The sequence below is a fragment of the Anas platyrhynchos genome, chromosome 13 (genome assembly GCF_047663525.1).
Source record: "Anas platyrhynchos isolate ZD024472 breed Pekin duck chromosome 13, IASCAAS_PekinDuck_T2T, whole genome shotgun sequence".
NCBI lineage: Eukaryota > Metazoa > Chordata > Aves > Anseriformes > Anatidae > Anas > Anas platyrhynchos.
The window spans coordinates 20,398,745-20,530,245 of NC_092599.1; the positions used below are offsets into that span (position 1 = coordinate 20,398,745).

Consider the following 131,501-nt stretch of genomic DNA (forward strand, 5'->3'; position numbering starts at 1 on the left):
ATACTTCCCTGTTGGATCACCCCAGCCACCAAACACCTTGAGATTTTAAAATAAAGCCTCAGTGCTTCAGTTGGGCAGTACAGGGGGAAATGTGAGGTAGGCTGTCTCTTCACCTGATATTTTCCAATCTTGTCTTTGTCTTCTCCTTTCATTATGCTGATGTTACAGTCCAAAAAGACAGAGAAGAGAGAGAGAAGATTTTTTTTTTTTTTTTTTGTGCAAATTGGGGCCCACTAACTTGAGCAATAATTAGATCTACAAAATGTGACAGCTGGTGGTGGGCTCACATCTATTTCCCTTTGTAACTGAGTACCTTGCACATGTCCCTAAAGCCCTTTTGTTGTTAACATTCTTTTTTTGCCAAAGTTTTTTGTATTACACCATTACTCTAGCTAAACCCCACTCTTCCACTACCTTGCCTTTGTTACAATATCCACTTAGATACACGAAGACCAACCAGTTTCTGTCTCCCCAAGACTGGTCAGCCCTAGCTGCCAGGAAAGATGAAGCTTCAGGGTCATCCAAAGTTTGGTAACGCGGGAAAACAAAAGTCAAAGAGGACAAATCCCGGCATTGTGCACTCAGACAGGGAAGCTGCAGTTGCATCAGAAGACCTATCATCGCTGAGGAAATGCAGGTGAAAAGATGGGGACTCAGCAAAGCAGCATGGAAGTGGGAGGACCTGAGCAGTGAGCAACAGCTTCTTTGGAACAGAGATGCCTCCACACCTACTCTGTTGAAAGCAAGTAGGCCTTGTGTCACAACAAACGGGTTTAATCATATGCTGAAGTGCCAATTGATTCCTCCAAATATTTAGCTCTTAAAAAAAAAATCCAAGGAAATATAGAAGCTTGTGGGTGCAGGGTACTTCACAGCAAAGTTGCTGCTGTTAATCCTTACCAGCTGTGGTGAGGACAAGCTTTTTTTCCCAGTACACTGTGAGACATCAAAGTGTGTTGCTAACATTTATGCTTAATGCTCCTCTCTCAAACAACTGCATCTGCCCTGCTGATAACTAAAGAAATAGTAGCTTAGAACAATAAGGCTGCCTTAGACTGATGGTGATGTCAATTGACTGTGGGTATGGATGGCTCTTGATCCTATCATTTTTTCTATCCATGCCACCTAAAATTTACCGGTTCAATCACAGTTTTAGCAGTACATGGTGTTCTGTAGTAAAAAATCCAATGAGGCAACGTGCCACAGGCTTTTATTCCTAGAATAAATGCAGCATAAGATTATAAGGGACATATCAAGGGTTTAGACAGCAACCAAGCTTTAAGATAATTTTCTTAAAGATAGCATGTCATATAAGAATTCTTGCCTTTCCATATATCATCAATGATCCAATACATATTCTCCTGGCTTCTTAAGAACACTATTAACTGTAATTTCTACAGAATAATGAGATTTAATCATCCATTTCATAATTACACACACTCCCTAGCCCCAGGCCATTTCCAATTGAAGGTAAACATGATGGGACCTGAGACAAGAGCACAGGAAAAAGAGGGTGTGGAGAGTGTTAACAAGGACACAAAGGTAAAAGCAATTGCTTAAAGAGCCAAGCTAATCTGGAAGAATTATCAAAAACAAAAAATAATTCAACTGTGGGAACGAAGAACATGCCAGGAAAGCACAGGGCAGTTATGGCTGAAGGAGCAACTGTGCAGGACCCAGAGGTGGTTGGGACAGGGAAGCTAAAGCCTAGGAAAAAGCCAAAGCCCCGTGTAGGTAGCAGTCAGTAATGTTTGTCAGTCCCTTTGCATGCTCCTGCTCCGAGGACCTCCTTGCTGCTAATCCAGAAAACTGCTGCAAAGACACAGCGTGAAGCACAATTATGCGGTTCAGCGCTCTATGTACTTAATGTCCTTCCTCCTTGAGCTCTCAGTTTCTCACTGTGGCTACAAACACTGCAGCAGTGCTGCTCTTCCCTGTCGTATCTGAGGACTTCTCCCTGAGAACAAGTTTGCTGGCTCAGTGGATTGATATCTGTGGAAGGGAGCATCAGTAAAATAACACAGTGCTTATACAGAACTTGATTTTTTTTGTTTTTTTTTTAAGGCATGAAAAAAAGAGGAAAGGAAAAAAGAAACAATTAGGGAGAACATGGCAAAAACAGACAAAAAGGACAGACAAGCAAGGCAGAAACAGACAAAAATGACTCTTAGGTTTCAGGCAATGACAGTTGCTGGAGAAGCTGAACAAAATATCATCTGCTGGATTTTCATTGAACGTTTTCATTCCCTGGCCTCACTGTTCACGCGGCACTAAGTCTCTGTGCAATTCCTGTGACATAACACACAAAATTCTACGTTGTTTGCCCATGGCATGCTGCAGCACATGTGCATTACGTGCTGTGGTGGTCCCCTTACTGTGCTGCTCTGCTCAAATGGGACCTGAGGGTGCTGGAAGCAGACAGGAAGGCATTATGAGAAGGACTTTTGCAGGCTCCCGTCTGTGGGACGTTTCTGCCCGTGTTGCAATAGATGATTTGCACATCGCCCACACAGGGACCGGGTAACACTTCCATCTAGTGGACAGTGACAGATCTATGCTATTGTGTGCCAAGGCTTGCTCCTCAGGCTTTGACTTCTTACTGTTTTAGAAAAAACGTAAAATGGTGATATCAAATTCTTCTACATTAGTATGGTAGTATGAGCTCATCTGGGAGAACAGCTCTCAGGCGTCTAGCTGGGCGGGTATCCAAGTTGAAAACAGATCGATTTGATCAGATAAGATGCCTTGGGATTTTCCATGCATATTTCATCCAGGAATCCTAGGGTGAGGTTTAGGTAGGCCTGATAGGTTTGAATAGGTTTTTTATCTTAAACTAGATAGTTTCCAAACCTAATTCCATTTCAACTGAAGCAAATTCAAAGCTTAGATCAACAAGTAGACCCAGGAAAATTAGCGATCCATAGGCTATGTAAAAATGAACTGAGAATCGTTTACGCTTCTTTGTGTTACATAGCTTAATCCGTGGGGAAAGAAGAAAAAGGAGGGCAATGAATGGAAAAACCAAACCAAACCTGTGTTATCACTTTGGAAACACCCAAAGGGGAGTTTAGGAAAGGGGAAAAAAAAAAAAAAAAAAAAAAAAAAAGCTTTCCCCCATCTCTTTTATATAACGACCATAGTAAATCCCAAAGAAAGCCTGTCAGCATCAACACACTTATTGCAGATTGCAAGAACAGGTTGGATGTTTTTCCTCATTTAGCAGAGCAAAAGCGTTAAATTGTATTCTTCACAGCTAGGTACAATACATATTTTTGAAATCCCTTTCTGTTTCAAGCTTCTGTACGCAGATTGTCCAACTAAATTAAAAAAAAAAAAAAAGAAAACAAACAACAACAACACACACACACCAAACAAAAAGCCTACCACCACCTTGACCACCAACAAAATAAAAAATAAATTTAAAAAAAAAAAAAAAAACACCCACAAAACTGAAAGCCAAATACCCAATCCCATCCCGAGGGAAACCAAGTACCCAAATCCCAGCCCCTGAGGAGAACAAATGTCTCCACCCTCTGCTTTCCAAGCAGTCTTTCATCAGAGTCAATCTGGCTGTTGACTCAAGGTGACCTCTATCATCTGCAAGAAAACCTCCTGAACAGCCAGCTGAATGAGCTGATGAATTAGCACAGATGCGCAGATTGCTCTGGTGAGTGAGAGATCTTCAGACTTCAGCTTCACTCCATTTTCAGATACATCCGTAGTGCTCAAAATTAAAATCAAAAGAGCTGCTACTCCCCTTCATTTTGAACACTGCCATTTTTTAATGCTGACCTTTCCTTTACAGACCCCAGCAAGTGGGCAAACATGATGCCATAAACAGGAAAACATCCCAAGCAAGTGGAAGGGACCATGTCTGTGGGCCTGAGCTGGTGGCAGGTGACACAGTGCATAGGGCTGACTCCTACAAGCTAAAATGAAGATATCATTGTTTGAGACTGGTGGGCTGGTACCACTTTTCAAAAGAAAAACAGGCAGAGCCAAGGCAAATAGTGATAGCAAAGGGTTAGTATGTTCCATGGGGATCTTTGACCCTTATTTATTTAGTATCTATAAAGATTGGCCTGCAAGTTACTGTAGGCTTAAGCAGAGTGTTTAGGAGCATCTTATTCTGCCTTTGAAACGTGCCAAGAAATTCCAAGAGGGCAACTCGGGATCATATCGTCCCTAGGCTGGCTTGAGTACCTCGCTGGGTGATTCACGCATGCTTAGCCCAGTATTGATACTAATGGGAGAAACAGGAACTGCATATATTTAGCACATCTCTGAAAGGAAGATTCTTTCTCCCAAAATCTTAAATTGATTATTACAATTTGAAAGCTATTTATAAAAGCAAGAATCAGGAACCAGACATTTTAAAGCATGGTCCTAACAGCTCCCGCATCCTCTCGCAGCACAGCAGCTCCCAGGCCCTGCATGTGCAGGATCGGAGCAGTCTGGTGCAGACAACCCACACAAGCAAGGAGCATCAGCTCAGCAGCAATCCCCCAGAGGCTTCAGGAGGACTAGAAGATAACGAAACAGAGGAAGCAATAAAGCAAAGCATATTTCAGGAACATTTTAGGTATTGATTGCAACCTCGACTTTTTGCCTACTCTGCAAGGAACGTGTAATTCGGCTGGCATGGATGAGCTTTCAAAATCCAGGCCAGAATTAACTATGCTTTGTAGGAATAAATGACACAAAGATAGTTCTTGCTCCTCTAAACACATACACTCTAAACAGTAAGTAGCTCGGAGAGACACAAATTATGCTTCTCTTTTATAATCTGTGGAGGCAAACAACACTTCCTACTCCAACAAACAGCCATGGAAGGGATGCTGATGACTCAGTTTTGCAGACCTGGAACAGGGTAGGTATTGCCAAAGAGCTGCTAGAGGAATTGCCTGAGAGGAAAAGCTTAACAAGAGGGCCTGGAGGAGCTGGCATCGGGTGAAAAGCTTAATGCCTTCCTGGCAGAGATGCATGGGGGTGTTCACCCTCCTCCTAAGAGAGAAGTGGGAGGGACAGTGACAACCTACCATGGTCTTAAAACTCTAGCCAGAGGCAGCTAAACATTGATGTTCAAAATGAAGGAGGATTAAGATCTCCCTCTTTGTTCTAGCTCCTTCTCTCTTAACATCTCACCTCTCCACAGGGCTGAAAATAAGATGTGAAGTACCAATGTTGTCACCATGGGTGCTGCAGCCAGAAGGATTCGGTAGTTCTCAAAACTCATGGCAGATGTGAGAGGTAAGACTTGAGTCACCCCCTGCTTGAGAAGAAAAGCTAAATTAATATTTAGTCACAGAAGCTCATTGCTGCTCCGAGCGAGACAGAACAGCTCTCAGGAATCCTGGAAAGGCATAGCATGCAAATGCCCAACAGTTGAAGGACATTCTGGGAAGGAACATTTTGCAAGGGAAGGTACTACAGCTGACACACCTACCCTGCGTTACAGCTTCCAAGGAAACATTGTATACAGCAATTTGGAATGCATATACAACCCTGGGAGCAGCAGGTTTTTTAACAGCTAACGCATTTCCTTCAGCTGTATGAGGTGTCATTTGACATTTATATTCCACAGGGATCTTTTCTGCAGTTATTCGGATATAACTTTGAATATCCTCTTGGAAAGCACACAGCTTGACTGAGAAGTACCAAGGTCTTCTGTACAGTTAGGTGGGAGAGAGGAAACAGAAAACCTGTAGCTATTGCAGAGATGTTGCCATTATGGGGTTAATTAGGCATTAACAACTGAGGCACAGCACGCATTTTTCTGAGGATTAATGACCATCTGGAAGAAACTGATGGCCTAGGAGACCCTGATCATCAGTGTTTAAGGCTTGTCCTTTCTCAAGGTCATTAGCACAGCTACAGGGTAAGGCTGGATCAGAGGCCAAATGCCAGCCCAAAGTGCTCCCTCACACTCCATGGAAGTTTGCACCTGACTTTAGGGGTTTCCAGCCACCTGCTGATACACTGATACTGGTGAGAAGGTTTCAGGAGCATTCAGAAACCTGTCTGACTGATGGGTAAAAGCTTCACCGATCAGGTAGGATTTAATCTGTTCAGTTTATAACATCCCTCAGTTAATTTGTTTTGCAAGCAGAGGTTCTTCCTCTGAAGCTCACAAGCAGGTACTGTGCGAGCATTAGTCCCCAGACACACCAAAACCACAGCGGCTGAGAGTTGTGCCTGCCATACCCAGAAGCACAAAGTGTCCTACAAAAATGTGGGCAATGAAGAATAACCCACCCAAATCAGAGATGTTTTCTTGCCTATTCCCCTGGTATGAAATGGGAAGGTTTATATCATCGATATTTTTATACATATGTGAGAGCACACACAACAGTCTCATTACCCACAGAGGTGTGATCATTTTATGCCTTACAAAGCTGTTAGATTATCATTTAGCCTGTTGCTTCCCAAGACAGGTGATGCATTTTGGTTCTGTGTGGTTTTAAATACACTTGACAAGTAAAAAACATTTTCTCCTTGTTTGTTTACCTTGCCTCCAATTCTGAATAAAGAAAAACAAAATTCCTCTACCTATTTTCTAAAGTTAGTATTATTTCTTGCTCTCTCACGTACGTATTTCTAAGCTCACCTATGAATTGTTTTATCACTCCATCTCCAGTGGACTTCATTTGGCAGAAGGAAATAAAAGTTTTCACAGGGCTACATAGGCTAAGGCCCAGATCTTTTCCCATGTGCCTGCTGACGTGGGAACTCCTAACATGTGCACACCATTATTGTCCTTGCAACCTGTACTAAGAAGCATTCACCAGATGGAAGTCATCTGCCAGTGAGTGCCCAGTTAACATGGCTGTTTATCTCTTCCTTTCTTCTCTAACCTAGAACTACTTTCAGTTTTATGTCTTTTTGTATCTACATCCTCAGCTCATGGTCAACTAGTGTCAGAGGACCTCTGCTTCAGTATGCAGACGTGGTACAAAACTGCTGATGCTTTCCCTCTGCTCCTGAGCTCCTCTGCTTTATTAGGATCTCCTAAATAAGTTCTAGAAGTGCTTATAGGGGCAGATGAGTTTTCCCAGCTGCTCTTCCTGTCCTGCTGGAGATTAGGCCTCTTTCTCCCCTATTCGGTAATAGAATTAGCTGGAATGAATATACTCTGGCTTTTCGGCTGCCTCAGTTCATTGCCTGCTGTATTAACCAAGACACTGAATTAGTTCATCCCAGCAGGACTCTCCAGAGATAACCCGAAATTGCTTTTTACTAGACTACTTTATGTCCCTCAGTTACTTCCAGTAAGGCAATTTTCCAAGTTCTTTTGAAAATCAGAATAAGTGGTTTTTATCCCTTTGCCCTTTATCCTCTATTTTGTCATTCAGAGTTTTATTTCAGAAGTGTTTCACCCTGCCTTCCCCCCAGCCAGAGACATTACTGGGCACTGCAGCTCTGTACTGCACCAGGGAGTCCTGCAGAAGCAGACCGTCTGCAAAAGCCATTAACCAAGGCAGCTGCTGGCCAAGGCCGGCTAGGAAGGTTTGATTCAGAATGGCCCACTTCTTTCCCTCCTGCCCTCAGAGAGCGTGGGAAAGATCCAACAACTTCACAGTGCTTCATTTTAAAGAACTTTTCAAGTCAAAGCAGTTGCAAAACAGGCTGAGAGCAATGCTGGATTTTCCCATGAAAATTTTGTGGATGAGGTTTGTCTTTCTGCCAGATCAGACTAACGCGAACCAGCCCCTCTTACCCCAATGGGAGCACCTCACCCCGCAGAGAGCTGCAGGAACAGGCCCAAAGACGATGGTATCTGCGGTCTGCAGCTGGGCGCAAGGAGCCAGTTACCAAGAGGACTGTCAGCAGTTAAGCCCTACGAGCTCCTGTCTCCTAGCTCCTGACAAAACCTGCATGTGTAAGTTGAACAATTCCATTTTCCCTACCAGCGAAGAAAGCATGGCTGAGCAATGAGAACAGTAAAAAGGCTCCCCAAAATTTTTACGCTTGCTTTTGCTCAAATTAAGAGCAGCTGGGTAATGACACATTTTTGGAGTCCATTTGTGCCTGGTCAGTAGCAGGAGGCATTTGACACAGCAAGTTGCTGATAATTGATCACATTGAAAGTAATTCTCCTAAAACCAAAATAGATTTTTTCCCTGGCAGAGTTGGTCAATGTGGTTCAAGTAGCTCTGGACTCGAGCACAGTGTGTATTTATCCATTATTTGCCTGCAGCCTCCAGTTACAGACAAGCCTAGCCTTAAGCCCCTGCAGAGCATTCATCTAGCATCCTGCCCATTGCCATTTGCTCCAGCTCTTCTTTTTAACACCAGCATTTACCCAGACATTGAAAAATTGCTTTATGATTACTTAGCAAAAACACATTACTTCAAATGTTTAAAACCCAGGAGCTTGCAGTGCATCCCAGCTACCAACACTATTGTCTTCTGCAAAATACATCCCTGTGTCCAGTAAGCCCAGTGTGTGCTCAGGAGGTGGGGACCAGTGTTTCTCACTCCGGAACACTCATTGGCAGGCACCACGTGGCAGCAGGGAAATCCCAGAAATGTCTCTCTATAAAATTACATTGCATCCTTCCCCAGTAACTTTTCCCCTCTAACTTTCTTCTGTTCAGCCCTCTCTGCTGTTGATCCACTCCTGCTCGGTCCCTGCCACCTCTGTCAGCACAGCTCTGGCATGGTTGGCAGTGGGCGAGTGAAGCCAGGACTCACCAATGCTCGCTGCACCAGCTTCTGATTTCCATCCACGGAACCGCTCTGAGCAGCATGAGAACAAGCCTATGAGCAGCCCTCCCAGGACAGCTGTCCCAGACATGAACTGCTGATCCATAACTCCCCAGTAAACGCAGAGAACAGGAAAGACAACAACAAGAAATCTACTCTCAAATTGCCAAGACGTAAATTAAAATGATATTGCTGCTTTTCTATTGCCATCTCTCTAGGGAAGTGTTATTTCCACAGTAAAACAGGTCCATTTGAAACAGTGATGCATATCTCCCCCTCCTAATTGCTCCAGTTCCCAAGGAAATCCCCTGGTCCATGCTCTTAAGAGTTTTTGTTATCAGATAATCTGTGTGTTTGGCATATGTCCATGGGGCCACTTAAGTATTGTCTCCTTTGACATGTAGTGTATGTCCTAAAACCCTTAAAGGCTTAACCAAAACCCTTTGTTCTTATGCTCTGTTTCTCTGAGAGTCTGCTGAACACAAATAGCATTATTGTGTTCTCAGTTGTGGATTTGTTAATCCAAATAAATTATTGTCAATTACCCAAGTGCCGTATCTCCATACCCTGTAAACAGCAAGCCACGGTCTTAGGCGAGTGCCATGAACATTTTAGAGTCTTTGAGTACTGTGTTTAATTCAACAAAATACAGGAACACAAGGGGGAAGAGATATGGGAAAAAGAATGAAAGATAAAACTGAGACAGAGCATGGTGGGTGGGATCTTCAGAAGCTTGGTGTAACCATGGGGCAAATCACGTCTTATAGAACAGTCAATCCCACCACCTCTTTGGGACGGGGGAGATGCTGCCCCATCCACTCCTTCCTCATGGTGCCCTTGTCACTCACCAGGCTCTTTTCTGCGTAGCCAAGGCTGCTAAATGGCAGGAAGCCAAACCCAGTACCTGCACAGTTGGCTTTCTGATGCAGCCCCAGGAGCACTGGGTAACAAGGATAGCAGAGCAGCAAGACATCAACCTTTGGAGGGCTGATGTGGTGCCTAACCTTGTCCTTGTGTGGGTCTTTGGGGGAAGCAGCACTACTTCAAGTTGTACTGCACCCTGCTTTGCGGGCTTTTGTCCGTAACAGAATCAGGGAGCTGCCTTGGGCTATAAATCATGGAAAAAGAAGGGAAAGAGGGTAACTAACCTGTGGCAGTCAACTGGTCCAATTCACAGGGTGAACCCGGGGCGCTGCAGCAGCCCAAGCAAGGGGGCAGACCAGGGACAGGAGCAAACAGCGGGTCCTGAGGACAGGACCCCATTGCTGTCAGAAGAAACAGAGCACAATTATCTTTCTATTCTTATCGCCTTCACAGGCCTATTTAGCTGTATACCGTTTAATATAATATTTGATTATACACACACACATGGAAACAATTACTTTCAATCCTAAATTATTTAAACCTTTTCTCATTTTTATTTTGATTGTTTGCTAGAGGACCTTGGAAATAAAAGAAGGAAGGAGAAGAAACAGAAAAAAGCAATACAAACAACCAAAACATTCCCCCATCCCTCCTTCCGGGGAGACAGCCAGGCCCCAGAGAAATCCACATCATAAATTCCCATTGTTTCAAATGGATGCTTTTTCAGCATTAGTTTTTATAGGCTGGACCAAATTCTAAATTTTCAACTAGGCACAGAAAATTGCAGCAAATTCTGATTTAATTGATGTTGTTTTAAAAACACAAACTAACATATCTAGCACATTTTTTGATTATGGCAGAAAAAAAAAAAAAAAAAAGAAAAAAAAAAAGGATGTTATACCTTGTCTTGTCTACTATGTTAAGGTCTTGGTCATACATGTCAGCCAGACGGCCCTTTTTGTCTGTAACGTCCTAAATTGCACTGACACTCTGTTTCAGGCAGTAAAATTAATTTGTGGTAAATGCAATTGCTCCAACTGAAACAAACAAACAAACAAAAACTCCACCACCCTAATATTCTAGAGTTTACTTGTTTATTTCTTTACTTTGAGCACATTCAAATAACAGTGAAAGCATTGTTACTGTGTTATTGCCTTTGTATTATTGTAACAGAAATAAGAATAGTAAATAACTTTTTTTCCCATTCAATTCTTTCTGTTTGTGCCCCAAGCATCTAGTTATAGGTGCAGCCAACAAAACACACAGCAGCTTGCATATGCTCCTATGGCTGACTGAGTAAATGGCAGAAGGACTGCACTAATACTAAATAGCCCAGCACTCGTTACAGAGCATACACCCTGTTATATAGGGGCACAGAATTAAGCAGTTCAAGCCCTGTGTCTAGCTTGTGTTCAGTTAGGAATTCAGAAAGTTTGTAAGCTATAACTGAGGTCTTTCTAAGCAGGTATATTCAAGATGGTAATTGCAGATGACCCATCATTATTAACTCAAGCCCTTAACCATCGATTGAGCTAACATGATCAGCCACAACAGCTTGAATACAAATCACATAAAACACTCCTTTTCTAGGAGATGCAAAGCTGGTCTTCAAGCACTGAAGTTACTGTTCTTTTGCAAGGTTATTTGCAAGTTTTACAGGGTCCGTGACTCACAAAGCAGAAGAGCACTTTATAATGCCCATGTGCCCTTTGACAAGCTTAGTCTGTGGCTATTGTGGTGTTCTAATTAATTTTTGTCAAGGTTAGTAATCTAGGAACTGTGGACAAAGGAAAGCATCAGTAATTTAACTACATCCCACAAAAGATACTGTCATTATCATGTCACATGTGACTTTATCTAGCTGGATATAGGTTCTGTTCAGAAGCATGCATACATAAACACTGATTACCAAGTAATTACCATTTTATGAATAATATATATATATATATATATATATATATCAAGGGCTTGATATTTTAAGAGAGAAAATCTTATCTACAACAAGTAAGTAAGGAAGCATCCAGCAGATACGCCCGACGTTTCCTGTCTGACAAAATCACAGTTTCAGCAGAATTGACTAGTGCCTACTCAACAGTACTCTTTAACTACGGCCCTTCATCCATTTCTCACATAATGCACTTTACTCTTTACCACTGTGAATTTTGGAGCTTTCTCCTGAAGCGTAACAAGTGAGGAATAAGCCATTCTTCTGCTGCAGATCTCCACTGCAGGAGCTGCACTGCCTGACTGTACACTTTCACCTCTTGCATATGCTGATTTTGACTTCTGCCTTTCACATGAAATTGCAGAGGCAGTGCAGAACCCAACCCTAGCCCCATGAGTGTGTCACTTAAACCCTCTTAAAGCCCACGTTTCTCCCGATTCAGTTCAAATTTGATCAATTTGACCTATTCCAGCCCTAAAATTCAGTGGTGTACAAGAAGAAAATCACTGAAAGTCATAGGCATTTTACAAAAAGTAGAACAAGGGACATATTATTTGGGCTCCTATTTCAGTCACACTGATTTGCATTATAGTAGTTGGAAAAAGAAATCTGTTGAAGCAAAAATAGCTTTCTACAGCCCCTATATTATCCAGTTTTTAATAAATTATCTCAGCTATTTGCATAAGGACACACAGCTGTGTGCAGCACTTGGCAGCACCAGCAGTCTCAGGTTTTTTTGTGTGCTCTTCACTAGCACCAGCGAAATCAGTGATTTGCCTGAGGTTAGGTTACAGCCTTGTTGCTGTTCTGCTTCTGTCTCTTCGCTACGTGCACAAATGAGTTAGTGACCTCTACACTTTAAAAGTGTCATTGATTACCAACAACTCAAACTATAGAGTCTCTGTGTCTTAAAGATAAATTAGGGATTAAGCCCTAAGGGCTATAATATATTGCAGCAATAAGTTACAGTAAATATGTACTCTGATACTTTCAAAATTGCAAAGCCAGATGATAACCAGACCACCTTACTAAGTCATAATGTCCTTATTAAATCAAGTTGTACCGGTCCCATTTTATGAGCTGGTGAACCCAAACTCAGGAAGCATTTTAAAAAAGTTGAAACCCTGAGTATCAGTCACTTCCCAGCTCTACACACTCATCTCAGCAGAATGTTTTATTGAACACTAGATGATGGACAAGCCACTGCATGCAGATGTGTACAAGTGTGTACAAGTATTCCCTGCATGTAACACATGCAAGAGGGAATTTTCTTATAGACTGAGAAAGGATGTTCCCCAGAGCAGCTTTAATTTTTGTGCTTTGTGTACATGGTTGATTCTGGCACAGCATTTAGGAAAAGGGGGAGGAAAAAGGAAAAAAAGTACAAAAAAAGGGATAATCAGAAAGCACACTTGATTTTCTCAAATAATAAGAAAGCTCACTGTGATTTACCATGGCATAGACACATCCAGGCAGCAGGACCCCTGAGCTGACTTGGCAGACAAGACACAAGTGTCGGGCTTTGCAGGCTGGGAGGCAGATGACCTGGTCTGGCAACTCTTCTGCTCCCTTGCAGTTCCTATCAACTCTAACAGCTGCTGGCAACAGACCATGATGGCCAAAAAATAAAAGTAACTAATGAAACAAAGCTTTGATACCTGATTTGAGTGTACACACAATGAAATACAGACAATAGAAGAAAACATTTAAGAGCTGTAATACTGTTGTTGTTTCACTCTGGTGCACTAGGGACCCACAAAGTTAGAAAGTGGCTTAAAGAAGCCTTAGTAAATCACAATTTAATTTGTGTCTACACTTCTCACTTATCTACAAAGTAAGAACCCAGCAAAGATATTCCCTGTAATAGATTCTTATCAAAGGATTGTATTTCTTGCTGAAGAACTCCCAAGAGAGGGAAAATTGCCCAAGAAAGGAATGCTTTACCAGGTCTTCCTTTTCAGTACATGCAACCTACACGAGACTTCCAATCAAGCCTTGATTAATGCAGCACATCCCACTTCCTACTTAAGAGGCTTGTTTTTATTTTTAGTCAGTGACTCATTCTTACCTTGCATATCTTTAGAAATAGTGAAAGAGAAAAAGTGGCTCAGATGCCTTTCTGGGGATTTTAAACCAGAAATAAATCACATTTAATCATCTTACCAATTAATACTTCATCTTACTCTGCTTTAGTTTGCCTGAAATGGGTTCTGAACTGCATCTCAAATGCCCCAAGAGCCTCCATGCCCTTTCCTTTCTGTCTTTTGATTTGACTTGTTAATTTCTCGGGAAATAGCCCATATCCTAGAGCAATGCACTGCAGCTCCTTTACTGCACTGCATTTGTTCACTGGGATTTGTGCTGCTTCTCTCCTGCCCTAGGGCTTGGTGTGTGCTGGAGGCAAGGCTCCAACTTCTGCAGCATCCCAGTAAATCCACATTGGGGAACAAGATACATTCAGCTGAGAGCAGAATTAGACTCCTAAAACTTTCCAGTGGATAAAACAGAACAGCAGGCATTTTACCACTGCAAGACTGTCTCATTCCTGGGTGAAATTAGCACCATCTGCTCTGTCTTCATAGCATCATTCCTTAAAAGCTCCTGCCTTGTTGCAAAATCATTGCAAACACCAGGGCAAAGAGAGTAGGGGCAAACACCCACTGGGTTTTTCAACACAGTGTTGGACAGTTCTTCTTGCAGCAGGGCTGTCCCTGCAGTTGAAGAAAACCTCAGGAAACTTTTACATGGAAATCCACCACCTTGACACTGGTGATACACCCCAGGATAACGGTACCCCCAGGTAGGAGTTAGGACCTTTCTGAAGATGGAAATGCTGCAAAGTGAAAAGAGGGCCTTGCCTTCAGAGTGCTGCAGCAAGGCTGTCTGAAACTTTGGGGTACTTTGTAAGGAACCTGTGCTCTGAGTAGAAGCCTCCATCTTCACCACTGTTAAGTCAACAGCCCTTACTAGCACCCTGACTTTCTGTGTCTATTTAAATTAAAAATGCATCTGGGCCCTTAAGGGGTTCAGACAAGCGTCAGTGCTTACCTGATACTTGGAACAGATAAAAACAGCCTCACCAAGGGATGTAAATGATCACAAAAATTGATCTGACTTAAAGTAGCTCTCCTCTAGCTTCACGCCGTGAGCCTCAAATTCTGTTCCTACTGTGTGATACATGTACATACATACTGCAAAGATACTACTGTCTCTGTCCAAAGGCATGTAAAAGGTTTCTGCTCCAGGGGTTTTTCTGTCAGGAACTATTAAATACAGAACCGCCTCTAGCTCAATAAATTGGCTCTGTAGATCTCAAGGACCCAGAAGAGCACACATGGGAATCATCACATGCTCGCCTTGCTCAAGGATGTCATCCTGGGCTCTATCTGCAGACATGGGTTAACCCTAGGTTAGACAGACTTTTGGTCTGATCCAGCAGGGCTCTAGCTTTTTTCCCCCACATTTGTCATAGACTCATTGCAAGTGCCTTAACTCCGGGCATCTGAGCTCCACACCTGCAGGGCTTGCATGACCATGGGCAGGCTCCTCCACAAGGCAGTGCTCTTGCCCTAAGAAAGGGATATGAAACAGTCATAAGGTTTGCACCCTAGAAGGGCCTCACTGAGCACAAAGGAGGAGTGAAACAACCATACTGAATGTAGGTACCTGCCTCGGGAGTGTCTAACGTCAGATTACATGAATCCTGGGCACTGTATAATCATCTCTTGGTCTCTATTCCTCTATGATATGAATACCTAACCCCCACTGTGATGCCCATATTAATTTGAGAAAAATTAATTGAGATTGCAAATTAAAGGAAATAAAGAAAGGCATGCAGTGCAAGCGCTCTTCAGGGCTCAAACACACCAACAGCCTCCGCTGCTTCATTAGGCACATGGAACAGCACTTCTGCAATTATGGGATGTCCCTGAGACTACAGCTGCCAAATCTGGCCTGATACATTTCCCTCCTTGAAAAGTAGAAAGAGAGCATTACGAGAACAGGTGGTTTGTCAGTGGCAAGCCTCCAGATCCAGGCTCAGCTGATGCACAGTGAGGCAGCTGGCTACTGCCTCGCCGCCTGGCAGCGTGCTGGAGCATGTTTCAGGACTACTGAGCTCCCTTCTTTTGTTTGTTGTAGCTGAGCTTTAGCGTCATATAGCATCATCTCATATAGCATTCACATATAATTGTGAAAAGATTTTTAAATATCCCACACCAGAGCATGCCAGACATTTCAAAACCAACCCAGAAGTGCTGCATCAGTACCAGCTCTATATTTAGTGATGACTGCAGGAACTGGATTGGAATAATTCAGCTCTCCTCCTCTCTCCAGCCTACATTATTAGCATCCATCCTGCAGCATATTAGCATCTGATGGATCATTTAGGAGAAGCTGGGGGAATGAAGATTACATACTGGATGTCTTTGAGTGCCATGTATGCCTTTGAACATTATTTAATTTGTCCACTGTCAGGGAAAAGAAAGAAGTGAAACAGTCCATGAATCTGCTTCACTACAGCAGTTACTCTTCTCCTGTATGACCAGAAAGCAAGTACCACCACAGCTCCTGACTCAGAGCCCTAACCAAACCCCAAGCACAAAGCCACAGGTTGTCTTTGTGTTTTAGATAGAGGTCTGGAAAAGAAATAGCTCATTTTGCCAGCAACTGAACCAGCTCCATTTTCTTTCTTTCCCAGACCAGTCTGAGTTTACATTTCAGACATGTTTCAACTATGAGAGAAACAGAAACTCAAACATAATAGCAACTGCCTTGGTCAGCCAGGGTTTGCAGCCTGGAGGGTTGTGCTTTTGGAGGGACAGTGATGTTAGTGTTGTCACTTTCCTGTCTCTGGGCTTTAGGAGAGGCTAGTGTTTAAGGTGCTGAACTTCTGTGCTAAGAAACAACACATTTCTACAGAAAGTCTAAGCTGCAAAATGACATTTTTGCTTTGCTGGCCATTAATCTGAAACTAGCTTTCAGTTCTGCTTTATTACAACCATGTACACAAAAAGCCAGAGCATCTCATTTTATATCATGGCAACAAAAAATATGCAGTTTGGCTGGCAAGGGCTTGTTCCAGCGTGCTGCAGCCTCAGTCCCTGTGGCAGGCTGGGCATCAGCAGAGACGAGGAAAATGGAAAAACATCCCTGGAGACGGATAAGGAAGGTAGGGTGTGAGCAAGGCCTCTTGCACACACGGATGGAGACAAGGCCACACGATGGCAGCCTTTCTGCACAAATGCTTCAGTACAAAACACCACCTGGGAGCACAGGGCAGCCAGCGACAATACTTGCAAAGGGGTTTGGCAGGGCAGTAGGGCTCGCGTCTTCTTCCCCTAACCTCTGACCACACAGGATGGTGGATGTCAAAATGTTGATCACTACTAGGCAGAAAAAAAAAAATACCTTTCTTGGAAGTTAAAGAAACTTGGAGCACTTGGCCTGGGAAATGTATTTGGACGACACAGCCACCTTCAGAGCTGCGCAAAATATTAGAGAGCTTATTTGTATACCTGTGACACACGTCTGCAACATTCACCGTGACATAACTGGACTGCTGGTGGCTCAATAGCTGCTTGCACAGCTGGACCAGCTGTAGCAAGATGTGGTGCTCATTCAGTTCAAGGTCTGTAAGCACTCAGCTTGCCAGCAAAGGTACGGGACAGCTGTTTAACATCTCCATGACACCTGGCCAGAAGAATAAGAATTGTGAGACTTGAGAATCTACACAGTAGTCCATTATTACCAATTATGATATTGCCAATAAAGAGAGTCAATAAAGTAGAGGAAGCAAACATTCTTATGGAATCTGTCAATAGGCTCTGGAATATGCACAGATTTCATCTGCTATCACCAATATCTTAGTAGCAATTAGAAATTGGAGATTTTTGATGTAAATGATCAAATTTTACTATTAAGAAATAACTAGCGCACATTGATCCACTTTCAACAACACATACTAGAAAGCTCGTAATGAGTTTGAAGAAAATATGATTTTGACCAGACATAGAAGTTTGAGGAAATAGAATGAGGAAAAAAAAGTCAGAGGTCAGCACAGTGCCCTCCTTGGCTCTCACTACGATTGAGATGCTGAAGGTATTGTACCAAACAAGAAACTCCTGTTTCTAGATCACCATTAAGGATTGCCTAATCCTTAAATTTCAAGAGGCTTTAACAGAAGTTTTACTTCCGTTTGAGATGTTTGTACCATGAATTAGTAATCGCAGTAAATTATTTTGTAGAAGGGTACAGAATAAGAAAAATCTCCTAAACATCTCAACAAGGTACAATGTGACCCACTCTCCCATGATTCTGCGAAAACTTTCATGGCTGAACGTCAGACCTCCTGTCAGCCCAGGCAAAGTACGACAGGTGCTTTCTCACGTCCACCTCCCAGCATCAGAGCATGTTATTAGATCAGTGATAGTCTGGAGGATTAGGGGAGCGGGTTGTACTTATTACTTGTTGCTTCTCTTTTCTCTCTGCCTCTCAAAGGTGTTCACAGTTTAAAAACAGAAAGGTATTCGTAGATCAGCTGTACCCTGCAAAATACAACTGATACTGAAACATAGTGCTCCCTCAGTTACTAGTACTTTGCTGTCTCACGATTGTTTAAGCAGGATTAAAATAAAGAAAATAAGTAGCATCTGTGCAAATAGGAGGGACTAGTTTAATCAGCCCTTTGAAAGTCAGGCTAGAGCAAGAGATCACAGGAATGTCTTAATCCATCAGAAATGTGATGACTAAATGAGTAATTACTACTCTGAATATGTACCATCACCGGGCCCCTCCTGCACTGACTTAAGAGAATATTTCTGCATTTCTCTTGCAATGTATCTGTGTGACAGATCTGTGCGCAAGCTGTACCCAATTAGTGTTAAGTTTAAGAGCTCCTTAGCATGTGTCTTGTGTCTACAAACGCCTCCTGGAAGTAATTTTCCCAGTGAACAAAGAGCAAATCGCCTTTTCTCCTAACACTCTCAGAAGATATTTCCCAAATATGGGCAAAATAAACACATGTAACACACAATAAAGAATTAATTAGGTAATTTTCTCTCAGTGCTTTGAAGGTGCAGCATATTATCTGCTTTAAGTACTAAACATTACATGCAATTAAATATGTCAGGGTAGGTGAGACAAGGCGCTTGAACGATGTGGAAAACTAATGATGCAGCCTCTCTCTATCTCAGCAGGCTCTGGAGAAAAGGGATTTTCTTTTATTTAGAAGACCTGGTCCCAAAGTCTCCCCAGGTATTTAATCCTACTCCCATGCGTATCAATAGAAAAATTCTCATCAGCTTGGTTGAAAGGAGGTTTAGATTGTAAACACCGTGAAGTAGCAGCATTTTGCATGCATTACCCTCTGCTTCAGCTAAGAGAAGTCCCATCTGGCTGCCCTCAGGAAGGAGATGAGCACCCTTCCTGCGCAGGAGGCACGAGTCAGGGCATGACAGCACTGCACCCACCTGGAGACACACAGCTCACACCAAGCCCCGTGCCTCTGAACGCTCCAGCCAGCAGCTGATTGCTTTGCTTGCACGTGTAGGAGAAGCATTTCATAAACCCTGAGATTAAATCCATAGGGTTGTTAATCTCTTGCATGCTCCATTTGCAATCAGAGGCTAAACCTGGTGAATAAGCAAACATGATAGAAGAAATCATTATGGTATAGCCAGGTTAAACACACACACACAAATCTTGTTCCTGAATCACATGCAATTAGTTCTTTTTCCATTAAAGTTACAATTTTACCAAAATTTTGAATATATTTTACATGTACAACATGAACACAGCTAGTTTTAATGCTTTGGTAATTGTGTGTGAAAGCCTAAGCGCCAGCAGGTGTTTTGTTTGAACACATTTAACCGAACCTGGAAACCTTTGCAGTCCCAGTCTTTGATTTTCTCCTGCTAAGTGTATCGATCTTCTGAGAATTATGCTTAACATGAAATTTGTGACAAGTATAAGGAACCCATGCCATGTTTCAATTTTAAAATGAATTCTTTTTCATTTTTAAAATGAGTTCTGTTCAGTTTAACCTTTCTCCCACATTTCTAACAAGGATTTCAGTCTTTTCCTGACCGAAGAGGATTGCTCCCTAGAGACTGTGACACAGGTAACAGCTATGTCGCTACTATCCTACGTGATGTAACATATGAACAAGCAGCACATCCTATTTCCTCAGTGCTACAGTTAAGCTTATGAACTAAGGCTTGACTAGTTCTCTCATAAAAATCTGACAGCATAGCCAGTGGCTGTGTTAGGAGCCCAACATGCCTTCCAAAGGCAGCTGGGGCTGCCTACAGCCACTTGGCTCAGACTTCCCTAAGCTCTGCTCTCTAACCTTCCTCTCCCTTCAACATCTCAGGCTCTGGAATCCAAAACCATAAAACAACAACAACAAACTCTCAGAATTTATCTGCATTCCAGTATCTCCAGAAACATCAATATGTGAAAAGGAGAGCAGAGGGTATATTACCTGCTCTGCACACCCCTTCCTCTGGCACCAGTTGCATCAGGGTGAAACTGTTAGCTTAATTTGACAAATGACTTAACATAACCACACCTTGCATAATCAATAGACACGCTACTTTATGGGAATGTCCCTAGAGGCCTCCCATTATTACCAGCAATCACAGAATCATCTAGGTTGGTTTGTCACCCAATGGATGCACTGTTTCAAGTGACCAAACATAGTCAAAAGCAATACCTTCTGAGAAAAAGAAACACTTTACAACAGGACAGTAACAAGAATGATGCTGAAAGGAAGTCAAACCCAGAAACATATTTTAATCCAGAGACCAAAATAGGAGATTACCTTTGTGCAGGCACAGAAGTAGCTCAGAATCAATAGGAGCTGGAGTATTTCCTTAGATGAGAATTTTAAGGGCCAAAGACAAGAGACTAGCCTAAGAAAGGCATAATAATTAGTTAATTATTTACCCAGAGACAGCTGTAGTGGGAAACACCAAGGTGAAAATGCCAGAGTGTAGCTGCTATATGCCCAGTGTTAAGCCTCTGAACTGGGCTCTCTTTGCTCTCGTGCACAGAAGGGGTCTCCCCCCCCTCCTTCTTGCTGTCTTGTTCCCTTCTGCTGAGGGCTGACTGGGTCATCGTTCATCTGCTAGTGAAGGAGGAGCTCCCACAAACAGAATACAATACTTGGATGATTTAAGTTTAATGTTGTGCTAAAAATGTTATATGCATCAGAGGTAAACAGGAAGGCTTTGAGAAGAACATTGATTAGCTGTACTGCAGGTACAGCAGAAAAAAAAAAAAAAAAGCCAAACAAAAGGGTGCTTTGTTTCCAGTTATTCTAAAAGAGGCAGGACAGACTACAAGGAAACGGTTTGTGTCTCTTCCTCCTGCTCAAAGACAGAATGTTCAACGCATGAGCAACGTGAATTGGTACTCTGGGTGACTGGGTAACAGCCTATGCAGAGCCAGAGCTGAGGTACTGCATGGCCAGCCAGGGAGGATGAGCTAGCAGTGGCAGGGAAATTGCCTGTGAAGGATGCCAGGACCTGGAAGATGACTGCTGTTATCAGAACTCAAGAGTCTGCTAACAGAGTTACTAATAGCAAAACATATTGCTGGAAAAGGGCAAAGAGAAACTCCCTGCTTTACCTGAGCATAATCAGAGACTGGAAGCTGCATCCAACTTGGGCTGCTCCCTGTTGCTTTCTAAGAGCAAGCAAACAATGCACAGTGAATGACACTTACAGCAAATGGAGGATTTGCACCCACTCAAACTACATGCCTTGCTATAAAATCGCACCTAATTTGATAAAAATCTAACTTCCAGCTATGAAAGCCAGAGAAGTTTTGTACCTGGCAAAGACTCTGGCACACAGCTATTGTGCTATGTGTGAAGAGACCTGGACACCCATTTGTCACAGTGAAAATGTGCTAGGCTGGGGAGGAAATATTTTCTTTGCCTCAGCCAACTGAGGTGTCTGGATTCCTGTCAGGCATGTTGCAGGTTAACCTGGTGAAGGTTACTGGGGAATTGATCACAGCTGGGGGCAGGCAGGGTGACCAGTCTGCGAGTATATTCCCAGAACAGCTCCTCACTCCCCAGTCTGGCTTCTGACAATCTTGTTAGTACAGGCTGCTGCGCCTCATTTGTATCCCAGGCACTTGCAAACACAGCAGGCCAAGGAGCTGTGCTTGTGTTTTCCAGCTTATTACTTGGGCAGGGCAGCGTGGTCTCTCATCCCAGAAGCGTGGCTTTGCCTCTTACCTACGCACAAGCCTTCAGTGACTTAAGGTGCAGAGCTTTGCTCGTGGCAAAAGCTGCCCTACTTTGCTGAGCACGCCCGTACCCCAGCGGCGTACCCACTCTGCTCGCTGGAGACAGTGGTCGGGGACCCCTTTCCCTTCCCCGCCAGCCTCCCAGCTCCTCAGCACAGGACCCGGCGGCCCTGGGGTGCAGGAGTAAGGGCAGGGGCTGTGCCTGCCTGGGCCCTGCTCCCGAGGAGCGCACGGGACAAAGCCCGCCCGCCTCGCCGCTCCCCTCACGCCCTTCCCTCCACACAGCCACCGCGCGACGTGGGGCCTTTCCCTCGCAGCGTGGCCGCCGGCCCCTCGGGGCGCCCCAGAACGGCTGTCTGGGGGTCTCCAGCCCGCCTAGACCCGCTCACACCCCCCCGGCCCCGGCCCCGGCCCCGGCCCTCCTCGGCGGCGCCGCCCCCTGAGTCAGCGCCGAGGGGCGGCCCCGGGAGCTGCGCCGGGCTCCTGAGGCGCCGTGCGGCGGGGCTGTCCCGCACCTCGGCGGCCTTGGGGCGGGCTGCCGGACAGGCCCCTCGTGGGTGTGTGTATATATATATATATATATGTATATATATATACACACGCATATGCTTACATATATATACACAAATATATATTATAGACACACACATATATAGACACGCACATTTATAAACACACATATACATATATATACACATACGTATATATATAATCCTCTGGGCAATCCTTGCCCCCACTTCCCCTTTTTACCCGTTTCACGCCAAGGAGACTCGTTTTGACTTTACTCAGAGGACAAGCACCAGCTCATCCAGTTTCTGAGGCGTTCGCCGTCTCCCCTTGGGGCTGCAGGAGAAGCACACGCCAGGTGAGATCAGAGCGCACAGTGGGCACGGCCCCAGAGGTTGTGGGGATGCCTGTCGGGTCCCCGTACCAGTGTCCCGCTGGTGGCACTGGCTGGAGCCGCTTCAGGCTGAAGGGACAGGAGGTTTGGGCTCACCTGCTGAGGCCTCGCAGCCACCAGTTTCCATGGAACCAGCCTGAGGCATACAGGGGTACCGCGTGGGGTCTGGTGGGACTGGTGTGGGGGAGTGGATGTTCAAAAGCAAACTTGAGCAGGATTTGGTATCTGCATGTAATTTAAAAGGAATTATAGGGGTAGTTTCAAAGTGAACAGTTTTAGTATTAGATGGTCTTTGTCTTGAGGTGTTCTTGTGTTATTGTAGTCACAATTTCTGCTATCCCAGCGAACAATTTCACTCCTATATTTCAGCAATTAAACAGAAAAAAGTTGTTGCATCTGGCAGATAACTTTCTCTCTCGGTATCAGGGAGCATGATGCTGCACACAAATTTTACTCTTAACTCGTCAAAAAGACCTCGCTGCAGTTAACTCCTCATGGGCTCTGGGGAAAGCCAGGTGAGGTCTGTTGGTCACAGTGTTCCCCGGGGAGCTGGTGGCCAGGCTGCAAGGCCAGTACGGTGTGCCATCATCCTGCTTTTGGTGTCAGGTATAATCAACTGCATTGCTTTTAATACACACAATAATTAAATGGCAAGCCTTCTCCTTTCCTTAGATCTGATTTTCTTTCCAGAAGAGCCACAGGGGTATTAATTGCCCTCAGCCTAACATAAATTAGGCACCTGACTCCCTCAGTCCCACAGTGTGGTGGGCAGCTGGGCTCAGCATGCTGGAGGTGTACAAGGGGAGCCTGCGTCTGGCTGTGGCTGCTCCCGGACCCTCTGGTGGTACCTGCCTGAGCAGAGAGCTGGCATCCAGCCGCCCAGACAGGGGCATGCACGTGTCTGCCAGCCAAATGCATTTCTGCTGTGGGTACAGCTGGGCAGTTATGTCATTTGGGTCAACAAACAAATAGTTCTATTGGAAGTCAGTCTGGCAGCACATGAAGCTGACCATGCCTCCTCTGCCTTCGGTGTTGTTATCTGCTCTTCCGTTGTGTATGGCAGCACAGACCTGTCAGTGCCTACCCCCTCCCTTTGTCTTTGCGGTGACACAAAGCCAGCGAGAGGCGGCCGCTACGAGAGGCTTGTGGCACAGGAAGGGCAGCATGCCTTGAATGTGCCAATGAAAGTGGCCATAACGAGATGTTGAGAGCCCCTAAGTCAATCCCCCTCAGTCTCACTCTACAGTAAAACTATGGATAGTTATAAATACAAAATGCACTTCATAGTCATAAAGGCAGTGTTCATACTGCAAGTCATTTTGTTCCTTTAGGCCTAGTGTTTCAACCCCACAGTCCACAAACAGATCTAGTGAACAAAAGCAGACACTTACAGCATTTAAGCTGACTAAATAAGAAGGCAGGAAAGATACTGAAAAAGGCTGAAAAACATTTCTGGAGATACATAACTGCACAGAAATTATGTCCCTTGTAGTGTGGCTGAGAACGAGTTTGTCCAGGGTGTGGTATGCTGGGTTCCGGTATTTCAGCATCAGCTGTTGCTTCACCACACAGTGAGGACAGATGAGTTTCCTGCATTCTCTATCGGGTGCTCACAGTCTTACAGTGCCAGCCACTGTCACACAGCGCTGCTCCACAGCTCAGGCAGCGGAGGCTATCAGTCAGGCAAGGTTTGTAGGAGAGGTAATAACTTTTATTAGATTAATGGATGGAGTTCAAAGCTTGTTTTTCCAAAAAAAACCCAAACAAGTTTTTCCAGGTATATTAGGTGGTTTAATAAAAGGTATTATCTACCCTTGCAAATGTTGTTTTTTACAGACTTCTCATTAGGAATAATTTTGAAGTGTCCTTAAAATATTAAGTGTTTGTTTCCTCACAGTACACCTGGCAGGTAGGTAAGCAGTTTTTTGGGCTTAGCCTTTTAAAGTGATTGAAGAGGTTATGAAGCTTTCCCAGAGCCAAATGGCAAACCAATGGCTAAAAAGAGTATCCAACTAAGGACCTCTTCATTTGAAAAACACTAGCAGTCTAGGAAAGAAGGAAGCTCCCACAATCGCAAACATACCAAAAATTGGAGACCCCAGCCCTGGTTCTAAAGAAGGGATGGCTTTTATGGCTACTTTGGAATCTGTTGGTGTTTGATGTCCTCTGTCTAAGAACTAACACTCTAGCAACCTGTTCCATTTAGAAAATTAAGATGTTTTTGTGTGTTTTATGCCACCCTTCTCAAGATATCAACTGAACCTGTTTTAGATTTTGTATTGGAATGTTTTTATGATTGATGGTGGTAATTGAAACTGCCCATAGAAAAACATCAGTTTTCCATCTGAAAAATTTAATGGAAAGACTTTGTTTTTAAACTTGTTGATTTAAAGTGTTTTGTTGAATGGACCCGAAAGCCATACTGTAAGAAAATGTGAGGGTGTACACACAGCATTTTCCTATTGTGCCTTGCATAGTGGAAACTGTGTTTTAGGCTTGCGAAAAGTCTTTCATATCTCTCAATATAACAGCTGTTATAGCTGAAATGGGGAGATGGAGTTAGTTCAGGATGCCTGGACCACAGTAGGTGGAGGCAACTGTGTTCAGAACCCCAAGCACGACAAAAAATACATCATCAGAATAAAGCAGCTTCAAAACAAAATTTCCAAGGTGAGTTTAGCAAACGAAAAGGAAACATTGCATTTTGGGGATGTCAGAATACTTTGTTTCTATGGTCAACAAGAAACTTGCTGGGATGGACACTTAATTTTCAATTCATAAATCTAAAATTAGTCAAAATTTCCTTTCATGACAATTGGGAAGAACAGACGTTGAAGTATCAAAGTCTTCTGCGAGACAAGAATTCAAAATCTTGCTGTTTTCTCATATGAACTATTTTTTACTATTCTCCCTGACTGTCATATTTTAAGTATGAAGATGTCAGACGTAATAAATAATTGTTCTGTTTTGTGAATGGAATAGTGCCTATTAAGTTACTCACATCATTGGCAAAAAGTTAATTAGATACCTTGGTAGTTTAAAAAAAAAAAAAAGTGAAGGATCGAGTCAGGCTTCTTTCGGTTTTACTCATGATGATGAGACTTTTGTTCTTTCTTAACAACCAAAGGCCAGCTCAGCAAGACTCATTCAGGATTTGAGAATGGGTCCTGGGAGGGTAAATGAGTCATGACATGAAACTTGCACTGCAACAAGTGATTTCAAAACTGAGTGCCTAGAGATAGAGATGTTTGCAGGAAATCAAGTGTAAGACAGAAAAATAGACAAGGTCAGACTGATCTGTTTCGAAATAACATCTGCTTTTTCTTCCCTTTGGAACAGGTACAGCAATGGAGAACTTGAATGGCCCATTCCCAGAACTTACTGAAGAACAGCAAGGTAAGGGTAACATGCCAAGGTCAAAGCATCTGCTCATTTACACTATGCAACATTTTTTGCTAGACTGAGTCAGTGAGACTAGTTTGTTCTGAAAACATGCTCCATACATCTTCTCCTTGCTTGCAAGCAGACCAGCAGTCAGTTCCCTGTCCATTGCACGTCCATTTTCCACAGGCTTCTCATCTGACCTTGCCACATCCTTATGTGAATTTAGATGCATGAAGGGGATTTTGCTGTGCATTAAACGCCTAACCCTAGGCGTTACCCTGTAGAAAACCCTAGGCCTTAGGTATCCATCCCTTTGTATTATTGTGCCTCAATTCCTTATTTGTCAAATAGCATAATCAGGATAAACGCCTGCTACATAAATAGTTAGTAATACTTCCCCTGCTTCTTTTACGGAGGCAGCAGCACCACACTCATTTGTATGGACTATTGACATTTTTCTACCAATTTCTGGTAGACCATATTGCTTTATGTGATACAGCACTACTCTCTTTCCTATAAGACAACATGCTGTGGAGTCTGTCTGTCACCACACCTACACTGAGCTGGAGGGGAACACTACCACACAACCCACTTCCACTTCTGCGCAGTAACTTACTTGTTTTTCCTCCAGACGTTTTCCAGGGGGCTTTCACTGCTGATGATGATTACTTGGAGAATCATGAGAAAATGAACCAGTCTTTCTGGGAATCCCTTGTAAAATGTTTAGCCACCACTGACCCACCTATCCTGAATATTGAAGAAAAGAACAATGTAAGTTAATGAAGAAACGTGCATTCTTTTTTTTTGTAATGCATAGTTCTACAGATATACTTCTCTGATATATTTTGGAGAGAAGGAACATAAAGCCCATTTTCTGGTATGTTTAAAAAGATATCTAAATGGCATAAAAGACACTAAATGGCATAAAAGAGCACTTACATAAATTAGACTTTCACTTCATCGTTTTCCACATGGAAAAAATAACTTTCCAGCAGAGCTGATTTTATATGTATTCCTCAGGACCTGTCCAGCTCCCTTTTTTCCTAGGCAGGCCCGTTAGAGGAGCTTTGCTGTAAGATACTGTAGAGATTGCATGTCCATTTTCAGGCCCTATACCTGTATTTCTCCAGCTCTTTAAATAGTTAGCTATTGAACAACCCAGTTCTTTCACAGTTGACACAGTGTGTGTTCTTCTCATCTTTGACTTTAGCCTTTATTCCTGACTTTCCCCTCATATAGCAGGGGCGGATAACATTTCCCACAGATGGAGTGAGCTACATTCATTTCCATAGCAGGATCTGTTCACACATGCTGTGTTTTATTGGAAGGACTATTTACTATTTACTCATCTTTCTCTCAGCTCCTCAAGAGATGCAGTGTCCTGCCTGGGGGCTGTGCAGCCTGCTTGAAAGCCATACAGACAAAAGGCGTCAGGGCAATGGTTGTTTTTTACCTCTTGCTGAAGAGTACCAACCCATCTGTGTATCAGCAGCTGCCCAGTTCCAAGAGAAACGGTGAGCCCTACCTGGTTGCCCTTCACCTGTTTGTTAAAATCACTGCAGTGCTTGTGGGACGTGACACCAGTTGCAAAACTGATATATTCTTGGCAGTGATTATTAGTGAAAGATTAAAATGTCTAGAAATACATCCTAGAAAACACAGGTATGGTGATAATGGGAGCCACAGATAGACAGAACTTTAGTTTGAATTCATTTCTTAAGGGGGGAGATAAAAACAAACTTGTTCACTTAAAGAGAAAGGAAACCTCGTCTGGGGTGATGATTCCTAAGAAATTTCTGTGACTTAAAGTGGTCCCCCAGTTTTTCCTAACTGGATTAGTGACGGGCAGCACGCTTTTGTGCCTGAACAGTTACCAAGGCAGTCTGGACCTCTCTGAGCTTCCACAGTGGTAAGAAATCAGAGTTGAGATACTGTCAATATTGTTGCAAATTTCCCTAGCAGGATGTGCAGCACTAAGTAAAGGAGCAGATGGAAGATACAAATCAGGGTGCTGAGCCTGGCATCAAGATACAAACAGCTTCTGCTACACTTCTCATTTGCCCTGTTGTGCATTAAAAAACTAAGTGCAGTTCCACAGGGCTCATAGTATCATTAATTGTCTTTAATACATCATAAAGCAGCACTCACTTAAGATGACCCCAAATTTAACTGGGCAGTCTCAAGGAATCACAGAATCACAGAATTTCTAGTTTGGAAGAAACCTCAAGATCACCGAGTCCAACCTCTAACCTAACACTAACAGTCCCCACTAAACCATATCCCTAAGCTCTACATCTAAACATCTCCTTCTCCTGTTTCTGCCATGTTGAAATGTGGTCATGAAGGGGTAGACTCTGCACAACCTGGAGGACAACCTTGTTTTGAGCATGTGTTAAAGAGCAGGAGTGGTAGTCATGGCAGGGACCCCTTCCCACCCTTGTAGTTAGCTGCACCAACAGCTGGGGGGGAATTGTGTTACTGTGTATGTCCAAACTAATAATGGAGAGACGCACAGAGGTGAATATAAAGCTGCTAAGAATCACCTACAATTGCAGCCACACAAGCCAGGAGCAATTTACTGCCTGGCCCAGGAGTCAGCATCCTCCAAATTTCTCCTCCCAGGTGAACTGGCCTAACTGACTTCAAGAGTTCTACTTTTATGCCACAAGAGGGTGCTGGTACTGCGGCATAACCCCAGGGAACCCCACAGAAATCACAATGGTGGAGGGAGAAGTAGCCCAGGAAGTGGTGAGCAGCTATTCTTCAGCTAAAGCACCTTTCAGCTGCAGATGCTGTTGCTTCAGGGAGTGGGAAATTTCACCGGGGTAGCATTATCAATAAATTAAAACCTAGAATGTGAGACCATAGGCACCTGCTGCAGCCATTTAAGAAAGTTTAACAGTGTCATGATGTTTTCATTTGTAATGCTTTGTAGTATGAAAAGCACAGCTGAAATAAATCTAATTTCCTGACAGACAACCTTTAAATACAGCATCTTGAAACACTGGTAGCCTATGATTGTAAAAGAGAGAAAATGGAAGTAATTGTTTCAAATATGTATATATTTTCTCTACCTATCACATCAGATGAGAAATTAAAACTCCTAAAGAGACTGGAAAGAAATCTCATGCTTTCACAAGGGGATAAGAAGGCTGACGACTCATCCGATGAGTCCGTAGATGAAGATCCACAAGGTAAAAAGGATTTTATTTTTCCCTTACACATATTTTAGTCTGATTATGTGTTCAAAGGAAATTCACACAGGAGACTTGCAGCAATTCAGTAGCAATTCTGTGTAACTCAGAAAAAAGTAAGAAACTGCAAAATAGATGACAAAATAATTACTGTCTCTAGATTCCTTATAAACAAAATAGTGGCTGCCTCCTGCTGTTGTGGAAGTTGGGGGTTTCAGAAATGTTGAAAGCTGCTTCAAGATTCATTTCCAAATATAAGATCATAATTGTTATGATCTTCATGGGGTTTATGTTCTAGCCAAAGCCTGTGCTACAGCAGGAAGCAATAATATTCAACATACAGCAGTAGCTGACAATGCTGTAACCACTTCCTAGCATTTCTTTCCTTAATAGCAATCATGAACAGTGTTATCAAAGGTCATGGTTTTGGTTGCCATGAGTCTATTTCATTCATGGAAAATCAGAGACTAAGGAAATGATACACAACATGGAAGAGAGAATGCTAATATGTTGATACTGGCTTATTCTGTCACAGAAAGCCAAAAGACGATTAGAAAGAAATGAATTGTAATTAGAAATAAAAATTTAAAACTAGTTAGCAGTGTTAGTGATGTATCTGTGTTTAAAATAAGAAGTTTCTTGCTACACCTTTCTATACAATTCATTCCATCACCAGATTTTATTGTTTTTCTCCTATTCAGCCAGGCTTAGAGAGAGCTGTGAGGCAAAAGCAACTAATAATGATGCTTGCATTTCAAAGCCTTCATTTTTACTTACACATTTCACAGCCATACATATATTATGAGCAAAAGACTATAGTGCTGTTATTTTTGATATTGCTGGCACATTTTTCTTTAATCTGATAAAAAAAAAAACAACACTTTCTCTATCCAGACAGTGACGGGGAAGATTTAGGAAGACAGAAGACTGAAGGCCAATTACTTGGAGGTGGGACAAAATGACAACAGCATTATTTTTTTTTTTCCTAGGGACAACCAACGTAAAACAGAAAATGAATAATTTCTGGCATTCTATGGTTTGACTTCTAAACAAAGGTACATGAACACTCCATAGGCAGTTTTAGACGTAAGAAAATGACCAGTTAAAATCTGGCTGTAGGAAAGGTGTTTCCTACAAAAAGAAGCTAGCTAGGGCATTGCTTAACTGTGCCCTACGGCTACAATTGAACCACAACAGCAAAATCTACCATTGTAGGAGAACTGCTGCTGCCCGGGTTTGCACAGACAGCTGCCACTGAAATGCAACAAGACTTTTTGAAAGCATCTGTCACAGCCACTACTTACAGGGTTTGCTTTCCACCCTTGGCAAACAGTGGAGGTCATCGATTGGGACCACTCCTTGGATCTCAGTGCTGAGGCTTTTCCTTTCCTTCCAAAGGAAAAACTGGAATATAAGTACAAGGCAGATAAAGAGAGGTGTTGTGTCAACACACAGCTATCAGCTTGTGGTATTGAACCATGGATTAAAAAAAAAAAACAACTTAGGGGTTTAATCATTTAATTTGTATATTTAATTGATCTCACCCCAGATATAAGAGCAGCTCATTTAAATTAACATTAGGAGATCTGATTTGTCTCACAAGAATCTGATTCTTCCTGACTCCAGCTATTGTTTGAGATGAAATATGGGGGGTTAATACTCCATATTTCCCTTAGATACTGAACTGCATAACCCACAACAGACCTGCTGTTCCTAAAGAGTAGGAGTTGGTATCTCCCTTGTCACATCTACACAACCCCACTAGCTTCAGTATGGTTGCATGGGTTAGGGCTGACAGCAAGATAAGCACATTCATTACAGATATCAATCTATATCATCTTCACATAATATTTTAGGTATGCCATCAGAGGTTGTTCCCTACAGAGATTCAGGTAAGTGTTCCCAGATAATAACCTCATCCTGCAGGCAATAAGACCTTATAACTGCATTTTTTTCTTTCTGACATTCTTAGTATATTAAAAATAAGTTTTTGGCTGTAAATCCATCAGGTTTTCTGTTAGCCTGGTGGAATATCTGGGCATGGTATACATGTTTTGTTGCAAGCTTGTGATAGCATGTGATTTGTAAAAAGGAGTTCTAGCAGATTAGCTCCCCCACCCCCCCTTTTTTTTTTTTTCTTGTAGGCCTGCTGACATAGGATCAGCTCACAGGAGTTGTCATCCTTTTTAGTGGAAAACCCAGCAATGCTATTGGGCAACCCTTCAGTCTTGCTCAAGACAGCGAGGCAGTTTTCAGTATTCCCTTCAGCCCTCTGCGCCCTGCTGAATGGGAATGCAAGATTGTGCGGGAGCTGGAACCTCGTTTCTGGCAGCTGGTGATACTCAGTTCTGAAAGTCTCCCTCAGTTTGCTCAGAGTGCAGAGCACACTCCAACAGTGATGCTAGCTGAAGGCCAAGTGATAGGAAACAAAAACAGTGCCAGCTGAGAGGCTTGAACAGACTGCCACACTCTGAAGACATGTTGCTTTCTATCAGGAACTACTGAGCAGCAGCAGAATAGATGTAAAGAGCCCCTAGGAGGAAATCTGCAATAGCTTGATCAAATTATCAACCTCATCCCTCCCGCTCCCAGGCAAATTCTACCTTTGTTAGCTAGGAGAGGCAGAGAACCAAGCAGACTGGTCTTTCTGAGAGGAGACCTGTTCAACCATTTTTTTCCTGTGAAGTGGGGAAGAGCTGTTGTAACTTGGACCATTTCAGATGAGGAAAGAATTGGGAAGAAGGTGCAAGTTGCAGCATAATCCCTAGAGGAGATTTTTTGAGTTAACTGTCACCAAGGAGCTATATAAAACCTCAAGGAGTGTATGTAATACACTGTTCTCCCCACAGGTGCAGAAGGGATCACAGTGATTTTCCAGTTGGCATGTCCCACCTCTCACCCTGGCCTTTGTTGCTTCAGTTCTAGATTAGTTCAGTACACTAGACCAAGCCACTGAAAATATTTAGCTAGTGTGGGACACCGTGTCTACTGTATTGGAAATGTTTAGGCGACTTGCAAACATAGCTCTTGGTTCTGGCTCTGCCTGGTACCAATTTCAGTTTTAGCAATTAAATATTAACAGAGAGACCATCAGGCACATACTGCCCAGCTATTTCACCTGGCATTACTGTAAATAGGTGTTTTTACTGGTAGTTGTTCTTCGGCTTCTTTTTAACGTCATCACTTTCCTAGCACTTTCTAGCATTGTTTTGTCTAAACTAAGTCACAAAATAGAATACTTACCCTGCTTGCTAATCCTGCTAATGGTGTTAAACAGCATGTGAGAGTTGTTACCATCAGAAGTAATAAAACTATGCTTCTTTTCAGAAATTACCAGAAGAGAAGATTCAATTGCAGATGGTAAATACAAACAAGCAAACAAGTTTTTCTTGTGACTGCTGTCTTTTGGTATTCAGTTCTACTTAGTGATGGTAGCTATACCAGCTCCTTATTGCCTAGATACTTTGTAAACAAAAAGTAGAAATTTAAGAATAGATATTAAAATGCATTTGTAATGCTGTGATAAAAGGAACACTGCAAGTCATTCCATGATACAAAGTTACAGTGGGACTATTGCCTTTAGGAGGCAGTGTAATATAGAACAAACACATGGTAGGTATGAACTGATGTTCTGATAAATTCTATGACTATAGATCTTCCTATGCACAGACAGAGGAACAATTGCAAGTCAGCAAAATGCCATACTACGTTAACATTAATAATCAAATTACTGAGTTTGTCCCCAAACCAGAACTTGATCAATCCAGAATTCTCAAAGAATCAAAAGCTAAAATGGGTCCAGTATCAGGTAACCCAAGACAGATTTCTTCTGCAAAGTTGAGTTGCTACATGGTTCAGAAGCACAACGACAGAATTTTGTAGCTCACTTTAGAGTTTTGAGGTTATTTTTCATTACTCTCCTGTTACATCATTAGATAAAATGAAATTTACTGCCAGGCAGTGGTTGCCTGGATGCACAGCCTAATGCAAGTGAAATCAGCATCTAAAACTTGTGGTGAATCAACTCCCTTATACACTGCAGACTGCCTAGAGGTCTTCTCAAGCACTCAGCAAACAAAAAAATCCTTCTACTTTGAACATGTCATTAGAAATCTGATAAAATACTCAACTCTGACTTTCAATGAGACAACTGGAGAAAACAGAATTTGGTAATTCTGCTCACAACAAGACTAGTGCAAAAAGCCTTGCCTTGTATTTAGACCTCTAAAAATATTGAGCTGGTTTCTTATGCTTTTTTTCCTCTATCAATATATTTAGGTACCTATAAGGGTCAGCTACTGCAGTTCTTAATTTGGGGGACGCAGAAATACTTCAACATCAGACTTCAGTAGATAGACCGACAGTACTCCTATCCATTACTGTAGCTGTGACATCAAGAATCAAACTGAAGCTCCCTTGTACTACTGCTTTACTTCCCTACTGCATTTCTGAGACTAGATTGCCCCAGACTCAATAGAAAAGACCCAGAGTGCTTTAAAAGCAATTGTGTGTTGTTAATACAACTATCCAATGATGCTATTTTTTACAGCTGCTACAGGCTATTTGGAAAGTAGTTTGAGGAACAATTTTAAAATTGCTAATTTGATCTTTCTGAAAGGTTTACATCTCTTTCCTCTGAACAATTCTTAATATATTCCACTCTGAGAATCAATGTTGTATACAAAGAGGGAAAGAAACATAAAACCTTTTAATTTCAGAGTTGCATGGCAATAAAAGACATTTCTTTCTTGTAGAACATGAGAACGAAAATATTCACCCTCATTGGACAGTACGGTGGATGGGCATACGAAAGGATGGTAATTGTTTTCTTTTTAATTTCAGCTGATGGTGAAACCCATAGAGCCTTAGACCAAGAATAAGATCTATGGCTCCAAAACTCTTTTTTCCCCAATATGAGTAGTTTGTAGATGTTCATCAAGCCTTCTCAGTGAAGGTCACCAAGGCTTGTCATATGACAAAACACACAACTTGTGCATTTTGCAGTTGAATCTAGTGTATGAGACATCTCTCACTGAAGTACAGTTTATTCAATGATACACTGTAACTTAATGTGTATTAGGGGAGCCTTGTGTGCAGTTGTGACCTAATTTCCCCTCTGTATTTCAGATGAGTTTTTTCATTTTGTCATTCTTTGCTTTGGAATTGGAGCTTTACTAATTTGCTACTACTACTACAAAGGTAAGGCAAGATTTCAGCAGAAGGATAAAGTGGTGTTTGCCAGAAAATGAGCAAAGCCAAACTCTTATTTCTTTGCCTTAGATTGGACAATTTCTCTTGGAATTGGTTTAATCACCTTTGCCTCCCTGGAAACCACTGGGATATACTTTGGTCTAGGTAAGTATCTACAGCAGCCAGCTCTGTACCAACACTAAGGACACAAGTTCACATAGTCACTTAACCACACAAGTCTAAAACATGGCTAGTGCTGAGACCCTTTAAATCATCCCTTCGATGTCCTGCAATTCACCATTACACATTGTAGTGGGAGACAAATGCGCCTCTGTGACGCTGAAGGGAGATGTTGACTCATTTTTCGTTCTCAATGATCACAAGACCCTGAGTCACCTCTTTCTGCAGCAGTGGCTGAATGCTAAGTTGCCATGACAACATACAATTTTAGCAGCAAGGCAGTCTTCACAGATAAGCCCTTTAAGGTGCTGTGCGCTCAGGCTGCCATTTGTTCCCCCGGGACAGAGGCAGCTGAGTGCCCTGAGGACCAGATCTCAGCAGAACCCGGATGATGGCAGCTACTTAAGAATTATATAAAATGGAGATTCTTGGCACTCCATAGGGCTCTCAAAGGAAAGAAACAGCAAGTCATGGCTTTTGAACTGAGGAAAAAAGGCTACTTAGACTTGTGCCTGCTGTGCTTGGTATGTTGTGGACGGTTCTGTCTGGAGTCACCCTTGTCACTGTTAATGATAGCATAGAAACACTTTGTTTAAACAGTAATCTTAGTTCTTTAATAGTGCTAGTGTCAGGGTTTGGCTTTTACTGTTTGTGTATTATTTTTATATCTGACTTACCTTGAAAATGTGTGTGTTTTCACCATTAGTGTACCGAATTCGGAGCATACTTCACAGTTTTATTCCTCTGCTTGAGAGATTCAGGCTAACAGGTAATAGTGATCTTGTTACTAACTGCATGTATATTTCCCTAAACCTTCCCAGGTACTTGATTTTGGCTACCTTCTCTAAATTACAATTTCCAGTCTTTGTAATTAAAAAATATTTTAACTACAGTCCATTACAGCTGCTAGGGTTTAGAAACCATTATTGACTCTTGCTGTATGGCAGAGCATTTTCACATTTTTAATGCTCTTTCCAGTATGGGGCATTAATTATTTCCTGAAAATGCCTGAATGAGAATACTATAGCTCAATGTAATATTAAGGGGAGTTGGCTTTTCTTCCCTGGTTTTCAAACAGGCTCCAGGCTCATATCTATCTGTGTTCATGAGGACACAATATGAACGTTGATATGAAGTTGCATCAGGGGATAAGTCAACACATGACACTTAATGTGAACACAGTAGTCCTGACAGTCTTCTTTTTCATCATCCTGCAGGTATGAGGAAAGCTGCCTAGGAGGAGTATTTCAGGAGAGTTCCACAAAACCCTGCTGTTTGAATTTATAGTACTAAAAGAATTGTTTTGTAAGGCAGTCATAAATGCATAATGGCCAACACAAAATATTGAAAGTGTTAAACAATAGAAACATATCATTGTCTGCTCAAAAATGAAGCTGAAACAAGCACTTTTTAGCTCAGGATTGCTTGTAAGACAATCTAGATCCTGGTTTATATTTAATTTCATGGAATATGAACCCATTCTCCTTCCCTCCATTTAACCATGTTAATCTGGCCACAGTATATCAAAAATCAACAAAGACCAATACTATCCTCAGCTGGGTCTGGATGTTACAACAGGAATCTTGGCACCTACAAAGCCACCTCCTCTTCACCCCTTGTGATGCTGCAAACCAGGCAAACACCAGCTGCTTGCTTACATAGCTGAGCCCCAACACTGCAATAGCACTGAAGCAGATTAATTTATTGTGGCAGAACTCAATATAGTGGACATACAACGATTTCACCCAGTGGAAGCTGGTTGAGATTGATATGCACTGACATAGTGGTGCATTAATGAGATAGTTAACAGCAGCAAATTTCATCTCTGAGGAAGAAAGGAATAAAATGCTTGGTTTGGACCATCTACCAACTTTTTTTTTTCCTTCTGGTAAAATAAAGTGCAATTTTGCCATTCCTTCAAGCATGTTATACATTAGATATAATATGTAGGATTTTAATTACGTTTTTTAGTTTTTCAATTATACATAAAATTGCAGATTAAGGCTAATGAGAAAAACAGGATGCCTTCAAATCTTTAGCAGAAATGTAAGGTCATCATAACCATAGAAGGATGAAGGCATCAAGTGAGACAGAGGACAATGAAACATGAGACTTTAAGGAAACGTATACCTAAAAGCCACTAGCCCAAACAGCTCAGTTTTAGCTCAGTGAAACAATTTCAAGCCTTGCTCTGAAAAAAAACAAAACAAAAACTTTTTAGGAGTTGTACTTAATTTTAAGCATTGGTGTTTATCATTCACACGTATTGCAGTTCTGTTTGCACGTCCAGAAATACCAATAATCATGTGCAGGCCTGTACCAACACAGGGCAGCAGTTACCTAACATGTCAGGGGTTAAATTAAGCAATAAAGATAAATGCAAGTTATTTTGTAATATTTATATTCTCATTTACATGTACTGGTTACATATCTTTATAGAAATATTTTCTCATATGAAAATACTGTATATTTTGTTCTTATTCTGCAAATAAAGTCTTGCTGAGACCAGTGTAGCATTGTTTAATGTCCAATAGCTTTTGAGTGAACTGAAAACTACATATAGTCAACCTGCTCTCGTGACTATTTTTTTTAAAAACTCTTGTGGCACAGTAAGGATGAGAAGCATATTTTGGTACTAAATATGATTTCAGATTTTTAAATTTGGCACTCTGCAGACAAGAGAATGAAAACAACCAGTTCATGGGTAAAGTAGAAGTGGAAAAATACTTAAAAATGACAGTGGACCCCATCATGTGGGATGAACAGCTACCCACAACATAAAGCAGATCATGTGAGAGAAGTCAGTTCTATGGAAAAAGCAACTTACCTGTTTCATTGCATCCTCTTTGGTACCTGGAAATTTCCTGATGTTCTTTCAGATTCTCCTTCTCAAGTCCACCTCAGCATTTAACACATTTCTGCCTCTTGCCCAAAGAGGTTGCTGTCATTCTGGTCTCCTCTATCACCCTTGCTGCAACACTGCCAAACGCTCAAAAATATGATATGAATTCTATGAAGAGTTTCAAACTCCTTAGAAGAGCCTGTGCTCCTGTCAGCTATAACTCTCCAAGTCCAGCAAGTCCCTCCTGAGCCCACAGCTCATCACTCAATGCTACAGCTCTGCTGGGCCTCTACCTCCCTCTGTTGGTTCCTCAGGACCAGCTCCATCTCCCTCCACTAGGCTCCCATTATCCAGCACTCAGGGTCCTTCCTTCTTTTCTAAATGTTTGTGGGGCAATGCACAGAGGAGAAATCAAAGAAAAGGTACTAGTCACCTTCCTGCTGCAATGCATGTTCCTACTTTTCATCATCCAGTGAATAACATTTCTATCCAGAAGAGGGGCTGATGAACTCTCCTGGCAGCAAGGGAAGAATTATGTCCTTCTGCCCAACTCTCTTCAACAGGATTTTAATCTTCAGTAGTAAATTCAAGAAAAACAAAACAAAACAAAAACGTACTTGATTCACTCTAGGTTACTACACCCACTACTCAATTTCCCTGCTGAAGCACAGCCCACTTAGACAGTCAGTGAACATGCAGCCATTCCCACCCCAGAGCTCCCAGAGGAGAGGTTAGCTGCAGAGCAGAAAACCCTGCTGCTGTGCCACAGGTACACAAAGGGCTGCTGCCCGCCATTTGTTAAATAACCAGAAGCTTTTAGCAGCTAAAGATATTGAGATTTTAACCACGCTGGAGAAATCCCTCGGGAAAAAACATTGAAATACAGAAGGGTTTTTTAAGCTGGTATTTTTATTAGAACTCTACATAAAGCACCTTTGCCTGCCTTAAACTTACAGTACTTCTCTGAACACTGCTTTTGTGTAACATAGCACAAGATGCTTCAAGCTACTCCGCATTTCTCGATTTGGACACTGCCACCTTAACAGCTTGCACAATGGCATCTTTGTCAATGCCAAACATCTTCAGGAGCTCAGCTGACTTCCCGCTTCGTGGTACGTGAGATACAGCCAGGCGGTTCACTGTGATACCAGGCTCACCCACTACTGCAGCGCACACCACTTCTCCAATGCCACCTATGAAAAAAAATTCAAACAGGACACAGATCTGTATGCTTCAATGGGCAACATACAGATTGCTTTTAAATCAAAACCAAAAAATCAGAGATCACTTTTTTTTTTGTCTTTCTGTTTACAAGCTCAGTGCTGTAATTGCTCTCTTGGAGGGCACACTGGTACCAAGAGGATCTAGACAGAAGAAATGGGGCTAGGATACCTGTCAGACAATCAGAGAAGGAAGTTCAATAGCCTGCTCTAACACATTTTCTCTTGAGCCCACGGTCAAGCAAATAAAATTTTAAAGGCATTTAGAAATTTAAATATGATCAGGTCTACACAAGTTAAATCCCCAATTCATATGCTTACAAGAAACATCAGTCACAATATCTATCCAAGTCCTCCAGTTATGCAACAAAACCAATTCTGTATTTTAAAGACGTTCCAAGGACAACCAGCCTAACATTTCTGAAGTACTTACCAACTGGCAGTAAGAAATATACCTCTAATGGGCATAGGGTCACGAATCCCTCACCACTTCAGCATCAGCCAACTGAGGGCCAGGTTTAAGATGTATTTAGACTGGAGAGCGTTTACAAATATACCTGATGTGCCTAAAGTCTTCATTCCCACCAAGCTCAACCACATTTATGTGCTCCATCTTTTCATAATGCCTGTAAATGCCACTAGGCAGCTGAGTTGTGTAATAAATACACTCACTACCTTTGCTTAGTGCTCAGTGTGACTGTCAGTCACAACGACAAAGGGTGCAATGGGGAACTGCGTGGCAGCAGGAGAGATGTTGGAAGCAGGAATACTAGTGAACAAGAAAGCACAGGGCTGCATGTGCTCCAAAACCTGACAGGAGAGACATCCTGGGGCTACGTTACAATTAGGGTGTATCCAGGAACATGCAGGGCTTGTCCCAGCTATGGGCACACTGTGCTTTAACCAAACAGCCTCCAGCCAGAGGCACCCACGGCTGCTACGATCAGCGTGATGTGGGCTTGCAATGCATTCAGGCTTGTGATGTGTGTACACCTGACCTTCCTTGATTGCATCATATACAGAAAGCTGTGCCAGTGTAAATCACAGATTCATTACCTCAGTGGGATTTCGCCATTTTGCAAATCTGCAGTAAAATATTCATTAAGAGTTGAAAGATAAGCTAGAATTGACAAGGCTCAGTAACACAATTACCCTCTATGATCTGGAACAGAAGTATGGTGTAATTATTACTTACGGAAATACCAGCTCACTTCAGAGATCTGGCAAGAGAGGCACTCACCTTGAAGGAGGATAACGTTCTCCTAATATCGATTAGTAAATATCTTCAGTATCTACTAATGCTCTTTTTCCCCCCTAATTCCTTTAGCTCCCCCAAGAGAGGAAAGCCTGACATGCTGTTCACAGCAGCTGTTCTCTATCTGCGTGCAGGCTCACCCTCACAAGACATGTGTGCACAGGCAGGCCCCTGAAAACCTGTGCACAAAGTCATGTCAAAGAGCAAGAGGCAGCAGAGCAGCTGAACAGATGATCAGCTCCCAAGCAGATGATCAACTCTTAAAACAAGGTCCTGCAGAATTCTCACACAGATCATCAGAAGTGGAAAGGAACTGTTTTATTCATGCAAATAAGAACCCAGTGCAGAAGCCGAGGGAGTCTAATAGAGACTACTCTGCTTTTCCCAAGCAGCTTTTTATCTGAAGATTATTTGGGAATCATTTTCTTGCATGCATACATGCACTTTTTGCTCTCAGGTGAAGAACACTACCATATGCTAGTGACAGATTCTGAGCCAGCCTGCAGGCGGTTTGTAATGCAGGAACAAAACAGCTCCAGCAAGTATGCACAATGCTCTGGTTCTTCACAGACCCTGATCTGTTCTTTTACAGTGGTGAAGGAGCAAGAGAGAAATTTCTCCCAGTGACTGTTGAAACTGACAAAACCATCTGATTTCAAAAAAAACCCAAACAGCTGGAATCAAGCTATTGGACAAAGGGAAAGCTTAAGAAATGTGCATAGCAAAGGTCTCTCTCACAGTTTAACATCCTGCAGAACAGCTGCTGTAAAAGGTATTCTGAGGCTGTTCTCACTCTCACTGGGAACAAAGGAATGAAGACTTCACTTGCATCATGTGTACAGAAGGACACAAAGCTAAGTAAACCATAAACGCAATTCTGATTAACCCATTACCTTAGAAAGCATTCAGCCCTGTCAACATACAGTCATAACAGCAATGTGAAAAGGCTAAAACCTCTCTTGTTTTAACTGAATGAACCACAGCAGCGGGCCTCATGCTTTTCTCTTTCATCAGAAGCTGTGAACTTCAAACCCCTGGAGGCCTGTGGTGTGCACTCTGACCTCTGGGACCCAGCTCACCTTCATGGTAATGGTCCTCAACAGTGATGATTCTGCCTTTGGTTGCTCTTGCATTTTCAAGTATTGTCTTCTTATCCAGGGGCTTTATAGTGAAGGGGTCAATCACCCGGATGAAGATTTTTTCTGCAGAAATACAATTAAGTTGTTTGCAACTTGGCCTTGGACTATGTAAGACAACAAAAGCAGCACAGGCCTGTAATCTTCTAGAGCTATTCTGAAAGCTGCCTACACTAACTCCCAAGTATTTGTACTAATGGCTTGCCTAACAGAACCCAACCAACCTTCATCTTTGTATATATTCTTTCTTGGTGCTCCTTGTGATATAGCAATATCCAACTATTCCACAGATCAAACAGAGACAGAAAGGCCTTGGATAAGCGACTCAAGGTCAATATGAGTGCCTATTAGCAAAGCAGTAACTGAACTGGCCTTCCCAAATGTAAGAGCAGGATCCATCCACCACAAAATCCTTCTTATTCAGACTGTTGCATTTATTTTTTTTTAGCTCCAGACCTTTATTTTACCTTTAATTTTACTGTCAAGCCAAGCACAACTTCTTCCTGCTTCTTCAATCTGTAAGCATTCTGAATTCTCCATTGCAGGCTGCCCACCTCACAGGTATACTTATTTGAGCTGCCCCAGCCCTGATTACAGCGCCCTTAAATTAGCACAAAAATCAGCATTGGTCCTGCTCTGACAGGCAGGCCAGATTACTCATTGAAGATGCATACAGAACAGCAATCACTACATTGACCCTTACCGATGTAAGGAACTGGCGTAGTGCACAGAAACCCTCTGCTACACTACGGTGACAGTTTTGTGACTGAAGGCTCTTTTGTGGCCACTATATTTTAGGCATTAGATGCTGCCTCTACAGTAAGGGAGTATCTCTCCATTGTCAGAGATTTCATGGTCAGCAGTGCATTGCAAAGCATGGAAAATGCAGCAAAATAACAGATCTAAAAATAAAACTTTCAAAGTGTTCTAAGCCTGGTGGTTCAAGGACATGACAATATCTGTACAAATACAAAGCTACCCCTAAGCCAAAGGCAGCATTAATTGTATTATCTCTTACTATTTGTAATCTCTTCCTGGGCATAGGCCACTGACTCACAGGTAGATTTTCATGGTTTCTTTCTCTTCTTATTTCACAGGATTTTTATTTTCTTTGTCACAAGATCTTCACCTCCTACTCTAGCTAAATGTTGATACGTTCATTCAAAAAATCAAGTTAGCAGTGAACCGTATCTGCACATATGCACTGTGTATTGACAGCACTGTGTGAGAGCAGCTGGCAAGCTGTGCGTTAACTGGCCCCAGTCTGACTGCATTTGATCATGTTGGTGCACTAGCCCACCCAAGCAGAGACCACTCCTGCTTCTTATACACTTCTCCAAATTCTGTCTAAGAGTGCGTTCAGACAGGACAGCAATTTTAAGGAGACCTTTGATCTGACCAGTCCAGCAACTTTCATAGCTACTAATGCTGCTAAGCCAACTAAAACCTACTCCATTAGGCAAGATTGGCATATATATACACCATATTGCACTTTATCAGCTAGCTGGTGACCAGCTGTCTGTAACATTTTGGTAGTTGATATTTAACCAGTACAAAGGGTGAGCAGTTAGGTTGACCAGTATTGATTTCTTTGGTGTAGTAAATGATAAAGTAAAAAAAAAAAAAAAAAAAAAAAAAAAAAAGATCACCTTTTCTCAGCTGCTCAGCTGCAGCCAGAGCCTCATGCAGCGTGACTCCTGCTCCTATCACAGTCACTTGGTCATCCTTACTCTTCAGGACCACCTACAAGAAAATGTTTCCATGCATTTTTCATAAGTCTTGTTGTTTCTACCATTTCTGGAAATTTTATTAAGAGATCAAAGCTTTGGCTTTAGAATGCTTTAGAAGGAAAGAGGCTTTTACAGAAAATAACTTGGCATATTTTTTTTCTCATTTTCTGATTCCCTAGACAATATTTACCTTTGCCTGTCCAATATGGAAGTCCTCATTGTTGTTGTAAATGACAGGATTTTCAGGACGACTAGTTCTTATGAAGCAAATGCCCTGTTTCCAAAGAAAGCATGAGTTACAAAAACAGAAAGGCACTGACATTCTGAATGAAAAAAAATGCAGCAAAATGACTTTTTCTAATTGTCTGTTCTTCACTCTTCAATTTTCCCTCACCTCTTCTTAGAACATGCCAGTAACTTACTGTCTTCTTTCTGATTCAAAGATCTTAATTTCTTTTCTGTTCTCTCGTGGAAATGGAGAATCCTACTTGAGTTAATTAGAATCTGAGATCTTTTCCATACACGTGCATATTTTACTCTAGCAGCTTTAAAGCAAAGGAAGAAATGCTCATCTGAAAGCAAGGAAATATACTTTTCATTAGTTAATATTCAGATGTCCTTCCAAAAGGAAGTAACAAACCACTACTCAGATCTAATCTCTCCCTCATACTGCTCTACAATCCTTTACCTTTTTTTCCACTCATCTTTTTTCCCCACAGCCCACTCAACACATTTGTTACATGTCACATTTCCACACTACTCCCCTTAAAAGCTGTACCAGCATGACTGAAATTTTTCAGATTCCTTGCTCAAGGTAAGTTGCTATGGAAGCAAAGAGAAGTAACAATCAAGGAGATCTGACCCAGTGCTACCAATGATGTTTGCGCATTACTATGACAAATTAGCTGAATTAAACATGAGAAATCAGGCACCCAGCCATGGCCATATAGGAACTGTTGGTCCTCTTTAGCCATCTCCCAGTTTAACTACAATCCATTGTTATCAAAGGAGAAAAAGATAACCAGTAAGTTTGTCAACTAGTGTCAGTACCAGTTCTCAACAGCTCCAAAAACATTCAGTGTGAGATAGCAGTAGAGGACCTGACTCCTGAGCTTTCATAGGCACTTGACGATCAAACTCCTCAAGACAAATTTATCTTTCCTTATCCAGCTTCAGTTTCAATGTCAGAGATATCTTTTTAAGAGTGTACAATTTCTAAGTTTGCTAAAGACCAACATGAGTTAACGCTTGCCCTTATTTCTGAGCCAATTTAGACCCAAGCTGCAATCACTGTGTAATCATTTACATCTCCCCAGATATGGCCCACAGCATTCCACACTGTTCATTCAGCACTAGCCAGAGCAGAATGTTTGCAACTTTCCATAAAAAGAAAACATCCCACTGCCACGCTGGAGACTTTGAAGCAATTTAAGTGGACAGAGAAATTGAAAAAACATGCCAGCAGCAACAAGAAAGTACAGATAAAATATTATTCTCTGGCTCAAATTCTCTGATGCAAACCTTGGTGTTGGCAGCTATTTCCACTGCTTTTTCAGTGGCTACAGCATCACTAGGGTAAAAGACAGTAGCATTGGGAACAGCTCGGAACATGGACAGATCCTCCAGTCCCATCTGAGAGGGCCCATCCTCACCTAAAAACAATTAACCAGGGTTACAGAAAGATAAGTGCAGTTTGACAATCACTCAATATGAGGTTCAGTGCAAACCAGTACTATGCATATGTGTATGTAAAAATAAAATCAGGCACACACAGGACATGCAAGTCTACCTGCTTGAGAAAAGAATCATCTTCTCCTTAAACTTGGAACCGTCTAAACAGTAAATAAAGATAGAAAGACTAAAAGGAAAGAGAACTGGGGTTATAAAGAAAAAATGGAAAATAAAGTGCAACAATAAAACAACACAAAGGGCAGACAACCAAAATGAGAAGGATACAGACATAGAAAGTAGGTCACAGGAATTTAAGTATCTTCAGATTTACATGTACTGAAGCCTTACAAGCAAAATTTGCAATTGTCAGTTATGTTACTCTAGATTTCATCTGCTGGAAATGTGAAAGGAGAATTGCATGCGTACCACCAGAAAGGGAGAGTCCACTTTGCTACAACTACACACTACACCAATTCTTAGGCTTACTTCAAGATTAAATGAAGGGTACGTATATTTTAATACTTTAGAATGTCTTTTGGAAGAGCAATGAGGTGCCTGTGTTGTTGAACTATACAAGCATCTTATGGCTTGAATTGCAAATCTATGACAAGGACTGTTAGACAGAGCATGCTGGATGCCATCAATTCCCTTAAAGAAACAACCCCCACAACCCCCTCCCAAGGGCCTTTGGGAATGGCACTGTTCCAAAGTAACCATGCAGAGTTCTGAATCCAGTCATGTCACAGCCTGCAAAGCAGAAGCAGGGCAAGAAGCCTTCCCACATGCGCCCACTACCTGTTACTCAAGAAGGCCGAGCTCATGAGGAAAGAGAAGAGAATTTTAACAAGAGCAGCACAAAACTCTGAAGAGCTTCAAACACGTTAAGGAAATCAGTCATTGAACTCTGACACTATATAATACTAATAATGTATGCATGAACCAGAAAAAGAGTCTCGTCGTTCAGTCACAAAAAAAGTATCTCCAGCATCACAGTCCTTAAATCTATATGCACTCTGACCAAACAAATTGGAATTCAAGGGGATTTTTCTTTCCTGAAATGCATTCAAATGCATACATAGAAAAAAAAGAAATTACAAAGAAAAAAATGAACAGGTACCTTACCTGAAGTAATATTCCACTCATGCTCGTCTGTTCCACTTTTGCTATTGCAGTGCCAACAATAATAGCATTGACCATTCATACCAGTAATTCACAAACTAGCACTAAGTTGAGTTCTGCCCCACATGCATCTTGACAAAAATCCCAATTTAATAATTTTGAGAATAATGAAGCTCAAAAATAATAATATTTCAATTATATCCTCAAAACATATATTTACAGCTTAAGCAAAACCTGAGTGCGTACTATGAACAGTATCAAACAACTAGAATGTAAACCTGGCAGCCTAAACGCATTTTTTTGTTAAGGTCATTGTGGTAGTTCTCTCTGATTAATTTCATGGGTCAAATTTCAAAGCAGCAAAAGCCCTAGAACTGCATTAAAAAATCTTCAATTTTCACCACAGCTCTAGTTAGGATCCTGAAATCCATGCAGGCCTGAAGTTCTAATAGGAATTACACTTAACTCATACCCTTCCATTTAAAATTGAATTTTCTAACAGTTAAAAGATTTCTCTGTAGTATTGTCTTTTAGAATTCCATTGCAACACTTTGGGTTTTTGGAAGCTGGAGTTGAGGCCAAAATCAGGTTTGTAACTCAAACAGCTTTATAAATCTAAGCATGCACTTTCCAATCACAGCTCCCAGCAAAACATTTCAAACATTGAAAATTCAAAGTTGGAAGTATAGTTCTAGGAGACAATCCAGGTAACCCAAAGCAGTTTCATCTTCTTAAATGAAGAAAGATCGAAGCTAATTGGCTTGTGCACCAACACCCTTTGCTGCTTAAAAGACTTAAACTGGATTGAACTCGACTGTGAAGAGGTGGGAGGACTGATTTTAAAAAGAAAAGAGGCTTGTAATAGAATCCCTCCCTTAATGACATATAGAAGCCATAATCTGATATACTCTACTTACAGCTTCCTTCACTAAAGCATATTCTACACCACTGCAAGTTAAGCTTGAAGTTCTGGATGAGACTACACATATTAATAGCATCTTTAAATCCGTATAGCTTTACCAATATTACAGGCCAGGCTAACTAATTTGCTTCAAACAAACAAGCAAGAACAACAAAACCACCCCTTGTGCAAGCCATACTGCTAGCCAAAATCATTAAATCAACTACAAAATGGATGTATGCAAAGAACACCACCCTCATTAGCTCTCTCCCTCTTTCTTTTTCTCCACAAATACCTTGTAATATTTCAAGCATGAATGTTTATTGGCATTTTCCTTCTTGGTTTGTAAGTCTGGTCTTATTTTCATGGGTGATCTTTACAGGTTTCATTAAAAAAAAAAAAACACCTTCCCTTCATCAAACCAAAAGTAAACCCTAACATGACCTAACATGCATTAAACAGTTATGACAGGAAGGCAAAGACCAGAGAAGGTAACGCCAATTTCCTGCATTACATAACAGATTCACAGTTCCTGTTTTATTAGCGTTTTAAGTTCTGTTTGGTCGGAATGTTTTTACATTTTTTTAATAAATACATTTGCTGCTCCAGTATTATGAAATACTGAGATAGACTGAAGCAATTATTTAAAACTGGTGATGTTAAAAGGCAGAATACAAAAATATTTTTTTTTGTAAAGTGTTTTTGAGATCTGAGGGCAAGACTATCTGTGTAAAAACAAGTACCCTTAGTTTCTCGTTTTAAGAGGTATAACCATGTGACTATTCCCATCACAGAGGAAGTCCACTGCAAAGATGGAAAGGAACCAAAGCTCCTCACTTTCAACAGACTCCTTTGTATTGCTTTGCACTTCAGGCTTGTAGGGAAAAGTCCTACTTTTACCAAGCCAAGCTGATAGAAGAGGAAAAAAATACAAGTTAAGGCAGACTTGAAATTTCTCATTCTTTCCAAATGCAGCATTGTGCTTGATATAAAATTACAAATATTACTGCTTCCCAAAAATGGCTCTACTGCTAGCTTTATGAATGATGAATCTTTAAAAAAGCTTTAGGACTCAGCTTTGACCACTAAACACATCATTAAACGAATGGGAAGCACTAGCAAGTAACTCCAGGTTGCCCTTACCAATAGAAACACCGCAGTGTGACCCACAGAGGTTGATGTTACTCTCAGAGATGGCAGCCATGCGGATCTGGTCAAATGCCCGTGTGAAGAAGGTTGCAAAGGTGCTGGCGAAAGCAACAGTTCTGTCACGTGTGGCACAACCAACTGCAATGCTCACCTGAAAAGAGGGAGATCATACAGGAACAGTGAATTCCTAATTTATCAAGTTTTATTAGTTTCCAAGAGATCATCCATGGGACTTTAGCAAGAAGCCCTCAACACACTTAAAAAACCTCTCTCCAGTTCTCCTCCTAATCAGTGACCTTTCCAAAAGGGAAAGAGAAGCAACTCACTTTCTCAGCATCTGTTCTGCAGCATTTCTACTCCTTGCCTTAGTTGCTACCTGGTATTGTTGATCCTTACTGGCAGCAGCTTCTTCTCTTTATCTGCAGCAAGCAGCCATTCAGAGTTTTAAAACTTATCCATCCTCCTCCCTGTTCTCCTGGATCAAGGACTTACGCTGCCAGTTCAAAGTACATGGTATTGACTATCTCCAGCAGATGAAAAATATCATTATTAAATGGGGAATGGATTCACCCATATCACTTAAGATTGGTGTTTACTAGAAGGACCCTTCTTCAGCAGGATGGAAAGTAGAACCAGGTTATTAAATTATTTATTTCTACAGTTACCCCATGCATTTATTTTACACATGTTCCTTCATGGCCAGATTTTTCTCAGCCTGATGTAAATACAAAATGCCTGACTCACGCTCATGAAACTGCCCTAGCATAAAATCTGCAAGAGACAGTCCACGGGTTCTTGAGCTATAAATCATTAAAGACAGCAACCCATTTCTGCCTGAATTTATGTCTCTAATTTCATTTGCTTCAGTGAACCATATAGAGGCAACTGACTCAGTCCAACAGATTATCAAATATTAGTCCTTTCTGTACAAATGACATGAGGCCAACTTTTATTAACTACTTCTCTGTCCTCACCTTCATACCCCAGTCTAGCATAGAGCTCACTGTCATGTTGTGTTGTGGTATTCCATTTCCTGTGAAGAAAAAAAAGCCTAAAAAGTCTCTTCAGAATTGACCCTCTGCAAATCACACCACAGGAAATATTACTATAATTTACATGTTGCTATCTCCATGCACTCTGCTGAATTGCAGACAGTGTGACCACAAAAATAAGACAGACAATGGAAGACTTAGAACAGGCTGATTAGAAGCACTCCTTTTGTATTACATTTGCAAGCTTCTGCCACAGCCTAGGTTTTCCATATGCATTAATTAAAATTCAGTATCCATGAGCACACATATGAAAAAACTTAAACCTCACTTTCTGAAGAGTCAGACTAAACGGTTCCAGATCCTGCTGTGTAATAGCAGTACTTCACGAAAACAAGAGACCAGTTACCATGTTCTGTTCAGCAATGTAGCATTCAATGTAGCGACTGGGATGATCTTTCTTGAAAAGCTCTGAGAAAGTAGAGTTCTTTGTGTCTCCATCCAAAGCAATCACTCGATCATTAGCATGGCCCAGTTTTGCAAGTGCAACACCATAAGCTTTGCGGGTAGCCCACTAGGAAAAGAAAAGTATATCAGTACTGTTCCAAGTTTCTGGTTTTAGAAGCTTTTGTTTACTCATTTTTCTCATCTTTCCTTGAATGTATGCACATAAAATTAAAACAAAACAAAAACTCATTGTAAGTGTTAACACTATGATAACTACATTTGAGAAGCGTGCCTCAGGAGAGTAAATAAAGGAAAACAGTGAAGCATAAGGACACGTATCTATGCTGAAACCAGCAACTCCCTACCAGTCCAGCTAGAAATTTTTGAAAACCTTACCCAGATAGGTCTCTATCAACCAGGTCCACACAATCAACAAACCAGTATTTTTGCTCCTGCTTTCCAACCAGGGAGATTCAATGAACCTTGCAGTGATTCTTTTTTTATTTTATTTACACATAAAATGGTTTGGATAACTGACACTGATCACAAATTCACAGAGTGATTTGAATCTATTTTAAAATATCCTTTCAACACCTGGCAAGTAGAATGTTTGTGTGTCACACCACATAGGTAGGTATGTACCAGGATACTAAAAACTGGATGGGAAGATTTGAATAGTAGAAATCGTGGCAAAGGATACCATGGGAAACAAATTCTCTTGTCACCCACTAAACAGTCTTATGCTTCAGACATCTGTCAAACTTTGAGAAAAGAAGGGAGTACCTTTTCTCCCACTTTGTAACTTGGTGGAGATGGCATTTTAATGTTTCTAATATTTACTACAGGTGCATCTTCTTCTGGGAGAGCAGGAGAAAGTTTTTTCTTGTTCTGGATTTTCTCATCTATTTCCAGAATTACTTGTTCAGCCATGTTTTTTGGAAGTGGCTTTCCATGCCAGCTTTCCTTATCTTCAACACCTGCACATTTTATTACAAATAAGAAAAATATTTAATCTTTTAGTTACAGATTTTACCATGACAAAAGAGCAGTGGACTATGGCACTCTAATATCATTTCCAAAGAATTTCCTTATTCCTACTGTAAGCAGTTACAATAGTATTCAACTGCATTAATAAAAACATGCTCAAACACATCAGAGAAAGAGTCAAATTCCAAACATTGCAGACTAGTGACCATTCTTGACAACAAACTTCCAGTGTCTTCTGGTGAAACTATTTTTTAAATTGGTACCTAAAATATCCAGTCCATCAATGTGAATAGTTAACATGAAATTGCAGCAGTTAGTACTACAAAAACTAAGTTTCAAACAACAATTAACCAAGCTGTTTAATTCAAACAAGCCCTGCAGTTTTACAGCTTTAATAGCTTCTGCTGACTCATTTGTTTGTGCACCTAGCACTAACAGTAAAATCACCTCTCAGGCTGATATGTTTTTCACTAAGTGACTAGGAATAACAGCTTTTGCTTGCTTGCTTAATGAAAAGGATGGAAGAGATTCACCCTTGCTATTAATAATTTTTAGCTGATTAGAAAGAAGAATCCACACTGTGCTGCTAAATCCTGTAGCTGAACAGAATCATGGTGGTCTAGACAGGTTGAATATGCATACAGCCCATGTTATTGTAGCTAGCATAGATCTCCTCACCTCCAAGAGCCAAAATCATTTTTAAGCACTAATGCTGTTAAGAAGTATAGTTTAAAAGACTTCTTACACACTGTTGCTCAAATGCATAATCGTTTGTCCACTAGAATATCACATTTACTTAAGACTTATAACACATGAAAACTATGAAAGGATCTCAGAGGACCCATGAACTCCAAAATGTAGAGCTGCTAACCTATGCTGCTAACTCTTTGAAGTGCTGTGTTCTGTGTCTGTCAAAATTACACATCAGATCGTATGAAATAACCTACAATATGACGAGATGTCTTATGTACCACGTCTCATAAAGTTTTATCAAAACTGCAAATGTGACATCCCTCATTCTCTGTGCATTTTATACTGCCTGGCTGGTAACTAGCAGACTCGTTATCTGCAATGGGGAGCATGGAGCTTCTATGACCAAGTTACTCTCTTTGTTTCACAGCAGTCTCTGCATACAAGTACAGCTGACAGCAGAGGAAATCCTACTCCGAAACTGGACATCTATAAAAGCCCAATTAACACAGCTGGCTGATGTTAAGATCTGAGTCACATCTTTGCCTGGTTCCAATGAAGGGCCAATCTAATGTCCTTTATAAAAAAAAAAAAAAGAAAAACCAATAGAGTAGAATTATGATTTTTCAGAATGCATTGTAATATAACCAAGTGATAAAAGTGCTAGTATTATAACCATTTGCAAATCTATGAGATATTAGACTTCAATTTATTTTTTTAAACAATTGCATCGTTATTGCAGTACATGTATTATACACAAAACAGTGGATGGTTTATTACCTGATATGCCTTTGCCTTTAAAAGTTTTTGCAATGATAGCTGTTGGCTGATGTTTGGCCTGCCCAAAGGCTTTGCAAAGTTCTTCCACACTGTGTCCATCAACAATGATAGCATGCCAGCTAAGAACACAAACAGATCAACTGTTTCTAAATGGTGTTAGCATATGACACCCTCTGGTAGCTAGCAACAATAACGAACACTAACTTAATTCCAATGCAGTGTCTTTTTAAGAGACCCGAAACACGGCAGAAATGTAAACTAGCATTCATTTGCAAAGATAAAATATCTTTTTTTAATTTTTTTTATTTTTCAAATAAGGCCATATGACTCACAAACAGATTAACAGCTACTGGCAAAATCCATTAAGTTATCCCACATTTCTTCAAAAATAAAACCAATTTTTAAATACAAGATCAAATTACACATCTAGCAATCAAAAAGCTAACAATGAAAATTGATTAAAACCATTAAAATGCTCCACCATAATTTGTATGGCTGATATTTTATCTGACTGTTTTTTGTCATGGATTTTTGCATCTGCATAAAAAATAAACATTTCTAAACTACAGAAAGCCCATACAAAGAATTCTATTGGGAATAACATTTTTTATGCCCATTTTTCTGATCTAGTTGCTAAGACAGTACCTGTGGTCACAGACAGTTATATCTGTATTCATTGTCATTAAGACTAGATCCTCTTAACAAACGTATCTGAGTATCTTGTATTTTTCCTCTAAACAACAATTCTGACACTTCTAGTGTTCCTGCTGCACAAATATAGACTACTAGTACCAGCAACCACGAAAGACCATCTTTCTTGGTGTTGGTTTCCTTTAGAGCTGAAAGTGCATTTTAAAAATTCTAAAAAAGGCAAATAAAACGTGGTTTCAAACAGAAGAGCATACTGAATTTCTTCCAATCACATACCCAAACGCCTCACAACGTTTTTGGTAGATTTCAACATGATGCTGCAGAGGTGCAGGGTCACTTTGTCCAAGACGGTTAACATCAAATATAGCAACTAGATTATCAAGCTTGTAAAACCCAGCAAAGGCCATTGCCTCCCAAACAGAGCCTTCAGATAACTCTCCATCTCCGAGCAGACAATACACTCGATAGCTGGAAAAAGAAATTAAAAACAAACAAACATGGTTTGACGCGTAAGCAGAACTAAATCAAAAGCAAAATCTCTCTTAACAGTTCCTGGTGAGAGGTTTTTTGTTTATTCCAAATATTGGTCAATTGATTCACTTCAGATAACCTTATGTAACCTTAGACAAATCAAAGTACTTCTGGGCTGTTACACACAAGAAAATATTTAAGATGAGAGATACTTTTTCAAACTTTTCTCTTTAAGAAAATTAGGTTTTAAGCCTCCTATTACAAGGCTTGAATGAACAGGGCCATTCAACACTGTCACTGTGACTCAGCAAGGCCATTGACAATGCATGAAAGGTAAACGCCTGCTTCCTCATTCCTAGTATATATTCCCTGAAAGGTCAGTCAGTAATTTCATTTCAGGAAACTATAAATTGGGAGTTAATCTAGCTACATATTAACACCTGTCACGTAACCAAATACAGGAAAGAGAAAACCAAATGATACTATTTTATACACTACTTATGTGTACAATGAAGCTGTTTATTTAGGCAAAACTCTGCAGGATTACTGCCTGATCTCCTCTACGGCATTCAGTCCTGAGTTTTAGTTCTGTTCTCACTATCTTTTTGGATGACAAAGCTATTATTTATTAAAATTAAAATGGAATAGTATGTTAGGCTTCAAAGATTTCTTTTTTAAAACCAAATATAAGATAGCCATTATTATTATTATTATTATTTTTTTTTACTAGACATTAAGCTCTTACAGACTTCTGATCCAAATCCCACCTGCCTTTAGCTAGATCTGAACTCTGACCACACAAGCTTCTCCCCATTACTGCATGCAACATCACCTTTTTCTTCCATCAAGTAACCACTGGTTAATTTTTTCCCCCACACGTAGCATCTGCTAAATTGAATTAAAATCAGCAAGTCATCTTTCACACAAATGATTTCAAGCTAGTGAAGTGTAGGGCACATTAACTGGGCAGCCTACGTTTGAATGTACTAGAACTGTCACATAAAATAAATCAACTACATGAGGCTACTTTCCTCCTCATACAGATTTGCCTTTAGACATCTACTTTTCTTGTCCACAAAACAAATGGCAGAAGCAGTCATTTTTGCCTCTATGGAGTCAAGTGGTTTTCAGGTAACATTTTTAAGCCTGACTTTATGATTCAGTAATGCTATTATTGACCCTAACAGTTCCTCATCCAGATCCATGTTGTCCATTATTTGTCATCTGACTTTGAACAAATGCATCCCCACTTTATTTCTTCCCTATAAGGGGAGGCATACAAGTCTCAAAATTGCTATCAATTACTCTCTGTAAATTAGAGGCTGCTCCAGCAACTTACTGCCTTCTCTGTGCAGGAACATCACCTTGCTGACAGGTTACAAAACGAATGAGCAGATGCACCAATTCTTGATAACCTCCAAATCTTTCCCAGTTTCACTAGTGATGGATTCATAATTACCAGGGTGTATTTTTATTATTTTAAACCTGAATTAAGACTTAAGTTAAGACTTGGGAAAGGAGAAAAACAAAATAAAGGATTCCCCATTCCCTTCCCCCTCCAAGGTAAAAATAAATTTATATTTTCACAAAACATTCCCACTGAACGCCTATAATGATGAAATAAGAAGATGGAATTACCTGGCTCTGTCAAAGAATTTGCCAGTGTATGCCATTCCACATGCAGCACCAAGACCCTGCCCAAGGGATCCAGTAGCCACATCAGTGAATGCTTGTCTCTGATAATAAAAAGACAATCATTATTTTACAGTCGAGAAACAGAAAAGCAAGAGATGGTTCAACATATACCAAAATTCAACATCTCAGGCATGTCAGTATAGTGCAAGTCCCTCCATACCTCACACTCTTCCCCTCTCCCAGCTATGCATGTACTTCAGTGGTCAGTGTCACAGGCTAACTAGTTTCTCTGAGAGGGAGTATTACCTATAGCTCAGGGATTTCTAAACTGTGCCTGGGATGGCAACAGTTAAGAACTGTTAGTTTTGAATAAAAAAAATAATTGAAAGAACTGATTGGAAATGGAAAGTCAACCAAATGGGATATAAATCCTTAAAATACCTCAAAACTTCTTATAGAGCAAAACCAGACATATTTTATACAACCTTTTATAAACAGAAAATATTGTCATACAGGACTGCAGAAGAAGTTTACTAGAATACTAAAGGTTATTTTTGCACACTCATTTGAACCTGACTCAATTGTGAAGCCACAAATATCAACATACACCTGCATGGAAATCTTTATCTTTCCTGCACTGTAGCTGGCAACCAAGACTTGCAGCAATATATATATATATATATATATATTTTTATTATTATTATTTATTTTTTTATTTTTTGAGAAAACACCATGTTGTATCAAAGGTTACAAGCACTCACTGGTACTGGGTGTCCTTCTAAGACAGAATCAATTTTCCTCAAGTTCAGTAAATCTGTTTCTTGTAGAAAGCCGGCCTCTGCCCAAACAGAATATAAAATTGGTGCTGCATGACCCTAGAGGGAAACACAAATTTTAAGCAAAAGAAGTTTCACAATATCCTATTAACAAGATAAACGTCTACAAAGCAGAAGAGGTCTATAATCAGCTTCTTGGGTCCACCAAAATGGGTTCAAATTCTAAACCATTCTTACAATACAACATACACTGTGATGCTTCCTACCATGTGCTCAGTGCCCATGCTTAAAGTAGCCCAAATATCTGACTGCAGTTAAGGTACAGAGAATGCTGCACTCAAGGGCCATTTAGGACATCCTCAAGAAAATTAACTTTGAAGAATAAGGAAGTCTCTCAGTCATGTGGGTCCAATTGCAAAAATCAGTTTTGATATCAAAATGAAACACCTTGATTGATTCAATTTGCTTAGGTAGCACTTTCAAGAACAGAGCGCTGGTCATTCAGTAAGCAGATGGCTGAGAAAGTGTTATCCCACTAAAACTTCCACAGTACCCAAGTGTGCAAGGCAAGATGCAGGGCATGCCAATCAGCAAAATGTGAAGCTTTATACAATCAGATCCCTGTGGCTAGATTAATCTGGACAACTACAACGTAGCAGCCACATTTCACCACAGAGCCATTAGGAGTCAGCAGAAGCACGCACAGTTTTGAAGCCATTTAGCAACTCTGGGCAGAAATCCTGTTTAATCTGAGGGGGTAAAACAGATAAAGCTATCCTGTCTTATCGTTTTAGCTCCTCAACATTAGCTATGGGCTTCTCACCCAGTTACTTCATTTGGAAAGGCAGTCAGAAGTGGCAACAGCTATAACCGACACAACAGACAGACACCATCAGCTATGCAGTATTACTGCAAGCCACCATGTGAGGGGCTCTGACTAATAACAGTATGGCTGCATTCAACAAGTGGAGCCCAAAAGCTAACTGTGACTTACTGGTGAGAAAATTAGCTATGCCAAGATAAAGCAGACTTGAATTTCCTGATAGGTTTTATAGACAACATGATAACATTTATTATTTAATATCAGAACAACTTAACATAGGCAAGCTAAGACACAGTGCAGAGATACTTTTTAATGATTTTTGAGTTATGCTACAACTTAACTCTACCAACTTTTATATTTCTGTAGTAAACACATTCCAAGCTCTCAAACATTTACAATAGACTTGTCAGTGGATGCAAGCATAAATAAGTGCAAGTCATGGAAGACAGATCAATGTGATTTACAGACAGCTCTTTACTAGCAACCATATAGCATAACAGTTAGGATTTTACCTTTGAGAGAACAAAACGGTCGTTGCTGGCATTTCTGGGATCTTGCACTTTGTACTTCATGGTATGGAAAAACAGCACAGACATAATCTCTGCTGCACTGCAACATGATGTAGGGTGGCTACAAGTCAAGACAGACCCAAGATTACCACTTCTCATTATTGTTTTAAAGATGTGATCCTAAGAAAACATCACTTTACCAGTCCTCTACCCCTCAGCGTTAAAACACACAGCCTAAAGCATCTGTGATAACCCATCCCATCTACCATTACCCCAATGCCAATCACTTGCACTTTAAGTTGAAGGAGCCTTGTTATCTAGTTAAAGTGGATGTTAAAGACAGATGCCAGTGACAGATTAAGGACATCTTTTAGAGCTCTCTGTTCTTCATGACAAAGGACAGCACCTGAATCAGTGACCAGGGAGCAGGGAAGCAGCACACACCCCGTGCCCCAAATCATACCCTGCTGACTTGTCTGAGGCAAGAATTCACCTTGACGCAGAGGTACTTTGGCCACTCGCTGAATGAAGGAATTAAACACGTGGCACCATGACATGTTCAGGCCTCGCTGCACAGGCGGGAACTGGCAACGTAAGATTAACTGGGGTTGAATGTTCTGGAACATTTGGAACTGTATAACTTTTTTTTTTTTTTTTTTCCAAATGATTCATTATTTCACTGTTTGAAGTGTTTGAACCAGAATTTTGACTTCTAGAGAAGTCACTAGATAATACACACTTCTCACATTTCATCTGTTGACACTGAACACAGATATCTACTATCTCCAGCTTGTTATTAAAATAATAAACATCCAGATACACATTATAAAATACCAATTTGGTTAATCTTAGGCAAAAAGAAGGACCACCATTTTCCAAATTTACATCTAGATAAGTTTGAAAAATCAAACTAATTGGTTTAAAGATTTAGAAATAGCTGGACGGTCTCTCTTCTACTGAGCAATCTGAGACAACTTTTGCAACAGTTTTTAGCAGCAACACAAATGAATACTTCACCTGTAGCCTGCCTCTGAAATACACTGGCCCCCTTCAGATGCGGATATGCCATACAACAGCAAACAAATAAATATAAAATTATATGATGATTTTTTTCCATGTGGCAAATACTAAGTTATTCCAACACAATGTATATATTTCATTTAAGTGTATCAGAAGGGCATACAGTAACGTAGATAAATAAAAAAAAAGTAAGTTAATTAATGATTGCTGTGGTTCTTTTTTACCTTGAAGATGGTCCCTACTTGACCTATTCAGTATATCAGCCTTGGGTTTTCACTTACTTTGAATAGAACTCTAAAGCAACACAGGGAGTTACTGCTTTTTTTGTTTGTTTTTTAATCTTTTTTTAATGTGAAAGGAGCATTTTTTTCTTCAGATTTTCCTGGTGTAAAAAGGATCATTCTAAAGCACAGGAAAGTAAGTGATGAACAGTTGGAGAGTTACGGCTCCAGAAACCAACAACAGCTTTGATACCAAAACACTCTCGCCCCACTTTTCTCTTCTGCCAACATTTACTTTTTTTATCTTTAACATGATACTCTTCAAAACATTAGACCCTTTTTGTAATACAGGACAATTTTACTATGAAAAAGTCACACTTCATTTCTTTACACATGTACATTTACCATGCATGTTAGGATTAGACAACGCTTTCACTAGAACTTTAATGACAATATTCTCTTCTGGTAGTAATAAACCTTCCCTCCCAACATCCCCAACAGTGCTAATAATAAGAGAATAAAAACATGCAAAACACTAGCAAAATATGAATTATGGTTAGTGTCCATCCCTTAGTAAGTACTCACACACAGGGAACCACAAGAATTAGCTTTAAACCATGGTTCAAACATATTAGTAAATATGTATTTGAGTTAATCAATAAGCCTTTCATGCTTGTTTAAAGCTTTCATTCCTTGAATTTTATTAACTTTATACTTAACCATACTTCTATGAACTCCTGGTCTTGGTAAAAAAAGTTTTAAACAACCTAAAATGGTAGCATGTAGAAAAAATAAAAAAAAAAAAGTAGAAAATTTATTAAATGATGTGAAAATTAAAAAAAAAAAAACTTGTTAAAACTAATAGTTAATTAAATGAATTCCTACTAACAGAAGTTACCTAAAATTTAATGACATAACAGATCATAAATCACTCTAAAACCAGCTATATAATTTTGCTAAATATAGCCATCCTAACTAGATCAATTGCTCCAATTTTAATTCATAATTTCCTAACAAATTCTGTTAAAGATTCCTTGTTAAACCTAACAAAGTTAGGCTTAGTGGCATACTCATACTGGGGAGAAAAATACAGCAACTCATCACCACTATTCTCGCACTATCTTGCGCATATATTCTTGACTAACCAACAACCTAGAACTTTGTGGCAATGGTCTGATGAGTACATTTCTCTGCCCAATAGGTTCTACCATAGAACTTCCTTAAATTTGAAATACAGCCCTTCTATAGGAAACAAAAAAAATAATTAAAATCCTGAAATTTTGGATCCACAGAAATAAAGAGTAAAATAATTACACAATAGAACTTTTTTTCCACTTAACATCAATTTATATTATCTCCACATACACATGCCTAGTCATTTCATCTGAGGAGAACTGTAGTAGAACGTTAAAATGGAATATCGAGTAAAAGAAAAAGATAAAATATGCAAGAAAATCTGCAACAAGTGATCATACCACATGTTATGAAATTTAACTGCTTCTTAAGAAACTCTGGCAGCTTCCGCTTTCAAGAGTTTAGCCATCTAATTCTAGGAAGCAGACACTGTTTCAAAACTGCAGAAGTTTATCATTAGCTACAAAAGGTACTCTACCAGTTTTGATCAAAATGTCCGCACTGCTTATCTAAAAGGAAAGCTCGGCCACACCCAAAAGCAAGTATGTTCAATCTTTACAATTAAATTAATAAAGTTTTTTCCCCACCTAAGGCATTTTAGGCACTTGTTTCCAGTTTACCGGATTTTTCCACTACAGCTAATAAGGGACTCATCATAGTTAATTACATATTTGAGCATCTTAAGGACCATATTCCCTGGTATCTTAGCCCTTGTCCAGACAAAGGCTATACTTTCTTTAATAAAACACAACTAAAGACTGCAAGAACTGGCTTGTCCTACCAACCACTGAACCATTTTTCCAGCAACACATGCCACAGTTTACAGAAATTACTTCTGTGACAGAAGTTGGCAGGTTCTCTTTCATTTGAAGTGTTTCTATTGCAAGTATTTCTGTCACTTTTACACACTACGCCTTTAACAAATACTAGTTTCCTTGAAAAAGTCAATGCAAGCATGACACGGCTTTTTTTTTTTTTCAAGAGTAAGGCTCTATTTAAATGTAACTTGCAATCAAACTTCTCTGTCTACATTCTTACACTATGCTAGCACTTCAAACAAAGCTCATTGTCTATTTGGAAAACACATTCATAATGCTTAATTGCTTTAGAAATGTATGTCATTTGCCTAATGCTCCCACAGATTCTGAAATTCTTTTCCTTTTAGGCGCAATAAGACACCATCTTGGTAAGCAAATCTTACATTTATTAATAAAACATATAACTTGACAGCATTATCTTTCCTCCATAGCCCATCTTTTGTAACTTGCTCATTATCAGGTTGTGTAATAATTTCAGACTCTACACAACTCTAAGTAGAGCTAGAATAAGCTGTAGTGATTAATGAAATGTCCGTGTGCAAGGAGTACTCAGTATTGTACAACACAGGAATAAATAGCTCAAGCAAAGCTATTTTAACCATTTCTTCATCAGTACTGGGAGAATGGCGCTAATACCAGATTTCTGAATTTTGTGAACCACAGAAGAAAAGCAAATGGTGTGGCAAGATCCTCATTCTTTATTTTCACATCAGGCTACATGGAGATAATTTTACCTGTAGATAAGAGAACCAGTAACACACATATCTGTGGCCTGCATACAATACATAGTAGAACCGCAAGACTGAAGCCTCAGCTATATTAATCAGATGTATCTCAATTTTTCTTACCAGTAATTTCACATAAGCTTGTATAATATCTGCTATACATTGGAGCTTTGAATCAAATCAAGAATCAAAGAGCAATTGTTGGGTGTCCTGCAGTTTCCTCTCCAGGCTGGACCAACCAAGTTTTTATTGCTTGGTAAAAACCCACTCCTATGGCTGACTGAGAGGCCCCTCGTGCACCAACACCCCATTTTACACCGTGAACCAAAGCACTATTGTCACTTGCTGCATGGAAAAGGAATGAGTAAGTTCAGTTTCTGCATGCTTTGAGAACGAACCACGTGAGGCATCCCATGCCCAACGCAGAATGGAAAGTGTAAGGCAATTCAAAGAGAAAGCTTGGAAATGTTTCCCAGGCCACCTTTCTTCACAGAAACCTCAGCGTCCAAAGGACTCCTTCAGCTATGTAGAGAAGAATAAAAAAGGGAGGGGGGCGTAAGAAAAAAAAACCACACACTACAGCCAGTTTCAAAGACATCCAAAGGGAGGAAATTGCCACAAGATGGAATATGAAAGGCCCACATTCTACGTGAAAGCACTCAAATGCATTATTCAAGCAGAAAAAATGGCTTTAATTTTACATGAGTCAAAGTGGATTGTCTGCAGATATTTTTTTTCCATAGGTAAAGCACGATCAAAGGAAGGATAACGCTGGAATCTGCACACATCAGAGACTCGGCTAAATCCTGTCCAGAGGCCTGAATAAACCGCCCGCTGGAGACCGCGGGCATTTCACAGATAATCCCACTCGGGCTCACTTGAAATTCTGTGGAGAATTACTTCCAACTGACGGGCACGAAATGAAAAAGAAACCGTTTGCGCCCGGGGCACGAATTCTTTGGTGCTCAGTCCTGCACCGGCTCGGCACGGCCACAGCGCCGCCGCCCGGGGCGGGGCCGGGCCGGGGCCGCGCCGCTCCGCGCCTCGCCCGCCGCCATTTCCTGACGGAGCATCCCGCGGGACCCCGCCGGCACGGCCACGCGGGCTGCGGGACACACGGGGCATGTGGCCGCGGCTGCCCTGCGTGGAGGCTGCCCGCCCCCGCCGCGGGGTGCTCCATCCCCCCCCGCTCAGTGCTGTGCGGGAAACAGGGCGAGAAAAGGAGAGCCCCCAGCAGCCCCTCTCGGGGCTCGCACCGCCCGCCCCACTCACCCCGAACCGGCCGCGGTCGTGGCCTTGATGGAGCTGATGCGGAGCCGGTTGGCCGTGTCCTTCAGGGCCTGCAGCGTCTGCTGGTCGGGCTTGTGGTAGTCCTCCATGGGGGCCAAGCAGCAATCGGCGGCGGCAGCGGGGGTCGTGTGGCGGCGGCACCTGGGGCCGGGCAGGGGCGGCGGCGCTCGGTGAGGATCGTGAGCAGCGCGCCTCGACGGGGCTGTGCGGGGAGGGCGGAGAGAAAGAGCAGGCGAGGGAGGGACGGGCGGAGGGCAGGAGACAGCGAGGGAGGCTCGGCCCCCACCGGAGAGGCGGGCTCGGTCCGGCCTCGGGGCCCGCCGGCTCCCCCTGCCGATAGGAGGCGGCTCGGGGGGCAGCGCGCAGGTGCCTCGGGCGCCATTTCGCTGCCCCGCGGCCTCTCACAGCCGCTCGGAGCAGAGGCGGGTCTCCAGCTCACGCTCTTCCATCGTTTAAACCCCATCAGGCGAAGCTACTTCTGTGGGTTTCCACCTCGAGCCTGTCCTTGCCTGTTAAAGAACGTCACTGCACCGCGTGTAGTCGTTTGCAGCGAGGAGAAACTTGCGGAATTGCTGTCTGCCCTTTGCTTTCAAGAAAATCAACATTTCAGTCCCACACATCCAAAACGCAGAGCTCTCCCAGCTCTCCTCATTTAACAAGCACAGAGAGTTTAGCTTAATAGGCTGACTTCATCAGTCCTCAAGCGGAAAACACAGTTTCTTTAGCAATTCTGAACACTAGGATGTTAAAGTCATTAAAGCTACAAACTTAACTAGGCATACTAAAAATGTAATGTTTGTTCTGGAAAACTCCAGTAGTACTTGAAGCTACAATCTTAATATATATATAAATTAAACCCACAGAAAACACACATAAGAATCAAAACCTTCATGCCTTGCTTGTGAAGGCTGCTATTAGTGTACTCCGTTCTCCATGTTTTTCAACGTTGTGTCCACTCATAGCATGTCTTCATTACATTATTTAAAAAAGTTAAATATGTTTTAAATGTAAACAGTTACTCATAGTGAATATTAGTGCCACTGTTATCTCTCTTCTGAAGGCATTAGTGATGTGTACCATTCAAGAAACCTGCACCTTCGTCTTTAGCTCACTGAAGACTCTGGGTTTCAGCAGTAAGGGAAACCAGCTGTATTTATAAAGTAGCCATGCTCACTTGGCAAATCCCAGCTAATAAGTAACATGTGAAACTCTTACCACAGGAAGGCTACACTTTCTTCCACAAACTATTCAGTTTATTGTTACAAATAAAAGCAGGCTGGACTCTGCTAGCTTACCTGTTTTCTTCAGTTGTCTTTTCAAAAACATTTTTAATTAAAAAAAAAAAAAACTCAGAAGAAATACTAAACTAGAAATAGGCTATATGCCAAGAAGAAGGAAAAAATGGAGTCAAACAACCAAACCCGACAGTAGCAAAGTGCAGAGTTCATTTTAGAGAGCACTGTGTAAAGGTTGCTTGCTGCAACTGCCATTTTCTGTGCTCCAATCTATCTACTTTAAAATAATTAGATAAGTCATCTACTTTATTTTCTTCTTGCAGAAACAGTTACACAAATCTTTTTATTTTAGTATGACACTTGTAAGTGTTATGGACAATAAAATTGGGATATTGAAGTGCCTGATGAGAATCACATAGACGTTAATTTAAGTTTAGGAACTCTAAAAACGTGGCCTACATTGTCAAGAGCTTCCCAGAGCAGAGCAATGGCCCATTAGAGCAAAGCACCAAAAACTTAATATGTTAATTTAATTCAAGGGTCACTGTGCAGATCTGCTAGTGTCTCAAGGTACAGAATAACATGTTATTTATCCTGTAATGTGCTATGTCTGAACCACAACCTGGAAGTGAAGCAATACTTGATAGCTAATCTCTGTTGCATAGGAAGTCCTAACTGAGGAGGCACAGAAAAAGGACTGACCGTTGATCGTATCCACCATATATGGCATTCTTAACAGCAATTTCACACACAAACACACACACCCAATAGTTCTGCTGAAATCTGCTTTGGTTCAACAATAGGCTTTTTTGTTCCTTTGTTTGTTCTCCTGGAGCTGGGGTACTCAAAGGAATCAGGTCAGCAGGGAGACCATGTGAACTCTAAGGAGTTACAGTAGTATCTATAAAGTAATTACTGGTTTAGGGCTCCTTTTCAGATTATAAAACCTACCTTAACTATTTGAAAAGTGACAGTAAATTCAAACCTTAAATTCCCCATATCAAGTTAGGGTCCCATTTGAGATCTTTCATCAAAATTTATACCTGTTATATAGCAGCAAGTATCTTGTTAGTAATTTGGCTGTGCCATAGACTCCAACAGGCCTGAAATTACTATAATCTTGTTGTAGAGTGAGGGTCACCAAACTAAGCAAGTTTCGCAGCTTTTTTCCAGAAGGTAAGTCTAAAGCTGCTTGAGCCAGAAGGATGCTCCTGGAGCAAATCTCGTGACCATCCCTCCTTACTGTGCTTTGGCTTGCCCTGCAGAGCAGTCTCTGTGAACTGGATCCCTTTCAAATAAAGATAAAACAGAAGATTCAGTCTGAGAAAGCAGCTGGTATGCCCCAGTCACTGATGGGTATTCAGGACAGACAAGCTAATCTGGAACAGAACTCAAAAACACGTGTTTTGTAGATGTTGATTCCTCAGCACTGTTCTGTGCTCTATAGACCTGCTACACCGGGATCTCCTACCTGTTGGCGTAGATGAAGCCAGAGAACCAAGTTACAAGCACCAGCAGCATTTATTAGTTTGAGTTCTGCTCAATGCTTACTGATTAAGAGTAGTTGTTAAAACTGGTTGTCCTATGGAAGTGAAAGACATTTTTTTTCTGTCACAGCTGCTGTTTAAACACTGCTCTTCAGACAGCTGTTGACATCTAGCTCAATTGTACCTCAGTGACATGGATAACCATGGCAGGTGAGCGAGGGCAGACAGCAGAGCTGGGCCTGCTGTAATCCAGAAGCAGTGCTTGATCTGCATTCTTCAGGTGAGGCCAGGCAGAAGTGGACAAATAGCTATGATTCAAGACTCCACTGTATCCTAGCATCTGAACGTACATTAAGAAAACATGGCTGTACACCCCTCCATTTTCAGCTGTAGATATTAAGTTTCCCCAAACCAGATGTTTGCTTCATGAAAAAAAATAAAAATAAAAAAAATCTCTTTTTAGGTATATGGGTACTCCATCCTTTTGGGCTGCTAGTAGAAAAAGATGGCAATGAAAGCAGGTAGCATGGGCACAATCAAACAAGCTCTTTCTACACTATGTTTTTCCTTCTAATTAATTCATTTACTCCATGTTTTATGCATAGACAGTACAATTAAACTGTGAACATTGCAAGGCTGTTACTACTTCTTTCTGCAGACATTGTTGGATGTGACAAAGTGAGCCAACACTCAACTGAAATAGGGCTCAGTCCCTCCCTACTCCTTAGTCAACCTGCTGCATTTTTCTTCTCAGTTCTTTTAAGTACACCCCGACTAGATCATAGCCTCAAATTTGGCTTTATTGGTCTGGGCTGGTTGTAGCCTTTGGTTGAGGAGTAAAGCCTGTGATCAAACCTCTGTGATTACAGTGAAGATGTGCTCTGGAACCTTCCCTGTACCAAAGGTTCCCTACCAAACAGGCTCCTAAGCATACTGCAGCAATAGCCACCTTAACTGCCTCATCAGGCTGGACATATGGTGCTTTCTTTTTTCCCTCCTGTAAGAAACTAAGGGGGATGATCTGGATAAGACTGGTATTACTGTGGCTCACAACTTGGTTTCCTCCATTGTTATCTGGATGGTAGAAAAGCTTTAAGATAGACTTAGCTTAGATAATGTCATAGGGAGATTACTGCCTGCAACTCACCCTTCTTTCCCTGAATCCTCATGCTGCACTGAGTGCTTATTTATGGTATTGTGTTGTTAAAACAGCAGCTCAAGCATACAGAGGATGAAATTCCACCTTGTGTCAGTGCCTCCACTTTGATCTACTGAAGTGCATGTAATTTCTGCAACTTTGATCTAGTGTGATGGACTGTAAAGCAATAGCTAAAGTCACGGTATACATTGTGTACAACAGTCAACATTTCTTCCACATTCTTGCATTTGCCTCTGAAACCATGCACAATATGATTAAAACAAGGATGCAAACGTATGAACAGTCTTGCTTCAGTATATACAATCACATTTCATTAGCTTCAGCATAAGCTACTAGACAGCTTCTTAAATACATACGCAGGACAATTGGATTTTTCCATTCCCGCCTCCACACGGTTCACAGTCAGGGCATTATGTGCAGTAGAAGCAGGAAAGCCGAGCTATGGTTGTCATTTGCTGAGATACTGCAAAAATGCATTGCTGACATAAGTGGATACAACTCTGTTTTACCAGAGCAGGAACTGTGTGTACTCAGCGTGCTGAAATTCAGGCCACTTAGGTACTATGGGCCTATGTCCCCCAGCTTTGCCTTAAAAACTGGGCTCAAAAGAAATTCCCAAATCAAAGTCCAGTAATAATGCTGAATAGTTAGCTACCTCATCACCTACAAAATCCAAACAATAACAAGGAAAGAAAACAAGTAAAGGCATGGGGGGAGCCCAACAGGCTGTGCAACTGCTGTTTAAGCACTGTGCAGATTCCAGACTGTGCTGTGATCTGCCAATCGTTGTTGGCATGGATTGTAATCTGGCTAGTCCTGAACATCTGTGTATGGTATATCGGGTTTTATTTCATTAAAAAAAAAAAAAAAAAAAAAAAAAAAAAAAAAAGACAAGTAACACAGTCACAGTGGAATTCCAATCCTTGTAGTCTAATGTATAGCAATACACTATATTCTCAAATCAAATCTGGTTCTGCAAATTTTCCATAGACTCAGTTCATACCCTCATACCTTACATAAAAAAAATTATATTTTTTTTTATAAGTGATAACAAGTGAATTTAGTTCAGCACAGGTGAACATTCAAGTAAATACCCCACAAAAAGAATATTCATCAGCCTGTGACATTAAGATCAGCTCTGCAATTCCCATTGGAGCATGAAATCACTTTAAACGTCCTTTAGTTTCTATAGGACAGCAGTTGTCTATGCTAGAGGCCACAGCCAGCAACCTAGAGAACACAGAATTATCATGCAGCTGCTGATACAGACATATCCAGACAAGGAGATAATTCACCCTTGAAGTCCAGAAGAGCCAAATAAAAGCAAAAGACACATACATACAGAATATATTCTTAGTTTGACTCAACAACAGTCTTTTTCTCAGATACAGCTGACAAAATAATCTGCAAAAAGAAAGTGTTTTACGGAAAACTTCATAACAGAAGTTTTAACATTTTTGAGTTACAGGCAGACAAATACTGGATAAAATAGTTTAAAAGTTACAGTAATTTTCACATCACCACTAATTAAAACATAATTTAGTAAAAAAAGATAAAATTTGTAAAAATGTATCTATATCTAACACACAACCTATCAGAGGAAAAAAAAATTGTGTATCTTACACAGTTAAAATAAATTCACTATGACTTGTTTTGATAATTGCTCTGCTGTTTTAGGCTATTTAGGGAAATATTTCTGTTAGCACTGCAAGGAAATTACACAATTTAAATTCAAGTGTGTAACACTAATGCAGCAACAGTTGGAGGTGTTTGGCTTAGTTTAATTTAACCAATTGCTAATATTAATACTACATACATTTTTAAAATTTGCTGTAAAAACGAGTTTGCCCTGTTCCAATTTTTTCATATTTATCTGTTAACATAATTGTGAGTAGAAAGAGTTTGAGGCATGTGCCTTCACCTCTGCTTAGAAGACCTCGAATATGTAAATACTCCACTGTTGCTTTATTAGGTTTGCTTTCCCCGTTTGAGTCTTAATAATTCAGCTTCCCTAGGATATATGCTTCAAATAAGCTTGGAAGTTGCTCTGTATAAAGATACAGGAATATCTATATTCAAACAACTAACTCTAATAAAGTTAAAAGAATAAAATTATCATCAGCAACTTGCTCTAAAAGAAATTTTATGCAGCAGCACTTTTCACAGGTTATGTAAGTTTAGAAGAGAGGAGTCTTCTGTAATGATCACAGAAAGAAGGATTCATTTGTTTTGTAATACATATGGAAATATGTATTCATTTTGTCCCCTGCAACACTACAGGTTTTGACTATTCTTCTTGCTCTTCAAGAGAACAGCTGCATTAGAAACCCTTCAAAACTGGAACCGTTCAACAGTGACTGAGATGGATTTGTACCAAAGTGCTCTTTATTTATGTCGACCATTATGCATCACCAGCACATCACTTTACATGTTCAAAACTGCAGTCTTCAGTTATATATGGAAGAGATTGTTCAGCTAGTCTTCAGTAAGAACATTATTAATGAGTTGCTAATTAACTTGAAGTGGAAAAACATTGTAAAAGACCACGTCCCCAGTTTCTCTGCAACCTAGCATCAAGAATAGCAGGAATTAGTGATACGTACTGCATGAGAATAGGTATGGGTGTAGATCAGGTTTTCTTTTTTTTTTTTTTTCTTTAAATCTAAAATAAAGCTACACATGGAGCTATAAGTCATTCTCAGGCTCAGTCACTATGCAGTATGTAATCTACAAAACTTTCGTATCTTATCTTATGAGTTTTGTTCAGACAGCCTCATACCTGCAGAATACTGACCTATGTCCATTCCAATTCCTTATTAAAAGCACTGTAGGTGTTTTTGACCAAGCCTTTGGGCATTCTCTAAGGGCTTCTCTTGTGACAGGGCCTTCCTTTTCTCTTTATAATAGGTGTCTTAACTCTTTCATCTTGAAGATTACACCAGGAGCAGGGCTTGCTATAAATCCAACAGAATCTACAAACATCTGATTTGCGTAAGCTTTAATTTTAGCTTCTATCTCAGTTCTTGTGGTAAATTTAAAATATCAGAATATTCCTTCCCAGCAATTGTTACGTAGGAAAACTCCAACCCTAGAGAGCAGAAACTAACTTGATGCGTACTAAATAAACTAGGGAAGGCAATTAGCATTACCCATAAATCTCAGTCGACGTGAAAAAGCCAGGTGGATGACCTGCTAAGCCTTTCCCATCCCTCTTACGAACCACAAGCAGTAAAGCAGGATATGCAAGCCATATGCTCTCTAAATTAAGATCACATAGAGCTCTGCATACATGAGGCAGTCTGGAGGATCTTTACTTTGTTGATACTCCCAAAGCTTCTTGACTTATTTATGAGGGAAAAAGAAACAACTTGTACATTTACATCACATACCTGCATGCTTCTAAGTGAGGCCCAAGGGCAAGCGATTTCATTTCAGTCAGCATATAAAGGAAGCTTACTCCTTTATGGTTTAATTTTCCCAAAACTTATTTTGAAAATGGTGCATCTTGAATTTTAAAGAATAGGTTATGATAGAAATATTTTAAGAGGTTTATTTTAAATGAACAAAGAAGGGCTAGATATGAAAAGCCATGTTCTAAACAGCAGATTTTAAGATATGAGGCCATAAAGCAAAGACAAATTATGTACTGCCATGAATCAGACAACTCCATTATGATGCTTCAGGATACCTGAAGGGTAAAGAAACCCATAGACCTGGCAAATTATATATTGCTACATCAAATATTAGAGTAGGGAAATTGTGCCTAACCCAGCCTGTTTATGAATACATTCTGAAATATTTGTGATTCTTAGAGGCAAGCCTCATTTGAGGTTTGGAAGTACCTGAGGAAGGCATACAGCAGTACAGAAACAAAGCTGACTTCAGTTCTTCTGTGCTTTAGGAAACCTCTTCACAGGCCATACTCATCGCCCTACAATATTGTCTTTCACATTTACTTATATGCCTTTGATATTCCTTCCCCTTCTCAGGATTCCTTTCACTTCCCAGGAGTCTCCCACTCACTGTTTCTCTCCCTTTCATTTTATCACAAGGATTCTTTCAAGAATGCAGCAACTGCCCTCTTTTCCAATGTTTTTTGAGCCTATCTAGGAGTCACACATGAAGAAGGATTCTGAGAGAAGGGTTTTTTTGTTGCAAAACTGTCAAGGATAAGCTTTACTGTTAATAATAACCATATTGCAGTTACAGGTCTATCACTGGAGTGTAACCCTCTGAGAACAGCAGGACACTTGATTTAAAGTACATCCCTTACAATCAAAATTTGGAAGAGTGAAAAGCCGATTCGCGCTTCAACTTAGGTTAAAACGAGACAAAACATTTTACTATCAGGCACTGAAAATAACTTTAAAAACTGATGAACATACCAGTTGAGCTGTTATAATTCATAATCTTCTGAACTTCCAATGAGGACACTAAACTTTTAAAAAGCAAAGTATTTCTACTATACTAGATACTACATTTAGTACTTTGACTGCATCTTGTTCATAAACGTCAAAAAATTGTTTGAAGGATAACAGTTACTTATCCTCTAAAAATGACTGAGTGCTAATCCCAGCCCAGTGTTCTGTATATTGAGAATGAAGTATAGCTGAATCTTGACAAATACAGGATTTCCCTGACTTTGATTAACTTGGCCCATGAACATGAGCTACAGAGCTGTCTCCAATTTGTTTGAAAAGACAGTTTCATTCTGCAAGTCTCCAAATGAAATTTGAACAACGTTTAGTGGATGAGTTTTAGGAAGCTTCACGCTTACTAGTTGGTTCTACCCCAGTGTTGTGTATCACCGCTGTATTGGAGATGGACTTTCTGCTCTCATGTACTCTCCAAAAACACTACTGTTGAGCACACACTAGCAGGGAAAAGGCCCAAAATACTTATGGTTACATGAAGCAAGTCACAATTATTAACTTAATTTCCAAAATAAAATGGGAGCTCTTCGAAGGAATAACAGTAAACAGTAACACCTAGATTCAGGAAAACACAAGGTTAACAGCATCAACAATAAAACAGCAACAACAACCTTTCTCAGTACTGATCCAACAGACAACATCTAACAGAATTTAATGCTGGATGTTAGGCCATTTCCATTTTTTTCCTCAGTTCTGTTTAAGAAAATCCCTGATTTGTGTACTTGTTTTATATAGCAGCCTTCTGTCAGAAGAGGAGCACAGAAGCCAGCTCAGTGTGAACCAGCAGAGCAGCAAAGGCTGTTCCCCAGTGACCTCTCATGATGCTGGGTACACCTCCCACTCCGACTCCTAGGGGAACATTGTACCTGGCTGCTTACACCCATTTGAAATAGGAACAATTTAGGGACTTCAGTGCAAGATTTTGTTTAATTTCAAAATCTGTTCCAACAGAACTTCTGCTATGGTTTTTCTCCTTAACAGCCTCCACTTAACTGTGAAGCTTGGATAGAACAGTTGCATGACAGCAACCAGGTATGGTAACTAATTCTTTTCCCAAGCTGATCAACGACCAGCATTGGATTCATCAAGTATCATGTGGCATGTCTAGATTGATGAGAGGGGGAATACATTAAAAATGTGGTAAGGAAAAGCACTAAAACCAGTTACAGCTGCTCTTACAAAACAGTGAACCTGCAACTGCCTTTCTTAATGTGGAAGGAAATTAGTTTATCAAATTCAAAATGCAAGCTCACTTACAGCCATGCAGAAGAAGGCCAGATGCTATTACAAGTGACAGATGCTATTCTGAACCATCCTTCAAGCAGGCATTACTACATCCTCTTTCATAAAGAAATGCCATTTGTTTTTGCCCCCAGAAACCGAGATGTTTGAATTTCTTGTTTGGAAAACACTAACCCCAAGTCAAATCTGAATTTACCCTCCTAGCAGGCTACTAGCTCTAGAAACAAAAGGAAACATTGGAAGACTTTAGGAGGTGCTGAAACATTTGTTTTGAGGTTTTATTACAAAAATATATTTGCAAACATACAAAATTTTGGATGAAAAATGCTCATTCTTAAACATTTATGCAATAACTTAATAACTGCAAACATACATAGGTGCTATAAAATCCATACCATACTAAAAATGTTAATGATGCAGTATCTACATTTATTGACTTAAAATTGTTCGGGTTCCGTTTCCAGAAATCTGTCCTGAAGCCTCCCTTCCCCATGGTTTTCATGCTTAAAGAACATGCAGATGAGTATGTAACTGGTGCATCCACCGAAGTGGTAAAACTCAGAAATTGCTAAAAGCACATAATGTACATTAAAAAACACAAAACAACCATATGCCCATACACTGAATAGATAAATATAAATAGACAACCAAATTAAAGATACTGCAATTTTTCCAACTTGAAGTAAAGATATTGCATCTTAACATTTCCGTAACATTGCCAGACAAAACTGAGGTGATATATATTGCACACATTCCTCCTGTTAAGATACGCTGTACAAAGCAACCAAAATAGCTGGAAAAAAGGTGGGTGATTTGTTTAGAATACTATTTAAAACAAAAAGTCCCAAATTAACATTGGCTTTTAAAAATGTTTCAGAAAGTACATCAGTGACTACACATGGCATAATGGATTTCAGAAATATACCAAAATGAAGCAATTAGAAATGCAAGCAAAAGTGAGATACATCCAGCAGTGAGTTTTTAAATATTATATTGAGTATCTATACACAGTTAAACATATATAAGAAATCAAAATGAAGTACTTAAATTTTTTAAACTTTATTCATTCTGCAAATCTTGTTTAATTTGGAAAGATATACATCTTCTAAGTTAACAGATGTTAGGCACCTTTTATATAAACTTTGCATTATTAAATAACAGCAGATAAAGTCTAACTACAAAACTGAGAATTCCAATTTTCCTGAATAGTTCAGCAGCTGTAGGTTTTTAAACTGTCTTTGATCAGGCTTTATTTTTTTGTTTTTAAATTAAAGTGACTTTAACATTAGCCACAAAAAATCATGCTTAGATAATGCAATTAATTTGGGTAGCATGGTCTAAACTAACTTTTTCACTCTCAGAACTAATAAGTATAATCCCATTAACCCAGTAGTTTTATTAAAAACCTCCACACACTTGAAAATTGTCAAAATAATTTGCTGTGTTGATCCATGGTAACTTGCTATACCCTAGTTATAGATACATGCTGCTAACACGAATCAAGCACGTCAACAAACTGGTAGTTTTAGGTTTATGCAAAAAGTTTAAAAAAAAATCAGGAATAAGAGTTTTTAAATAACATAGTCTACATTAAAAAATTCCAAGTTTTACACTGTAGTTAAGCTTGTGTATTACAATGCAACTTATCTTTAAAGAGATTTGTCTGTTCAATCTACTACAGAGTGCTACTCTGGCACTCATAAATCAATCTCTGCAGTGTATTGGAGGACACCTACATTCATTCCAGTGTCTGCTGGCTATACATATACAGGCCAGGCCAGACCAGACGTGTTCAAGATGAACAGGTCTGCTTGTATTACAAATGATTTCACTGTTTCCTTTCCAATTCATTTTAAAAGTTGGGGGAAACAAACCAATAACATATTGCTACTAATACATTAAATAAAAACAAATGAAGGATATTCAGGTGTCAGAGTAGAGTCAAACTCTCAAAGCAGCATTGCTGCTCAAAACAGTATTACTTTTGTCAAGTGTACACAATTTAAGAACTCAAAATATAACTCCTTCCATTGTTTCTATAGATCTTTGGATATGACTGTATTTAGCAACCAGTATAAATATTCATCATTAGCTTTCAATATCTCTGTTCTTAGAAACTCATTAAAACTTCCTCCAAAGGAGCTGGAAGTTGTACATAAAAAGCCAGGAGTTAGGAACTTCATCTTTGCAAAAGGAACTCTGTATTTGGTTTAGGCTATATAATTTTGTTCATGGGAACTGCTCATTGGTTTGCTCCTTTTAGTAAAAATTTTTCTAAACAATAAATTGAGAACTTAGACCTAATTTGAGTCTCATTGTTTATGCACGTTTACAGTATCATAACTCTAGAATTTGTGTAGGAAGCTCCCATTTTCCTTAACAAGGCTCAGTGTCTATATTGCTGAATTCAAATGCTACCATTAAAGCCAATACAGTTCTTCATGAATGTGCATGATATTAGCATCATTCCCTGAATCTTCCATTTTTTTTTTTTTTTTTACTTTTATTTATTTATTTTTTTTTTTTTTTAGCAAAATACTATATATTTTAAACAGAAACATTGAACTCAAAGGCTGAGAAGAGCTCTTCAGAAGGCAGGTAGTGCTAAAGAAGATATATTTTTTCCACTAAAAAACTATGAAAAAATAAAATAGATAAAATACATAAAACGTAAATATTTGTTTTATCTAAAACATACCAATTTGTGAAAAGTCACAATTAAAGCTCAATTAGTTTCCAATGAAATGGCCTTGACTACGTCAACATGTACTAATCCTTAGGATACATATACATATGTATGTTTTTTTTGTAAGGATCCAAACAATCTTTTTCTTCAATTTCAACAGTGCTTGGGGGCATCATAACTCAATACAGATCATCTTTCTGCTCAATAAACCAAAACTTTTCTACTGCAAAAGCATCCTTTAAAACTACTATTGCTGGAAAAAGTTGAGACCTGAAGTCTTATTAACTACCTTTGTATGACTTCAAGAAACAAATGCAAGCTATAGGCTAACCAATACAGCAGCATAAGAAAATATAATTAGAAATTTTTCTGACTTCAAACGGGAAAGTATGAGGTTAAACTCTTACATTACTGAATTATGAAATCACATAAGAAACACTAACAGGTTAACTACATAAACTTCATAAACAAGTATGAAGTTTTTACTACATAAACATACTTCAGACTATGAAGTATGCATTAACAATCTGGGGAGAGGGCAAGAGAAACGCATGCATTTGTTCCCTATCTGCATAGTTTTCAACACCGCAGTTCCAACACAACTGAAGAATGAAACCCAACTAAGATATGGTCCATCCTTAAGCTAAAAGGGAAACCAAGTATTTAAAACTATTTCAGTCAAACACTACTCAGTGGAAAAATAGTCTTTCAGTGGTGGTTTCTTAACTATACATTTAAACCAAAATAACTTCAACATACAACAGAATTATTCCATTGCTTAAAAACGATACAATCACTGAAGTTTGCATATTTCAAATTCCACCTTTTTAGAGAAAATGGCCTTAATCACTTGGATACCTGTTTAATGTCAGGGATGGAGAAGCAGTACGATTAATGGAATATATAACAGATGAATTGATGTGCATTAGCTAGAGACTGTTAATGTATTGAGCAAATCACATTTTTAAACATTTTGCTAAAGGTTTAGCTCTGAAGGCCTGGTGTCCAGATCCCACTCTTCCCCACAACTGCCAACTTAATCACACGGCATTTTGCTCTCACCTTAAAACTGGAACTAGGTTCCCACAACAAAGTTTTGTCTGGTGTGGTGTAGTGTACTGTACTATGTATTTGCTAGTTTAGAAAGTATGAGTCTGTAATCCTTGAAAACTGAATACAGCTAGGAATGAAAGCCAGCACAAACACCTGCATATTCCATTAATGCAAATGAAAGATCATATGCAAATTAACTCCCTTCCCCAATAAAAACAAAGGTTTGCTGGTGATGATCACAGTGAAAACCTAGATCGCTTCTGAGAACATTACTTTCGTAAGTATTTAAGGAATAGTCTTTCCTAACAGGTTCAAATTCAAGACATTGAAAACTAAATATTCTTTTAAAAAAATATTAGTTTTTTAGATGAGGCATAATTGTTTCTAAAGTGGTAATATTCTAAGTAGATTTAGCTTCGATTATAGCTTAATGTTGTCTGTATTCTTGGTTAGGACTTGCAAGTAGACTTCGTGAATAGTGTTGAGAAAGCGGGAATCATTCTGCAAAAAAAAAAAACAAAAAACAAAACATCAGAACATTAGCAAAAATATACAAGAAAAAGTATAATTTAAGTCCATTTAAGCTATGCACAAAGATTCCTACTTACGTTGCTATCTACCTGAGGGCTAAGGCAAGGGAACTGGGGCAACTTGATCTGGTGGGTGGTATCCCTGCCCACATCAGGGGGTTGGAACCAGACAGTCTTGAAGGTCCCTTCCAACTCAAGCTTTCTATACATTTATATTAATTCTATGATTTAAAAATTCCTGTCAAAGCATTACCAGGAAGTGAAATTGTTTAATTGATAGACAACATTTAGAGAGATTTCCTGAGTCCTACTCCTTCAAATGGTATATATTTCTCTAGGCTGAAGACGTAGTACTCTTTCTACAAAAATCTACAGAGCAAATTTATGCATCTTGCTTGGAACATTCTGTAAGTAATCCCATGCTACAGGGTATGTCCATTTTGGCCTATGTTCAGCTGTCTCTATAAGTAAAATGAAGATTAGAAAGTTGGCTGGAATATTTGTCTCTAAAATCACTACAGTGATTCAGACTACTGGGGGGAGATTCTCTAATGAGAATAAGACTTCTGGCAATTGAGCTCAGTTGCAAGTCTTACAAGTAAGCTAGTTTAGGTCTTTAAATAAAAAATACCAATATGCAAATTGTGCAAAAATAAACAACATAGATAAGTCAGGCAATCTAGCTGATGTTGGGATCTGGCAGTGGCCCTTTTGATCATAGCTTTTTCCACTAGGAAGATATCCTTTGCTATTTTAGACCTGTGTTTTGGGTGTAAAACCTAACATTAGCATGTAAAGAGCAAGAGAATCCTGAGTTAACACAGTACAGCTGTCACAGCAACTTCTACTGGTTACCTACAAATCTCACTATGGCTACTCCCAGCATTACACATTTAAATCAGCTGAATATTTTAGTCACTAGGGATGGCAACACTAGAGCTTTGTAAATTCCATTTCAAAGACACATACTTTGGTTAAAGTACAAGAACAGTTCTAGGTAAGTGGAAACAGGAAAGCTTTCCCAAGGAAAGACAGTAAAAACAGTCCCCAACCCATACAAAGTCTTCTACAAGTGTAACTTTTTCCTCAGGTGTCCACAAGTTCATATGGATGTAAAACTCTGAAGCAGAGTTGTCCTTCCAAGTCTTCCTCCCGTTTCACAACCAAAGTCTCAGTACTGGCTAGTCTACTTGGAACCCCATCCCTCAGATATGGAGTTCTTTAAGGACAGGACCTTTATTAGATGTATCAGTGCTTCTTGAAGCTGGGACCTACTGAGAACAGTAGGAGGTATAGTCTGAATTTCTGTTGTTCCAAGTGTTAAAGGTGAAGAAGAATTGGCTTTATTTTCCACTTCAATAGCTTTTGTAGCTGACTGTTGAAAAACACTAGGAGACAAGAGTATTGAAGGAGCTACTGTAGTTGTGGCTGTAACAAACTGTGGAGGTGTGACCTGTAAAAGAACAGAAAGTCAGTGAGCACCACCTCCAGTAGGAATGAATGCTTTATTAACAGACAGAGATAAGCATAAAAAAATTTAAAAAAACCCACGCTATTACTACAGGTCAGTTCAGTATTACAGAATAGTTATTCATAATGAGGAGGTATCTACCCATGAAGGGTACCTGCCCAAGGGCAGTTCTAATAACTTTAAATTTGTATCTAGATCACCAGATCTTGCTATTACAAAGTTTTGTAGTGGTAAATTCGGTTATTCTTTTCTTCCTCTACCTGCCATTTTACTGTCCTGGTATCTTTTTCATGAAACACAAAGTATCTCAAGAACACTGAAAGACGGCAAGGCAAGGATTACATTTTATGCCTCTTGGGTGCTTAATGCTCAACTGAGGATAATATACACCACAACAATATAGCATAAATACTTAAAACCAAAAACCAGTTCTAATGGTGTTAACGCAAGACTGCAGAGCCAAAAACGTACTTAAATTTCTGCATTTGCACCAACAGTAAGAGGTACTGTAATGTATGACTGACTAATCTTCTGTCCTAATCTTCCTCACTTCAGTACAGCTTGTTTCTGATCCATCAACAGCATTTTAAATATGGTCAAAGTGGACAATATGACTGTATGATATGGCAATGATTACCATCCTTTAAAACATCTTAAATTTTATTTTAAAATCAAACTGAATTTGTTGAAGGGTTTATTCACCTTACCTGACTTGTTTTAGATAAAGTCTTTGTCTGTGGAAATACTTCCGATTCCTTGTTTTGTTGTACAGTCTAATTAAAAAAAAATAAATATATATATACATAAATTACAAGTGAGTATCCGCAGCTCAATTTTTATATAAAGCTGCAAAAATCTAAGTACCAACAGATTTTAGATGTAGTTCATTCCAGTTTGTAACAGTTGGAATTCATTGTTTATGCTTTCAGTATTACAGCAAACTCTTAACACAGTTATTAAGAAAGTCTACCACAGTTAAAAAAAAACAAAAAAAAAAAACTTTAGTAAAACATTGAACAGGAATCAAATGCATACAAAATGAAGAGTTTAATTAGAGTGTAATCAGTATGGCAAACTGACAGGATGCTAAATTCAGTGTTTTTTCCTAGAAGGTTTATCTAAATCCCTCCACAGAAGTGAAATACTGTTGTCTACTAGATCTCTGTACTTTATATCTTTACAAATGACATCCAGGTATCTCTTTAGTCAGATTTCAAGACTGTAATATAATAAAATTATAGGATTATAAAAGCTTAGAAAACAAACAAACAAAAAGCATGTAGATAAGGTACTTGAATAAATTCACCTTGCATTCTTGGAAAGGCTTGTTATAGCCATTTGGAAAACCTCAACAGAGAAAAAAAAACATTCTCAGGTAAATGATAACCTGTATCTATAATGACAGAAGTCAAATGAGCTTTCTGAAGTGGTTACAATGACAAGATCAAATTGCTAAGACCTAATTAGGCAAGAGTTAGGAAGTCTTGCTAGTTTGAGAGAACATATTTGGAGTATGAAGAACTTTGTCTAACAAAAATACATACACACAATGGACCTCATCAAAGAACAGAAGGGTGCAAGACTAGCACATGAATCGGAATTCATAAGGTTATCAAAGCAGACATTGAATAAATCTAGTAAGAGCAGTTAGAGATACACCTCGACAGCTTTTCTAGATGTTTAAAAACATCATAATCCCAAGTCAAATCTTTACCAAGGTTCACTAGTACATGGAGGAAAGACACTGCTCAGAATGTACAGTTCTTCAACACTAGATCCAGACCGCTGCTCAGTGTTGTACTCTGACCTCCTCCTCTCTGGGCAAAATGGATCAGCCCAAACATCTCAATGGCTTGCAAAATAACCCTAGCATACAGCACTCAAGGCCTTCTTGAAAGTTTTCAAGAGCAGCAGTAGGTTATAAATGGGGTAATTAGAAAGACAGCACAATGAGAGCACGCCCATTTAAAAAAAAAAAAAAAAGTGGTAATAATCCTTCTAAAGACAGAAGAGCCACATGTGAAAAATACAGGGCATTTACTGCTTAGGGTGTTACAGGCAGAAGCTTGTAATATATATATATGTATAAAAAATATAAAAATATATATATAATATTATATATATATGTATATATATATATATATATATATATATATATATAATATATTAAAAAAAAAAATAAAAACACAGAGTTGAGCTGTTTGTTAGATCTGTGTTATGAGTAAGTCATCACCATTACCACAACAAAAAATAGTGGTATCAGCTGACCCAGACAAGACTGTTGAAGATTTTGCTGAAACCCAGTGGGAAGCACTGGATAATAAAACAAAATAGGAAATTCATACAGGTATAGCTGTAAGTAGTTTTGTGTGATAGCTTTTTTCCTTGCATTCTCACTGTCCCTAAGATGCAACACTAACTGACAGAAAATTTAAAACACAAAGCACGAGCATAAATCTTACAGAGTAGCAGTAATATTTCCATCTAGTCTCTCAAAACAAGCTTATTTATTTGGGTTATATCGAGGCACAGACAGTAGATTTGCCTGCAAGAAACAAGTTTAGAAGGTCCTTTAGAAGTGATACTGGGACAAAAGAAACCAAGAGGGTCAATTAGACAGAATAAATCAGTTGATGATCCACGTTGACAAATAACAAATAACATCTCAAGGTAGCCCAGAGGGATTCCCAACAGAAGCGGTCAGTATCAAAGTGTTATGAAACACCCAAAGCTATATAATCTGAATCAGGAGACAATTTCATACTTTCAAAGAAAGTACAGGCTATATTTCCACAGTAGCAACACTCCTAACACCATCTGACCTGTAACCTTCAGTCCTTTCTCAGATCAGACTCAGCAGCACTTCTCTAACCCAAGTATAGGCAAGTTCCTGAGGATACATTCATCCACTAATAGCACCAGCCTGAAAAAATTCCTCCTCTGCAGACAAGTCTGTCACTGATAGCAGATGCTAATGACCAAAATTAGATTTTGAAGTTTGCAATTCAGTCACACACATTAGAAGTCCTTATTTTTTTTTTTTTTTTTTTTTTTTTTTTAGGAGCAATATATAGAAGCACATTTTCAAATGGAAACATTTGAAATATTTGTAGCCAATAATAGCTTAAAGCTTTACAGGTATAAAAAGCCACAGAATACCTGCAGAGAAGGGATTATCTTGTTGTTCAAGGTTGATGGTTTACTGTGCGATTCTTTGAAGCTTTCTGGTGTTGCAAGCTGGCCAACCGAGGCAGAGGTGTTTGGTGTTAAGGAAGTCTTAGTGAGAGACTGCTGCGGCATTTGGTCATGCTGTGGGGTCAACCTGAGTTTCTGGAGAAGATCAACACTTGTATGGGACGTATTTGAGACAGTTCCCGTATTTGTTGATGTCAAGGGTGCTATAAGCTGACTTTGGCCAGCCATTAGATTTTGTGGAGCGTGGTTCACTTCGGATGGTGGCTGATTCACTAGTGGGGATATCTGCTTGGCAGCTTGCTGCATGACTTGCATTAAACTGTTGTTTTGCTTTAGGCCAGGAAGCCTCTGAGCAGGGGCAGCTTCCATTGTTGAGGCTGAATTAAGAATAGGGCTTAAACGAACTGAATAGCTTGAAATGCTTTTTACATCAGGCTGGGAAACTGAAGCTGGAGGTATTAGCATAGGTGTTAAACATTCCTGCTGATTCAAAGGATTGGCACTGATTTTAACGTTTGGACTTTCTGATTTCCCTAGTGGTTGCTGTATTACTGTTGACTGGTCAAAGGAAAAAGGCAAGAGCAAGTTTTGCTGCTCTCTGGCAGAGGTGTCAGTCTGCAACTTCTCCCTTCTCTCTGCATTGGGATACGGAGGTGCAGGCTGTTCCTTTGGGACAGAGGTTCCAAACAGTTCTTCCAAAGTCAGATGCTTTGGCCTCGACTGAAATGTCTACAAAGAAAGGAAAAGGAAGGTTACAGAGTCAATTTAGGAATACCCAAACTGTGAGAAGTACAGTGATGTGTTACAAATTCAAGAAAAGTATGAATACAACTAGGTCAGATACATTTGAAAGACACCAAATTTTCTGTCACTTTTTTTTTTTTTTTTAAACAATCATAGTCTCAAGCTAAGCTTGAAGCCAATTCGTCGCTTGTCACTGGACTCTACCTCCCCCAAATTGCACACTTTTCCCTTCAGCTTGCATTATTTTTCTATTCCAAACGCCTCCAACTCTATCTTTAAAAACTTCCATTGCAGTAAGTGTTTACATTCCACCACTTGGCTGGAGTACTTGGGGCTGGGGGAGAATATTCACATTTCTTCAAGCATGACATTAAAACTTGAAGTAACCCATAGCAATCATACAGCAGTGGCACGAGGGCAGGATGCAGCCACAGTAGAGATGCCACCTTCACAGCACTTTCTGTCTCTACATCCTTCTATAGACAGACTGCACTACTAGCACAGAAGGGGGACAGCTCTGGTTTCTGCTATTAAGGTGATGCCTGCCATCACTGATCAACCTTAACTACACAGCACACTTGGTTGGGGGGAGGGGGAGGAGGGGCCAAGGAACAACATATGTTTTGAACCAATGCCATGCAGAATTTATAGTACTGTAAATAATTAAATGGTCTGAAGGATGGGAAATAAAAAGAGAAGCCTGAAGGTAAACAGCTTATCTAGCAGTACATGCCTAGACAGTTCTCTCATTTTCATCAACATTGCAGTGGATGTCACCATAAGTAAAAGAATCTGTAAAAACCTAAAAATATGTATTAATTTCCTTGAAAAGCATGTACATGTACACATGAACACACTGACCCTTGAGTCTCTTACACAAATATACATCGAGCCCACAGCACTGACATTGCTAGAAAAATCTTAAGGACTTTCTATTCCTAATATTTTGCCTTACTAAACAGCATTCCCTACATTAAAAGTCAACACAAGGTTAGCAAAGAATGGCTGTCTACTAGGAGTTTGTGTAGTATTGTTTTCCCCCCCCCAACCAAGTTATCTTGTGAAAAACAGTCACCCTTTAACTATCAAAATAGATGTTGGCTTAACAGAGGGAAAAAATGCTTCTTTCCTTATTTGAGAAGAATCCATAGGAAAACAGGATTCCTTGCTGAACAGGAAAAATAGCAGAAGTACTAACAAGGCAACCAAGGTAACACAGTAATAAAAATAACCCAAGTGACTAGTCCTCACTTTCTCCTTCAAAGGAAAACAATAACTATCAACAGAATGAGAAAGCAAATTGATAGAAAAAAAAAAAGTAGGGTTGGCTAGGTCTCCTTGCGTTTCAGGTGTTGAAGAGACAATACAACACAGTTCTGAATTACTTAACAGATTGCAAACATTTTTAAAATGCCTTAATAAAAAGAGATGATCACAGCTAATTAACCACAGGCTCCTGTATACCATTTTGCAGGGGAAAATAATGCATTTTCTTCAGCAGTATAATGAGAGAGTCTGAGTTAACCCCTTATGATACACCTGCCAGTTCTACCATGAATTACTCACGGTTTATTCCAAGCCAGCCATTTTACAGCAGGTATTTTAGCTGAATTAGTTTAAAATGCATTTTTCTAGTGAGAAAAACAGCTACTAACACCCTTATGTTAAATTTTCCTGCTTTTTTAGGTTGTGCAGGAAGTTACATAAAACAGCTGGACTAAAACATGACATTCTGTTCAGAAGAGTGAATGGCCCGCAGCGAAATTCCAGTGCCTTGTGACGGTATGTCTAAACAAAGACACTATTTCACAATGACAATTACTGCACCGCGACATTGCCCTGCTCGTTCCAGTGTTACTAACATTGGTAAGGGCAACGAAGGAATGGCAGCACTGGTAGCATGCAAGCTGCCTGGCAGTCTCAAGCTTGAAATCACATTGACTTCTGCCAAGGTTACTAACTTGTGCTGCTGACACTACTGATTTATTATTATTGTTATTATTATTATTATTATTATTATTATTATTATTATTATGTTAAGAGAAAATGACTACTCTGCATCAACTCTGCTTTTCACCTCCATTTGAGTAACTGACTGGCTTTCTTTTATTAATACATTAAAATTTTCACCTAATGAACACGAATCTCTGCCGTGCTCTGCACGCAGTCAGATTAGCCCCTTACACATAACACATGACACATACAGCTTGAAACATGAAGTTCATTCCCAACCTGAGGGATAAAACACATCTTGTGCTTGACTCATCTCTGGCTGAGGTGTATTTTGGACATGTCAGCAACTCACTGTGTTATGGACACCCTTCTCCGCAAGGGGTTGAAAAAAAGGCAACAAAATCCATTTACTTGACAGGAACAGAGTGCTGCCCAAAGGGTTTCTCCAGGAATTATTTCAGATATATCGAGGCATGGGAATTAGCAGTCATAGCTGGCACATGACATCACTGTTCTAGTTATATTTTTGTGTTGGTGATGAGCAAAATTAATTTCATAATACAGCTCGTTTTCTTTTTGAACTGCCAGGGTACAGAACTTGAACTTCAGAATATCATATGACATTTATTTTTTCTTCCCAAATCTGTGATGTCTTTAGCATGAAGTGAAGGTAGTCAATCAACATACAGTTATGACATTTTGGAAGGGTTTCAGGATCTCACAGTAATTATTGTATATATACTAGTTTTTAATTTCAATGGTTATCTGTTTTAATTAGATGAAAAATGTATTCTTACAGTTCAAATAACATTTTTTCCAGTCCTCTTCTAGTAGTCCACATTATTAAAAATGAAATTATGAACAAACATCTTGGTGCTGTATTTGAACCCAGCTAGCTTTACACTAGTAAAGCTGGTAAATTATCACTTAGATAACACAACTTTTTCCTGCATCTCCACAGCTATTATTTTAAATAGCTCAACAGAAGAGACACTAGAACACCACTTCACCTGCTCTGTAAAACTGTAGTTTCCCTTGAAATACTTTAAAGTAATGTATTACAATCTTAGAATTTTTAGAAATTTAAACATTAGAATTTATAGATTTTTTTTTTCCAAGAAAAACTTTGAAATTAGAATTTTTCCTTAGCTAGTTTCTACTGCTCTGCAAGCCCATGCACTGTCAGGCTGGTCACTTCAGCTGATCACACATGCACAGCCTCCACACAGCAGCCAAAAAGAAGATTTCTTCTTTTAAAAGCAAGACACAACCCTGTTGCCAGGCCTCAAGATCAAGCATGCAGCAAGCACAACTGGCTGCCAGGGGTCAGTCTATCACTTGTGCTGGTCCAAAACCAGAGGTGCTGCTGAGAGGGCAGAAGATGCCATGAGAGCCAATAATCCTTGCAAGTTTCCCCTCACCCCGTTTTAACACACTGATTGTTATTACCCCAGCCCCTTAAACAGGTTTCTGCTACTCATACCGTAGCCCTAACCTGTACTAGAAATTATTTATTTTTACTAAAAAGTAAGTATGTTGTTTACAATTACTAAATGCAGTGTTGCACGCATTTTCCTAGGGCATTTTCCAGAGGCAGTGCTTTATTGCATCCAAAACACAACAATAAGCTAGGACAAGGAGCTGGAGGCACACACTGTGGGGCATTTTCTGGAGAGGACCACTACTGACCTTTCTGTCCCCACTGGGTGGCACTGTAAGCAGGCACAAGTTACTGATGTGTTAGAAAGCATTTAGTTGTTGCAAAAATTATTAGTATTTTTTAAAAACGAACCTCCAAGAAGCACTGTATGAAGCTATACGTCCCTTGTGCATAAAGGCAATGGAGCCAATTACTGAACTATCACTGCCTATATTCCAACCACTCCAGTGATGACACTAATTATTTTTATAACAAGTTTCCCATGGTTCATCAACAACATTTACATGAAGCATGTTATTTTCACTAGCATTTTTACAGTAGTTTAATCTTTAATTACAGAAGTAATACTAGGCTTTAGAATTTGTAGGTATCTGGATACATGCTGATTGAACACGTATCTAATAATTATCTGACAGACATCTAAGCACTGTATGTGCACTAGAATTACCATAAATTTGAGCAACATCCCTCACTGGCATCACTGAAACAATTCTGGAAGATACTGCTTAATGCAGAGGAAGGAATACACTGTCAAAAAAGTCTAAACAAAACCGAACAGCAACACAACACCTCTCCCATGATATATATTAATCAGGCAACTTGAATTTGATCATACGAGCAAAGGTTAAACACAAGCTACAGAAGTATGGGAGAAGACGGGTATGCACACATTCAGTAACTCCAAAGAGAATTTAGTGCTCCGTGACAGAAGTACTTTCTATTTTTTGTCTAGCAACTGACTGATGATTTCATTTAGCAGGACTGTAGCTACAGCTTTAAATGCAGCACTGACAAACTAAGTAAACGTCTCAGACACAGGAAGACAGTCCTTCAGTTGCTGTTTGAAAGACTGCAACACAGTGTACAGTGAACAAATGCCATATTCTCTCTGTCAATTCAACAGGGGTAATTTTTATTTGCTCCCTTACTCAGAAGTCATCCTGCACAGGTGTCTCTATACTATCATGGACTGACTTACAGAATCTGAGTTAGCCCATTTAAACACACTTTTATATTGACAGGAGTGTGGATACAGCCTCATATTTAAACATTACGGCAAAAAAAACAACAGAATTTAGGCTCTTTAGAGTCTTCAGACCCATTAGTTTATCTGAGGGGGGTGTGGGCAGCAGGAAACATACCAGCTGATCTTCAACAAGCATAGTGAAGAGAAATGAGAGTAGATATTAAAACCAATTCTAAACTGCAGTTAAACTTACAAATTTATTTTCATGATGAAGCATCATACATTCAGCAAGATGATACTTCTATTCCAAGAAAATATTTTGGTACCAAAACAAAGTGCTAAATGAAGTAACACACTATTTAGATTTGGATGACACTTACCTGATCTTGCACTTGTATTGAAGGTTTTTGCTCTGAAGTCTCTGTGCTTTCTGACTTCAGGAGATTTGCATTTTGTTGCATTCCAGAACTTGACATAATACTTAAGTCACTGATCTGATTCTGGGGGGGAAAAAATAAAATTAAAAAAAATTACATAGCCACAGGAGCTCAGCCACTACTATAGTTCTGCTTAGGTAGCACTTGGGCTGAAATCCAGAGGATGTACAGGTTAGTAATTTTCCTGTCAGACACTGTAAAATTCACAAGTTTCAGGAAAAAATATACCAAGTAATACAATATCTGGTAAGTGTTCACAATACTTTTATTCTGTATTATCAAAAAAAGACAACTGGTTTTATACTTTTTTCCACTGATAAATAAAGGCAGACTTTTCACACTTTGTATTAGCTGCTAACATGGCCATTAAATTAAGAACTCATGCTAGAAACAACTTAGCATGCTAGAAACAACTTAGAAAAAAGTCCTGTCAGAAATTCTTCTAAAGTGACTGGAAGAAGAGCTTGTCACTGACATATTTCCACCAGATTTAAATAACCACATGCATGTACTTCCACTAGGCATTAATTGGTTTTCCTGTGAATAAGGCAAACTAGCCAAGGAAGTTGTAGTAATAGACCATACATTTATGGATTGAATTGACTTCCTTCTTTACTAAATATATATATTAACAAAAATAAAAACTGTATTAAATTTTAAAGCACTAGTGAAAAAATGTAGAACCAGTCTAGCATAAAATAGGTAAACTATGTTTATGATACAGCTGAACATCAGCACATCAGAATCTCTCCTCACTTACCTGACAACTACAAAATATGAGAAACCGTAGCAGTAAGTTAGAAACAATCTCAGCTTATTATTGTTTTGTTTTAAATTTCAAATTGCAAGTGATATAAACAACATCAGGACCATATGTTGTTATTTAGGGACAGAAGGGAGAGAAACAATGGCTGCCTTTCTGTAGTTTAGCCATTAATTCAAAAGGTTAAAACTCTTTGAGCCTGAAATGGTTGACGGCCTTGCAGCTACAAAATCAAAGCCTAGTTTTTCCTTTTCACTAGAGGATAAGCTGCTATGTTTTCTCAGACTGAAACACACACACACGAACACTATAAAAAACATCCATTCACTTCATTAAAAAAATATCTCCATTCATTTTCACATATGGACTTGATGGAGCGAGTACTTGAAGGATTAAGCTGATTTGGAATCCTAGATTAAATCACTCAGACTTCCATAAATCTCTTTTTCACTCTCTCTGCCCCCTTCTCATGCTGACACTCTGCCAATCTCATGTGGGCTGCACACAAGGATTACTGTATGATCCATCTGGAACGTACCAGGCAGATAAGTACTTTCTGCTCCTAAATACAAATTCATGCATAATTACTGAACACCATAAAATAGTAATAAAAAAAAAAAAAATCAGACAAGAAAGGTCTCTCAAGAAGCCACCATCCAAGTTAGTTACCTAATCGTATTACCTTTGATGTGTGCTGGCCACAAGGACTTCCAAAATCGATGTGCCTGAGGTTTGTTGCTAAAGGTGAGGTGACCAACAGAACATCCTGCGGGAAGTTTGCCTGAATCACAACTAGCATTGTTCATTTCTGTTTACTGAGCAATTTCTACAACACTACACTTGTAGCAGCCTATGGGATTAAGTGGGGTAGATTCAGTTTATTGCTCATCTACATGCACACAAAATGAAATAACGTCTCTAATAATATAGGTGATCTAAAAGCATCAAGAAGTAAAATCAAGACTGAGAGGCAAAAAAGCTAATTTATGTAGTATCTTTACTGTAGCCTAGTCCATGCCCCATGTATTTCCACACTGTATGACAGCTGCCACTGCCCAGTTATCAGTACTTGTCTACACAGATGCAATCATGACACTTCTGAACTTTGTTTCTAGCAAAAGGTTTTCATTACTCTCACACACAGACCTCGAAATTCAGAGAGGAGAAGCTAGAATATCCTGAGTCATTTTTAAGAACCATCTGTTGGAAGTGTGTATCATCCGATATTGCAAGAACAAAGAAGGAGAAAGACTTCATTACACCCTAACAGGCCCCTACCAGAACAATTTCTGTTTTTTCGTTCTGTTTTTTTTTCAAGCCTTCCATTCCTCCAGATCTGTCTCAATTGATATAACATTGAAAGATGAATCATTCAGCTTTCGATGCTTCTTTCTGTGCTCTCACAAAAGCTGCCACTTTCCCAATGTTGGCTTTCATACAAAGACACGTTCTCCTCAAACAGGATTAATGTGCTGAGAATTAGCTTTTGTTTGGACCTATATTAAAACATTCTGAAAATACATTATTGATTTTCCGAAACTAGAATATAGACTCAAATATATCGTATGGTCTGTCACTTTCACCTGTCCTTTATGTCAGAAAGCGACAAGATAAGCAGGTTCATCATACATAGTTTAGCCCACGTGTTCCTTCCTTCCTCCTCATCCCACATGGTAGCAACCTAGAATCCTACAAAGACTCAAAACAATTATTCCAAGGAACTCCAGTGTCCCACTACACAAGTTCAAGAAGAAATGAAGAACTCTAGTGATGTGCTAACCCTTCTCCCACCAGTACAGCTGCAAACCATATTGTATCTCTGCGATATATTATAGCTACACATTACTATTGTACATCCTTGTGTTATTGCACTCACAAAGAATCTTTGTTGCTTTTTTTTTTTTTTTTTTTTTTTTTTAATATCTCCCACAGATTTCTCTTACATTTGTCTTCCATGTATGAATTTGGTTCTCAGGACTATATAAAGTAATGCCTTCCCAAGAGATCTAATACTTTCCTTCATCATGTAAACTTATGAATTTAGTACTGGCAAAAGACACCAGACTCACCATTCCGGTATCAACTTATTAAAAGAACAGACACACAATAGACAGGATTGAGTAGTACACCAGGGAACAGAAGGAAAATGTTATATGCTCATCTACAGCAATTAAAAATATGCTTCACTGAGTTTACATGTACTGAATGACTAAATCTCTACCCTCTAACACCACGTCTTTTTTTTTTTTTTTTTTGACAGTAACTGAATGCTGACACTGTTGGGTACAATTTTTGTTATTCCTAGAGACAAAATTTTCCTCACAGCAGTAGAAACTGTTGTAGAATTGGTCTATCAAGCTCCATTTTCAAGTTGGATCACAGAGTTGATATTGGACTTCTTCCTCCTACAGTGTACTTGAGGGAAGGAACAGCAGCATTCTGAAAACAAGACCACTGGAACAATGGCAGAGAATGCCTTCTCTTTAAACAAAACACAGTTATGTTAAAAACTACTTACCATACAGGCTTTCTTAAGAATGAAAAAAAATGAACAGTTTGGCAGAGTTGCCTACTAAGCTAAAAATTATGGAAATAAAGCTTATGAACTTATCCAACAGGCAAACTCTACACTTCTTAAAAATATTTCCCTACAAAACCTGCTCCCCATAAGTCACTGTACATCTGTGCTTTTATCACAGACATGGGAGAGTTTACAGCTTCAGGGCTTTTATAATATTATTTAAGATGCCAAAGCATTTTGGTATGCAACCCAGTGAATGCTGTTGATTATGCCATGAATCATAGCCGACCTCCTCCAGTGATTTTCAGTACAATGGAAAAAAAAAGAAAACCTGAAGTGTTAGCTACTATAAGAAATGTTTACGGAAGTGGAACTTCAGAATCACAGAAACAGACACTGTAATCTATTCTTCTGCAGTGTTACATTCATTCTGTTCATCTTTCCTTTGCTAATGATCTCACAAAATAGGACAATGGTTGAATACTGAGATTAAGCAGCCCATGCACCTGTTTTAGAACACCGTATTTATTGTGTTTGCATTTCTAGGTACCCATTTTTAAAACTCTACTTCTTTCCCCTTAGGAGGCAGCAATTCAAACATACGAAATTTCAGGCCCATTGAATTACGGATTAGGCGCGCTGCTTTGTGATCTTGGGTTAGAGTATACTCAATTGTCCTGTGGAGCATGTGAGGATCCTTCTCCATCACTGCTCTCAGAAGCCACAAGGCGTGCCATTTCAGCAGACTCCGTGAGGCCCTGACCACCTCACTGAGAAGGGAAAGCAGTGTTTTTATTCATTCATAGCAGAATAAAATTAAAACATTTCCTTACTCGTTCATATTCATCCTTGGCTTTACTAAGCATTTCCAGGATGTCAATAGGCCTGTTTTTACTGCAGCCATTTGTTCTGCTGGGACTTTTTCTGTCCTGGGAAACTTGCTGTGATCTCTGAGCTTCTTGTTCTACCACTCTGCAACAGGAAAGGAGAAATGGTTTTTCACAATTTTTATCTAGCATGAACATTTTGCAAAAAGCAGGAAAGAAAAACATTCTCCAAGCATATAAACATGTTTTGTTCTGCTTGAATGAAAACTTAACACTGAGCTGACCAAAGCTATACAAGTTTTAATTTGCTACAAGGTTTATGCAAGTCAAGCTGTCAAATGGTCTGTATGATTTACCTCTAATCCAGACAGCACTGGTCTATATCTCAAAATTTGCCTGCAGTAAACCCTACTTCTGTAGACCTGTCACATTTAGAATTTTTTTTTTTTTTTACAATAAAGCATACAACATGCGTTTGGATGTCTGCATAAGCAGCACGTGTACTATACCACAGACTGAGTAGACTGTGTATTTTTTATTGTTTACTCTGTAACATGCAGTTTTTCCATATTTAGCTATATTAAGCCATGTTGTTCAACTAAATTGAATACAAACCAGTTCTTATTTAGGACGAGACCTACCATTAGAAAACAAAACGAGTAAAGGCAGCATACATTTCTAGTCCTAATCCACATACAGTTCACAAGATGTACATGGCTGTGCAATGCACTAAAGCTTATTCTCTTGAAATAAACACACACCAGCCTGTAATCCCCTCTTTTTTAAGCCTGCATTAATCAAATATGTTAAGAAAAAACAAGCACTGTAAGCAGGGCAGAGCTCTACAGCTGGCACATCACTTGAAAACTCTCATGCTGTGGAGCTGATGGAGGAGTTGAGGTGCCACCAGAGCAATCACAGAAAGAGTCAATCATCCAGCCTCCAGCTTCTTCTGGTCACTTAGGACTCAGGAATAAATCTAGATTTTAGACTGTTCACTAAATAGATATTTCTATGTACCTCTATGTTATCATTCCTGAGGAAAAAAATAGAGCAAGCGTTAGAAGATTCCTCCCATTTTCCTAGCTGCCAAGACCGTTTACTTCACTAGAGTTCAGCTGTGTTTATTTGAAGAAAGATTAGACAGTGCTTTTTTTTTTTTTTTTTAAAGAAAGAAAAGAAAAGATAGCTTTTAACAGTACAGCATTGTCCAGGAAAATGAGTTACAAAACTTCTAATTATACAAGATGCTTATTGAAGTAGCTTCTCATTATTCTTTGAATACTATACAGCTTCCTCTCTGTTTGCAGGCAAGCACTCACCTGCGAGCATAACTCAGGATCTGGAGGCCAATCTACTCTGTCAGTTTCTATGAACTGCAGCATGTGCTGCTTTGGATGAAGCAGCTCAATACTGCACAAATGTTTCTATGGTGACACCACGAGAGAACATTTTGTTCTAGCACCCCACATGGTCATACAGCCCTGACTTAGGACTTGTCTATACTCAAATCCAAAACTAGGGATGAGAAAAGGCAAGATGAAAGAACCAGAAGGCTTTGCTCAGATTTAAGTGTCAGCATGGCTGCATCAGGAAACATAAATACTTTGGCTAAAGAGCAATTTCTGGGCAGCTGAAGTCATGCATGTGCTGCCCTGTAGACAAAGGGACGGCTTGAGTCTCCGAGCCCTCTTTCTGTTCATTAAAAACAGTTCCAGAAGATTTCAACAAAGTATCTTTCCATTGGAAATAGTTCTAATGGTCTCATAGCGAAATATTTTCAATGATTAAATCCATTTCACAGAAGTGCTTCAGAAATATTTCCACAGAACATCTCTATCTTCTTCTGCACATTATCAGGGGTATGCTACCTTTGTAATAGTTCACTTTTTGTTAAAGAATGAAAATGAAATTATCTCACGTAGATAAGTGCCTAATTGTTCTTCCTCCATTTCCTGTCTTATGCAGGTTACATTCAGATGATGGCAGTAGGGTAAATGTGAAGCAGCACCCCTTCCAAACTGTCCCAGATAAAGGCAAAACATCTGGAAGCGGGAGACTATCTCAGAGCCCAGCTGAGGTCTGACAGTTAAAATAGGGTAGAACAAGCCAATAAACCAACTTCAAAATAAGAAAATTACAATGTACACACCAGAATACAATAAAGTCTCCCAAAGACTTATGTCCTACTACTTCTAGGAAGCTTGTCCTTCATAAACAAGTATTTTAACTTGACCCAAATTTATTTCTCCTCAAGTTAGCAGTTTGAACACTTGGATAGTCTTTTCATTAGTATAGAATCTTTTCATTGTATAGAATTTTCATTCCAGAAAATTCTAGATTTCGTTTTTAAAATAAAAAATTCTATAGATCAAATGCCTTTTCCTGGGGTAAAAAGTCAAAAGAAAAAAACCTCTACTAATGCAAATCTGTAAACCAAGCATGCTCTGTATGCAATCAGGATTAAATCTTTTTTAAGCAAAGCCTGATATAATGGAAAGAAAAAGCAGACAGTGGAAGAGACACACATTCCTTCAGGGACACAGAAGTGGCTGTGACAGTTTGTTCAAGAATATCTGCAGTTACAGCATTGAAAATATACCTGGCACAACCTCACAGAAGAGCAGGGAAGGGGTGGAGAGAGAGAGAGACAGAGAGAGAATGTGAGAAGTGAAGTTGTGTGATTACAAAGCCTATGAAGAGTAATTTACTTTTCTTTTGAAAGATAAGCCACCAAAATATAAATGGATGGCCTGCAATCTTGTTAACTCAATCTGGCACAATAAGGTCAACTCAAACAGCAGGAAAGAAAAAAAAAAAAGCTTGAAAAAAAAAAAAAAAAGCTTGAAACCTTTTATGGTTATGTTTTTGAAGCTCTGAGATACTCTAAATGCAGTCCTCTTTCCTGTAAGTGATACAGGACACCCCACCTAAGTAAAAGGCACCAACAGGCAAAATCCAAGTTTCTGCTGCTAACAACAAAAAATGTGAAACTAAATTGATACTCAAAGATAAACAACTATTGGAAAATCCACTGAACTAAGCCTGCTGGGGCCCACAACCATGTGACAAAGCTCATTCTCTAAAAAGGATTATTATTATTATTATTATTTAATTAAAGGGCATACTTTATTTTTTTGAAATACATTTTTCATCCCAGGCTGAAGCAATCCCTGTAGTTTCAAAAGAAAGGACACGTAAGCATCAGCACTTTTCTTCTCACTGCTTTCTACCCATTTGCAGGGAGAGGAAGCTTGATGTCTGTAGAAACTCATGTCAGCAAAACAGTTTCAATCCACTTTTCATCAGGTTTGTAACAACAACCTCAGAAATGCAATTTTGCCCTTCTACAGCAACGTGCAACTACAATGCCTTCATTCCAGTTTCCCTAGCATTCATCTTTAGATTCTCAGAACCTCTAAGACACATGGTACCAAATGAAGTATGCTTTCATTCTACAGGACTTTTAAAAAAATATTCAAGTTGATATACTTGCAGTAAATGCTTCTAAGTATAGTAATGGATTCAGCAAATTCTTTTGTTACCCCTACATCTATACACAGCTATCAAGAAAAAGAGAGCCAAGAGTATTTAGACATTCTACATACTAGTAATAGGGAAAGGCTTTATGAAATACACTCTCAGGTAATCAAAGACTTATTACCAGCAATATGCAGGCTAGTGAATATCACAACCTTTTTGACCATGTTAATAGCAGCAACAACTAAAAACCATTCTGAAGAGAGGTCCTAGGAAAGCTCAGAAAAACTTAACTGTATTCTGTCAATATCCAATCAATTACTTTTTCTATCTACATGTTTGATTTCTGTAGTTTCACTCGCCTAAGACTGAAGAAGTAACTATGGTCCAGACACATTCCCAAAATCTGCTTGATGTGTTAACCCATTTCCAAGATATGCCTAATCCACAGTCACGCCAACACCTAAATTAGCGATTTGGTTTAAAATGATGTTCATCCTATGTCTACTTTACATATTATTAAGTTCTGCCTGTCTTTAAAATGTCATGACTTACAAGACATGATGTGCTGATTAGAGCACACAGAGAAGGTGCAGGAAAGTAAAGAGTGATGGTGCAGAAAAACAAAGCAGAGAACACAGGAAGAGAAAATACCCTGAGGAATACATCTGTGTTTTGCAATTTTGCAATTTTTGCTAGCATATGAACACACTGCCACACGCTTTAAAACTTTCCTTTTACAAAGAACACAGAAGACTCACTTAAATGAATTCTCATCCTCTTCTATAAGCAAGGCTTAATCAGCAACACACCTCACCTGAAGGAACAGAAGCAAGAATACTCTCTCTACCCTACACTCACTACATTTTAAGTACCTCAGCTTTCCTTGACCTCTTCTGTTCACCCAAACTACTGAAGCCATGCCAGTGCAACCACGTACAGCACAGATAGGCTAACTGTACTGCTACACGGATAGTATTTTAACAACTAACAATGCCCTGTGTCTGCAAACACAACTTGAAGGTTTCTTTAAACAGACATCATTTCCAAAGTTCTCCCGCTGCATGGCCTCCACACTTCTAAGAACCTCAGGAACCATAAAGTGACATGTCAATTTTATAAACTGATTTATCTCTTGAGAAAGAAGAAAAGCATTAATAAAAGTTGAATAACAATCTAGAAGTTTAGCAAGAAGTTCCTTTTATTTCATAGTTCAGTCTACACTCCTAACACAGAATCTTGCAGAATGAAAAACTATATCCTTCTCCCACTTTCCTTCATTTTTTTTTTTTTGACTTTAGTCAGGAATAATAATCAAGCTTTTAAAACAGGAAACGACCCACCACCAAACCAAACACAAAAAAACACAGCCCTTATTTATTTGCCTTACACTTTCTGCTTCAGAGAATCTTCTACCAGGGTATTACTCTCCATTAAGCATCTCGATACTAAATACAAGTATAAGATAATAAACAGGGCTTATGTTTGCACTCTTCAGAGAAGGCCTATTAATACTTCAACTGAATTCTTTATTACTTAAAAAAGCCTTAGTGCTATAGTTTTGATTATTAACAGACCCCAACAGCAGCAAGAACTTTGTATCTCTCAATTTAAGGAGAGAAAAAATCACACATGTAATAGGTTCAATTTTTGCCTGAAGAAGAATTCTGAAAAAGAATTACAGAGTAACAATCAGGAGTACTTACTTAGCCATGAGTTTTGCTATTCGATGACAGTCATTCTTGTCGTAAAACCAGATACTGTAAATTGACACTTGAAAAGAAAAAAAGGGAAGTGTAAGACAAGGGTTGAAAGAATAAAAATAAATCAGTAGAAAGGAAGCAAAAACCAACAGCTCATTAGCCTAGTAATGTATGAGTTAACATCAATTTCCACTCAAATATTCTCTGCATGACCGAGTACCATTTATAAAGTAATTACAAATAGCATGCGGGTAAACACAAATACAACGTAAAACAAATTAAATGGACAGACTACAAAATGCTGATCCTTGTTCACGGGTAGAAGAGGCAAGCAAATGAAGTTTCACATTCCAGATGGCTTCCCACTATGGTTGCAACCTCCTATTTAGAATGGCAGATCTTACCATTACACTAGGCTGAAGAATATCCACATAGTTTTTGAACGCTCATTTTCCAACACTGCCAGGTTTTGAAGTTCAACAGAAGCATTCAAGTTTGAGTTGCAGTATGACAATTCAGTCACAGGCTCTCTCTAAAGGTTCCCTCTCCTAATTCTTTTCATGAGAAGCGGTTGTACAGGAAGGGAGTGATAACAACGCTCCAGCTGTACTGTCACATCCACAGAGCAGCAGATTCATACTGAACCCTGCTCTTCGAAGGCAGCAATGACAAACCAGCAAGGGCAAAAAGATTCCAGCTCCGCAAGACACCCAGGACAACTCTGATTTTCAGGGCAAGTACAATTCCACTGAAACTTGGCGAAGTTTGAGCCTGATCACTCAGTGAAAAACATGGCAGAGCAAGAAACACGGTCAGCAGTGCTACATACTATTTCTTCATCAGCAGCCCCACTTTAAAGATGCCATTTTCACCCAAATACATCCTCATCTCCTCATTGTCCCCACAGTTGTGCCAACACAACAAATCTGCAAACTATTCTCACAATTGTATTCGATCCAATTCACACAGCAGGTGATTTTAAATCCTGGTTCATCTATGAAATTTACCAGTGCAGAGTGTGCAAGTACCTCAAAGGCGATTAGACACCTGACATATGTTACCACTGAAATATTTTCATTCCTGAAGGGATATTTTTAGCCTTTTAAAATTCAGCTTTATAGCACAGTTCATGCCAATGTTTTCATTAAGTTGAAATCCTTACAGAAAAGTAGAGTTAAAAACAAACACACTACCTTTCCTAGCTGGATTTACATTTAATTTTGTTTTTTTGTTGTTGTTGTTGCTGTTGTTTTAAAAGACAAAAAACACCCCCCCCAAAAAACTCGAAGTCTCAACAAAGGCCTACTAAAGGTTATTTAAGCCACAGCAAAGACTGTGATTATTTACCAAACATAATTTTCTAGAACTTCCAGTTATCCTAGCCTTGCTGTGGTGGACCAAGGAAGTCATGCCTATACCTCACTTCTATAACAAAATCTTAAGACAAGCTGAAGAAGACTTTGCTTCCTATGTTTTTTTCTTTTTCCTTAAGTAACTATAGTCATTTAACTTTCTTTGCAAGTTCCAGATGAAGTAATAGCCAATAAAGATTTTCTAGCCATAAAGAAATAAATAACAACTTAAATAGCTTAACAATTTAAGCTATTTTCTCCTTGCAAAACACATAAGCCAATTGACATTGCCAGCATTTACAAAATATTTATGAAAATTTATCACCTCATACAACTGGACTGTTTACTGCATTGAGACTTGACAGCATTTCAGTGCGAGATGTTTCTTTAGTCACGTAGGATATTTTAACACTAAAAAAAAGCTCTTTCCCTTCCCTGACTCCTGTATCAGTTGAACTACTAAAGGAAGAAAGCTTCTTCAAAAGCATACTTGCTGAAGAAATTAAGATAAGGAACCTATAACGATATCTTAATGGGATAAGTGATAAGAGTCACACACTATTCTGCCAGACACAGGCCTACACAAGACCTGAAGCTGATTGAAATCTCAGCTCTGCCTACAGAGTATCATTTTTCTCTTTACTTTGTACTACTGGCAAACAATCACAGGGAGTCACCACAAAACATCAGCAGTACCACAAACTTCTAAAGCAGATTATGAACAAGTGAACTTGGGCATGAAGTTTGATATGGTCTGACAGACTGGAACAATTACCTCCCTCTTTTCAGAAGAGGACTCATCGGTACCCTCAGTTCAGCTCCCTTGCCCCAGATATCTCCAAACTTTCTGCCACAACTGCCCTACTACATTTTATGTGTTTAACATGCATGCAACCTCAGCTATGAACATCCTTGCATTAGGACTTGGTACTTCCCAATTCTTTTGCTATCCATGATCTTACTACACCCAGCAGAAACACCAGCTGAACGTTTGTATGCCTGTGTTTGTATGGCACGTCTTTCTACTGCAGCTCTCTAATATTAGTTTCAGATAAATTGGCTCATTTTTCCAACTACTTTAACACTTTCACTCTAGCTTTTCTACACCAAACGCTGGGCAGCATCTTCAGTAATGAAGTAGAGACAGAGTGTAGTCATCGTAATCCTTTGGTGGCATTCACATTACACTGACACACATGAAGTCATAAGTAATCCTTAACCACGGCCAAACCAGACTTGATAAAATTAAAATAAGTCAGTTATCTTAATCTAAATTCTTCTTGGACATTAGATACCTGGGCAAGTTAATTACATCACTTTTATTAAAAGCAGTGACTCATAAGTGTTAATCAAAATGTGTAATGCCAGTTTCTCATGCTGGCTCCTTCTCTGTTGTGCTTCCACTGCTTCAAGGAGCAGTCAGATCACCGCTCCAGCACTGTCCAGCTACCAGAGCTGACTTTGGAGTGGAGATAGCCGAGTGCTACAGCAGGACAGAGGCCATACTCTGGCAACTTAAAGTAAGGCTTCATGCCACAGCTGCAGTTGCACTTCAGGTTTCATTTCAAGTTAGGGGAAATAAACAGTGTCGCCACCCTTACATTCTCACAACTTTGCCATAACTCAATTTACCCCAATCCACCCTCTCCCTTATGTCAGCCGAGTAAACTTTAATCCAGACCAGTTCCCCGATATTGTTTGCAGATCAGCTCAACAAACATGCCATCTGGTACCAGAGAAATGACAGAAACAAGAAGCTGAGGGCTGCACAGTAAGGCAAAATGGTTAAAATGTTCATGTAATACCATGCCAAAAGGAAAAGTATACGGGATTCGTCAGCAGCACCACTTTGAGAGATTACAAACTACCACTCTCTTGCTTCAACCAGGTTACCATTTGTGCAGATATAGCTTCACCTCATCCAAAACAATGATAAGTTGTAAAATGGATCATAACTAGCTGGAAGAGCTGATGGGAAGAGAGAAAAAAATTACAGTTTTAATTCAGATGTTATCCCACAACAACTGGAAGTGGAAGACAATATCCCTTCCAGCTTCCTCTGCAAATAAATGGGTTCATATGTTGAAACCACCCTAAAAAGAAATCATGGAAGATAACCAAATCTCACTCCCATTAAAACAAAAAGCTGATACATACATCATTTTACACCTCAAATAGAAGACAGGTGTATAATCTCTCTCAGTGCTCATATTTCTTTCAGGAGTAAGATTAGCTGAAATGCCATCCCCCCCCCAGCCACTGTGCTCTGATCTCTTCCTCATTCACAACTCTTTATTTTTTTCAATTTAAATATTAGACTGTCACACAGATTTATAAGTCATTACAAATAATTTTAAAACATCCCTCCCCTTCTTATTGCTTTGAATATCAAAAGCTACTTCACAAATAGCGTTCACAGCACAACCCCACCAGCAGCTGCACTGGAGTAATTCAGCAGGTGTCAAACAGCAGCCACGTCCAGGATCAGGAACACTGGAACACACTCCCATCTGACAAAGCACGACCAAGAACGAGAGGGATTACCAGTACACAACACCGAACTAGAGCAGAAAACCCCTACTAGTTCGAATGCCATTTTTCAGGTCAAACAAAATATTTTTAGCACTGCTTAGCAGCTTTCAATGGTTCTTCCCCTCCCCCTTGCTCGCATTGCTGCTTCTGCTGTGAAGGTATCAAGAACAGGCTCCTTCCTTATCTCGGACTAAAGCACTGGGTTAATGCGCTTGCTGGAGAGCCCTTCAGCTGCGCCAGCTGCAGAGATGTGTTATGTTCACTGCCTCACGAGTTGGGCGGGAGGAGAGGGGGAGAATATGATGAGATACTTTCCTTAACTGTTAAGATTCCCTGATTCGAAACCAATCAGAAGCTCCTGCAAAGAATTTAAAAAGCCATTTGAAATCAAGCAACTCACTTTTGGTTTGCTGTTCTGAATACAAGTGTTTATCATTAATGATAACGCAGGATGACAACACTTTGTACCCAACTTTTACATTTCAAAGTATAAACCTCCCCAGATCTATTACTTTTGTTTCACTAATTCTAACTTTTGGATAAAGAATAAGAAGAAAGGGGAATAAACCTATCAAACAATGACCATTTATTTTACTTTTTAAGTTTTACACTTGGCATCTGCCCTTTCAGAACCATGGAAATAAATCTGCCTGACCTTCCAAAAGAACTAGCTTGGATTAAAAAGCCTTTTAATCAAGACCAACACCACCAATACAGAGGGAAAGTTAAAAACGAGAAGGACTTAGAAGAATACTTCTTGCAGACCTTCAGAGGTAAGACGGTCATTGTCTAATTTTTTTTTTTTTTTTTATTACTTATTTTCCTCTATAATTTAGCAAAGTATCTACTTGTAAAAAAAAAACAAACACCAAAACACAAACTGCTGCACAGGAGCCACCACACTCCAATTTCTCACATTACAGACTGAAAAAAAGCAGAGAACTTTTAGACTAGACTATTATTAATGTTATGGACGGAGCCACATCCATTTTTTAAAACAGATTTTAACATACTTTTTCTCAAAATACAACGAAGAGGAAAGTTGATGGAGATACATCAGTGGTATTCAATGCTTCAGGAACAAATGCTCTGAACACTCTAAAGAACGTGTACGTCTCCAGACAGAAAGCTAGACAAGGATCTCATGTACACAGCAACACACGTTCTTGATGAAGCAATAATAAATAACATATAAAGTATGAAGCATAATCTAAAAAGTCTAACTTTTGAGAATTCTAAAAGCAAAATCTGTTACGTTACCAAACAAGAAAGTGATAGATTGCATTTTTGGATTCATCCTTATTTGGAAATATTAGCTTTCTTTAATTCTATCTAACACAGAAAAGTAGAATGTTTTCTTTATTTCACTGCTGTAACTGGTACAATGCTTAACAGCTTCTTAGTCACCACATTCTGTCAGTTTTGCTTTAGGATCTGATACTACTGAAAAAGTGGTCTAAGTTTTCAAACAGCATTATATACAAATTTTAAAGTAAACATATCTTGCCTCGAATTTTTAGATTTAAATATTGTTTTGGGGTTTTAATCTTATGATACTGCCAGAATTATTTTGAGAAAAAAACAAGTTGGGAAGGATTTCAGTTACCTGTAAAAGTACTGAGAAGGTATTATTTTCTGAAAAAAAGCCTCTGCATGTCTTAGATCTAACCAAAATAGCACCTAATACTTTGACCCAAATGTTTTTCATGTCACTCAGTGAACACAAGAGAAGGTAGGTGTACAAAAGATATTTTATCATTTGATCTGTTGCGCTAGTAGTATAACCATAAAAGACACTTTCTTATCACATCCTGCAAAAAACAGAAAAAAAATACAAAACAGCCAAAGAGAAGCGAGGCTTCCTTTCCCATGGGAATAATATAGCAATTCCCTCAGTTATTCTAAGAGCACGAAAAAGTCTTTGTGCAATTAAATTAGCTATAAACTTGAGATCCTTTAACAATAATTAAGTTCAATTATGCAGCAAACTATAAATTCCACTGTAATAAAAAATGTATTTGCACAAATCGAACTACAAAAGAATGGTAAATCCACTGAGAACATGATTATCTAGCATGACAGGCAAATTCTTCTTGTAGCCTCCAGCCAAACAGAAATGTTTATATATGGATTGCAAAATTTCGCATATAACTTGTTAGTGACTCTGCACAGACTGGTGTACGTCACTCAATAGCATCAGAACTGTTCTCAAAGAAAAATGTCAGAGGTCTGAACTGGTGCACTTGACAGACTTTGCCCTTATTATCTTCTTAAGGCAGAATCCCAGAGCAAAGTGAAGATACAAAGTTTATAAAACAGTGATATAAATATTGAAATCACTTATAAATATTGTCACCATGTATTCAAGAGAGGCTCCATAATTTAGCTGTGATCATCTTCTATTTCTACTGTGCCCTGGAGGAGCATCAAGCACCATTTGTCATTGATCTTGTTACAACCTAAATATACAGGCACACTGCTGTTTGGCAGAGACAAGCAGCAGTATTAACAAACAGGAGTTTTGGAAAGCTAAGGAACCAAAATAGTCAGTTCAATAATTCAGCAATTTGAGCAGGACAACTTAATTTTGAACAACCACAGTAGATCTTCCTCAAACAGGATACAGAAAACAGTGCAAAAGAAACAGGACTGTTGCCAACACCCTGCTAACGAGGTATTTTTCCATGCCCAATCTAGCAGTCCATCCTCTTTCTGTCATTACAAGATCTCAGACGAACTTCACGTTAAGTCCTTAGAGATACACACCACAAATCCCTTAGGGATGAGCATTATATTATCTATGGCCTTACAGCTCCTATTTGAATTGGTCTCAAAAATGCAAAGGTTTTTCATGACAGCAGGCAGCTGAGCAGAAGCAGACACTTTTCTGCATGAAGAGAACTCCAAAATAATTGCCTCACCTACCCGTATAACAAGAACATACACATGTTGAAGTCTGTCTGTAAATATGGATCAGTCCTGGAAGTGGCTTTGCTTATTTAGGTTTCTAGAACAGTATGCAGATACAGGCAAATGGAAACTTTTTAGTTGTATATATACATTTTTTTCCCAACAAATTAAACGGATGGAGATCAGGCAACTAAGGAAACTGCAGGAAAGTAAGAAAATCCCAAACCCAACAACTAAAAGTAGAATATAATGGAGTTAACATGCTGAAATGATAAGGACTAAGAAGCTTACACAGAATTTTCCATACTGCTAAGTTTGTTCTTGAACAAAGCAAACACTAACAGAGTGTATGAAGTAATCTGCTGCCTATTTGTAGCACTCAGGACAATAACTAACAGCACACTAACTAAACTTTACATCTCCAATTTGCATTAAGCACAGACTGGTTCTGGACACGCTCTTTCTAGGAGACAGAATGGAATGATGAAATACAGGATAATTTCCAACCAATGCCTTTTGGTCAGAATGACAGTGGCACTGACAAATATACAGGCAATAAAGGTACCCTCCAAAATACAATTATTTCCAGTATCAAGTCTATCGTATTCTCCTTGCACACTTTTGTCTAAATTTCTTTCTTCCTCATACTTTCCCGTCATCTCTGTCCTAACTGCCAGGAGCCTCCTACAGATTTTACACAGTTGTGTCCCATAGGAAAATGAGGGCTTACGTCAATGAGAGGAAAGCATATAATTAGCTTTAGGGGTTTCTAATGAACTTACAGCCAGCCTACCTTCTCTGACTATTTCCATTAAATGATCCTCTGTCACTCCCACTAGCATACAACATGGTAATTCCACAGTAGCTCCTGATACCATCATAAGCTCCAAACTACAAATGAATCATCAGCTTCCTGTTTCCCTTATATCACCAGCCTCACATTTGCAATCATTTCCTCTGCTGACACCTCAACAGCTACCCTGTACCTACAACCATCCTCTACAGTTCCTCTTCCTTCCAAAACAAGTGACCTGCTTAAAGACCCAACTCAGTGCAGCATTTCCACACACACCCCTCACAATTTCTCATGAATCATTTCCTTCCCTGATCTCCTAGACTCGTCAATTCACTGACAAAGTTTGACTCGTTCCCCTCTCAGAGGCTTACAGAAGGATTGCTAAACCCATTAAAAACAGAAACCTCCCACCTTAATTTGTTCTCTGTCAACTTAATGGAAACTATCCTACGCCCCACAGACCCTGAAGGCTTTCCAAGGGGGAAAAACAAGATGGGATTAACAACTGATTGGTCTGCTAGGTACACTGAAGTGCAGCCAAAACAGTGTTCCTGTCTGTAATTCAAGGAGACATTAGATGATAAGAAGAGATTGTGTCGAGGAAGTACTTTTTCCAGACAGTACTTGGGTTCTCTAAGTAATTCAGTAAGAACCTGTCACCAGATAGCAAACTAATTTCAAGGATGTAGCCTAAATAAGAGGATATAAAGTGATAGTTTTATATCATGAGGACACTGCTCTGTGGGACACCTTTTATATCATCTCCTTAACCTCACAATAGTTTCATATAGACATATAATCCCTTGTTCCCTCAAAGAGCTACCTAAGTTATAGTTTGTGCTCTTTGCAGTAATAAGATTTTTACTGTGTGCCAAACTGGAATGCTAACTCAACTGACGACCCCAAATTGGTATTAGAGATAAACTGCAGCATGAAGATAGGGCTACTATTTTACCACTCATCTCAAAGCACTCCAGACTTGCTGAAGCCTAGATTCAAAGAAATTTAACAGATACATTTGTCTCCAGACTCCAAATCCTGTTCTGGAGAAAGAAACCATCACTGAGAGCTGTGCGATTTTCACAACCCAGGCAGCTACTGATTAATATTTAATTTTCCTCTTGCAAAAGAAAAAAAAAATAGAAGCTTCACAATCTGACTTTTGAAGCCCTTAGAACTTCTCTCAGTGTTAAATATTCTCAACAGGTATACATCTTCACTTGTCTTTAATAACGCTATAGCCCTGTGCATATGTTTATATTAGACCTGTAAGCTCATTAGTTAAAAAGCATGTAACTTTTTCTATCCGATACTTTGTCTATCTAGTTTTTACTGAAAGCAGGTGATCATGGTAAAAACATTCTCAGCTACTTAAGCATTATCTAGTACTGCAGACAGAAACATCAAATAAAGCACTGGAACCTAGCCCACTGCATTACACTGGAACACAGCATGGTAACTGGAAGTGGTCTGGGTTATAAAACAGAATATGAGGGTTAAATGGATTAAAGGATGTTATACTCACAGCTAGCATTTCTGTAAAGAAGAAAAGGCTCATGGAGCTGAAACTCCAAGTCTTTATTTACTGGCTCAACCAGGTTGTGCATGTTCAGTCGATTCACTATCGTAAAACCATGATAAGGAGAAGCCGACCTATTGTTTTAATTAAAATAAAAGCATGGATTAATACCTTGATCAACATATACAAACAATTTTCTGAAACACGTTTACGTATTAATCCTCAAATCTCCATTACTTCATGAACTAAAGCTTTTGCAGTCCTGAATATCTAATAGCTGTTCTTCTACGCCATTTCTTGGTGAGCCAACTCATTTCAATTTAAAATCATGCTTACCTCAACTACGGTTAGGATTAGTGTTACAGTTCTGAACTGCTGAATCAAAGACATGGCTCAAAAAAACCCACAAAACTATTCAAAAAACCTAGGGTAGGCCCAGGATTAATTTTCAAGTGTACTTAATACTTCAAATAAGACAGCTTTGAAGCTTTTTAGAATCTTTATTTAGAGGAGAAAAAACATCAAACCATACTATTCAGCAATACTGACTTTACTGCAAATAGATGTGACAATAAAAAAAAAAAAGATGGCTTAAATAACAGGAAATTCACTTAGAGGGGAACCAGAAGCAGTAATTTCTTCCTAAAGGGATACTCTGAAAATAAAGATTTTACCCAGTATCTTCAAAGTAGTTATTAAAATATTTACAATTGTACTGCTTAGTGAAAGAATTTTTAATATCCACATTTTTGGTAGACACCATGTGGAAAAAGAAAGCAGCAAGCAAGCACACACTGAAAATTCAAGATGGTTTTGTTTCGGGTGTATTTTCTCTTGCTGCATGAATATCATGTCACCATACTGAGCTGTGCCCGTAAGCACTCATATAATCAACAAAGCAGCATGATGAAGGCCTTTGGGGGAAGAGGAGGCTTGTTTTAGATCATTCATTATCTGAGAAAAATAACTAGCTAAGCAAAGGCACTAGGGTAAAGACACTGATAGAATTAGCTAGTAAGCATTAATATCTTTATAGCAACATGGACGCCTTTAAACAATGTCCAGCAACAAAACCTGCCAAGAGTTTCTATGAAGGTGGCAAAGAAGTCCTTACTGTCACGGGTTACTCATTTAATGCTCTTAACAGACCTTTTGTGAAATAATCAGGAACTTTTTGTTTATTTCTTTTTTTTAATTTGGTTGGTTTTCTTACACTGTGTATTTCCAAACTTGGAGCTCAGGCAAAGTTAACAGCAAAAGATGACATGTATTCCTTTACAGTGCCAAGATACAACAGCTGGAATAACCTACTCCCTGACAGTCTGTTTCAGGATGGGTTGATTAAGTCTGCATTATTCACACTTCTTACATTCAGCACTGTTATTTCATTGTTAAATTTCTGACATGCTGGCAACTTAAAACTTAAATCCATAATTGGTTTTGCTGCTTCCATCAAGAATATCAGGCCCTTTTACCCATTCCACATAACTGCGAATTCCTTCCATTATTTTAACAAGGAAATCAAGTAGCCCTCAAGCGACTTAAGTGTCATCATCCATTTTTAGAACTAGACAGGATATGACAGAAGTTAAGAACATTATTTAATTTGATTTGAAATGCATATTGTTTTCATGATCAACTTCACGTATTTTAGGAGACGTGGGGTGGCTATGCATTTATCGACCCCAATACGTTAACAGATGTTATTGTTACCAACAAAATAAGGTTAATAAACTAGGTTTTTGTGTGGATACATACGTAGCATTTATCAGGCCCTAAGATTTTTCAGCAGTATTTCTGTGTGTTATCACTAGGGTTATTCACTCATGTGCAGAGTTTATTCTTCTCAAAGAATATATAACACCTATGTTACCAGCTAGACAAATAAGTAATTATGAACTGTATGCAATAAATCCAGTATGGAGCTGTACATGTAGCCACGTTCTTTGTCTTCTTCATAATGAAAAAGAAAACACAAAAATAACCCTTACCTTTTGTACACAAATAAGGTACCTTCTATATCAGTTTTCTCCTACAAAAGAGAGCAGATGTGTGTAAGAAATATACTTGTTCACAGAGATAGCTTTTATAGAACATTCCAATTACAAAGACCATTTGTATATTTTTTTTTTAAATAAGGATATTGTGATCTGTTATTTTCTGCCACTACTTATTTTTTCTTAGGGAAGTTCAGAAATTAAACACACTTCCAGAAGATTTCCTTCATGGTGCTAACTTACTGATGGATATAACGTACCCCACAACTTTCTCATGCTCAGCTTCAACAGTCAGAGCTGAACACCTTTCTCACAACTCCCGTTTTAAATAAGGACTACACTTAATTACCTACAAATAGTTTTTCACAGTTGTTACTTAAAACAAGTAGAGTGCCAGCACACAGAACAACGAAACAACCTATGTGCCCCAGCTCTGTTTTGTCCTTCAGTTTTCCAAGCAGCCCTCACCGTACGCTTGTGGGTCTCCAGCACAGCTCCAGTGCTGCCCACAGCACTGAACTTCCACGCGTTCACGTCTCGCGGTTCTGTGACTAAACTACAACAGGCAGGGACAGCCCGAAGGAGGCACAGGACAGCTCTGAAGCTAAATCAGGCGTTTTCCTTAAACCGTACCTCCAGAGACGCCTTTTTACCGTAGGACCGGCAGCCATACGCAAACCACTGAGGACAACCAGCTGAGGTGAAAGCCGTATTTTAACGCGCAGACGAGTATTATTCCCCAAGCCCCACTGCTCCCGAATTAGGGCTACGAACAACAAACCACACTTTAAAATGTCAGAGCTGTAGCAGCCCTCCAGCCCCACAGCACCGATACGATAACGAGGGCCCGGCCGGCGGCGAGGGAAGAGCCCCGGCCCCGCTGCCCGTCACTTACCCACTCGTTGGCCTTGGGGCTGAAGCTGTAAAGCGCTACCTGGCCGGTCACGTCGGCGATGCTGGTGATGTAGGGGTCGTGGCGCTGCAGGGCCGCCAGGCTGATCTCCTGCCCCGCCCGGCCCGCCGCCGCCTCCTCCATCTTGCGGCCCGGCGCGAAGCGGCCGCGCGGTGTCACGGCGCGCCCGTCCCCGCCGCCCGCCGGAACGCTGAGCCCCGCGCCTTCCGTTCCGCCCCGCCTCACGGCCCACCCCGCCGCCCTACCGTACCCCCCCCAAAAAAATAAAAATAAAAAATAAAAACGGATACATAAATAAATGTGCCCTTGACTGCGTTGCGGGACTGCTGCCCTCAGATTGTAGTGGCCACCTGGTGAAATGGCCAGTGGTGGAAGGGTAAAGGCAGTGCTGACCATGAGACAACACTGACCCTACCGCTGTGAGGCAAAAGGGCACGACCTGTGTAAAAATCAATTAAGATCTCGAAGTATTGCTTTTCAAGATTGAAAATTCAGATTCAGCTGTCACCTGAATTTGGTGGGTATCTTCCCATTTTCCCATACGTCTGTCCAAGCACAGTGGATATTTCTGTTACCCAACATTTTCAGTTTTGTTCCGAATTGTCTCTCCGCATCTGGGCATGTCATGAAGAGAAATAGCTTCTTTATTTCTCATGATCAGATCAAACTAAAGATCTGTGTATTGCTTACATTGTAAGAAGTAATTATGTTTTACCATAATTTGTTTCCTGACATGAGTAGTACAAAGGCTTCAGAGTTTGCCCCAGGCTGGACTGTGACATGCTGTGAGCTGGGTCCCAGGACGGAGGAGACACCTCCCGGGATTTTGGGGCCAATGTTGCTCGTTCCCTTGGGTTCCCCCTTCCTCAGGGGTGGGAGATGTGCCTGCAGCGTGTCCGTCTCTCGTGCTGCTGGGGGAGCAGACGGTGCAGTCAGGGCTGCAACTACACGGTGCAGTGCGCAGTGCCTCAGACTCTGCCTCCATGGTTCTACACACCCTCTGCAGATGCTCACATGTTCATCATTATCTGGTATTTGGTTCACACTCTGCAGTGGGATATGGAATTCCCAATACTTCAGAAGAATGTTGGAATTAAATACTTTGTTTTTCTAATATATGGATTTTAGGAAAAAGTACAACATACATATTATGAACAAGACGTGAAGGAATTCCAAAATAACATCATATTTGTAAAATTTTGTGAAATCTGCCACGAAAAACAAAACAAACAAAACCAAAAAAAAACTTGAGGCTAGCAAACTTAAATAAAACTATGTTTGCGGTGAGCTTATGACCCTTCTGAGAATGTAAGGAATTTCCTTTACCATTTGTATTACCACAGATCATGTTCTCCGTTGCAGGTGGACATACTTCTGAGTTTAATACAATTAGCTTTACAGTTTAATCCTCCCCCCAAAAGGGCGATGTTTCATGCAAAAGCATAAGCAAGGATCCAGCAATTGTGTGGCTCCATAAAAAGTCTTCCTGACAAGCAGCAGAAACACCAAGTTCCAGTAAGATACCAATTTATTTATTTATTTAAAAGTAAAGGTTTTTGGAGTGAACATTAATTTACCTGTTTCAATGTCAAACAGCTCTAGCATAAAGTAAAAAGACATTTCATATACATAAAAAAAGGTAATCTGGACACAAATTCCCATGTACCTTCAACATGTAACTCACTCCTGAATCCCAAAGCCTAACTACCTGTCAAAAAAACATAAAAGCATAGAGAATGTCATAGAGAGCTCCATAAATCTTCCATCCCTTGAGTTCTTCCTGTTTTGTCACAAGGGGGGTCCAATCTAATCAACAAAATTTGGGGTTTTATTGGTTCTGTATGTAAAGTGTGAAAACCCATTTCCATAAAGGGCAAACAATCACACTTAATTTGATGTGAAAAATACTTTGCTATAAAATAGCTAGTTACTATTCAGTAACATTCTAAATTAGGTAATAACAATATGAAGAAGTTCATGTTTAAAAGCAATCTTTTGAAAGACATTCTAAGGGCTCAAATGAAGCAAACAAAATGACAAAAACTTTTTAAACAGTTGGTTTTAAATGGCATTTGAAACACCTGCACCAAGCTGTTCCTTTCTTCAAGACTACTATAAGCAAAGGTATTTTTTAATGTAAAAAACTTCTTGACAAAGGGCAGCTTTCTGCTGTGCCAGACCTTCTCAAGTGTGAAAACTCCTTGGCTGCATCTTGAATTGAAAGTGAAACATGAAGAGCATTGATTAAAAGAAGAAGAAGAAGAAGAAGAATAAGAAGAAGAGGAAGAAGAAGAAGAAGAAGAAGAAGAAGAAGAAGAAGAAGAAGAAGCAGCAGCAGCTGTGTTTTCCAGTTACGGGTTGTATTCCTCCTTTATCTGCTAATTCCTGTTCTTCGTTTTAGTGAGTTCTCTCTGACCTTCTTCACTGTTGTTGCCTCGAAATAATATATTTTATATCAGAAATGAGTCATATGACCTGCCATCTGCTTCATCAACCTTGAAGTACACTGAAACACACGGTATACTTAGACTCAAGCTGTGACCTCTGCAAACTGAAATGTTAGTTGTATCCATTCAGGCTTGTTCCTTGATTATTGTATATTGCAAATTTCTTTGTCCTCCTCTAAAGCTATGCAGCAGCTACTGCTGGGGAAAAGTTCATCTGTTGCTCTCTATTTCTGGTTCTTGCACTGTACCAGACAGAAGTGGGATGCTGTACATAATGCCCTTTTGATGTTTGCTCTGTGAGTGGGACAGATTCCATTTGTGTTTCAACAAGTGAAGAGAACGTTATGTTCTGTATTTCAGTTATTCAGCTGAGGTTTTGTAGGACAGAATTTGATGATTTATTACCCTCTGTGCTGTTATCTACTTGATATGTGTTAAGATAGGTGAAATAATAAAGACCCTCTTTTACCCCTTCAGATACTTGTGACAGCATGGCCGTGTCTTTCCACTGATGTCTGCTCTGCTATTTGCAGTTGTACTAACTCTCTGGCCCTTGTTTTTCACACAGCAAATTACTTACATAATTTCAAAGCTTATTTGGGATCCTTTCAAACTTCATACAGAAAAAATGTTCTTCAGTCTGCAATACCTTTGTTTATCCCCTGTTAGCTGAATATCATCAGGAAAGAATATATTGCTGATGTTATGATGATGGAGAAATGCAGTCAGCATTCCCAGTCACTGCATTTGCCATTACTGCTAAAAGTTGAATTAGGGTCCAGTGGATTTCAGAAAACCTGAGTGACTCACAGAGCTAGTGTTCTATCATCCACACTGTTTTCCACCTGAAGCAATTTTCAGAAGTTGCTGGTATCATGAGATATTTTGGAAATAGCACACTTTTTATTGGTTTGCTTACTGATTTCCTTGAATTTCAATAGCAGGTAATTCTTGTTTTATTTATTAGTAATTGCATTGGTATTTATGCCTTAACTTTCAGTGATAATGGCTGTTATTCAACAGAATTTATTTATTTGGGCTTATTTCTAGCTAGGGTAAATTGCCCTGATGATGACTTCCTTAATCAATAACTTACCAGACTTTTAGTTTGCAGTTTAATTACCTAGACAAGCCTGCAAGCCTAATTGTGTGTGTGTTGTTGTTTGTGTGTGTGTGTGTGTGTGTGTGTGTTCGTGAGAGATGTCAGTTTCTAGGTGCTAAAGTGGTTAAAACAAGGGGGGGAGGATGCTAGAATTTTGATAGGTCTGCCATTTTGTTTGGAAAATAATTTTATTTCACAAGAAGCATTACTTGGACATTTTTATTTGCTTATTATTTATTACAATGTTTACTTCAGTTGCATTGTTCATCCTACTATGAAGGCACACTTGATCTTTGCCATTAGTGAGGCTGACAGTTCCTGGCATTCAGTCTCATTACTACTTTACTGTACAAATAATTCTTCATGGGATGATTCTTTAGGCTGTTAAAGGATAACTGAACACAGCTACAGTTGGAGATAAAGACATCTCTCTTTGTAAATGACATCTGTAAAAATTGTACTTTCTGAGACTTAGCACAGAAACAGGCTTTTACAGTACTCACCAGCAGTTTATGCAGTTTTTATGTACATAAAAAAAGTTTTCTTTCCTGGCAATCATTCTGCAATGCTGAGCGAATTACAAGCCTTTCATAAGTCTTCCAATTTGCAGTATGTTCTTTCTGCACTAATGTTGCATCCATAGGTACCTTATTGAAAATTCATGGTCATAGATATTTATTTTTAGCTATGAAAAATCTATTCCCACCTTTAGAGGAAGGTTTTCTAAATGGTTACACATTACAGTGTTATAGGGTAGCAGCATTTTTTTTTTTTCCTGCAAATTCTGCAGTATCCCTTGGTCACCAGATCCATTTCCTTTTATCCTTCTTCCCTTGGTTACAGAACTAAACTTGTTAAAGAAGTCATTTCTCCACACCTACTGGCAAAAGGACAAAATGAAATCTGGTTAATGTGCCAAAGAATTCGTTAGGCTGGGTCCCTAACAATTCCAATCGGTGGGAATCGTTAAGCAATATAACATGTTATTGAAGGTTGTTACAGTGTTTTCTTCACTGTTGTGTTTTAAGATCAGATGACGTAGTATCTGGCAGGGTTGATTCTTGCATACTCAGTTCTTACATCTGTACAGAGCCTTATAATTAAGTTAATTATTCAATTTTGCTATCATATCATTTCTGACCTGCCTTTCCCAGGAGGTTTGTATCCCTTCCCTTCTGCCATGTCAATTAATTATGTCAGATTTGTGAAATAAGTCAACTTTATATTTCTACAATTCTCCACACCAAAAGTGACAGTTTCTGACCTAGGTTTTGTCAACAGGGTTTTTTTTGACTGTGTGACTACTAAATGCAGTGTGGATGGACAAAGCATAGTGATAATCTAAACAGTAAAAATCTGTGCAATTGCTTGATGTGTAAATCTACTCCTGTCATTTCAAAGTGACAAGGTAGAGGAAAACAGTGCTTGGACTCCAGACTTACTCAGATGTACGTATGGGATTTTTACTATTTCTGTGCTGTACCTAAAACAGGGATAATATATAACAATTTTGTAGGGTAACTGAGTTGCCCAGATCTTGCAGTATTGAAATCTGATTTTAACTATAAATTACCTTGGGCTCATTTTGTCATGTAATAGTAGCAGTCATGATTCTGTAACAGAAATGGATGATATTTTCTTTCTCTTTTTTTTTTTTTTCCTTCTTCTTTTTCTCTTCTTCTTTTTTTTTTTTTTTCTTCTTCTCCTTGTGCAATTGGCAAAATGGTCTAGCAAATCTGAAGCAGGAAGCATAAAAAACAACTGTGAATTATTGAAATAATATAATTTAATAAAGTACAAGTAAAATGATATAAAAATATTCAGTCACCTACGAGTTCACAACCATTTTGGACATGATTGCCATCAACAGTTATTGTCCTTATAACAGATGCTAAAAAAACATGAATCATAGAGAGGGGAATAAATTACAATTACAATTCAGTAAAACTAAGAGAATGAAAATACTCAATTCCAGAAAAGCTGTTCCCACAACAACAGTGTTGAAATAGGTTGAAATAGGTCACAGGCAGCACTCCTTACATTGCTCAAGAACATTAGAAGGATTAATCATTTATGGATTATCTCCTAGAAACAATGATCTGGCACAGACAGGTAATCCAATCTCCTCTATCTTTCTAACCTGGTTTGCCATTTCACAGGGGATTGTAAAAGGGTGGCAATTTTTTCTAGGAAGACATTGTCTGCCTGCCAGCTTGAAACATGTAAATTGCTGGAATTTGCATGAAAAATATGACAGCTCTTCTCTGACAAAGGTAGGTAGTGAAACTAGATTGGTAAAACTAATTTTTTTTAACTGAAGCAGGGAGGTTTGGCTTAGAAATTTTATCATTTTTACCTTTAGTTATAATATGTCATTGAACAGAGTAAAGAGAGAATTTTGTCATTGACATCAATAAGAACTAGAGAGAAAATGTTGTTTCTGGGACTCTGTATTTTGCAAAGATGTCTGGTAATCTTTTCTTCCAGACAAAATTTGTCCAAAAATTTATATACATCTTACTTTTGACTACAAACCTTTCAATGATCATAGCCTCTATAACTACATTAGAAGTAGGTATACAGCCTTGCTTTTACTGATTTGTATGTTTAATGTAATATGTAGGGATTTGAACACATCTCTAGCCAGTGGCGTCATATTTTATCCAATGATAGGTGTAGGGCCTGCTGCTGAATATATTAGAACTATACTAATTTAATTAATGGAAATGAACTCTATTGCAAATCGCCACTGGGGCAAATTAGCAATTGGACAAGAACATTGCAGAAGGAAAGGTGCACCGTCAGGGATTTTCTATTGCTCATTTCATTTTACATGTAGTTTCTGTTTTATTGGTATAATAACATTAAAAACAATATGCAATTACTATCACAAGGCTCAGAGTAGCCTGTTCCAAGTTTTCTTGTCCAGATTACAGACTGAACAGATCAAAACCCAACAATTAGATTAGCAAGGTTCTGCTTTGTAGAGAACTGAGAAATACAGCAGGAATAATTGTGCATCAGATGCCTTAAGCCTTGAGCAAGCTACTTTAGCAGAACAAAGTCAGTTTTTAAACTCAATTTAACATCACTTTTTAAATTATTGAGTTATTGACCTTAAATGTACTGTGTCAGTTTTATAGCATTACCACATGCTTGCATTTTTGTTTTCTTGTAGCCATCCTTCTGTATTCTTTAAGGTTCTTGAACCTCTTTGAACATCTCTGTGTACCTACCCCTTTAAGACAGATTATCATGCAAATCTTAAAATATGGGTTTACATTCCTTGTAATCTCAGAAGCCTTTCTGTAAAATAGCAAATCAGAAGTTCCTTTTTAATATTTATATTCCTTTTAATATTAATAGAGCTGGTCCTCTTAGAAAATACACATGTATTAGAGCAATTGGCTTTAACATAGGTTAGTTATATTTTTAAGATGAAATGTATGTATTTCAAAGGGCTTTTCTTGATGTGGTATAGTAATAAGAAAGCATATGCAACAAAATTTTGAGAGTAAGTAGCTTTTAGATCTTTTCAAACATGACTGGGAACAAATACAACACAAAACAGCCTAGTGATTTGGGCTTGTTTTGGTGTTATTTAGATTGTCCAGTGCCAGAGGAATGGGAATCGGTAAACCTACGTTTGGGTCAAAGCAGTGTCATTTTGTACACTATTAAACAACTTCAGCTCTCTGTACCTTTGTTTTCCCATCTTAGAATGAGTATCATGGCTTTACTCATCACTGTTCTTTTCACTGAAATACTTTTCTGAAGAGTGATATAGACAGTAGGTGTGAGGAGGATACTTCTGGGGGGAATACTTTCTGGGAAGGGCTGGTGGCTGCTGGTCCATCACAGGGGTGGGTGGCAGGGAGTCTGCACCTTCCTGGAGCTGTGGCGGGAGGCTAGGTGAGGAGGAGTCATCTATTGGCAAAAAGGAAGCTTAATTACATCGTGACTAAGTAAATTAACTGGATGAGGTCCTAACTTCTTATTTGGCTTCTTTTCACCAGTTAAGTTCTGGCTGACAGAGGATTTCTTTGCTGTAGTCAGGCAGAAGAAAGCCATAAAGCTGCCTGCTGAAGGTCCTGTGGGGATCACCATGGCACAGATGCACCAGGCATGGCAGGGGAAGGGAATTTCAGGAGGAAAGTGTTAAGTTTTCTTGTGCAGAAAAACTGGAAGGTTGCAGCCAAACTGTGGCACAGTGCTAAGCACAGGAAACTGCTTAGTTCAGGCAGGCCTGTGGTGGCAGTGCAAGCCTTTAGTTTGGGGACCTCATGTCCCTTGACTGTGGTGCTAGAAAATGAGTGATCAGGTACCAGTGAATTATTTAAGAACAAAACCAGTAACATCTTTAAATAATTTCAAATGGGTCGTGTGCAGTTATGTGTGTAATCAAAATGGCAGTAATCTAGTGAAATATTTTCTGCAAGATATGGAGTACAAATTTACTGAATTTTCATTTTGAAAATGAATGTAATTTTATAGATTAGTCTACGAATTGGATTGCTTACTTTGGCACATTTTCAAAGGAAAAAGGGCTAACTAATATATTTTACACTGAAACCATCCACTTCATTCATATAGTAATTTTTCCACAGCAGTATTTCACAATAAAATTGCTTTTATGATGTGGAGTTAGTATACTGAAATGATGAATCCAAAGACCTTATGTTGACGTGGTACGTTTTGTCAGGAAAATGGCTGAAGAGTTGCTAAGCATCTCTCCAATAATTTTATTTATAATAATCAGAAATACTTATTTAACACCTCCAGAGTACCCATTTATATGGCAGGCTCTAACAGGGTCTTTCAAAACTCTCACGGTCAATATGGTGAATACTTCTTATTTTTAAAAATGATTACCTCTTCTAAAGCTTGAATTAGTTACATGATTTCCAAAACAACTAACTTTAACAGGCATTGATAGTTGCAATGTGAATAAATACACACAAGTGAAAATAGCCCAGGGCCAAATCTCTTTCTTTTCCTTCTTGGCCTTGATGCCTCTCCGAGCTAGCGAGCTCTGCCAAGCTCAGCTGTCCTGGAGGTCTGAGTCCAGTGTTGCATAACTGCCCGGCTCCTCTGCTACCCACAAGTGAAATCTGGGGGGATGGTGACAACTGGTGTAGAAATTGGTGATAGGTAGGTCAAACTTACTGTGTTTGCCTTTCCCATATCCCTGTGTGCCTGTGTACTTGGCATCGGTCAGGCAGAGAAGGGGTGTTTTCAGGAGGGCTCACACTTCATTACAGACAGACTTACCAACCAAGGGAAATTAATTCCAGCAGTGCTGAGCTATTCTTCAGGGCAGGAATGACCAATGTCCATTACTTACTGTAACTGAAATTAGTTTAAAGCCAGTTACCGAAAAATAGAGCAAAAAATTACTTCTAGAAAATATTTTCACTGTGCGATAAGGTATTTTTGCCTTTTCTGTATTAAGAAAAATTCTGATCGTTGCGTTTTCAGGACAGACTTGTGACCTGAATAATTCATGAGCGGCTATGTCTAGGAGGTAAGCTGAAGCAGGAGTAAGCTGTTGGAGTACCGGCGGCACATGGAGGAGGAGTGGGGAACGAGCCGGGGGAAGGCAGGCTGCTCCTCCTGATGCTTGCTTTAATTCTCACAAAAGCATCTGTGCAAGAGGCACTCAGCCTGAAGGATGTCTTAGCTTGGAAAGACAGCACTGCTTTTACAATGTGTCTGTCTGGGAAGGGGCATATTTGAATTTGTTAATACTTCGGTCATATATTTTTGATAAAATTCTCCAGTTAAAGTCTGTTTTATTATTATTTTTGGTTGATTAGTGGCCAAGTAGGCTGTGCAAACCTCTAAGATTTAGCACTGTAGGGCCACCATGTGATTCATGAGCTTCTGTGACACAAGAGCTAGGCAGTGCTGTTGGTTTACAAGCCTCCATGGGGAATGCTTAAGAATGATAATCAGTTATTCTTGCTACTTCAGAAAATCTCCCAAGTATTACTGTGTAATATGAGGTTTTGTACATTCATTTTACTTCAGATGTTCCTGTTCGAGGCCCTGGCCTACTTGGTAGTGCTTGTTCATGCTCACACTTTGGCAAAGTGTTCTCCATGGCTGAGTGGCACCAGGCCAACTGCTGAGGTATTTAAGGGTAGAAAGTGTTTGTTTTCAGACAGCCAGAGGCCTGTTAAGTGAAATTCCCTGCAAGTGAAAGCTGGTAATTGAAACACTGACTTTACCAGGTGGGCTTGGCTGCCACAGTAAGGGCACTTCATCAAGCACTTCAATAAAGAGAAAAATCAATGTGTAATAATTAAGGTAACCCTATGAGTGTATTTAATTTATTACCATCATGTCTAGAATCCCTGTTAGTTCTTTATAACTTCAATAAAATAAAATAAAATAAAATAAAATAAAATAAAATAAAATAAAATTAAATTAAATTAAATTAAATTAAATTAAATTAAAGCAGAGAGCAAGAGAAAAAAAATTAACTCTTTAAGTTAGTTCTTCATTTGCATATCTATTCAGAATTTAATTATTCATGCTTACAAAAACATATTCTGGTCGATGGACTATTTGCAAACTGTTCACTGAGATTATTATTTAAGATATCTCTTACCTGTAGTTTATCAAGTACCTAAGCAACCTTGCATTGGTTCTTGAAAGGTTCCCAAAGCCATAAAGTGATCTCCAGAGGGTATGCTAATGAGGCATGCAATGAGACGTAAAGATGCATTGATTAGTTTAATTTATACATAAAAAGGTCATTTGGGGTCTTTTTGTTACCCGTTTCTCATTAGAAATATGAAAAAATAAACAATTTCTAGTACTAGATTCTACTACTAGGAAATGTTTACCCCAGAAAGTAATCCAGAGAGTATTTTGCTCATTTGTATCTGGCTGAAGGACTGCAGTAGCAGCAGGGCTTGTATGAACAAGACTGTTATAATCAGCAAAGTGGTAACAGAAGAAAAAGATTTCTAAAATGTAGGAGATTCATAGTAACATCTTCTGCTGGCTCATAGGTTTTTGAGGTTTCTACATTCTCTTTGGGGTACAGGTTTTTCTTGTACTTTAGCTGGAGTTACCTTTTAAATTTGTGCTTCCACCAAGCTTACAGCAATGAGGAACCTCCCCAAACCTCCATAACTGGTTTTTCCGAGGGAGAATTTGGCAGATTATGTGTGCTGCAGCCGGGCGTTCCCTGGCCTCTGCACTGGGGCTGCTCCAGCCACAGGCTGGGCTCACCCTTGCAGCACGGCCTCAGTCACGATGACTGTGGTCACCCTGTGAGTGCTCACTGGTAACACCACAGCTATTTTTGGGGGGCATAGGAACGAGTTTTCTGGCTGGTGAGTACATGAGGTGTGGGGCTATTTGAAAAGGCTCTTTTTGTGATCTTCGGCTTGCATCCAGGACCTATTTCAGTTCCAGCCTCTTGGTTTCTGACTCAGGCTCGTGACCTTTGGTGCTTAGCCTGATTGCTGGTCTTTGGGTGCCAGGCTACCTGTTGTCCGAGGCTTGGACTTGGCTTTCAGATAGTAGCTCTAGCTGCTTCTTGCAGCCTGGCACTTCAGTCTCATTTGTGCTTTTGAGGTTTTCCCCTTAGGTCTGCAGTGGTACTTCTTACATTTCTTTTACAGCCTTTACAAAAATAAGTCCTAACTCTTGTAATCCCAACAGCTCTGTTCTGCTCATTTCTAAATGCATCCTTCCTCCAGTGTGTCACTGAAGCAAGGATGCAGAGTGGCTTGGATGCTTTTCCAGGAACCCTTGCTTCAAACTGAACGTGGGGAGCCCCTGGGTTGCCTTTGTCCCTCGCTTGTCTGTTTGGACATCTCCTGTGGGCTCTGTGCAGGTGGCTGGGTGCCCCTCGGCCAAGCCTCACCCCAGTGGCTGCAGGAAGGTCCAAAACCAGGACATGCACAAGCCTGCTGGATGCTGGCATCCCATTTGCTAGAAATCTGTTGCTGAGACAACAACCTGTAAATTGGTTTGTTTCATCAGATGTCTCAGAAAGAAAAACTCCATAAATTAAAAATGAAATCAATTAATTTTCTAAGTCATTTGATATGAAGTGACAGTAAGATCTTATTTATGAAAAATAAAAGCAACCCCCAACAACCCTGTAGTATTTTCCATAAAATCACCAAAAAATTGTGTCGTTTTTGAAGGTCAGATGGCAGGCTTTACGCTCACAGTTGTGACTACATGCTCACATGCGTTTGTTTCCCTGGCTTTACTGTGAGTGTTCGCATGAATAACTATTCCTACAGAGTGAATAAAGGCATTTGCAATCTGGTCCCAGCTGGAAACTTATTTCTGAAGTCTGTTCACTCCCTTCATAAAACATAGATTCTTTATTTTATCCTGTTTTATAATTACTTCAAATGATTGGAGATCGTTGTGTTGAGTGCTCCTCCATTCCAAACCATTTTCTTGTGGAGGAGACGTATGTTTCAGAGCTTATTTCTTTCTGGGTACCTATTTGGAAAAGAGATATTTTTTTTTTTTTGTCTGGGAGGGGAAGGATAATTGCTGCCTGCCTGGATATCGGTTAATTAGCAGTCTCCTCACCAGTGGATGCCTGGCTAAATTCACTCCTCTGCCAAGTGATTTATTAAATAACTACAAGACCATTCAGGCAGTCCCAATAGTATTTTATAGGAAAGCACTAATTGCTTGGTATACTTAGTGGGAAGAAGGGATATAAGGAAATACATAGCATATATTTTCAATTGCTTATCAACGTTTCTGTCAACACTTCCTCTGGGATCTCAGAGCTCAGTGCGTTAGATCCAGTTGTTCCTTAAGTGAGGATGCCTTATAATTTCAGAGGAGATTGACTCTCCTTTTCTTCCACAGTTAATGCAGTCTGGGCCTGCTCAGGAATGCAGACGAACATTTCAAACGGGAATCACTGTCACAGCCTCAGCGGGGCTGCCTAGATAGGGAGAATCAGCTCCACTAAGTGCTGCTGGTTGTGTGGCAGCTTAGGAATGGCAGAAGGGAAGCGCGTGATAAACCTTGCACTCGGCTCCCCATCACTTCTTCTGCCGTGTGGCTGGCCATTAACGTGCCGCTGGCTTGGGCAGAGGGCTGAGGTCTGCCCAGATCACTTGGTAGCTGTCAGGTGGATTAGACAAGCTTCCTGGGGAATGCACGAAGATAATCACAGGGAGGTGACGTTAAAACACATACATGTGCTGCGCTGTGCTCGGAGCATAGGAGGCTTTATCCTGCCGTACGGGACCAGATGGACTCGGTGGCTGTTCTCTCGATTTCTGGGGGAGAATTCGGTACATATGGTCTGGGATCAGCACCTCGTTCCGTCAGCTCGAGTTGCAGCACCCCACTCCCACCCCCCGTAATAACCTTTTTTGTTTTATAAACAGAAAATCCACTGGTGAGGTGTGTGTTAGAGCAGCCTTTTGAATTGTGCCAGCTCTTTTATCTCTTCTGCTGACCCCCCTACTTCAAATCCAAAAGCCCAAGCTCTTTTCTCTTTCCTGCAGGGTAGAGACAGCTGCTATTTTGCAGAGGTAGGCTATGCACCGTAGTCATTCTTCTCAGCAATTCAAAAAATGTACAAGATGTCTGTTACTCTCATGCCTTACCAGGTGATTAGATGTTTATATGTATAATATACTGTATAAATTGTGAAAATGGAAGGTCACTGCATTCAGTGGTTAGATTTAATCCTGCTCTTTTAGGAACACTGATCCTTGCAGCATAACTATGATATGTATGTTTACACATGTATTTCCTAGTCTGAGAAATACCAAGGGTCAGTTTTAATGCTGGGATATACTACGCAGGAAGGAAGGGCACTCCAGTTTTTCAGGTTCTCCTTTCCAATATGTGGTTCATGTAACACTGAACACATCACTGTTAAAACATTGTTCTACACAGCATTGTAGTTCATATGGTACAGCCATTCTTCAGGAAAAACAAGGATTGTCTCCATAGCTTCATCTACTGAGTAATTTCATGTGCTGCAGAAGACAAATTAGAAGAGCCCATTTTGCGAAGTAGTGGGTTAACAACCAAACAACAAAACTGGGGAACTGCCTTGGTAACGGTAGTCATATATACATATATGACTATACTTCATGGTACTGGTCATAGAAAAATAAAAAATTGTAGTCTGTTTGTTAAATTAATTCACATTTTAATTTTATTGAGAGCTTTTCTGCCACATTTTGAATTTATGTGCAGTCATGAAGCTTAGTTTTTAATGAAATGTGTATGATACAGAAAAAGAAATTATCATGTTAGATTTTCATATCTAATAGGCAGAGAGCTGAATTATGTGTCTTGATATTTATTACTTCTTCCTTGAGTGGACATTCTTGAGAAGTGTTTGTGGTAAAGCAGCTTTGCTGTTGTTTCTTCCCAAAATTTTAGAATATTAGTGCAGTAAAGGGCACAGAATATAATTTTATTATTATTATTATCTTTTTTTTTTTTTTTTTTTTTTTTGCATAGGGGAGGTAGTCTTACAGGTAAAGGATAAGCAGGATCTTGTGGTCCTCTATTTATATTTTTAAAGAAGTAGTTAAGTTTTCAGGGCAAATTGGGTTAATAGTAATATTTTAAAACAATGATGGTTCAAATTTTATAAAAAAACAAACAAACAAACAAACAAACAATAATTTGTCTCCATATTGAAATGTTATTAAAGGCTTTTTAGAATGTTCTTGTTTTAATTAAACTCTCAAGTGGAATTAGATGAGGAATTGAACTGAATTCAGAAAACTTTCAGATGGTGGTGCCAGTTTGCTCTTTCTGAGGATGAGGATTGCCATCAGAACGGCTCCTGTTGCAGCCCATGTTTCTCTCGGACAGCTGGAGCTGCTGTCTTTTGTTTTTGCAAAACTAGCTGCAGTTTTATTTCATCCTGACTGACTTGACACATACTTTGAAGTTGTTCAGCAGCATATATGAAGATCATTATTTTGAGAGAGACATTATCTCTGTATTCCTCATATTTGGTGTCACATAAGACTTATAACTTGCATTGTGGACTCTAATTCAGTTTTATTTCTGATATTTCACACATACAACTTGCAAGATAAAAAAAAAGTCATCAAAGCTGTCATTGCCCACTGCACTCAGGCTTTGTCTTTTCCTTTGTGATTCCCATTATTCAGTAATGATGACATGTTGACTGATCTTGCTCACATTTTATGATGCACAGTCACTCCATGCGTATTATGAAGACCGGCCAAAGCTGAGAGGCTTTTTTTTTTTTTTTTTTTCTTCTCTCCATTGAATCTATTGCATTCAAAGTCTGGCCCCATCTTTTTTATTTTTTTATTTTTTTCTAAAAGATCTACATGGCAGGCAGGGTGGAGAGGGATCAAGGGTGCCTCTAACCTGGTTGGGTTCCCCAGCTGAGAGATCAGCTTTAGGATTGTGTTGGTGTAGGATGTGCTGGAGGATTGAATGTGAGAGGTTTTACCACTGCACAAACTCCTAATTTTTGGTTTCAATATTTTTTACCCACTTGGGATGAAAATTGATTTTGAAATGTCTGAATTTCCCAAAGGAGGGATAATTTGTCACTCTAACTAAAAAGGGTTTTGCCACACATTTCTCTAAAACAGGATCTGTATCCTTATACACTAAGCAGGGTGCTTCCTTTCTCAGTCCTGACTATTAAAGAATGAGAGCTGTCAGATGAGAAAAAATGTGCAGCTCACATGTACTGCCTATCAGTAACACATTGTTTAAAATCAAAAGAAATTAAGACCAGAAAGTCTCGTTTCTTCTCACCTTAAAACTAAATCAAACTGAAGTTAATTAACCTTCAGAGACAGCTATAACTTCAGAAAATAATGGCTTCTCCAGGATTTTTCTCAGTGGGAAACCTTTGGTCTCCAAATATATTGCACAGAAGTGTTCTTACAGTTCCAAGGGATTACTTAAAAAAAAAAAAAAAAAAAAAAAAAGTTGCATCAAGATTTTTCGTCTCACTAAAGTCCACGAGCATTGGATTAGGTCCTTAGATCCAGTTATGTAAACATTTCTGTAACATTTTTAGACTGCAGTGTTTGGGCTGTTACTAGAGAGCACTGCAGTGCTTTTCAAAGCTCAGTGTTTTAATACCTACTTTTGAAGAGCTTATATTTTATTTTCCACCTCATACATCCTCTTCTCTTGTTAACACATACACTGGTATTTAAGAGTATGTGTTTCTCTTAAAAGCACTCTTTGCTTTCTGTACTCATTGACATATGTGAAACGGCTGCCTGAGGTCTGACAAAACATGAGAAGGTTGCTGAGTCTCGGTGATCACTAATTTGTATGAGAGCAGAAGATATCCTTTGCATTTTGTCTTGCAGCTATTTCCTGTTTACTTGTGGGTAAGAGGTTTTATAATCCACTGTCTTTGCTCTTCATGCCTATTTGGTTGGTAAAGGTGGCCACCCATGTAAATGGTGCCTCAAAGACTTTCAGTTTCAACCCATTTTATCTTTTTCTTACACTTTGTTAGATTAGATTTATCCTTGTATAAAGAGCCAGCGCAAAGTCTCAGATCCTTGCCCAGGAATGCTTAACTTCACTTAACTTTGCTTCAGGTGTTAGTTGGGGCTTCAGTGGCATGGAAAGGTTGTGCTGGAATTTGCAGGGGAAAGTGGAGACAGAGGACCAGGAATCATTTGCTTTTGATTCAGGGAGCAGTGTGAACGTGTAAGGTAAAGACAACACAGCATTCTGGGGTCCCATTAGATGTGAATAAGAACCTCAGGTTTAAGAAGATCAGACACTCTTCTCCCATTAATTCCACATACTGCAGTGACTTCTAACCCTTTTTTTTCTTTTTTCTTTTTTTTTACAAACATGTATCTTGTTATTAATGGGGTTATGTTAAACAGAGGGAGCATATTGATCAAAAAAGACTAAATAATAGATGCCTTGCACCAGAACTGCTGAAACATGCTGGCAAAACTGAAACGCAGTCCCTCGTTCATTGTTTATTCATTCTGTGCTCTTGTGACATCTGTTACGCTAGCACAGTGACACGCTAAATTGTTGCATCTTGAAAGCATCAGTATTTTGCACAAAGGAAGCGGGCTAAGAGCATCAGGAAAATGTTTTTGAATGTGTGACCTGTATCTTGCAGAAACGCCATGCCATTCCCTGACAGCGCAGGCAAGCAGGGAAGTGGACTTCCACCTCTTCTCTGTGATAAATGACATTAGCTTATACAGCAGCATCAACATGTATGTGTGTCCTAACAACTTATGACAGAGTGGCTGTTCATAAGCAACAGCACTGATAATTACTCTGCTACCAAATTAAACTGATGTCATGTGGACGTGTTTTTGGTTTAGGATTGCCTTTGATTCCCTCTTTCTTACAACCATCAGAGCTCTCAGACAATGAGCACAATATAATTTTTTCTTTGTTCAGTAGTTGCACTGCTTTTTGGTGGCAGAAATCAAACCTGTTAAAAATTTATAAAATATATTTAAAAGAATAATAATGTGGTTCTACACACTCTCCAACCTAGCATTATCTAGATCTATTACTGCAAGAAATGGTCCCAAGCCTCTCTGACCCTGGCGACCATCTGGTCCATAGGAAGGAGAGGATCTCCGAGGTGGTAAGGGGACTTGGGAAGTCACCCCGTCTGGCCTCCTGCTTGAAGCAGGCATCATGGCTGATCTCAGACTGGGTTGCTCAGGGTTAAAGGTGAGTTAAAACTAACCCACCATGACAACTTAGAGTTGATCTAGCTCAGTCCCTTCCTCTGGGTCATTCTGCATCCACCTGGATGCCAGAACTTAGGCTGACACAGCACCTGAGGGGATGAAGGAGAGGGGCAAGTGAGAGCATTCATTTTAATGGCAGTAGTCTTTCACACTACCCTGCAATGTAAGACTTACTATTGGAGTATTAGAATAAAAGAGAGATGCTCAGTCCTGCTTTCTTCTGTATTTGGGCATTTGTTGGAATGACAGGCTCAAAAGGAAGAAGGCAGATAGACACACTGTGTTTCTTGAGAGAAATCCCCCATAGTAGTGGCACTTCCTAGCCCCCAAAGCAGGCCAAGCAGATGTGTTTTCATACATCCGTAAATGAAGTCTGATATCAACTGTTCAGTTGTAATACGTATTTGTGGCTTGCCTGTTCTTTCTAGCTTATTTGTTTCTGTTGTACAGTAGCACAAATTTACCTTAAATTACTATCTTAATGTTTAGCCTTCTGGATCTGCTAAGCCATTCATAGTAGCTTCATGACAACAGAGCTCCCTGAGCTTTCAGTGCAATTCCCTCTCTATTGCACCATCTTAATGAGGGAAGGGGCAGTTCTCCTGGCTTAACTTCCTGCATTATGCTTTGTAAGATAATGTTTGCTCCTGACATGTGAGGTATCTTTGAATGCCGTCCTTGAAGCCTTTGCTTTCCTTTTCACTGCGTTCTTATTGTGTCTGTCTATGCCCTAAGCTTTATGCTCTGCTAAATTTTAGCCTGGAGTGACAGCAGAGAAATAAGCATTATAATGAAAGTGCTGACAAACCCCTAGCTGTAATGACGGAATGGTGCAGCTTGCTGCGTTCGTTATTTTAAATCTTTAATGCTATTTTCTCTCTCTTTTTTTTTTTTTTTTTTCCTGTGCTGAGCAGTGGGATTACTCAAGTGGTTTATGGCTTAGAAGTTGTGCAGTTAAGTGAGTTTTTTGGTAGGGTGGAAGGGCACCTCTCGGGGCTGCCTCCTTCATTTTAGAGGTGTGGAAAAGTTTGAGATTGTGGAGGAAAGCCACCATTAGCAAGGTGCTGCATTGCCATTGCAGCACTGCTGCCACCCTTGCCCCCTGTGAGCGCTCACTGCGATGATGCCTGATTTTATACGCACCTGACTGAGGCAAGGTCAGGATCCTCTCAGGTGGAAGGGCATTCTGTACTGCGAAGGGGGAGAGAGTGAAGCATTTAGAGTGAGGAAGTTTAGCTCATATAAAAAAAAAAAAATTCGTTGATGATGTAGGCATTAATATTTTAGACCATAAGTCATTTGAAGCAGGGTGTCTGCATTTCTGTGTATGTGGATGCTGTCCAATACGTTTCTGACATTACCACAGCACAAATAATGCATGGGCTAGATATGAATCGGTACCAAAGTGCCTACTCTCTGCCGGTGTGTAGCTGATGCTGCAGCAATGAAAGTAATGATCCTGTGGAGTTTCCCATTGATTTCAGTGAAAGCAGAGGCTAGGTTTAAAGAGGCCTTTTGGATTAGATCTCTAGCTTTTCTAAAATGATAGAAGTCCTTTCATCTTGAATATGTCCTGTTTGTTTATGCTGGAGCAGGATTTAGCATCTGAGAAGTTACTTGGCCAGTGCCTGCCTGATTCCAGGTGGATGCAGTTACTGTGTGGATGCGTGGCTTTTGCTCTGCCATGCGATCAGGTAATATAAGGAAGAGTTGAACTGTAATCCTTTTAGCTCTATCATATACCTACCTCCCCGTGGTGACTGAGACTAACACTGTATTAATTTGAACAAAATACATATGATAAGAAAATGTTAGAGAAGATTTTAAAAGGTGTATGTGCAGAGGGATGCTAACAGCCTAGAGACATGGACTGACTCGGAGCTCGTGAAGCTCAGCCCCATTTCCCTGTTAGGGAAATGAAATCCTCATCTTTGGAGATGGAGAAGAGCTGGCTGGGCAAGGCCATGAGCAGCTTGCTCACAATGGTCCTACTCTGAGTGGGGGACTGGGCCAGATGACCTTCAGAGGTCCTTTCCAGTGTACATCATCCTACAAACCTAGTCTATTAAAAGAAAAATTAGCAGTTAAATCATTGTCCTTTGTGCTGTGAATCTGACTAAACTATGAAACCAGTGTGTGCTTAGAAGTGCCTAGAGCGACATGAATAGTTCTCTCAGGATCAGTGCCATTGAAGAAAGACCCTTCAAGTGTGATGTACCAGCAACAGATAAGCTCATTGCTGTCAGCAAAGTTAGCGTACGAACTCTGATTTGATTTCTTGTGCTTCTCTGTCACTACGAGATCTGTATTTCTCTCACTCTTCATTATGATTATCAAATCAGAGTGTTTATGTCTCAAGAATTCACCTGCTTAGTCAGAAATCATCACATTTTTCCTTTGCTTTACTGTCTGAAAATTATGTTGATTCACAGAGAAGGGATTACTGTGCATCCTCCCTGCCTTTGATCTCATTTCCTCTCCTGCGTCTCACATGTGGCAGCACAGTATCGCAAGGCTCACACCCACTTCCCAGGCTCTCTGGGGTATGGCCTGGAGACTCCTTGGGACTACATCACAAAGATGTGGCTGCCCCAGGGAGCACCTCTGCCAGCTGCTTCCCATGAGGAACTGCACAAATTCTTCAGATTCTCATCTCTCTTTTACTCTCCTTGGTCTGTCAAGATTTTGCTACCTAAAGAAGGCACATGCAGACACGCTGTCTGTACACCTGGCTGTAACACTGATTTTCTTGAGCTGACAGCTAGCACCAGTTCTTCATTAACAGCCTTTTGAGGGACAATGCTAATAGGAACAGCAGCAGTGGGGGTGGTATCATGCTTCTCTGAGTCAGGATTGATTAAAGAAGGTAAAAAAACATCAGAAAAAGCTTGAGAGTATCAGGTTGGCAAAATAGTTGATAACAGCTTTCTGAGTTTCACCTCTCATTGCCTCACCTTACCTCCACATAAAAGGAGGATTTTTGACTAAGATTGGAAAGGAGGATTAGAAGATTAACCCATTCATCCTTGTAAAATATTTTGAAGTATTTAGAGAATGACACATGAGTCCAAAGTTTTGCTGTGTAGGAACTGCTGTGTGGGTAGCAATGGCAATAAAGTCTAGATATGTTTTTTTTTGTTTTGTTTTGTTTTGTTTTGTTTTGTTTTGTTTGCTTGTTTGTTTGTTTTGTGTGAATGCTTTTGTGACCTCCTGTTTTGTGGTATGACAGAAAGAGTTCCTAAAGGAACCCTTGCAGAAAACACAGTTACACAGCACCTCCAAAACAGATACTTGATGGTCTCAGCCACTCCTGGGCTGGGAATGTAGGTACAAGAGTCAGATACCCAAAATAGCCATATCTTCTTGAGTGTACAACAGAAATTATTCAATAATTAGTAAGACTTGGGCATTAAGCATGATGCTGATTTCATTGTGATTGTTCTTTGAGACACAGATATGAGCTGACATAAAAAAAAAAAAAAAAGTGATTTGCTGAGTGTCTAGTAAACTTTGAGAAACCTTCCAAAAACACTAGCATAATTGTAAGTGTAATGAGCTCTTGGCTTTTTGTCCTTTGCATCACTTTTCCAAATACTTTATGGGAAGTCCAGTGTGTCAAGTCAACAGAAAAGCTTTCAAAAACCATATATATATATTCTGCCCTAGAAGCCACACAGTTATCCATCGCTGAAAGCAGAGCCAATGTTTAAGACAGAGACATTCTGGTACGGCAGCATGTGGCAGCATGTAAACCCATGTCAGTCCATCCTGACCCAGTATATATGGTTCGTTGGAGAGCTGTGCAGAGCCACCTTCTTCTGACAGCCTCCTTTTCACTGGATGCCAAAACTAGAATTTCATCCTCAGAGGGGCTATGGCAGAGACCTTAGGAGACAACAGTCCCTGTCTTGGGCCTTCCTCACCGACTTTGGTAAATGCTGCTAAAACTCATCCTAACTGGTTTAGCTTGTTTTCTTTTTCCCCGCTTAAACATATGTTACATCACCAGCAAGTTTGCATGCTAATCAGAGGATTGCTTTCCTGCTGATTTCCCTATGGAGAACTAGAGACTATCTTGCGGGGAGAAAAAGTGTGTAGATGTCTGACACATTACATTTTCTTCTATATTTGCCCTTTGTTTGTATACGACAAGAGGCTAAAAATTGCCAAGGCTATTTGTTGCTCATCACTCCTATTTGTACATGAACATATACATATGGCCTTATGCAGAGACATAGAAACTTTGAATTTTAAAACAGTGTGAAAAGCTTTTATGTCCTTATTTATCCTCTAAGCACTGTGCTCTCACTTCTCTTTTGATGATGATGGGAAAGAGGCTTATTAATGGGCTGGTTCAATAGATTTGTTATAAGATTTTCTTTATAATAAAGGAAAAAAAAATTTCTTTGGAATTCCATCATTTAATGAAATTACCTCACTGATTTAGTCTTTATTTTCCAAATGACTAAGCACCTCATTTTTATACAGAATAAGAATTCTTGTCAAGAAAAATTGGTCACAGTTCAGATATTTTCTAACAAGGCATCAGCTGCATCATTACTATGTTTTTCTTTTCTAAGCTGCACATCGGCTCCTATGAGAATGAAGTGATAGGCTGAACTCCATATTCTTCCTCCCCTCTCTGATCTGCATATCGTGCTCCACTGCCGTGGTACGTTAATTCTCTTGTGACCCTGCCATTCATAAATAGCTCTCAACATCATTACCAAAAGCAGTTTTTGAGAAGGAAAGATCTTTTATGTCAGCCCGCACCATTTCCTCACCTGTACATGGTTGTGCTGTAATACCTAGAGACTACATGTGCAACGCCACTAGTATAGGAAAGCTAAGTGTGTGAACTTGGAAGAAATGAGAGAAGCAAGAAAGATGTGCTTGTGAAGGCATGGGTGGAAAGAGTGGCGCTAGGTTTCCAGGGGGAAAGCGGGACAGTCACCACTGAGATACTTATTTTCTTCTCCCCAAACAGTCTGAGATTCTTCTTCTGCCTCTTTAGTGAGGACCTGGTATCCCCCTATTTAGAAGTATTTGTTCTGAGAAACACACACCCCATCTTTTTCACACATATTTCAGTGAAGAAAGATGGGAAAAGGATTCCTATTGTTCAAAACATTTAAATTCACCAAATATAAATGTATTTGATATGTGAAAAAAAAAAAAGCTGTATATTAGTTCTGTATACCTTGAGTTGAAATACTTGAATGTTGACCCAAACGTTCTAAAGTTAAATATAGATATTTGGCAAATTTTGTTTTTAGGATACTTTTCTGGTTTATGAGAATCAGTCTCCTACAAATTCTATTTGCTTTGGTTTTAAATTCAATCTTGCTTACATTTTTTCTGTACAAAGCCTTGGGCCATCATGACAGCTAGTGTATTTGCAAACACATACCCTTCCCAGAAGATGTAGTCAGCTGAAAATAATGTGAGTTGAGGATGTATCTTATAGAAGTAAATCTTCACAAAATTATTTGTCATAGAGTCTCTGCCATAGAATCCACTGTAGTCTTTCCTCTACTTTTCATATATAGAACGTTGTTTTATAAATTATTTGTTGATCTCTGTTCTTACAGCTGTTAGATCCACTTTTGCAGCATGCCTTGTACACACTGTGCAAGAGACTTCAGAACACTGTGTTGCATTCATGCAAACGGTATGCAATTTTTTGGCTCCAGTTTAAAGGAATAAACCCACGTCATTCTCCTAATGTCATCATTCTTTAATATAAAGGCTTAGTGCTTTGTGTTTGAGACAACGTGAAGGCTTAAACTCAGGTTTTACACCCGTTCTGCAGTATGCAGACTGAAAACTTCACAGGAACACGGCAGTTCAGCTTGCAAGTCACTCATTTGCTCTTGGGCTGTAAGGGTGAAAATGTATTTTGACAAGACCATCAAGCTCAACATCTAGCCAATTTACAAGTAACTATTGATCTGCAGAGATTTAATTTCTCTTTGGGACTTGGCTTTACTAATCTGTGCTAATGGGTGGGCATACAAATATATTATATCAGGAGCCTGTTGTAAAAAGATATTTTTCACATTTATTTTTTACATCCAATGGCTTTCAGCTTCATTGTTTACAGTGATGGGTGGCGGTTACTGTACTACTGAAGTCACAGTCAGTCTCCTGGAAGGTGCAATTCTTAATGAGTCTAGCATTTTCTTAATTATGAACAACTCCTTTAAACAGGTCAGGTAATTATTTCATCAGCTGAGCTCGAAAACCATCTCACAGAACATTTTGAGATACTTCTTTAAAGAAATTAAGAAAAGTTTTATTCTTATGAAAGCCGTACAGCTTTGCACATTGTATTTCCGTTTGGGATGAATCTGCAGGGTGAACCAGAAGTCAGATACTCTCTGAGATTTTAAGCTTGCTTTTTAACCCAATTCAGAAAATGATAAATGAAAATAACCAGTTCAACAACTTCTTTAATGGGTGTTGTACTGAATGGGAAGTTTCTGCATGAATTCCTATTTGAGACGAAACTTGGTAGGGATTGTACTAAGCAAGAACACTGAGTTTCTTCAAGAAAGTCTGCTCTTTACGGGCATGATGCGGTGTTCACAGAAGCAAATGGAAAAAAAAAAACTTCCTTGTGACAACCAACCATCAAAGTCCCACACACTGAAATTCAAAATGTACCTGCTGTTGTGAATGCAATTTGAGGAATGACTTAGCAAAGAGCCACAATGACTAGAGAGGGATTGAGGAGCAGTAAGAATACAGAAATAGTTATTTAATGATTCTGAAACCATTTCATTGCTAACAAAAATTCAGTCATCCATGTGCCTTTAACTGGGAGACATTTTTCTGTTGAGATTTGGCTACACAATAATTTGGATTATCATCTCCCTTTACACCCATTAATGTCAAATATACGAAGACTGAATGAGAATCTTATTAGCTTGAGAAAGGGTAGAAACAGAGGAGGGAAAACACATTGACATTGTTTATTTTATTAATACTCTAGAATTATTAGATATGATGGTAATTAACAGCTGATGGAAAACTTAAACCCTGCAATTTTGAGTTAACACC

The 131,501-nt window shown here is 39.5% G+C and overlaps 3 protein-coding genes and 2 long non-coding RNA genes across 12 annotated transcripts; 2 read left to right on the top strand and 3 right to left on the bottom strand.

Annotated features, from left to right (window-relative positions):
- Window positions 1–1,192: 1,192 nt before the first annotated feature.
- On the bottom strand, window positions 1,193–22,203 carry LOC106016976 (uncharacterized). Of its 6 annotated transcripts, XR_011812386.1 has the most exons (9): window positions 21,350–22,197; window positions 21,146–21,202; window positions 20,337–20,427; window positions 18,985–19,146; window positions 17,032–17,206; window positions 10,472–10,607; window positions 9,855–9,971; window positions 5,146–5,269; window positions 1,193–1,992 (listed from the first exon to the last, which is right to left on the bottom strand). It is a non-coding gene; the product is annotated as an uncharacterized lncRNA (long non-coding RNA). The 6 variants fall into 6 exon arrangements; XR_011812387.1 differs by having other exon boundaries at window positions 5,146–5,272; window positions 21,146–22,200; XR_011812385.1 differs by having other exon boundaries at window positions 21,146–22,194.
- LOC110352646 (uncharacterized) lies at window positions 5,100–9,251 on the top strand. Its single transcript, XR_002401927.4, has 3 exons — window positions 5,100–5,250; window positions 7,688–7,879; window positions 8,598–9,251. It is a non-coding gene; the product is annotated as an uncharacterized lncRNA (long non-coding RNA).
- A 64-nt stretch (window positions 22,204–22,267) lies between the features above and the next one.
- TMEM40 (transmembrane protein 40) lies at window positions 22,268–37,126 on the top strand. Of its 2 annotated transcripts, XM_013099065.5 has the most exons (13): window positions 22,268–22,637; window positions 26,013–26,069; window positions 26,689–26,828; window positions 27,418–27,571; window positions 29,144–29,251; window positions 30,146–30,199; window positions 31,108–31,143; window positions 32,579–32,611; window positions 34,006–34,068; window positions 34,379–34,450; window positions 34,532–34,606; window positions 35,328–35,390; window positions 35,839–37,126. In XM_013099065.5, exons 2-13 carry the CDS (start codon window positions 26,021–26,023, stop codon window positions 35,856–35,858), a joined length of 867 nt encoding a protein of 288 aa, XP_012954519.3. In that variant the 5' UTR covers window positions 22,268–22,637; window positions 26,013–26,020; the 3' UTR covers window positions 35,859–37,126. The 2 variants fall into 2 exon arrangements, with proteins under 2 accessions (XP_012954519.3, XP_012954520.3); XM_013099066.5 differs by lacking the exon at window positions 31,108–31,143 and having other exon boundaries at window positions 22,272–22,637.
- Window positions 37,127–38,352: 1,226 nt separating this feature from the next.
- Window positions 38,353–61,871, bottom strand: TKT (transketolase). Its single transcript, XM_027467401.3, has 14 exons — window positions 61,593–61,871; window positions 56,406–56,523; window positions 55,056–55,169; window positions 54,298–54,395; window positions 52,465–52,656; window positions 51,538–51,656; window positions 49,864–50,057; window positions 49,043–49,207; window positions 47,639–47,795; window positions 44,326–44,456; window positions 42,995–43,078; window positions 42,724–42,817; window positions 41,018–41,140; window positions 38,353–38,656 (listed from the first exon to the last, which is right to left on the bottom strand). The coding sequence occupies exons 1-14, from the start codon at window positions 61,697–61,699 to the stop codon at window positions 38,469–38,471; spliced, it is 1,884 nt and encodes a 627-aa protein (XP_027323202.2). The 5' UTR covers window positions 61,700–61,871; the 3' UTR covers window positions 38,353–38,468.
- Window positions 61,872–71,411: 9,540 nt separating this feature from the next.
- On the bottom strand, window positions 71,412–107,368 carry DCP1A (decapping mRNA 1A). Of its 2 annotated transcripts, XM_027467505.3 has the most exons (11): window positions 107,158–107,368; window positions 106,257–106,297; window positions 104,272–104,399; window positions 95,160–95,226; window positions 89,980–90,118; window positions 87,308–87,391; window positions 85,806–85,925; window positions 80,066–80,830; window positions 77,614–77,679; window positions 76,670–76,888; window positions 71,412–75,406 (listed from the first exon to the last, which is right to left on the bottom strand). In XM_027467505.3, the coding sequence occupies exons 1-11, from the start codon at window positions 107,296–107,298 to the stop codon at window positions 75,326–75,328; spliced, it is 1,851 nt and encodes a 616-aa protein (XP_027323306.2). In that variant the 5' UTR covers window positions 107,299–107,368; the 3' UTR covers window positions 71,412–75,325. The 2 variants fall into 2 exon arrangements, with proteins under 2 accessions (XP_027323306.2, XP_027323307.2); XM_027467506.3 differs by lacking the exon at window positions 87,308–87,391 and having other exon boundaries at window positions 107,158–107,367.
- Window positions 107,369–131,501: the final 24,133 nt, after the last annotated feature.

Coding starts and splice junctions, on each gene's coding strand:
- TKT (XM_027467401.3), bottom strand. CDS start 61,699: ATGGAGGACTACCACAAGCCCGACCAGCAGACGCTGCAGGCCCTGAAG. Junction 52,657..54,297: donor AAATTCTTTGACAGAGCCAG/GTAATTCCATCT, acceptor TTCTTTTTCCAG/CTATCGAGTGTATTGTCTGC. Junction 50,058..51,537: donor TAAAGGCAAAGGCATATCAG/GTAATAAACCAT, acceptor TAAAATGTGCAG/GTGTTGAAGATAAGGAAAGC.
- DCP1A (XM_027467505.3), bottom strand. CDS start 107,298: ATGGAGGAGGCGGCGGCGGGCCGGGCGGGGCAGGAGATCAGCCTGGCG. Junction 106,298..107,157: donor GCCCCAAGGCCAACGAGTGG/GTAAGTGACGGG, acceptor TCTCTTTTGTAG/GAGAAAACTGATATAGAAGG. Junction 80,831..85,805: donor CAATACAAGTGCAAGATCAG/GTAAGTGTCATC, acceptor CTTTCTTTGTAG/ACATTTCAGTCGAGGCCAAA.
- TMEM40 (XM_013099065.5), top strand. CDS start 26,021: ATGGAGAACTTGAATGGCCCATTCCCAGAACTTACTGAAGAACAGCAA. Junction 31,144..32,578: donor TGTTCCCTACAGAGATTCAG/GTAAGTGTTCCC, acceptor GCTTCTTTTCAG/AAATTACCAGAAGAGAAGAT. Junction 34,069..34,378: donor GATGGGCATACGAAAGGATG/GTAATTGTTTTC, acceptor TCTGTATTTCAG/ATGAGTTTTTTCATTTTGTC.